Genomic DNA, 135049 nt, shown 5'->3' with positions numbered 1-135049 from the left:
ACACCGGCTAGATGAACTGATGGCACGCGATCCAAACCAAAGCGACTACTACAGAGAACTCGCCAGGATCTTCGGAAGCCCAGTTCCATTCTCGTCGCCCAGGCACGGCTCAGTGAACGGAGCAACATCGCGGAGGAGGCCTGGAAGGACCAGCCCAACCCAGAGTCATCTTGATCAGCTCTCCTCGAGACCCAGAACCAGCCGAGAAAGAGGACGACACAGATCCAGAGCTACAGACAGGAGTTGAAGAACTTCACAATGCCCTTGCAAGATCTTCGCCTCGACACAGATCAAAGAGAACATCTGGAGAAGAAGCCCAGAAAGAACTCAACAAAAACTCCAGCAAGGCGACGCTCTCCTAAAAGAGCAGAGACTGAACTAAAAAAAAAAAAAAAGACTATAAACCTGGGCCTGCAAACACACTTGCAACGGCCCAAGCTAAATTCAACAAGCTTACTCTGCAGAGAGACAAGCTCCAAGATGAAACTTTACACTGTTCACACAGAACTGAGACAATTTCACAGATTACAGAGTGGCTGGATCGGAGCAAACGCACACACAAAATTTCTCCCGGGCCGCCACTCCAACCCTTTTCAGCCAAGAACCCAGAGCTGGAAAAGGAGATGTAAGCTCCCTTCTAAGGAAATCACCAGCGCAGCTTACAAGAACATCTGTCAACAACGGAGGGAAGAGAACCCTTCCAGAGAACGCATGTCACCAACCCTGCCACTGCTCACAGAGAACTTCACAAGCTAAGCCAGAAGCATCTCTACATTCATTCCAGATCCTGCAGGAGGACATGATGTTCATGTTTCTTTACAAGCCATTGACTTTCATTTGCAAACTGTCGCCAACGTGACAGATGTGAACACATTGTACCTGTTAAAAATCACGTCCAGCCGTGATGTGCATGCTTTCTTGATCGTCAACCAGAGACTGTCAAAGCGTACTACCAGCAACTGATACAGACTTGATTCTTGAATTCTCTGATCCAAACTCAGATCATGGGCTCCTTATTGCTATGGACCTCAAACAGGGCCGATTTGAAAACCCACAGACTTTCTGTAGTCAGCTACGAAACACCTACTTCGGAGCATGCAACGAACCAGGTATGGAACAGGATTTCAACTAAAAACTCTGTTCCTCCTAAACCTACATGCTAGTTGGAGTTTTCATCTCAGAGTCCCAGCGTGTCCCGTAACAGGACTACACAAGAGTTACGGAACTTAGCCCACAAAGCTTGCACCAAGCAAAAGACGATTTGTGAAAAGACTGTGAAATACCCCAAAGTCTCTGTCTCTGAGCACTGCTTGGAGTTAACCCTAGATGGCGCCCTACAACACCACAGTCACAGACATTTTACAGAGAGTCAATACCGTTCCAAGCCAGCAGAGGGCAACACAGTGCAGCCACGTCTGAGACAGCAGAGATCCTGAGGGTGCTGAAAGTGCTTCTTCACATGAAAACTCACAAGGAAGATGAGCCAAGCACCCAGAACACTGCCCGTCATCTACAGACCACAGAGCTAACTGTCACAGCACAAGGTGACAGCAACACCCAAGCTCCACAGTCAACACCTGCACACCCTGAACGAGACAGCACAGGTCCTCACGCCAGGTACCACAAACACAAGGTACCAGAAAATGCTGTTTCGACTACCTGCCTTCGCAGCGAGCTACACAAAACCACCACCCCACCGATCGTCCACCTGCCCTAATGCCAACATTCTGGGCAGCCCTGTCAAAAAGGGGGTGGGTCGAAAAGGAGTCAACAGGGAAGACCTGATCGACACAGGATTAAACCTGACGGTGGTCTCATCTTACCTTTTCAAAAGACTCCAATTTGAAGCTAAGAGACAAGATCGAACTCTTACACCTCAAACTTATGAACTGAATGTACAGGTGTACAGACAGGATGACATCCAGTTTGAACAGGTTGTTTCCATTCACCTGACATTCGTTCCGATGAGTCTAATACATCCCATGTATGTCCCACCAATGAACACTCATACATTGCTCATCGACAAAGACCTGCTAGAACACTTTGACCCTTTTCTGAACTTCAAACAGCTAAAAGACTTTGCTCAAGTGCGAGAACCTCTTTCTCTCCAGCCACACAGGTTGCTAGAGCCAGACTGTCAGGTCGCAGAGGTCATGGGAACTCCCACAGAGCCAGACGGTCAGGTCACAGAGGTCACGGGAACCCCAGCAGCCAGCCATGAGTACAACGCCCTAACAACAGGCCCAAGTTCAAGCCTCTGTACCTTAGTCAACAAACAGGGTACGGTGGTACCAGCTTACACCAAAGGGGTCGCTGTTCGGCTCAACCTGCAAGGTGGTCAAACCTTACACCACACGCTGGGTTTCTTCCAATCCTCACCTGAATGTGTGGAACTCGGACTCACACTTGCAAACAAGCATGTCAAACACCAACACCTGTTCCAGCAATGTGATAACATCACAAAAACACACAATGTGATCGTGTACTGGAAGAAGGAAAAAGGACACTCAAAGTTACCAAGTCTAGACGAGGACTTTAAAGATCACACTGACACCCTTGCCAAAACTGGCACACTAAACAACATTCTGTGGTCACTCCCAACCCACCCACCCACATTCAAGGTTGAAGTGATTACACACAGCACAAGAACTTTACTAGCTAAACTGCCTACCTCAGAATCGCTTACGCAGGCTCCGTTGTCTACACAGACCAACACAGCGGACATGCGGGCTTCTGAAACCTTGATAATGACTTTACCACCTCTCAGACCCCTCCATCCACCCTGGCAACCAGTCTACAGTCACTGACAACCAAAGCCCCAGACCACTGCATGATACACAAACCATGCTGCGTGCACAGAACAATATTGTGGGTTGTGCACCGTCTGGCATCACAATGCCAGGGCGTGTAATGCCACGGAGCAAAAGGGGGATACTGCCAATATATTTCCATGACGCAGCATGTGCTGCACCACGCAGCACCAGAGCCACTGACACAACACTGAGGCAAGCGTCATGCCAGCAGCAAGATGTGGCAAAACATGGGCGAGGGCGAGCTAAACCCAGTCGCCGCCCACGAAGCAAAGAGACTGTCCTGTCCAACCAAAGACAGGCCTTGTTTGTTTCTTTCTCCCCTTTCTCTCTCTCTCTCCCTATTATCTGTACCAGGATGCTGCTGTGGTTTGCCGTGCCGTGCTCTCAGCCAAAGAGAGGACAGCTGCCACCGAGAAAACCGCTGAGACTCCTGACTACCGATGACAGGGCACACTACCCCAGCACTGTAACCGAATACAGCTGTACAAGGTTCCGATGGAGAGAGGACTCCCTCACTCACACTGAGGCCGATGTCAAACACCTGTTCAGCCAACATGAGAAAGTGACGGTTACACAAATGGAGTTAGGTGGACACCACCACCGCTCCAAACAGTTCCCGGGAGCTTTGCTTAGAGCCGCTGCTGCTGCCGCCAGAATGTTTAACATTGTTATGTCCAGTGTCAATGCAGCGAACCAGACTGTAAACTCCTTGAAACCACTGTTTACTGTCTTCCAGAAGAACTTTACCCAGACTCAGCTGCCTACAGCGTTAACAACAGACATGCTGTGGGAGGTTAGCTCCTCCAAAGACAGCCTAACCACGAGTAAAACCCCACCATACATGATACCCTTAAGCCTTGTGTTAACTGTGCTGTCTTACACCATCACCATGCCAGCTGACCTGCTACGAATGCACCTGGCCAACTCTCTGGATAGCGCCTTCCTACGGCACGTAAACCCCAAACAGAGAGAAGTGAACGTGCTCCTGAACCAACTCATCAGCGAGTCAAACCAAGTCTACAGACCTAAAGACATTGTCAGTGTCAGGATGTGGAAGAGCAACACCCACACCAAAACACACATTCCAAATGTGGTGGCCTACCACGACAGCAACACACAGCTGTACCTGGCCCCAAACATGCACATGTGTACTTTAACCAAAGACATTCATTATCTCTGCCTTAGCAAACCCTTCCTCAGACACAACTCTGAAGGAATCTGCGAGCTGCAACCCTGGGTCAGCGATACGCGCTGCCCTGCCGAAGCCAAGCCTCGTACACAAGTCACAGAAACGCAAGCAGAGATTGTGGGTAACAGATGGCTCGTCAACACTCCTGTGCGCTCAGCTATGCTGACCTAAGACCAGCATGACACCGCCACCCGTGCCAACCTGCTGGACCAAGTACTGAAAGGTACCACCCAACACATTGACATTACTCCTGTCGATACAGCCCTCCAAGCACTGTCTCGACAGCCCATTCTGAACCAGTCATCTGCGGTCCTAGCCTGGACTGCTGCCGACACTGCACGGTGCATCTCCACCGTCATTGGTCCCGCCCTGACTCTTGGCGTGACCTTCATCCTATACAGGATACTCAACGAGATGCAAACCTCTACAGCCAAACTCACGACAACTGTGGCTGGAGGTCTCCGATGGAATCCCCGGAAAAGGGACGCAAAGTCAAAGACAATACCGAACCTCACCAAGCTGAATCCTCAGCTTCAGGAACCACCTGTCATCATGACCCACCTGCTGCATGACCATCACGATTCACCTGTCATCTGCCCATCCGGATGATTGCCGTCCGATGATGTCCACACAGGGACTTCATCTGACGTAAAGGGGGAGATGTAACAGATATGCAGGTCAGCGATTCATGGGTTAAATTCTGTTTTGTAAATTCAGACTGTTGGTACTAAATACCAGCCTGGCTGGACTTAAATTACTTTACGATACCCATGCGAGCCTCAAAGGATACCTGAAACCAAATTCCTTAACATACACACACACACACACACAAAAGAAACCTTTCTTTTTGTTCCTTACTTTTGTAAGTCCTTTATTAAATATGTATTTTATATGTTTGTGTATTGCATAAAATGGTTAATCCTGGGTAAATGGTTAAAGTGCTGACTTATAAGTGGAAATGCTTGATTTCAATCTTATACTTTCTCAAAAAGAAATGTTCTGCAACCCCCACACTCCTTGGTAGCTCGTAAAATTTTACGAGCTCACAGGACCACAGGACAGGAAACCTAATCCTTACAAAAGAATGATAGAATGTACTCAAATGTAGTCTTAATGTGTATAGTATTGTTTTTGCGGTACATTAGAGGTTTCCCATATAAATTGGGAATATCTGCAGTGTTATCATGTGTTAAACAAATCTTTAAATGTGTAATTCGATCTAAAAATTAGATCTTTGGTCATATATATATTATGTCTAGTCTTGTTCTAATCGTCATGCTTTGACAGACCCATTTATCTAGAGCAAAGTAATGAAAAATGTATTTAATCTGGAATAATGAACTTGCTTTAATATTCCTGATGAAATCGGACAGGCCCTAAATCATCAGGGGGTTGTCTCAACAGAGACAAAGGAACTTTCCCGCCGCTTCAGATCGCGGATGTTCATTGGGTGGTTCACGCGAAAAGAGGCGTGAACATCTCAAGCTATAAGAGTCGACCGAACAAGGTCCGCCTCTCTCTTGGCTTCTTCGTCGCTCTTCTTGCTCTTCTTCCCGTTCTCCGTTCTCGGACACGTCGCTTGGTTCTCCTCCCCCCTCAGCACACGGACTGAGGAGAGGAAAGCCATTTTCATGGCTCATTTGGAAACTTTCCTTTTCGTTTCGTTCTTTTCTTTTCGTTACTAAGTTTATTCAACTATTCGCCTCTCCACGCAAGGAAGACGAATTCTGGAACAATGTTTGTTGAACCTTTCAAATACCGCGCGAGGACAGAACAAAGGACCACGTGCTCCACGCTCACGCCAAGCGCAGCGTGCATGCGCGTCACATGGCCTCCGTTTCATGGCACATGGCTGTTTCAACGGGAACAGTGCGTAAAGCTCACAAGCTCGACGCCGATCTCACGCCACTCACATGGGACACCTTTTGCAAGTATCACTTTCTCTATGGAGATTTAAATGCTGCTTTAAAGTGTTGTTATGATCTGATTTGTTGTTGGCTTCCCAAAAGTTACTGACTATGATTTTCATACCTGAGCTCCTTATGTGATCCCATTCTACTTCTTTCTCTCTCTCTCTCTCTCGCTCTCTCTCTCTCTCCCTCTCTCTCTCTTTTATTTGGATTCCGTTAGGTCTTGTAAATGTTTATTGTCTGTATTTTCGTACGCATATTTACTCTGTGTGATTTGTAGTTTGATGTATTACTAGTTTAATTATTAAAAACCCATATACTGACGATTGGCTCGGACTCCACCCCACTCACATTACGAGTCACTGAAATGTTCTGATCTTTAGCTACAAGCTCTAAATTTAGAAACTAAATTTATCATAAGGATAGGATAATATTTTCATGGCCAGAGAATACTTTTCCTTGAATTATAAAAAGTGATATCTCTATTGAAAATTGATAGGTCTACAGTGGTGTGCTGGACATACCACGGTTTGATCTGCAGTAATTTACAGTAAGTCATATCACAATAATTGATATGAAGAATGTAATATTGACATATTAATGAGTAAATTACAGTGCCCTGTGATTAGTATTGGTATTGGCAATTGAGCTATTTTTCATAATCAATAAAATTAAATGTAACTGTCATCTGAGATATATATTAATCAAATTCTTGATTAATTATTCAAATTCCCTATATATCATTTGAGTTAATTACTATGTAAAACTCAATGTTGTTACAGACTCCAGATGAAAATGAACCTGTATGGTTAAATCTGACACGTTTGCATGAACAGGATAGAGTGCCCATGTTAATTTATGTGCGTCATCCTTTCTAAAATAAAGAATAAAGAACAAATACACATATAATGGGTGTTCAGACCACTGAAACCATCACTTTTCAACATTAATTTCAACACCAGCAGCACAGGGGAATGCTCATTGTTGTTTGGTCAAGGAGTCTTTAATTCTGACACTCAGTATGTGTGTTCAGTCCCTGTTAATGATGCTTTGACATTTTTCACACTTAATTAGACGACCTCCTGGCCCCCTGGATCTGGATCTGGCTCAGAGCACTGATGTGTGTGTGAAACGTGTGGTCAGATCAGCACTGCATAGACACACACGTGTGCGAGAGAGTGAGTTAGAATGAGTTTCCCATCAGTCTCGTCTCAGATGGATGCTGTCGTTTACGTGAGATGGGCGAGACACCAGCCTTTTCGTATCTCAGCATGTTTGGGAACTGAATTACTACAAAAGACAGCAAAGCTGAGCAGATTTATTCTTAGGGCTTTTGAAAGGAGGTCTGTCATCCCTCTATTTCTCTCTAATGGTCTCTGAATGGCTTGTTGTCTCAGAAACACGTTGACGTCCAGAAGAAAGATTTGTTTTCGTTTGCTCTCATTCCCGTCTGGTTTACAAAGCTCCTGGTGTTAACAAGAGCTAAATATGTTTGGCAAACCCAGCGGGGCTGATCTTTAACCTGTGCTCTGTATCTGAGCATTACCTGTTTGGGCCAGACATGGGAATGTTGTGCTGGAGCCTGCAGGGATCTGATGACTCCGAAAGGAATGTCCAAATTACTACCTCATTTCTGCACGGGTACATGGATCATGTGAGTAAACTGTGACTACAGAATGTGGAAAGTGACCCAATGTTCAATTCTGACTGGCTAATAAATTTATTACATGCATTTATAATAAATAATTGTACACATATACATATACTATATGTGTGTAATTTACTGAGTAATAGTTACTAATAATAATTTATAGCCTGCATATTTATATAATAAGTAAGTCAAATAAGTAAGAATAAGTAAAGAATAATTAGTAAATTAAATTATGTTTATATCTAGGAATTCAAATACACTTAAACATTGATTTATAAATTCTTATAATAATTCCTCTAATTTAAAAATGCTATCTATGTAACTGACGATGTCTTTGACTTCACTCAGGAAGGTAAAGCAGGTGCAGATCAAGGCCGTTGCATGAAGTCCTGCTGGCTCACTTTGATCAGATCTGAAGCTGTCAGAGCTCCTCCAGGGCACTGCAGTCCTCAGCACCCACTCAGACACTCACAGCATCACGTCACGTCTCACACTGAATCACATGTTAACTAGTTTTTTTAAATCAGACACTTGTCCTGAATGTAGGGCCAATTCATGAACTGTACACTAATGGTAAACATGAAATCGAAAAAGACTCTTTTTACATTGGCTAATTATAATGATTCATCAGTGCACATTATTTCACATACACACATATAAAAAAACATCAAATCAAACGTCACATTACAGAGGTAAAATGGGTCAAAATGTCATTTTGTGTTTCAATTTAGAAGCTAGACTTAAAAAGATAAAACTAAAGCATTGAAATGGTCACAGAACGAAGATGCTCTCTGTCTATCAGCTGGACTCGGAGATCACACCTTAATTGTGTTTCTCAATCAGCTGTCAGCTGAATGCACATGACGTCCAGACCCAGAGTAACTATGATGGGCCTTTCATCAGGCCAGACGCAGCAGGAATCGCAGCTGCTCAATTAGGAAAGATTAAGGCTTCATACTCTAGCATAAGAAACACGATTATGAAAACTCATTTTGACTGGAGGTTTTCAGCAGCAGGAAACTATAAAGACCCAGGCTATATATTCTCTCCTAACCTATAAAGGGCAAAATAAGGAAACTAAACAGGAAGGATACAGACGGGAAGCAGGGATTTATCCAGAGGCAGGTTTACTGTGGCAGTAATGAGAGAGTCACACTGGTCTCTCTCTCTCCATTTCCTGAGATGCATTTTTTTTTGAATGACTAGAACTGTATATTTGTATATGCTATTTTGTATTGCAGTAGAATGTGAGAGAGAGAGAGAGAGAGAGAGAGAGATTCATGCTTAAAGGGATAGTTCACCCAATTTTTGTTTATAATTCAAAATGTAAAGGTTATGTGGGGTTCAAGTGACAAAAATCATAATTGCAATTCTCACTGTTGCATAAACTTTTAGTTTAAAGAAAAGGATTTTTTTTAAAAAAGGGAAGGATGGAGACATGTAACAGACTGTGAGAAACTACAGCTGATGAACCTGTGGTGCATGTCGTATCAGGGCGTCCCATTCCCGCTGTGGCAATTTCACCCGGGTCATGGAACGCTGCACACTAACCAGACTTTTTAATAACTGATTAATTCCTTGCAACAAACAATGCAGCCGATGCGACAGGAATGTAAGTGAGTCAGTCTGTTTAAAGGAGGATTTTCATTGGAATGATGCATACTGACATCACTACATTACACGTGCTGAACAGGACTCAGGGACACATTCAAACGTTCCCAGATCTCAGGAAGAGGCAGCTTAAACAGACGTGCAACACTGACTGAAAAAACTGTAAAAAGGAATAAAATAAGGTGACTGCAAGAGCCAGATGAATGAGTCTAATGAACTGTCAAGATGACGAACGTCAAAACGTAAAATCGATTTACTCCAAAATTACACTGGGTAATGATTTTCAGATCACTGTATTTTTTTTTACTATCATCCAGTGCAATGCAACAACCATGCCATGTCAGCATTGGAAATTGAATAACTGTATGGCATGAAAACATGTCCAGGTCATTCCAGCCCATAATCAAATGATTAAAACAAAATAAGGTAAGGCTGTAATAAGTCTGAACAGATTTTAAAACACTGGATATCATACACTTATCATCTTTGTAATAGTCAAACAGGAAACACTGTCCATCATACAGTAAATGACCCACACACACACACACACACACACACACACACACACCTTCAGACGGTATCACAACAAACAAACCCAGAGAGCAGTGTTCAATCAGAGTCTGACACTGTGTCTACACCGGAAGAGACGCCGCATCGCATGTGTCTACTGTGCTGCACTGTACATGCATGTATATATATCAGAAAAATATGTTGTTTAGATATTAAATATATTTATGTATTAGAAATATATGAATATAAATATATTATTATTACATGTAATTTATTTCTAAATATAATGTACTTGTGTGTATTTATATATACATAATAAATATACACAGCACACACACATACATTATGTTAATGAAAACTTTTCTTTTGGATGCGATTAATCGCACTAGTAACTTCTGATGCTCTCCAGAGCAACACATACACACTGGAAAATTCGCCAGATCTTCAGCTGAGCATACTTCATTCTCATGATAAAAACCCTGAGTATGTTGTAAAACAAATTCAAATTTTCATGTATAATTTGATATTTTACTTGTTAAAAACTGTTTATGCAAAAAAAAAATTAAAAAAAATTCCCCAGAGTTTATGCTGCTGACTATGTTAGACTGATATTTCACAGACCACCTGTCTGAATTACTCAAAGATCATGATGAAATGCACTCAGATACATGTGGATGTAATACTACTACTACAACAACAACAGAGTTTCTCAGTCCCGCTATCCAGGATCAGGTCAAGCTGAGTTTTAGCAGTTGTCATATTTTTTGAACTACAGCAAAACAAAAATCATTTAACATTTAAAATGCATTTGAACCCTAAACCGTTTAACTCTAGAAGGAGCCTAAGGACATTTTTTTGCTGAAGAAAAGCTCTTTAATCACAAAGGTGTTTGCCCCCGTGTCCTCCAGCTAATGGCCCATTAAATGAACTAATATAAAGCTCAGCACACAGGATGGGAAAGAAAAAAGATTAGCTGAGCAACTCACTGGGGCTACAGATTTACTCAGTAGAATTTATGTCCACTTTAATAGCTTTCAGACAGGCTGATAAACGAAGCATACAAAGCAATGGCTGCATGCTAATGAACCATAAAGGTGAACAGCATGTTGCGAGTGGAGTCAGGTCAGAGAGGCCAACTCTGTCAGACACAGACAAGCAGATTTTCAGTGAGTTGTACTGGAGAGGAACAGACTGAAAGCAGTAACACTTAAATCCAAAAATGTACATTTGCAGAAATATTACTGGGGTTATTCAAGATATAGATGAGTTTGTTTCTTCATGGAAACAGATTTGGAGAAACGTATAGCATTGCATCACTTGTTCACCAGTGGATGCTCTGCAGTGAATGGGTGCCGTCAGAATGAGAGTACAAACAGCTGATAAAAACATCACAGTATTCCACAAGTATTCCTCACCACTCCAGTTCATCAATTCATTTCTTATGAAGAGAAAAGCTGTAAAAACAAATCCATCGAGTCCTCTATCCACGATTTTGCTTTCTTCAGCGAATAAGTCATCTCTTCTGAATCAGGAGAGACATATGTATAGATCACATACCACTGATGTGAAGAAAAAACACCTATTTACACAAATATGTTGGTGGATTTTGATGCAAGAGGAAAAGGGGATTGCTTTTTTTTTCTCACTGGAAAAGAAACGCTATTTATAAGAAGCAAAAATTTCAGTACAAATGCTGTACTGAAAGATTTGTTTCTTATAAATAGCTTTTCTTTTCACAAGACAATAACTGAAGTGATGTGGATTATTGTGATGTTTTATCAGCAGTTTGGACTCTCAATCTGATGGCACCCATTCACTGCAGAGGATCCATTGGTGAGCAAGTGAATAAAACTAAATGAAAATCACAAATGATGCTGAATAAACTAAATTTATATATAACTTTACTTTTAGTAAACTAACCTTGCCATGAATGAAACGCATTAATAAAACATGCATTATTCCTTCATGTTTTTAGCATCATGGCATGACCCAATACATGACAGCTTCATCATTAATAAACTTTTGTCTCTGTAAATCCAACATCTACTGTATTTGCGGTCATTACCTCAGATAACCAAATGACTCCACACATTTTGTAGCACAACATGCAAGAGTGTATATCAACTCAAATGATTTAGCGTTATTTCCACAAACAAGCTGGCGTCACGTTCCTAGAAAATACTTGGGAATATTTATCATTCCAGCATTTTTCTTTGTCTGTACTGTGTGCTAAACTCTTGATAAACATGTTTCCACTGAGCCCTTGGGGTTTCCTTGTCTAATCCGGTCTCCATAAGCAAGTAGATTGTTTCTACCTACAACAGCCAAAGTCTGGATTCCATCAGAAAACGAAAGCCTACTAGAAGACCGAGCTTAGAAAAACCCTTCAAGTTCAAGTATAGCAATGTTAATCTACTCTTCTGTCTGGTTTGTTTGTTGATTGTTGACTTGATGTTAAGACTGAACAGATCGCCTGTCAATCAAACTTCCAGCGGAGATTCAATTGACCAAAAAAAAAAGAAGGAAAGAAAAAACAAACACTAATATAATCTGCTCTTTCAGTGGATTCAGCATCCAGACACTTGTCATAAAAAAAAAAAACTTTATATATATTAAAACTGTTTTATTTAGGGATCCCAAATATTTAACTCACATATTCGCTATTACTTTCGCAAAAATATGTGATTACAGAATAAAGGTTTTTGAAAATCACTGTATAATAATTGCACAAAGATAGCAAGTTCTAGCTACTGAATTATCTTAGAGGTAATAACTATGAATGATACAGCTTTGACTCAAAGGAATAAATGACATTTTAACATATATTCATGTACAAAAGTTATTTGAAATTGTACTAATATTTCACAATATTACTTTTTTCTGTATTTTTCATAAAAAAAAAATGTACAGACCTGATTGGTACACATGTTAGTAGTGTTTAAAGTCGGCATGAAACGGAAGTTGAGATTGTCATTTTTTCCTTGCTGTGACGTATATCCGAGTTAAACAGCTTCTGAAATTAGAAAAAAATGTAGGGCGGGGCTTGGTTTCGTCCATCAGGGAATTGATTGGATCGTTGGAGGTTGGGTGTTGCAAACAAAATGGATGCAGATTTGAATGCTAGTTTACATTCAGTTGTGGAGGATTTCTCTCCACCGGGCTCTCCACCGGGCTCTCCACCGTTACCCTCCCATGAAGGATTTTTTATTGAGGAGCCCGGCGACAAGAACGTTGACTACATATTCAGGCAGGAATATTTATACGAGCCTCCCGCAAACCAAGATGAGTCGAGTGAAGTTGTCGGTCAAGATCACCCTCGAGGGTTTCTCTGAGAGGCGGTGCAGAAACGAGACAGACACCTATAGCCGCACCCTCATCAGCTCTAGCCGCACCCTTTCGCCATTGCACGTGACCGAAAGAGAAGAGAGGTCGTTTCGAGGGGGGATGGTAGGGCAATGTATTTGATTAAAGATTATAAGGGTACATGAATTTTAAAAAAATAATGAAGTGCGCAGATAAATCATTTAAAATAAACACTACAATATTACATATAAAAAGAAGATTTGCCAAATTTGATTTCATGCCGACTTTAATGTTTATACTTTATACCTCAATTCCATTTGCCTTTCTCACCCACAGTGTATTTTGGGATTGCCTTATTTAAGAAGAGTACATGGACAGAGATGCTGTCTTAAAATGTGACTAAAACAGGCCAAATAAAGAGGTTTCCAGTAATTCACTAGGAGTCAGTGTTAACTGGTGTCCTGCAGAGGTTGAAAGCTGTATTTATAGCTCAGGGTCTCAGTGGTCAGATGTCCATTTGATGACTTGCATGACCTGCTGTAAAACTGACACCCCAGCAACAGCTCTAGACATCCTCCTCCATTAACATCAACAGACCCTCAGCACAAGTTCAATAACTCAGATGCCCTGCAGCACCCTACAGACTCCAAACATGGCCCTCTGACCTCTCAAACACCATATAATTCAAATAATATTTAAGCATGTTTTACCTTTACAACACCAGCTGTTGAGTATTTTGAAATTATTATAGAGGCCAAGACCAGAAGGGACTGTAAGGAAGTGTATAAGGTGTTGTATAATCATTACTATACTTATACAAATGTTTATCATATTTCTATATACTATATACTTTACATTATAGTATACTTTATACTAGGGATGTAACGATAATATCATTATCATGATATCGCGATAGCAAAACTATCTTGATATTATCGAGGTTACATGATGATTTGAAATGATAGCTCTTCCAAGCAAAAAAGTGTCGTTTTTAAATTATATTTAATAGGGCCGGGACTTTAACGCCTTAATTGAGATTAATTAATTACACAAAAAAATAACGCGTTAATTAAGATTAATTAATTACAGAAAAAAAATTCCCGCATTTTTTATAACCTATTTTTGCACCGCGGAACGTTTCTCACTGGATGATTTCGGCGGATCCATTATACTGGAGCACCAACTAGCGTTCGCATATCACTGCAGCACATCGAGCCTCAAGTATCACCTCAACGCAAAACATATATCAGCTAGCATGGACTTTACACTTTATGTTGAACTATGTATTATTTTGTTGGTGCAACTGGCAGTTTATGTTGAACTCTTTATTGTTTTGGCCAAGGTTATTGAGAGTTGGACTTAGTATGTTATGGCCTCTGAAGCAACAGAGAGATGTTTTCTAATAGTCTGTTTCTAATGTTCTGAATGTAATTGACAGTATTGTGTTTTACTTAAAAAAAACTTTACAGAAGGTTCCAGCACCTATAAGCTACCTGAATTTCTGAAATGTACTATTTCTAAATTGTTTCTAAATATGCTATTGCTACACTTAATGGCAAAAATTGCACTGGTCTGCTAGACTTGGTTGAACAAAAATAAACAATATTTTGTTGCTTAAGCTTATGTATTCAGTCATTATTCAATGGTATACTATAAATCCATGTGAAAAAAAATTACTTCTCACTGTTCTCAGGTCAAATATTTATATGCGATTAAAATGCGATTTATTTCGATTAATTAATTACAAAGCCTCTAATTAACTAGATAAATTTTTTTAATCAAGTCCCGGCACTAATATTTAAACTTCTTATTCTAATATAAAAGGTCTTTAAAGTTGTGTTTTGGACCATAATGCTTTGGCACAGTATCTGTCAAACAAACTAAAATCAAAAGCACAATACACTGGGCTTTTCAAAGCAAAGCACACAATTTGTTCAGACAATGTTTTCCACAACTCAGAACGGCTGAAGGAATGCAGTGAACTAGTTTATTGTGCGTGATGTGAGTTTAGCGTGCATTTGGGAACGCAGCAGCCACCAGTTTTATTTTCATGGCAGATACACAGCATTTCACTAGATTTGTAATGAGACGTGTTTTTGTAGGCCTGTTTTCACTGAAGCTGGACTTTTCCTTCAAAATAAAAGCTCTACTGACGTGTCTGTAAAAAATAAAAGCTTAAAAGTGTCATTTTAATTGCTGACAGCTAGAGGTTTAAATGCAGTCCAAATCCAAAATATCTCTTTCAAGCATAGAAAATTTGAAGAATTGCAATTTCCCTACTGCAGTGTAAAGCAAAAATTATATACCTAGGAAATATTCATTTTCATTTACTTTACAGTGCAATTCTTTTACAATACATGTATATTACAATCATTGCCCCACTTGTAAGTGTTGTTTCTGTTAGATTGTTTAGTTTAGTTAGGGTGTATAAACGCATCTTGAAGATCTTTCTTTTTTATTTGTAGTTCCGTTAGAGGTTTCACTGTAAGTTAGTTTTGGGTTTTGTTATGTTATTTTCTTTCCTTTGTTGCAACTAAGATTACTTTTCCCTTGTGTTTATTTATTTATTTGTTCTTATTTAAGTTGACTGGCTGAGTAAATAGTTTATTGTGTGTGTGTGTGTGTGTGTGTGTGTGTGTGTGTGTGTGTGTGTGTGTGTGTGTGTGTGTGTGTGTGTGTGTGTTTGTGTGTGTGTGTGTGTGTGTGTGTGTGTGTGTTGGGGCATGTTTTTGTGACATAGCAGGACACAAATCTGTATAATGACATGGGTATGACACAGGTATTACAATGAGAGGGTGACTTATGAGGACATAACCCATGTCCCCATTTTTCAAAACGCTTATAAATCATACAGAATGAGTTTTTTTGAGAAAGTAAAAATGCACAAAGTTTCCTGTGAGGGTTAGGGTTAGGGGTAGGGTTGGTGAAGGGCGATAGAATATACAGTTTCTACAATAAAAAAACCATTACGCCTGTGGGATGTCCCCACTTTTCACAAAAACAAACATTGGTTGCGATTCGCGCTATTTAGTCTGTTGGTGGCGCATTCAGGTATTGTGAGGTATTGTGTTTCTTGTCTGCTTCTTCTGCGTTAATTTTAAATATTAAATTTTTGTTACTAATCTGACATTAGAACAGATTAATTTATTAATAGATTTATTGCTGGTAGCAGACCACTATCAGATCTACACACGCAAACATCCAACAGCCCAATATCCCTTCAGATTAGGGCTGCAAGATTATTGGGAGAAAATTGAGAGATTATTTTTTTCTGTGCGTTTTGTGGTCTGATGTTTATCATGGCACTGAAAAAAACAAGAACATTAAACTGCTGTGAATATACTGTTACACTTCCATTTTCTTTCTCAGTTGTTTACTTTCACCTAAGCCATAAGCAACGGTTTTTACAAGGATACCTGCAGAGACATGCATGTTGACAATTTCACGTGTATGTGTCATTTCAGGCACAAAAAGACACAGAAGTGAACGTACATCTGCGTGGCTCTCACCATAACTACTCCAGACGCGTGTGACATGGTGCAACGGACTCAACAAAATACTACAGAATCTACTATAATCATTGATGCTGCTTGACTACAATGAATACAGCGTGGCACAAAGCAACAAATTCCTGACAGTAAACTGATGCCTCATAATATTTTTGACGTAGGCTACTGACACAAATTTCAAATTATTTGCAAAGGTTGCTTTGTTGCGACTTTAGCTGTTGCGGCACAGGGCAGCGCTGTCGCATACACTAAAGATTAATAACAACACCTACAATAATAATGCATGAAATATATTGTATGAAACTATTATGCATAATATTGTATGAGGCGATACATTTACATAACTTTCATGCATTATTATTATTACGCCAACAGCAAGAATCAATCAATGATAAATTGATAAATCAATCTATTTGCAATTTAAGTGCAAAAACCGGATGAATCCCTTTACATAAATCATTGCATCAATTTCTTGAGGTGTGGTAACCGTGGTATAAGCGGAATAATTGCCGACGGGCCGTTGAATTATTAGAAAAATAATGCACACCCGAGGTGGTGTGCATTTTTTTTCTAATAATTCAATGGCCCGTCGTTAATTATTCCACTTATATACTTACATATTTAGTGTTATATACTTTTATTCAATAAGAGCTTTCATTCATTATTAGTATATGACAACAGCAAGAATAAATAAAAATATGAGTATAATATTAATAATAGTAATAATAATAATGCATGAAAAATATTGTATAAGCATATTAAACAATATATATTGCTATAAAATAATTTTATACATTAACATTTCATGCTTTTAGCATTAATACAAAAACAATGATATGACGTTTAAAATATTATACAACATATAGTGTATAATTTTTTATACAACACCATTTTTAATGCATTATTATTATTATTAACAGTAATTTAACAACAGCAAGAATGAATGAATGAATGAATATCCACCATACAACAATCACAAGGAGTATGAGCTTACTTCAGCATTTATTTTCTTGATTTTGTGGTGAAATATGATCAGGACATGCTCAAAAGGATTCGTGAGATTCACTCATATTTTCTTCCTGATTTTCTCTGCTCTCAGTGTCCGTCTGGCATTAAAGAGGATGCATGGTGTAAACTAGGCCGCAGTCTCCATTATGCTTTGTTGTAATAGATTGTGTCTCTTAGCGTTTTCGTATGTGTTTGTGCATGCAGACCAAATCAATCAGCATCACTCCTGATGACACACACATAAGAAACTGCCCTGAATAACTGACCAATGGTTACCAGCTGTGCACATCTGACTTTGTCTTCAAGATACCCTTGTGGCAAACAGACTTGTTGAATTTCAAACTACATCGGATGCATCCAGAGTCTCTAGAAGTGAATACACAAGCGACATCTAAAGTTAGATGCTTATAATCTTGCTGAAAGCTGCATAATTAATTGAATCTATCTGCAGCACTTTGATACACAAGCGGCCCTGGGATTACCCATGATCCCAGTGCAAAACCAGTGTCAGTTATCACTCTACTAGACAAAGAGGAGACTACAGGAACTAAAAATGTAGTGTGAGATTTGTGAAGAATTTCCTGTCGTCTGTAGATTATCACCAAAAAACAACATTCCCCATTATTAAGCATCCTCTCTCACTGGCTTTGACTGCCGTTACAGATAAAATTCTTGGCTTTCAATATATCAGAGACTCAAACATCCTGAGAAAATACTCTGTAGGGGGGGAAACTGGCAAAGCTACTGGATTTTAAAGGTCCCCTTCTTCGTGATCCCATGTTTTAAACCTTAGTTAGTGTGTAATGTTGTTGTTAGAGTATAAATAATATCTGTAAAATTCTAAAGTTCAATGTCAAGTGAGATATTTTATTTAACAGAATTTGCCTACAAAAAACCACCCGTTTGGACTACATCCCTGCAGTAATGACTTCACTAAAACAGTTTTTTGACTAATCTCCGCCCACATGAATACACAAAAAAGGGGGAGTGGTCTTGTTGAGCTCCGATGGAGAAGAAGAAAGAGCTGCGTTTGTGTTTGCCATGTCATTGAAACGCTGTTATTTTCATCTCAGAGTCCAATCATCTTTGTTTGGGCTTCCCAGGGACGCTGTACTTGGAGATTAATGGTTACAATTTATGTTTAACGCGGTTCCCAAAAATTATAATCCACATGTAAAACTATGTGCAGCACATTTTGCTGAGGACAGCTTCCTCAATCTCAATCAGTTTAATGCGGGATTCGCACAAAGATTATTCTTGAAAGATGGAGCAGTTCCCTCTTTGTCTGGAGAAGGCGTTGTTTATGGACCACAACCGGTAAGTGTATTTTATTATTTAAGTTGGTGCGTTTAACAGTTTCTGTAACTTATTACACAAATGGCAACGCTGTTTAGCTTTGTTAACTAGATGTTAGGGCTGTGCAAAAAAACAAATCCAATTTTCATGCGCATCTCGCCAGTAAAAACGCTCCTGTGCACATGCTCCTGCCCACTTGCTTCTCAAAACTACTCCAAAACTAGTCCAATCACGTTACCAGGAGGGCAGCGCGCACTCAGCTGCTGTCGAATCACAACACAGGAACCGCTGGCCCAATCAGAGCACGTTACAGTACATATCTCTGAAGTAGGGACTTTATAGAACAAGGAAGTCAGCGGTCTACAGATAGGTCAATTGTGTGAAAAATACTGTGGTTTTTTTACACGCAAAACAAGAACACATTATATAGCACACTGTAAACACAATCAAAGCTTCAAAAAAGCGCGAAAAACAGGACCTTTAAGATTCAAGTGTATATAATATATATATATATAAAAATAAATAGTAGCATGTTGCAATATTAACAATAGTTAATAATAATTATAATAATTAAAATAATATTAATAAATAATTGCATTATTAATAATAACAATACATGAAATATGTTGTATAAAAATATTATGCAATTAAATCAATTGTGTTGTATAAATAAAGTAAATGAAGAATTTGACTTACCGTACTGGCAGCTCGGACCGCTGAATCCGGCCGAACAGTGGCAGAGTTGAGCAGAACCTTCTCTGCACTGACCTCCATTAAAGCACACGCCGTAACTGCACACAGCTGTCAGAGACACAGACACAAAGAGACGCTGATCACACACCTTTCCACCTGGAGGCTGGCATGAGACATAAGAGCATGCAGCTTCAGCAGCAGTTTCTGTTGTACTATTAGCCTGTTAACACCTGAATAATAAACGCTCTTGTGCACTCCTGAAAACTGACTAACTCTTGCAATGAATGGGGAAGTCGTGGCCTAGTGGTTAAAGAGTTTGACTCCTAACCTTAGAGTTGTGGGTTCAAGTCTTGGGCTGGCAATACCACGAATTAGGCGCCTTTGAGCAAGGCATCGAACCCCCAACTGCTCCCCGGGTGCCGCGGCATAAATGGCTGCCCACTGCTCCGGGTGTGTGTTCACAGTGTGTGTGTGTGTGTGTGTGTATGTGTGCGTGTTCGTTCACTGCTGTGTGTGTGCACTTTGGATGGGTTAAATGCAGAGCACGAATTCTGAGTATGGCTTTATGTCATGTCAGTTTCATAAACAGAGAGTCTAAATACTATATATATATATATATATATATATATATATATATATATATATATATATATATATATATATATATATATATATATATATATATTCATTTAGCAGACGCTTTTATCCAAAGCGACTTACAAATGAGGAGAGTGGAAGCAATCAAAAACAACAAAAAGAGCAATGATATATAAGTGCTATAACAAGTCTCAGTTAGGTTAACACAGTACACGTAGCAAGGACTTTTAAATAATATAATAAATGAAAAGAAAACGGGTAGAATAAAAAAAGAATAGAGCAAGCTAGTGTTAGAGGTCTTTACACACACACACACACACACACACAATTGCATAATAAATGAAAAGAAAATAGAATACAAAAAGATTAGAAAGGTAATTTTTTTAAGAATAGAATAAGAATATTGAGTGTTAAAGTTAATTATATATATATAATCGAGAGTATAGTAGTTGTTAAATACTACTAAATACAAACAAATATAAGTATATAAATAATACTAAAATAACACTGAACGTTAGCTTGTGAAATTACACCACTTCTGTAACATGCTTTGATATGTCAAAGCATGTTGTCATCAACACAGTCTCACTCTCTACTCGTCAAATGTCTGACGCATGGTCAAGTGATCTGGCGTCACTTTTTTGACGCACTAGGTATACCTTTGGCGTTATTTTTCAACGTGCAGGTTAGTCCGATAGACTTCTATAGAACTCAGCAGCGTTTAAATTTGACGTCTTGGTTCAGCACACCGCAACTACACTGAATAAATAAAAATAAATAATAGGCTACAAAAAATATATATATATGACAGAGATCGTTTTTATCTGGCCCTCCAACTTGTTTTTGAGGTTTAAATATTCTCGCAATCTGATATTAAAGTGATCTCTGTGCCAAAGCTTAGCGCGTTCATCAGTGGTGAGTTTAACAACACTCAACTGCAGGTAAAACAGCATTCATCGGTGAGTTTGACCAAAGCAACACTCAACTGCAGGGAAAACGGCATAAAAAGGTGAGTTTAACAACGCTCCAAGGCGCGTGCAAGTAAGCAGTTTAACCGTTTTCTTACACACCATTCTCGCTTATCGCTTATTCATAGTTCATCATCTCTATGAAATCACGTTCAAGAAGTCTCATTCAGCACACATCGCGATACTTGCCATCAGTTTCCATGTGCCACAGGGTCGGTGAGTAGATATAATTACGCTCTTTTAATGCCTGTTATAAAATGTATTCTGTCTTTATTAATCAGATTAGCGCCATATTGTTTACTCGCTGTATTATATCAGTCATCCGCGGCTGTCTTTGAGTTTCATTGCGTTTAACTAAATGAACACACCTGCTAACTAGTGTGATTAAACCCTGTCGGTCACGTGACGTGCCATAGACTTTCAATATATTCATTTCATGTCAAAGATGTAAATTTGTAGTAAAATCATGGTAACCACGGCATGTACAATAGCAACAAATTAAATTTGAAGTTAAAATCCAGGAACGGGACATTTACCATGTTTTTTCCTCAGTAACTGTAGTTCTACTATGGTATATTAATAATTAATACAACAATAAAATAATCATCAAACTAACTATGGTTGTACAACTGTAATTGTCGTTTTTGATGTGCTTTTATATGACAGATATCACACATTTACTGTACCATGCTTTTGATACATTTTTATGTAAATCCAAAAAAAGTAAATAAATGAAAGGACACATTTTTCCCTTCCTGCAGTTCATTCATATCAGTTTATATTTTAAATATTTTGCTCACAAAACATTATTAAAATTCTGTTTATAATTCTATTTTATTTTACCCCCCTCCTCCTTTCTTATTTTTATTATTTATGTATTTTTTTTTTTTTGTTGAAAAGATGTAAAGGAAGCAGTCATCCCTGTGGTGTTTGTGGAGAGGTTTTCCTTCAGAAATGGAGAAGACTGAAAGCTGCGGAGGCAGACATTTGCAGCAGTAAGTCTGTGTTGGTTTTACATTTTTATCAAACTGCTGTTATAAATTGCACAGCATTTGTTGTTTCTTAAACTTTTGCACTGTCCAAATACCCACACTTGCCATCTTTGCACTTGACCAATCGATTATTTATTTGACGTCTTTCCTATGTTTAGGCCAAGTGTTCGAGTGAGCATGATGACCACAAGTGTGTGTCGAACTTTTCATGACCTGATGACAGTGGTTCCCAATCCTGATCCTGGAGAACCCCAGCACTGCACGGTTTTGGCGTCTCTCTTATCTCACAAACACACTTTTGAGGCCTTGGAGTCTTCACTGATGAGCTGATGAGTTGAATCAGGTGTGTTTGATCAGGGAGACATCTCAAATGTGCTGTGTTGGGCTTCTCCAGGACCAGGATTGGGAGCCACTGCCTTATGGGACACACTTAAGTGTTTACAGAGATTTTTTTTTTTTTTTGATTATTATTCAACTTTGCATTTTAAAATAAATTCTAATTCTCTTTTCATTAGTCCCTATTACAGAGGACAATTTAATTTTGGGGGCTTCTAATTAAGTGAAAAAAAAGCAGTTGCAAATGATGTACAAAATAAATATACTTTTCTGTACACCAAGAAAACATGCAACACTTTGTTTTACTACCAAATTATTCTCAGTATCTAATTATTATTATTATTATTATTATTAATAATATTTCACATACATTGGAAAGGTTTCCGTGAGCAGATCAATTACACTACTGATAACATTCCTTTAAGCATGTAATATATTTTTTTATAATTCATATGAATATAGCTTGCTATTATTGACTAGCTTTTAATAATAGATGCATTTAATATATAATTATACAGCATCTTTACAGAGGCTGGTTTTATGGTCTAAAAGTAGCATGTAATAATATTTCCTTCCTTTCTGTCTTTCAGGATTGTTCGCAGATAATGATGTTCTTCTCGATCATGCACAAGGACTCACCTCTTTAACTCTTTATCTTCCCAACACACACAGAAATGCTCCCTTGATTAGTGTTTAGACTTTGCAGTGCAGTTTTGTTTTAGTTCTAAGCTTATAATGAATACATTGTGACCTTCCAGCAACCCATATATTGTATACAGAACCAGTGATCAAAACAATGGTTGAAAATAGTATTTTTATATTGATAAAGCATTGTGTTCTCTTTTTCAAGCTTCATACAGTAAACTTTACTTCTGGTGCTTTTATCATAAAAAAACAAACATCAGTTCTCATCAGGAGTTTTCGTAAAGGACGTATTCATGCACAGCCATCCCCTAGTTCCAGTCATGAAGTGAATGATGTTATTGTCAGTTTTATTTCTGCATTTTTATGTAGCAGGTGTTTGTTTTCCTGAACGTTATCTTTCTTCCTTTGTTCGGACAATCAGTGTTTATTTGATGCTGTGCTGATGGAGGTTTATAGATGATATTGCACACTTGACATGCATGTCTTCATGGTCTTTATTTTCTGAGTTTGAAACAGTGTGTTGTATCACTTTTTGGTCAAATAAATTCTTCAGTGTTCTCTGAAAGACTATCTGTATTTACTTTTTTTTTAAAATAAAAGTATTTGCAAAGAATTTTTATTCTTCATAGTGGCAAAAACAACTTATTGACAGAGGATGCAGTGCAGTTATATGGGCAATTTGTCTTTGAATCAGTTTTTTTTAACTCTGTTTTTATTGCTAGATTTCAATTGGTAAAGAATGGCAAATCACAGAAAAACAAAAGTGAATAATTTTTATAGATTTAAAACAAAACATAACATGCAATTTAAATGTTACAAGCTAATCATTTGATTAGAAAATGCACCTGTCTTAGAAAAAAAAAAAAAAGATTTAATGAGAGGAATCGGTTCGATAGAACTGCGAATGCTGGCCATGTGCTCATCAATATTGCCCAATTTTTGTCAAGCTGAAAACAATAATTAGCGCATTTGCATTATTGTTGGAGGAAGGTGTAGACGTTAATAAAACACAATCTAATAGGTAGCAAATGTTATTGATTGTTAACCAATCTATCCCTTCAGCCGAAAAACGAAAGTCATCGGTCATAAATGGATAAGGAAGCGTGACGCCGCTGCTCAGCTTTGATATCATTGGCTGTCAATGTCCCTTGTCATCGCAGGGTTGTCTGTGGTTGGACTATCCTTTAACCCATACTAAACAGCGCATCGTGTTACAAAAGAACGTTTTGCTACTATTATCACATTAGTAATATATTAAGTCAACAATTAAGGGTTGCTATGTTGAGGAAAATTACCTCTTTAGCGAGATCCTAACCCTAACCCTAATCATAACTTCGATGAACTACAAAAAACAGCCCCTAGTTTCGCCTTTCCATATATAGAACGACGGAGGCTTGTGGGTAATGTAGTTTAAATCGTTTTATTGACGAAATGAAATAAATAATATATTTAATGGAAAACTGGATATATGAATAGTTTCATTGTGTAAACCTCTATGATATAATTGAAAGACAGAGTGAAATTTGGTATTTTAGAGGGAGCAATATTTAAAATGGCTTTATGAAACATTTCCATTTATTTCTGAAAACTGTGCCCGACATTATTTTATCAGCATAGCATAAGTAAAAATTCTTCTGGTTTTCTCTTTGATTCATTAATTGGACTCTGATTTACAGCCATTTCAAATGTACAGTTTTTGGCTCTTCCGGGGGGTGCTACTGGGCCCCTGGGGGTAGAAGGGCAGTAAAACCTACATGTATGTATTCTCCTCATAATGGACAACAAACTGAGCTGAGTCACATTTATATCTGACAGTTTTCATAGACTAACCTTTTCTTATTCTTATGTCATGAGCAGTAAAGCTTTTGACAGGACATGGTGAGGCCATCTGATGAAACATGGCAAAATTAGAAAGAAATGATTTAATAATAAAAATTATAGATTATTTATTTTATTTTTGAAGTTAACAGTAATAAATATAATGGATAAACCTGCAACAACATGCCATTATCTATTCCCCACTGTTAAGCAATAATCAAGGACAATTTATACACATTGTGATACTTCACTATTCCACAAGGAATAATTCATGGAGTACTCAGAATACTATATATATTAACTAATTAGCAACAATCAGTGTAAAAATGTCCTCCTCATCCCCTTATCTGGGTCCTCAGATGCTGAACATCAGTAATGTGCGTGCTCTTGGATTTAATGCAGTACAAGATCCATGTTGATCATTCCTGCTACATTCTCAGTTATCCCTCAAGTGTTTGTAACTATAAAGTAAATGGCTTTTCAAAATAATTCATCTAGTAAATCCCTTTATATAGATATATATATATATATATATATATATAGGCATATTTGTGATTAAATATATACAATACTAACTTTCTGGTGTATTGTTGTTCCAGGTGTCATTAATGTTTAAGCAAAAAATAATCCTGGTAATTAATATGTAGTTTTTCAAGTGTAGAATAAACCCATAGTAGCCTACAGTATCTAGTAAAATTATGAATTTACCAAGAATTTTCAACACACAATATTCACCATATTAATTTTATTGAAGCATAGACTATGAAGTTGATAAAGTAGCTTCAAGACAAACACAGTTCAAGGAAAATAATAAAGGATCAAAAATTCATTAATATCATAAATTAATCAGTTCACACAGATGAGTGATGAAATGTCCTTAAAAGTAAAAATAATCCATCCAGTCAACTGTGATACAGATCATGTGATACATTTAAGACATGTGATACTGTTCCAGAAAATAATGATTCCCATCATCACATCTAAACTGGTTTCATCTCCCCATCGTGTTCTTCTTCTCTCGTGTCTGGAAACAGTTTGTGGTTGATATCCAGCACTGGTGTGGTGTAGCCTTTTCTCAGCCAGAGGATCTCTCAGTCCTAAGATCCCAGACCTGGTCAAAGTGAAACACACAATACAGATTAAGTTGTTTAATTGACAGAGAGCTCAGCTTATGTTCTGTGTGATTTTAGCAGGGTGAGCAACTATGACCCTTGTAGTACTGTACACTTACCATTCTTCAAGCTGTTTTAAGACCTTTTGAGAAGGTTTTTCTCTGAAGACAATTTACCACATCCTCTTCTTTCACTCCTTTCAAGAGCATCACTTGGTCAAAACCCCCCATTTGGCTGATGAGATCATCTGTACAAATTAAAATACTGCAATAAAAATTTCATTCTGCAAGAATTAAGGCAAAGGACTTGCTCATGAGACACCCCTTAGCATGTGACAGAATTTTTTGCCTCTATAATTCATCTATTGTTGCAGTAAATGTGTCTTTTTTCCCCTCTCTAATCTATCTTCAAAGTTCCTGACTTCTCTCACAAATGTGTTTTAGTGTAAGGCCTGGCTTCAAACCAATCAACTATCAATCCACAATTTATAATACAACATTTATGAAACAATGAAATAATGTAAACCACTTACATAAAACTTGTATTCTTTTATTTAAGACAAACAGTTGGTGTTTTTTTTTTTTTTTTTTTACTTAAAGTTTAAAAATATTCGGGTCACACTTTGCCTACATGATTTAATTGTAATAGCTGTATATATATTTTTTTTTATTAAGAATAAAAACATAGAAAGAATAAATTACGGCTGAGATGAACAGTCCTGTGAGATAAAATCATAAAGTGCTGTAACACATAACACAGCATTGCACAGCATTGCTTCAACACACACATACCAGAGGACTTCAGTCTTTGTTTGGGCTCAAGATGGCCGTCTTCATTCCTCATGAGCAAATCATTTCCTTGGTCTTCCTTCTCTTCTGAAAAACAAGATAATCTTACTCTGTGTGCAATTAACATTGCTCATTAAACATATAATTAAGTTAATTTAAAATAAGATTCAGACCAGAGCATTTGATGAGTAAATGTTGATTCAGAAATATTTTAAACAAATGTACCTGGGAAGAGCTGATCATGGCAAAATTCGCTGAGACTCAGTAATAGCTCTTTTAGTTTTTAGGAAGGTTTGTGAGGGTTAGCTCTTAAAAGAGCTGTTGAGCTTGAACAGCATTATCTGCAAACAATCCTGTAAGACAGAAAGAAAGAAAAATATTACTACATTACATGCATCTTATACATTACTGTGCGTATGTGTGTGTGTAATTATACAGCTATATTCATATATATATTAAAAAAATTATTACAAGCTAACAGGACTGTTATCAGTAGTGCGCAAGTCTTAATAATGCCAAAGCGGAGTGCCCTTAATGAACACTAAACCCACATTATCTCCAATACCGCTCCGGAGCTCTATACCAGGCTTAGTGTATCCCATCATGCATCAATTTTTGGAATAAATTGTGAGACCTTTTGTCGAGATCTCACAAGGGGTCACGGAAACTTTTACAATGTATGTAAAATATTAATAATAATAATAATAATAATAATAATAATAATTAGATATTGAAAATAATTTTTCAATTAATTTATTTTAAAATGCAAAGTTGAATGATCAAACTAAAAATCTCTGTAAACACTTAAGTGTGTCCCATAAGGCAGTGGCTCCCAATCCTGGTCCTGGAGAAGCCCAACACTGCACATTTGAGATGTCTCCCTGATCAAACACACCTGATTCAACTCATCAGCTCATCAGTGAAGACTCCAAGACAGATAAGAGAGACGCCAAAACCGTGCAGTGCTGGGGTTCTCCAGGATCAGGATTGGGAACCACTGTCATCAGGTCATGAAAAGTTCGACACACACTTGTGGTCATCATGCTCACTCGAACACTTGGCCTAAACATAGGAAATACGTCAAATAAATAATCGATTGGTCAAGTGCAAAGATGGCAAGTGTGGGTATTTGGACAGTGCAAAAGTTTAAGAAACAACAAATGGTGTGCAATTTATAACAGCAGTTTGATAAAAATGTAAAACCAACACAGACTTACTGCTGCAAATGTCTGCCTCCGCAGCTTTCAGTCTTCTCCATTTCTGAAGGAAAACCTCTCCACAAACACCACAGGGATGACTGCTTCCTTTACATCTTTTCAGCTAAAAAAAATACATAATAATAAAAATAAGAAAGGGAGAGGGGTACAATAAAATAGAATTATAAACAGAATTTTAATAATGTTTTGTGAGCAAAATATTTAAAATATAAACTGATATGAATGAACTGCAGGAAGGGAAAAATGTTTCTTTTTATTTATTTACTTTTTTTGGATTTACATAAAAAGGTATCAAAAGCATGGTACAGTAAATGTGTGATATCTGTCATATAAAAGCACATCAAAAACGACCATTACAGTTGTACAACCAAAGTTAGTTTGATGATTATTGTATTGTTGTATTGGTTATTAATATACCATAGTAGAACTACAGTTACTGAGGCAAAAACATGGTAAATGTCCCGTTCCTGGGTTTTAACTTCAAATTTAATTTGTTGCTATTGTACGTGTCGTGGTTACCATGATTTTACTACAAATTTACATCTTTGACATGAAATGAATATATTGAAAGTCTATGGCACGTCACGTGACCGACAGGGTTTAATCACACTAGTTAGCAGGTCTGTTCATTTAGTTAAACGCAATGAAACTCAAAGACAGCCGCGGATGACTGATATAATACAGCGAGTAAACAATATGGCGCTAATCTGATTAATAAAGACAGAATACATTTTATAACAGGCATTAAAAGAGCGTAATTATATCTACTCACCGACCCTGTGGCACATGGAAACTGATGGCAAGTATCGCGATGTGTGCTGAATGAGACTTCTTGAACGTGATTTCATAGAGATGATGAACTATGAATAAGCGATAAGCGAAATGGGTTGTAAGAAAACGGTTAAACTGCTTACTTGCACGCGCCTTGGAGCGTTGTTAAACTCACCTTTTTATGTCGTTTTCCCTGCAGTTGAGTGTTGCTTTGGTCAAACTCACCGCTGAGTGCTGTTTTACCTGCAGTTGAGTGTTGTTAAACTCACCACTGATGAACGCGCTAAGCTTTGGCACAGAGATCACTTTGATATCAGATTGCGAGAATATTTAAACCCTTAAAAACAAGTTGGAGGGCCAGATAAAAACGATCTCTGTCATATATAATTTTTTTTGTAGCCTATTATTTATTTTTATTTATTCAGTGTAGTTGCGGTGTGCTGAACCAAGACGTCAAATTTAAACGCTGCTGAGTTCTATAGAAGTCTATCGGACTAACCTGCACGTTGAAAAATAACGCCAAAGGTATACCCAGTGCGTCAAAAAAGTGACGCCAGATCACTTGACCATGCGTCAGACATTTGACGAGTAGAGAGTGAGACTGTGTTGTTGTCATAAATCTAAAAGGATATGTCAAACTATGAATATTATTTCAAAAAGCAAAAACCATCATATTGCACTTTTAAGACCAGTTGACCAGACACTCAAAGTCATTGTCATCACATAATAAATACGCACAAATATCATGCATTTCAAAACCTGAAGATTGCACTCTAAATATATGAAACAAGGTTTTACAGAAACCAAAGTAAGCAACATGAGTCAGGATCAAAACATTCAGGAGCATCAGCATTTCCTTTTGGAATATCTGAATATGAATAAACCTTTGGCAATACTCATACTATTACATAAAACATTATTACATAAGATGTGCTGGAACTCACAATAATCGAGACAAAACATGATATGAATCTTCATAAATCCTGAAATACCTTCACCTCAAGTCCATGACTGTTGTCCATGACTGTTGTGAGTGATTAGCTGAGCTTCACTCACCTTAAATGACCAATTGTACCAATTCAAGGACACATTCCCATCCTTAACATTAGCAGACCGGAAAGAATGGATGGACAATTGTTGGTCATGTGGACAGACCACCCAGGACAGTAGTTAGGCACATTCCTGAATCTCGTTCAGGTCATTTCCGTCTCCGGCAACAAAGACCTGCTTCCACTCACCCATTATTGCCTCTATTGGTGGTCAGTTCAGTTTTAAATCACTTTGTTAACATCAATCAAGATAACTTGCCATTTTCTGCTCCCAACTTCAAATTTTGACTTTGCTCCTTAAAGAAAAGAGTATTTTCAAGTGCAAATTTTCTTAAAAGGGAAGGAAGTCTAACTAAAGCCTGCTTAAAGCACTGAGGGCACTTCTTAAACAACCCAGAGTCATCAAGTCAAATGGTATACTTGAGAAACAAAGAAATAAACAGGGTTTAATATGTACGTAGCGCACCCCAAAGGACCCTGATTGTAATTAGCTTAAAGATTCAGTTTCGCAGACACTAAGACCAGAATGAGAAACAGAATTTGTTTGTTGTCCCAGTCACGAGCTTTACCAAATTAAACCAAAGCAATTTCCCTGAAGCGCCTTGATGTGTGTTATTTTATGAGTTCCAGCTCTGCAAAGTGACATAAATCTCAAGAAGAAAGCAAAAGACAAAAGAAAACCTTTCTGAAAAAGTTTCAACTCGCGACTCACAGGGAAAAAACAATGCAAAATGTTAATGATAAAACTCGAATAACCATAAGTCTACTTTTTAAAGGAACAGTGCACCCAAAAATTTGCTGAAGATTTGCTGTCCCTCACGCCATCAAAGATGCAGATATAGAGGAGTTTGTTTCTTCCTCAGAACATATTTTGAGAAATCTAGCATTTCATCACTTGCTCAGCAATGAATCCTCTGCACTGAATGGGTGCCGCCAGGATGAGTCTCCAAACAGCTGATAAAAACATCACAATAATCCACAAGTAATCCACTGAACTCTAGTCCATCACTCTTGTGAAGTGAAGAGCTGAGAGACTATAATCATTTGTTTTTAATTTCAAACCATTGCTTCTGGTTAAAACACGTGTCCTCTCTCTCTGTAATATAGCTGTCTCCAGTGAAAAGATCGTCTTGTCTGAATCAGGTGAGAAATATGTGCAAATCAAGCACCATTAACAAGCAAAAACAGTTCAAAACAAATATGTGAGTGGATGTTCTTCACTGGAGGAAGGGTTATTATCGATTATGGACCATGGATTAAGGATATTTTGTCCAGAAGTGACAGTTTGAAGTTAAAACATATTAATGAAGGAATTTTTGTTTGTGAAAAACACACAGCTTTTTACTTCACAATCAGATGACTGGAGTGGTGTGGATTATTGGGATGTTTTTATCAGCTGTTTGGACTCTCATTCTGACGGCACCCATTCACTGCAGAGCATCCACTGGTGAACAAGTGATGAAATGCTACACTGATGAAGAAACAATGTGATATACATCTCGGATGGTCTGAGGATCTTTAAAATTTCAACAGATGTTCATGTTTGAATGAATTATTCCTTTAACTTTCAAGTGTCAAAATAATATGTTTTGTCGTTGCTATGAAAGATCATGTGTCCAATCAAAAACTACAGTATTTTGCCACAAATTCATCATCACTTGGAAGACGTTAGCCAGATGAAACAGATGCCGGCATTGACAGATTGTGTGACAAACACTCATCCTTGAGAAAGAAGAACAAAAGTATGCAGACTATTTTAAATAAATGCTCACTTGTAACAAGACTAACTACAGTTTGCATGCTGACCACAATTTGTTTTATGGAGTGAATTATCGCCTCCCAAGAGCATGAAACCATCAAAATTCAACTGACGTTTCGAAACCAGACACTTAAACTATAAATACTGAAAATCAGGCATTTGCTGCTGTTTACAGTTTGCTAGATCAGTAATTTTCCTTCTCAGCCAATGTCATGTTAATCGGTTTTGTTAATCATGGTTATATTAACAGATTTCAGTGTTTGATTCTAAAGACATTTTATTTACTTTTGCACAATAAACAATTCTGATGCTGTGCTGGGTTGCCAAAATGTTAAATTGGGCTACAAATGCCAAATATTTGAGATGGTATTCTCTTTAGAGTAAGATCATGAGAAAAAGCGTTCTTTTGACAATAAACATGCTTTAAAACAAGCTAAAACAGAAAAGAAAAAAAATCTAAATGTAAACAGATGTCTTATTCTTGTGCTTATTTGTATTAGTTTCTTAGTTTGATTTTGTTTTGTCCTTTAGAGTTACATGTTTTTCAGACACACTGGAAAACCTGATTTCTAGACCTGGCAAAAAGAAATAAAAATAATAATAATAATAATTCACCACTCCTACAGTAATCTCTAAATTCTCTAAACATTCAGTGACTGAAACTTCTGAAATTATGGATTGTTAGTATTTTAATCATTTATACTTCTATATTAAAAAATGTTTATATAAATATTTAATTAAAATCGCAGCTCCTAGTTTGAGGCCTTCAAATATGGTCAAGGATGATGAAAGTCCTCAGAGACAAAAGTGTTGAAAACTGCTACATTAAACTAATTCATATTTAGAGGGCAAAACAAAGAAAAGCCATCAATGCACGTTTCCTTTGATCAAGCAGATCACTTAATGACGGCAACACCTCAGAGACGACCTTTCGACTCCTTAACAAGATCCAAATGGCCTTTTCTGCCACACACTTTACTGCCGCTGCAAATCCACCAGCCTCTCGAGTGTCCTTCGCAGCTGGCCAGAGAATCACGCTGAACGAAAAGGTTGTGAAGACAGATGCTCTGTACGTGTGCCAGTCAGACGGGGGATTTCTGGTGTGAGCATCAACTCGTGTTTTGTCCATGTTCAGTGGCTCAGAAAAAGAAGTGATTAGTCTGTCCCATTTCTTAAAGTGCTTCCAGGTCTCAAGTTGCGAGATAAAAGCCGAGCGCGGTTTAAAGGCAACAGATACTGACGCAGAAGAGGAAAAGATGTTAAGCGGTGTACAGGAATGCATGCTGAGCGTGTTTAAAAACAAACCAAAGCTTTGGGCCTAGATTTTGCAGGTATAATGAACAGTTTCACCTTCTCGGAGAGACAAAGGGGCCTTTGAGGTTTGTGTTGGCTCTAGTAATAAAACTCCAGAGAAAATCACAGCTTGCAGGATAAACTGTTATGCAACTGTCAGTCATTCTGGCATGAGACCACTCCAGCAGCCACGAGTCCAGTGGTAAAAACGAACTGTGGATGTTAACTTGATTAAGAGAAGGATTTAGTTTAGGGGGCTTTGGGTACAAGGAACTGTTTTGACCGAATGTGACCCGGAGTCTCCAAACCACTTCTGGGAACCACAGAGTCCTTTCATCCAAAAGAGAACAACAGACCCAATCTTAGTCAGGATTGACGCCAGGCTTGATTTGACAATGAACACGAGGATCATCAAGTAAACAAAACACTAAAAACATGTCATGCATGGATAAAACTCTAACTAAGGCTTTAAGACAGTACAAGCTATTGAATGGACCTCTCACAGCCCTATATTCATGCCTGGCAAATTAAATATGGCACACTATGACGGCATTTTGAACAAAATCAAGCCAAACAAAGGTTCATTTGGAGTTCAAAAGAGCTTGCCAAAGTTGACTCTCTGGAAAAGGTTAGCTCATTCTGTTAAACACCTTGGAAATCTTCTAAATTAACAAAAAGTGTAAACCCTGAAGAACATTCATTTATTGAAACATCTGGAATTAAAGGGACAGTTCACCCAAAATGAAAATTTGCTGTTCATTTACTCATCCTCAGGCCTAGGATGTCTGTGACCTTTTTTCTTCTTCAGCAGAACAGTAAAGAAGATTATTACCTGAAACCGAAGTCATTGATCTGTGCCGATGTTTTGGATGAAACTGTATGCTTTTTTTAAATTCCCAAAACAGGCAAACCGACCCACCTTTAATGAATCACCATGGACCATGGTTTCAGTTAAAAATGGTCTTACTGGTCACCTACATCTTGGATGGTCTGAGGGTGAGAAAATTAACAGCAAATTTTCATTTTTGGGCGAACAGTTCCTTTTAAACTTCTTAACTTAAAATGCCACTGGACAGAGCACCTTGCTATATCACTGTTCAGGTATTTTAAACTCCTTTGTAACCTCTGTGATTATACCATGGTCTAATAAGGGTCCATAACTAGGCTACTCTTGGTCAGTGGTGCTTGTGATAGTATGCAGACTATGACAGTCCTATAAAATCCAATCGAAGGATTCCCAACTGCTCCATTTAGGCACAGCAAAACTCCTCTGAAAAGACAAAGCAGAGGAGCTCTCTTGTAACCAGAATAATAACAAGTCCCCATCCAGACCAGACAGCAGACGGGATGAGCTGCTGAAATTCAGTTACAAACCGGGCCTTTTGGCTTTAGAAAATAAAACAAATTCAGACAAAGTGAGATCAGGACTTTGTTGCTGAGGCAAGCATGACAATTAGAATCATTTAAACTAAACCACCAACCCTAAGTATTAAAATATGGTGTGTAATTCATCCCATGTACTACATGATGATGCTTCAGATATGAGGCCTTACTAAATGTGGGCTATAACAGTACAAAACAGACTTATTTTTACCTGGCATTAGACATATGCAGGTATTGTTTAATGCAATATATCACGGTAATGAATATGCACAATATTGTTATCATGGGAACTTTTAAATACCGTGAATAATTATATATTACAAATTATTCCGAATTTGGAATGCATTTTAAGAATACTATTCCCATCAACTGGTCAAAATGGACAACACAGCTGTATGCTGCTTGAAAGACTCTAAAAAAGCACAGATGAAATGCACATGGAGGAACGTGAGAGACACATTGAATGAAAGCACATTCACTCGCTGACAGCAGATGGCGCTAAACTGCAGAAAATGCAGACATTACCCTGGAAACCCCATAAATAAAGCAGCTTCAAGTATTCAAATAGCCATTCATCACAGCACCAAACACTTAAATAATACTTCAATATTTAGACTTAATAGGCTATGTATTTTCAAACTTGTTTTACATTTTAATCTAGACTACAACATACCCTAGATATTGTAAGTGTTTTGATTCTTTATTGTTTGTTTACACTTTACATTAGGGCTTCATTGGTTAACATTAGTTAATTCATTAATTAACATAAACTACCAATGACAAATTCTTCAGAATATTCATTAATCTTAGGTATTCCAATATATAACACAATCAATACAACACAATACAACAAAACGAGATAAAATTTACATAGACGTATTGCACTAGTGCTCAAAATTTAGAATGGTTTTGAAAGAAGTCTTTAATTCTCGCATTTCAGCAAAATTACAGCCAAAGAGTGAAATATTATTATAATTTAAAATTAAATTATTTGAATAAATTTTAAAATGTCATTTACACCTGTCATGCAAAACTAAATTTTCAGACTCCGGTCTTCAGAGTCACGTGACCCTTCAGAAATCATTCCAATAAGCTGATTTGCTGCTCGATCAAGATTTCTTATTATTGTCAATATTGAAAACAGTTGTGCTGCTAATTATTTTAGTTTAATGATATTCTTTTCTTTCCAGGATTCTTTGATTAATAGAAATTTCAAAAGAACAGCAAGTTTCAGAGAGTCTGAATAGTTAGCAACCCCCCCAAAAAAAAGCACACTACAAGTGGTGCAACTAATCTGTGCACATTTCTCTCCAGACCGTACCCTGGTAAGTCACCATAAGGCACTGACTCTAGTCAAACCCATAAAGCAAGAGGATTACAGCAAATCTTGACACTAATTTCCTAATTCCACAGTGGACGGCGGGACAATGGAATGTGTGACTAGTTCATGGTTTAACAGTCGCAAACATACAAAAATAAATACATGAACCTAGAGTTGAAACACTCGCTAATCTATAATCTGGACACATTTACACCACAGCAAAATGAATTACTTGGAGCAGGAAACTCTTAATCACTAACTCCATCTGTACTTCCTCTATGCTGTAGCATAATCAGGTGTTTACTGTCCAAAAATTGCCCCAAAATGATCAGATTTCTGTCACTGACACTCATAGGTACATGCTTAACACAATGGCATTTGTGCACTTTTTCAGTAAATAAATACTGTGATTTTACATAGCGTGGCGTTTACAGAAGACTTACGATATAGGCATCCGGCCTCCCCGTTGAGCTGTGACCATCCTGGGCAGCACTTGTAAACCGTCTGGTGCTCCTGTCGATACACCTGTCTGTATGCTGTATAGTAAGCTGTTCTGTGAGGAAAAGAGGAAGAAATCTTGTGTTCTTAATATTGTTTTACACACTTACATATATAATTTGGGATATTAATTGTAACTTTTAATATTATAGCAATATTGCTCCCTATAGGGTGCAGCATTAGCTGATGTAGATTTTATCCTTTAGAAAACTATAATTATAAGTATTATAATAGAATTTATTTGAAGACAGTAATTTTGTGGTGAGCGAACTAGAGTTTAATATAAGAAAAAAGAAGCCCATTAAAATGCATTTTGAACAGCACAAAAGTATTTTTACACACTATATGCATCATAAAAGAAACCAGTCTAATGTTAAAAAAAGAAAGAAAGAAAGCAAGAAAACATGCATGGTTTTTAATTTGTTTTTCCATTTGGCCAACAGGTAAAGATTACGATCTGTAAACTTTCTTTAGGAGCACACACGCAAGTCTGTCATCAGCCGATTTTAGCGTTTATCCCTTTTTTCTCTCTGTGAGTTGTTAAAGGCCACGCTGTGTGTGTTTGTGGTTAGTCAGTGAATGAGAGATCAGGTCATGACTAATGTTTGTGGATGAGCTCCGATGTGTGAAAACACAAACGTATGAGCCTGTAATCAGCGACACTTCTCTCTTATCCACTCTTTAATGTTGCTTTCTGTGAACGTGAGATCCAGAGTTTCCCGCTCCCTGTATTTTACAGTCCCGCATCTCGGCTCCAGAGTCATAACCCTGTCCCTTTTGTTTGTAGCACCTAATTGCAGGGCCCGGGTCTCTCACATGCTAAGTATACAGAGCCGTCAAGAGGGGAGGGTGGTCACAGCGTAAGCACAGGTCGTTTGGCCTCTGGAGATGCCTGTCAAATTGCTGCTTTCATCAAGAACGTAACTACAGAGTACAAAGATAATGCATGAGAAGAAAATAGCCTTTTCTGATGTTACACTATTCAAGGGAATCGCGTGGAGTGCACTAGGCAAAAAAAAAGTATGTGAAAGCTTATGCAACAATAAACACTTCTAAAGCTCTGCATTTCACTGTTGTCTCATCACATTATGGACAAGGATTCAAACAAATGCAAATCACACAGCGTATATTGCATACTAGGTGTTTTTTTTTTTACATGTGTGCAACAATAAGCATTTCAAACAAAAGGATTTAAGGATAAATGTTTGAACAAATGCATATTACTACTGTGCATTATATATTTTTAAATACATCAAACAGTATGCAACAACAAAAATCCCAGAAATGCTTATTTATACATTTTTAAACAGGTTTGCATTAAAAATATCTTCATTTTTGGCAGTAAAATCCAAAAGAGATGTTGGTTCTACAAGCATTCTGAATAGATCACATTTCTGTTGAAAGTGTGCTTACTACACATAATATAAATTTTTAATAATATTATTTTTTTACAAAAAAGATGCTTGTGCAGTCAGTGTTTTATGTGTGAATATCAGACCTCCTCTCATAGCCCATGCACCACGACTGTCCCTGGCATCCCTGTTTCCAGGATTTAACCATCCGCGTGAAGGCCTGGACGCACGGCTGCATCTGGGCCACAAGCTTCACCTCCTGCTCAGCACACACATTTGGCCTGGAGATAAAACACACACTTCATTTAACATGCAAGTTCAGTTCTCAATGATCAACCCGAAGTGAAACGTCTTGAAGAAGAACCTACAAGATATTAGACCACTAGGTCACACCAACCCAAACGGATCATAAACATTTATCATTTAGTCAGCTGGATCTTTCAACAGTTATTTTAATAAACTCGAATGAATTTGACAGCGGAACAAGTTGTAAGACTGTCAATTACTTAGAAACTCCATGTCAGATTGAGCATTAATATAATAAATAAACGCCAATAAATCACCTGAATCATCTCTGATCTATCAGAGGACAAGATACACGATTCACACAGCTTAAGTTCGCAGACGGACATATTAGTCACTCTGTAAAAATGTTTTCTCTCCTCAAACACAGACAGCTCATAGTGCAGCTCCAGGCGATTAGTTTCATGTCTGGGATTACTGGCAGATTGTGTTACAGAGACGTGAAAGTGTGTTTTGTCTGTGTCATTTCTGTTAATCACTCAAAATATTATTTCTGAATGTTCTCCAGACAAAACAGTTTTTATTGATTATGTGAACTGATTATGTGATTATGATCAAACATTATGTGAACATGACTTTTGAATCATCTCCAGACGTTCCAAAACCCAGCTAACAAATGTTTTGCTAAAGTTCCCAATAACTTCTAAAAACATTATTTCTGAATGTACTCTGCCCATTCAAAATGTCCAGTATGGGTAATGTTTTGTTGTTGTTGTTTTGCTAATGGTTTAAAGACTGGATAATTTTGACCACAGTGTTCTATTAATGTTACTGGAAGAACGTTTGCTCATAACTTTGACACAACCTTCCCAGAACGTTAGCCAAAGCTCTGAGAAATAGGAAGAAATAACGTTTTAAATATATATATATATATATATATATATATATATATATATATATATATATATATATATATATATATATATATATATATATATACGTTCTATGGATGATGTTTAAGTTAACGTTTCTGTTATTAAAACGCTATTAAATACTGCACAACTCTTAACGGTTCCTAAACCTTACTAGAACGTTAGCCCAGTATTCTGAGAACGTCCAGATTGACTCTCAACCAGCGTCCCACAAGTTCACCAAAAATAGGCTATGCGGAAACACGCGTCAAAGAGGGTTCCCAAAATGAATCCAAACGTTTCTGGTTTGCTTTAATTAAAATATCTTAGAAACTAATAAATATGAGCACGGACATGGGATGAACATTTAATGTGATAGTCAAAGCTAACTAGTAATAATAATAATAATATTCTGTAAGCGCGCGCAATATCAAACCAAAGACGGTTACTCACATGTGCGGCAACAGGTTTTTTCCAGAACGGGATGCTGCGTAAATTCCATGAATTAGAATGATTAAAGAGTAAAATAACATATCCATGCTGTTCTGAAAGAGCCCTGCACCTAAATAATACACTTAAAGCGTTAAAATAAACTAATATGTGGCCATATTAACGCGCGTGGAGCGCGGACTGAGAGCGCAGCAGCAGATGACAGAAGGAAAAAGACTCTCAGATCCACCTTGGACACCAACCGAGATCCAAATGCCCTCAGGACACTGTCTTCCTGTAGGAGCAGAGAAGGGAATGTCCTTTGAGAGGAAAGAGACACATACAGAGCAAGCAAAGGCAGCTGAAGAGCGGACTGACCTCCTTCAGGATGATTTACAAATGAGCGACAGATTTACTGCGTCACTTCAAAGAGCATAATTCAAAGAAAAACACTTTACTAGACAGATTTCAGAGTCAAATGAAGGTCATTTAGCACGTTTTAATGTTCACAGCACTGAGGAACAGACAAACACCTAATGGACCTCCAATAGAGCCCTGATGGATTATACAAGTCTGAGTGCGCATCTTAAAACATCCGTGTTCATTTATTATTTAAACCTGCAAATAAAAATGCAAACCATAAATGTTTAAAACGTTTGTCCACAGGCTCTAAAACAATAATATTTATAATATGTAATGATTATAATATTTAAGCACTATTTGTATTTTCAATTATTTAACATGTAATTACAACACTTTCACTTCAACGTTTACTCAAAATGTATCATCAAACTAATCTGTAATAATAATAAACATTTGGTTAAAGTTTGCATTAAATTATAAAAGCATTATTTTATCTAAGCTTTCAAAACTTCCAGTCGTTATGTTTTAGTAATGGTTTTCCTTGGTTATGCAAACATTAAGAGAAACAATTTTTTAATAGTCCAAACATTGTGGAAATGTTTTACATGTTCTCTAAACACTCTAAAACAAGAAATAACATTTAAGAAAAACGTCAGATGAACATCCAACTGAAACTCAAGAAGCTTTTCTGAAATAGCACTTTGTAATATAAAATAGCAATCATGTATGTATATTCTTTTACTCAATTTGTTCTGCTGATAATATTTGAAATACTATCATCATATTTGTAATTAAAATATTTTATTAATTTGGATGTTATTTGAAAGACCATCACTGCACCGCCCATATTCAAGAACCTTCAGAATGGGACCTCAGAAGTTATTCTCTTACAGGACGGGCCTGTCGAGGGGTCACCACCAAGCCACAGCTGAAGCAGTGCATGGGGGAGGTTCCAGAGGTCAGTGCTGGGATCAGGGATTCTGTGGCTACAGAACCTGGAAAACATTCCCTAAGAGCCCTGGTCCGACTCTACAGGTCAATGCCAACCAGGGTTCAACACCTCTGCCATGAGCCCAGTAAAGCACACCTATAAAAACATCAACTGCTATTTAGAGCACATGTGGACATGTCACTCCAGGAACAAAATTGTGTGGAATTCTTTCAAGAACGTTTAATAGAATTCACGAAACTTAGAAGAAATACATTGTGGAACAAAATATTAACATGATTTGATCTTCACAGATCATCTGTATTGCCTTTCTTAAGATAGACAGACTATTTTTGTATAATGTATCAGAATATTCTAGTTTTAATAAATCTGTTAGGGAGTTGTTTTTCTATAACATTTGTCACATAAGACTTCAAAGGCCATGAATGTAGAAACGCGGCTATGTTCTGAACCAGTAAAATGAAAATGTTAAGAAACATCATTATTGTCATTTTATTGAAGAGTGCATTTACCCTGAAATAAAAAAAATAAAAAAAATTGGCTTATGATAAGTATGCACAAAAACTGTGATGTCTCAGTGATGTCATTCGAAAACCCCACCAGTATTTCATGTCAAACATCTATATTCTGTAATTGACAATATCTCATATTGAGAGACTGCACTTGAAATTTATGCTTTTAAGAATTATTTTATTTTTCACACTACAACATCAGTTATCCTTTTTTTGCCCCCTTGTTCAAGCACGTCAAATTAAATATCATGTTAGAATAATAATAACTAATACATCATAATATAACTAAAATAATAAAATAAAATAACATTTTAAATATGGTGTTATTTTTGCGTTGAACATTTATATTTTTTGAATTTTATAGTATTTTATATTTTATAAATAAATGTAAATATTTTAAGACGTTTGCTGGTGCCCCCTATTTGAGAACTGCTGTACTACACCATTAAAATGAATGAACTAATAAAGGCCAAAAGATGCGAAAATAGCGAGAGAGAGAGAGAGAGAGAGAGAGAGAGAGAGACCGATTTATGCGTTATTTGTATTCTGCTGACATCTTCAGGTTACAATGGAAATCGCATGTGCTAAAAATAATGGTAAATAATACTTGGAAAGCCTGTAATCACTATTTTGATGAACAAAAAAAGAACTATGAACCTTCAAAAGTCCACCTCCCTGTACTGACCAATGGCTCTCGTCCGCTCTGACCTCTGCGTTTGCGCACAGTGTCGACACTTTCGCGACGGTCCCTCAGTCCCTGACTCTACTGCGCTACAGGAACTTGTCTTCTTTACTATGCAGTGCGCAGCCAGAGCACTGAGAGCAGGCCTGAGCGCAGCTCACCACGAATTTCTCCCCAGACTCACAACGCTACGCTTCAGTCAACTGCGCAGCATGTCTCAGGCCCGACCCCCAGTCACTCTTCTGGGCACCATGGCGTTTGGGGGACGCGCGGACGCGAACCTGAGCGCGCAGATGGTGCAGCTGTTCTTAGAGCGCGGCCACGAGGAGCTGGACACCGCGCTTATGTACAACGATGGACAGGCGGAGACCATCATAGGAAACATGCAGCTTCCCAAAACAGGTAGAACAACTCTTACCAAACACCAACTAGTGCATCGGATGAGCACCACAAACACGAGTGAGGAGGTCACCTGACATTGCACGTGACATGTTGATTTCTGAGTTCAAAGAATAAGCAGTTTGTATATTAACATACTTCCATAATGATCGTGGTATTTCTGCAATGTGTATTAGGCCTGTGCATAAAATTGATCAAACACTTGGATGACCAGGTCCTTTTTATGATGATGTTGTTTGTTTTAATTATTATATAATTCTAATTTATTGTGGCTCAGTATTTTAATGTATTATTTGTATTTATAACAATTATTATTAGTAGTAGTAGTATTTAACTCTGTTTTAATTCATATTGTGTAGTATTTGATATTTAGTATTTTAATGTATGTATTCTATTATTTTTATTTATAATGATAATAATTGTTATTATTATTATCATTATAAATAACAACGAATTACAATACTAAACAATAATAAATTATAATAATATAATAAGATAAAAAATAATTAGTAATAGTATTTAATTCTGTTTGAATTCATATTGTAAAGTATTTTATATTTAGTATGTTCTACTTTTTGTTGCAGTTATAATGTTTTTTAATGTATACTTATTATTTTAAGTCATATTAAATAGTATATAAAGTGGCAACATATAAAAAGAAATATGCTGGATGGAATTAAAAAATACATAATAATAATGAATTAAATTATATTTTCAAGCATGGCTGTGATTGTTACATATTAAACTATTTTAATTTTAATTCCAATTAAAATAAGTATTAAATTAAGAAATACATTACATTAATGGCAAAAAAAAATTCATTTTGGTTCCAATTAACTTGAAGTGCTAAAATAAAAAAACTAAAACAGAAATAAAAATCAATAAATACGTTATAGACATTTAAAAACAATACAAATACTAAACTTGAAAATGAAAAAAAAAAAATGAAATCAAAATATTAGTATGTTAATACAATAAAGGTCTTAAAGGGGAGTAAGTATATTTGTGATCAAGTTCAGTGCTTTCATTTCCTCTGTGTTTATCAGTTCGAATCGCGACTAAAGCAAACCCCTGGGAGGGAAAGACACTGAAGCCAGAGAGTGTCCGGAATCAGCTGGAAACGTCTCTGAAGAGGCTGCGCACACAGTGTGTGGAGCTGTTCTACCTTCACGCGCCGGACCACCAGAGCCCCATTCAGGACACACTACAGGCCTGCAACCAGCTGCATAAAGAGGTGCGTCACCAGAGCTTTCCATCACACACCACACACTCTAGACTTTGTCCGTCAGGCGTGCACTTTGAGTTAATGATAGTCTATGGCTGTCTGACCTAGATGTTTTTAGAAAACAAAAGAATTATGCAACTCAAGATGTGTGTTGGTGTTTAGGGCAAATTCAAACAGCTGGGCTTATCGAACTATGCATCATGGGAAGTGGCAGAAATCTACTGCATCTGCAAACACAATAACTGGGTGCTTCCTACTGTGTATCAAGTAAGTAGATAGATGCATGGATGGATGTCAGTCTATATATATATACAAGGTCTAGTGTATAACTATTTAAAAATGTGTTAATGAAGTATTATTGAAGAATGAATAGTCCAGTTTTGAACAGTGTGGATGTTTTCCTCTGAAGGGCATGTATAATGCAACCACACGACAGGTGGAGACTGAGCTGCTGCCATGTTTGAGATACTTTGGCATTCGTTTCTATGCATACAATCCTCTGGCAGGTAATGCATTCCTTATTGTTTTAAATGTATTTGCAAAGCATCAAAAATTGGTTCCTAATTAATAACAGACTTAAACTGCTATGTACAGTATATTTTGCATTGTTTGTCATTTTGTATTTCCTCTCCATTTATTGTTTGTTTGTTTGTTATACAACATGCTGTTTAAGAATATTTACTCTAAATTGAAATTAGGATAATATATTAAATAAAATAAACAAAATAATAATAAACAATAATTCTGTAAACAAATATATATAAAAAATGTAATAAGGAAGTATATTAGAATTAAATAATGATTAAACAATACATCAAAAAACAAAAAAAAATAAACAAAAAATTTATACATAAAAAAAAAATATATATATATATATATATATATAATATACATAAAATTATATAAAATACATAATACATAAATACGTATAAATAATGCATAAATAACATACAGAATACTTCAAAAATATATAAACATTTAATAATAATGAAACAATACAGAAAACAAACAAATAATAATAATAAACAACAATAATAAATGAAAAATACAACAATTTAATAATAAATAAAAATTTATTAATAAAAACCATCTAAAATTATTAATTCTGCAATTAAATGGTCTCTTGGGCTAATTTCTTAAGTAGCATTTTATGTTTTTTCACATAAAAATTAGCTTAATAGTAATGATAGAAAAGCTATACAATAAAAATACACTGATCTCATAAAATCATGTCCTCCGCTCATCTCACCAGGCGGGCTCCTGACTGGAAAATATCACTATGAAGATAAAGACGGCGCTCAGCCTGCGGGTCGATTCTTCGGGAACAACTGGGCTGGTGCTTACAGAGACAGGTGCATTAAATTCATAATTCATGCATGACATTCACATCACTGCTGGATTGTTTTCAGCCCTCAGAGTCTAGATCTACTGTAGTTAGTTGAGCATTAAGATGTGGTCAGTGTTGCATGGTTTTGTATTTCAGATACTGGAAGGAGAGTCATTTCCAAGGCATAGATGGCATTCGTGAGGCTCTGGAAGCAGCGTACGGCTCAGAGAAACCCACCCTGACGTCAGCTGCTATCCGCTGGGTGTACCATCACTCACATCTGAGGGTGAGAGCAGTCTGTGTTACTGGCTTTGATTTACTAGTGTAGTTTTTGCCAAACAAGTTATACATTTGCAAAGACTCGCCGTGCTTTGTTACTTTTGCTGTGTCCGACAAACCATAGCACTCTCGTGCAGTGAAAAATACAGCTTATTTTTCGCAGCTTTCAAATTTTTTACAATAAATTTACAATAAAAGCTAATTTTTTTTATGGTTTTAGTTAAAAGACATTATGAGTAGTGCTGGGTTGACTACCAACAAATTGTAGTCGGATACTGGTAACAAATAATATGACAGAAATTATAGTTTGTAACATATTCTGTTGTATTGCACATATGAGGTCATGTAATCATACAACTTTTTTGATTACTTTTGACCTTTGATATATTCCATTTATCATCATGAAGTGTATTAACATTTTATTAGACCACAGTTTCCCAAATTGGGGTTCATGAATGAAGTTCAGGGTGTTTGTGAGTATGATGAAAAGCTAGAAGACTTTCCAAATATATGAGAGCAGATGAATTTTAGAAAAGTAATTAGAAAAAGAAAACTAGAGCACATCAGATTATGAATAACGTACCGACATTGTGCGAGTAATATGTAATCAATAATAAGTATAATCTGATTATGAGCATTTTAAGATCTAATGTGATCTGATTATGTAATATGTAATCAGTTCATGATCAAGCTTTGATTAAATTAGTGCCGATGTTTGGCAAGTCTCTGATCTGCCCTTGTAATGAGTACAAGATTATACATTTTTTTAAGTGCACATAAAATCAAGTAGTTTTGGTTTTGTGAGTCCCCAACAACATGTTGACAAAGGTGAAAAAAAAAAAAAAACACGGTTTGAGCCTTATTTCAGGGTATATACAGCAATCCTTAAGTTAAATTTACTACTTTTTAATACCTTTTTTACTACCTTCAGAATATTTTTTAAAACCACCACGACACTGAATTGCAAGTGTTAATCAGCGACCTTTCTATCATTTACACAGATTTTTTACTTTTTACAATAAAAATAAAACCAATGCCATTCTTTATACTTATTGTGTTTAAAGTTTTTCTACAAGTTATATAATTATGAAAAACAGTAAACAAGTTTCCCCCAAATTTAATTTGTCTTTTAATTTATGAAATTTAAACATTTTATTTTTGGTAAATAAAGGGGATTTGCTATTAAAATTAAAACATGGAAGAAATATTGTGATTTATGTATTCAAAAAATAAAGTTTTTTAATTTTTTTCAACAGTAGTAGCAGTATCACATACATTTTACTAAATAATAGTAATATTTCTAGCACAATGCCCTTATGTAAAAATTTACTTTTAGGCCTAATGAATGCATATTTGTCATTTTAACTGAACTTAAGACTGGTGGTGATGCTTAAGATATTTTTGGTCATTGAGGGTTTCTTTAACAAAATAGTAATAGATCAAATTAATTATTATTAAAAGATAATACTACTACTAATTCTACTATCATACTAATGTATATACAATGCACTATGAATTGATGAGCTGCTGGGTTCATGAATATTAATCACGTTGTCTGCGTTCGGTCAAACTGATTTGCTGAAATCAAAACAGGGATGGTACTAAATCAGCGCCAGCCAATGAAATTGCCATTTGCGCATTAGCTCCGCCCACTACCGGAGAAACCGGTGTGTCTTCTGCTTGTTTGAAAATGAATATGAATAATTCTAAATGAACTCCGTTATTTTGACAGGAGAAGACAGCAAAGAATAGTTTACAGATAGCGTGTTGATTCAGCGTGGTAAGACTCTCGCTCTCTCTCTCTTTGCATGGGTGAGAAACAGCGCTATCAGTAAATCTATTAGAAAACTTGCATTTGCCCATGAAGACGACGATGGTTGTCCAGTCTTTGAAGATATGTCTTGAAGCAAGTCTAAAATAAAACGGAAGCCAGCCACTTCTGTTGAGCGCGCAGTGTTCTGAGATGATGCCGAACGACCACTGAATATGACGTCAGCATCAAACATACGTTGAGACGGAGACGAAAGATCTTTGATTATCTGCCCAGATATGCTAAAGCCCATATTTAAACGAACTAACGCGAACGCAGATAGAATTTCAATCAGAATAGGACACCTGATAGTCTGAAAAAAAAATACCTAATTTGGAAAAAAAATAATACCTCTGAGACCACATTTAACACTTTTAATGGCCTTAAATTTGACTATTTTGATTTATCACTTTTTAATACTTTTTAAAACCCCGCGGACACCCTGTATTTGCTCAAGACTCCCAAACAATTTGCTAAATTACTTTTTTTTCCAAACCCCTCCTTTGCGTGATGCTAATCTGCGGGGATTGGTCTTATTTTCATTTCATGATCACTGTAAATCCTGATAAAGCAGTGTTTGTGAGTGCAGTATTACCGGTGAAACCGCTATTTTTGCTGCTCCAAAAGCGGCACCTAGTGGCAGAGATTGAATTAGCATTTTCATTCAGACCAACGCGAAAAGACCAAGTTTTGATGTTAACATGAAACGGCTTGGGTTTATTTTTAAAAAGACTCGTGTCAATGATTCGGAGTCAACTCTTTCTTTTGAGAGACAATAACTTTATACACGGTGCACTTTAAGATTTAAAACTTTGCAGGATGTTTTCATTCACTTAGAGCTGTGTAATACACTGCATGACAGACTGTACTTTTCAAAAATTCATAATAGAGGCACTTTAAATTGCTTAAAATGTGATTCATAATATTCATCTTAAAAAGCAGTATTTGACCAGTATCATGACCACAGCAACTGGAAACTTGAAAACTCAAAGGCATAGTTCACCCAACAATTGTGTCATCATTTACTCACCCTCAAGTTGTACGGGTTTATTTGAAGAATTGCAAAATTGAGGATGAGCAAATGCCAATATTCATTCCTATCCCTTTAAGTCACAAGAGAAATACATGCATTCTATTCAGTATTTTGGCGTGTGTTCACAGGGTGATCTGGGTGACGGGGTCATCATCGGGATGTCCAGCATGGAGCAGCTGCAGGAGAACCTGACAGCAGCCGCAGAAGGTCCGCTCAAACAGGAAGTCGTGGATGCTTTCAAACACGCCTGGGATTTAGTGGCCCACGAGTGTCCAAACTACTTCCGCTAGACGCCCCGTGACAGATAGAGAATAAAGTGATACGAAGCCTGATTTAGAAGAATACAGAGATCTTTATTTTTTCTTTGCTCATATTTTGTGAGTGAACCATGATATCTGAGTTGGACAAGCCTACAGTTTCCTAATAAACACAATGAACAAAATGAAACATCTCTGAGCTCACAAACGCTTGATTTTTCTACATGTTTACAAGAGAATGCAATACAAATAAATGTGATCGTGGCATTTTGATGAACAACTGTTTTCTTACCAAAAACTTGCTAAAATAACTTACATTTAACAAAAAGAATAAAAGAGATCACCTGTTTGTCTCAGTTGGTTTCTCTCTGTTCAGTAGTCATACTAAACTTTATTTGTTGAAAATAGAAACTGAACAGTGTGCAGATGACTGATAGTAATGCACAGCTCACTGAAAAACACTCAATAAAACCATGACAACGTTTTATGTTGGATCAACACGATGAATGTTTATAAAAAAAGTCCACTGCTTGTGTCCAGGTTTTATTCGCTTCCTTCTTCGTCTTCATCCGTTTCCTCTTTCTTGGTCTCATCGCTGTCATCGTCCGTCAGCTTTTCAAAGTCTCCGGATTCAGAATTCCACATGCACTTAACTGATATTTTGAATTCCGCCATTTCTGTTCCAAAGAGTTTCTGAATCGAAAGTCCAAAAAATTATGGTTTTACAATAACTGAAGAAATCCCTTTAAAATCTAAATTAGTTATCCAAATAAAGAGATGTCATGACTGATAGTGCACAAACAGTGCAGCATGCCGGTTTAACAATTTTTAACGATTATGTTTTGTAATGTTTTCCAGGGAAAATATTTGACAAAGAAATTTGTTTTAAAAGCAACACTGCATATGTTATTATGACTTAAAACTACTCATTAAGAAAATGATTTTTTTGCAGTGTATTAGGGGTACAAACTCACCAGAATTCGAGCCTGTTCAGGTGTGAGTGTGTCTCCCTCTTTACACACTTCAAAATCCTTGATCAGTGTCACCACACCTGCAGATGGATTGATAATAGTTTAGTGCAAACCACATTCTGTCCAATGCCATTTACAATACACGTATCCACTTCTGACTAAAGATATTAAAAGAACAGTTCAGGCAAACATTTTGTTTTGCTCTGAATTTACTTTCTCTCTATCATGTCATCCAAGATGTCAATGAGTTTGTTTCTTCATCAGAACAGTTTTGGAGAAATGTAGCATTACATCACTTGCTCACCAATGGATCCTCTGCAGTGAATGGGTGCCGTCAGAATGAGAGTCAAACATCACAATAATCCACACCACTGCTCAGAAAAGCATATTTGTAATAAATAAATCCATCTTCTTATCAAAATATCTGTCCATAATAAGACTTCCTCCAGTGATAAAGTCCACTGACATGTTTGTTTACAACTGTTTAGGCTTATAAACAGTGCTTGGTGTTTGCATATTTTTCTCCTGATTCAGATGAGACAACATTTTCACTAAATAAAGCAAGTATTTTAGGCGGAAGCAATGGTTTGAAGTTACAAACTTTTTTGTTGGTTACTTATAAACACACAGCTTTTGGCTTCACAAAATGCTAATTGATGGACTGGAGTGATTTGGATTATTGTGATGTTTTTACCAGCTATTTGAACGCTCTTTCTGATGGCACCCATTCACTACAGGGTAATGTAATGCTTTATTGTTCCAAACCTGTTCTGACTGAGAAACAAACTCATCTACATCTTAGATAACCTAAACATGAGTCAATTTTCAGCCTTTTGAATTGGGTGGACCATCATTTAACAACTTGTCGATGTAACGATTCACTCAACTCAATTTCACAATTCAATTCTATATATTTTTTATAAAAGGAAGTTTAAGACAAATTATACATTAAATGTATCCTTTTATTATTGCTATTGGACAAAATGCTGCACGTTTCTTATATGATATATTTTTATTGCACATGTATATCATTGCTCTTTTGTTGGTTTTGATTGCTCCTCTTGTCCTCATTTGGAAAAGTGTCTGCTAAATAACAATTTAAATATAATGTAAATTTAAATAATACAATTTAAAATTTTAAAACAAACCCCAAATTAAATAGATAATTAACAAATTAAAGAAATCTCTTCATATAAAAAAAATAAGACTTTGTCTGTGCTCTTTCCATTTAAACTTAGAGGCAACCCCTGCATTTAAATCATGATCCAAACTAAGATGCTGCATACATGCAACATGAGCAGTTTTTAATCTAAATTAGATGGTCTCATTTCAAAATATGAAGCAAAAACAGAATGGTTTGACTTCAGTTTTTTGAAACTATACATTAAAAATATCTGCATGAAACAAACAGCAGACGAGCTGAACGAGATGTAGATTCAGATTCTATTTAGAGTCCTGAGATGTAAATGTCACAGGGGACTTATCTTATTTCTTTATTCCAACTTCCAAGTGGTCTAGTCTACGTTAGTCATGAATAAATTATGTTAAAACATGTATAAATGACTCACTCTTGACAAAAGGCGAAAGAGGTGTGTGTGTGTGTGCGCACACATTTGAATAATGTCCGGCCGAAACCTGTCGGGCTCGGGTCCTGTCGGGCCTAACTTTTATGGCCCGATTACAGCTCTGATCGTGATTTGCTTAGCATCTCAACCATTTTAACCATTGTTAATCGTAACATCCCTAATGTGAACTAATGGTTTACCTTTCTTCAGAGCTGTAGGAAGGCCCAGCTGTCTGAGCTGAGGCTCCATCGAGTGTGGAAACTGCTCCAGCGGACCCTCATCCAGCGTCACAGCCATAGACGCTACGTTACCCGCTCGGGCGTAATCCACCTCTTTAAAGCTACTGAAATATCTGTGGGGGAAAAAAAAGTTCACGAAAAACTGAAATGATTCGGTTTTATTAGAATTTAAAGGATAAAATCTTACATATTAAGAATGTTGTAGATTAACACTTCTGGAACTCAAAGCTTATTGACCGATGATGTCAATAATTTCATTTAAACTAGCCAGTATATCAATCCATACAGTTATAAAGAAATCACAAATAGGTTTATGTACAAGTTATCTGGTGTCTGAATGTCAATGAAACAAATGCTTACTCTTGAACCTCGTCTTTGGTTTTGTTTGTGAACAAAACACCTACTTCACCTCTGAGAAACCTGCTCACCTGTAAAACAAACTTTATTAGCCAAAGAAAGCCAGTGTAGTTAATAAAATTCAATTAGCAATGAAATAGTCGATGAAACACGTTGGCATACTTTATGTAGATTATCTTTATATTCATCTGTCGGTCCTTTCCCCAGCGCGATCATCATGACCTTGTTCTTACCGAAGAAGAACCTGAAACATAAAACCAAAGTTCAACCTTAAACTCTCTGAAATCCTAAAATAACACATGAAAACAGTGAATCAATGGAGACTGTGTTTATACCGGCTGTGTTTCCAGGCCGTCCTGATGTCTTTTAGTTTGTTGTTTCTCATGTTTTCTACTGAGAACACAAACACGTATCTGTAGATGTCTGCACATTTCCGCAGCTGAGAGGGGGAGAGACAGAAAAATACATTTAAATCAATCACAAAACTACTGTGATGTTATTACATATTTATTTTAAACCTGGAAATAAGCAAAAACAAATCAATCTAATTTATTCACATCTGTGCTGCTGTCATGCTCAAGCACTTGTGACTAGTATCACCCAAAAGAGCAATGGAAAGTCATACTAACCTCTTCAATCAGATTCTGCTTGGCTTCCAACCCCTTCTTGGTTGTTTTTGTCAATGAAACTGTTAAAAACAACATTAATGATCGTACAAGAAACATTAAAAGACCCAGCTGCTTCAATAACATTAATAAATGAGACTGAAATTAATAAAACACGTAAACTTACGTCTGCGCAGCAAGTAACAAACATGACTTTATTTCAGCTCGAGTCTTTTTAATGTATGACGAATAAAGTTCAGGAATATTAGGTGATAAAAAAACTAAATGATTAAATAAGTACCTTTTTTGTCCCTCTTGGATTTCGGCATGGCTCTCACGTTGTGGATGGCAGTATTTTCTTCTTCGCCTGATTATGATCTTAGAGCGCTTCAAGACTGTGAGGGATCACACCGCCGCCTAGTGGTGTTCGCTGGTGCCTAATGAATATTAATTAGAGAAATAAACGAACTCTATTGGATGGTTCGCATGGGTTAATTAATATTCATAAGCGAAGAATACCAGAGTTGGATTTGTAATTATCAATCTGGGAAAACTTTTATTAGAAGAACGTTATTTTGTGAACCAACAGGAGGCGCACCATGACTGTAATGCATTTATTGTTAAACATTATGCATTATTTCTTTTTTACACTCAGGTACTGTATTTTTTATAGTGAAATATCTCCAGACTTTTGAAGTTAATTAAAATAAATCCAAACTTTTTACTGTCACCTAAGCAGGATTTTGACTACTTTGATTTTTGACTTTAAATGAGCAGCCTAATATTGGTGCAGCACTCAATTTAACGTAATTTCTTTGTAGTTTTCTGCTGCTGTTAAACATCACAGTAAACGACCAGAACTGATTATTTCAACACGTCTGTGAAGTCTCCCTAAAAAGACACCTTTTCCCAGACACCTAAAACTCATCAGAAGAACTGCCTGCTTTTGTTATGGATTTATATGAGAAAGAATGGATTCACATGGGTACTTAACACTTGAATAAAAGGATTTGTAGCAGACATGACTGCATTCCCAAAAACTTTGATTTTGCATAGGCCTTCCTAGTCCAGTCTATTCAAAACAATTGATGACATTACAGATGATCCTCAGAAATCCTTGGGTGTGTTTTTGTGCATCAAGCCAGGGCAGGTTTAAGGTGCAATGCTTGTGTAATGTCTGATTTTATTAATCAGTCATTTGGTGAAATGCAAACAGAGCTTATGTTGCTGCAACATGTAAAAGTGAAATGAATCGCTTCAACGCCTTCCTTAATTTGCCATTTAATGTTTGGTTTTGCTAATGAGCTAACTCTCCCTTTCACATTTAATATCGATCATTAATATTTATAAAAGTATGAACCTTTCAACTCTGATTAATAAGCCTGAATTTATCACAGATTTGCCTTTAGTGAACTTACGTTTTTGAAAGTGCAAAACCTGAAAATGTTAATTTGTTGCATTCAGAAAGCAGATAAATTATATATATATACATATAAATACACATTTGAAGTGGACCAAAATGCATTCTTGTCTTAGGACAACTTTGATCCACTTCAAATGATCTATATGTGTGTGTGTGTGTGTGTGTGTGTGTGTATTACATTTTTATTATGAAAAAAAAACAACAATTACAAACCTATTTAGAAATAAGATAATAAGTAATAAGAAATACAAAATTATGTGTTTTATAAATATTAATAGGCTTAGGCTATTGTTAATAGTTAATACATTATTAAACATTGATAAAATATCAATTTTATATAGTTATTTAGGTTTATATAGGCAAATTCAATCATATATTTAGGCAAAAAAAATATAATTGATAATTATTTTTTAAACAGTGATAAAGTTTTCATTCCATATTTTAGATTAAGAAGTTTGAATTTGATCAATATTAGTATTAATGTTATGAATAATTTTTTACTTAATAAATAGCCTATAGAAAAAAACAATTATTTATTTAGATAAGACATTAAATAATATTTTTTTGTGAATGGTAAATGATTTATGATTCATAAATGCATTATTAAACATTGATAAGTTATCCAGAAACATCTTGTATGGTTGTTATTTATTTGTATTTATTATTATTATTATGTTAAGGATTAGTTGTCTTAAAGCGTTATATGGAAAAGTGTCTTTTTTAAATCAGATTATAATAATTCACGCTTGACGTTTTAAAAAAAGAATTACGTGTTGGAGTCTGTTTGAGGGTGCGATGCTGCCAAATTCCTGCACTCCGGTGTGTGTGTGTGTGGGTGGGTGTCCGCTTGCGCGCGCGCGTGTGTGTGTGTGTGCGGCGGGGGCGGAGAGTGCGCTGCGGATCTCCCTCTTTAAGGAGAATGAAACTCGATCCCGTCTCGCCGGTAGCGTCCGGTATAAAACAGTCCAGCGGAAGAAGAGCCTGTGAGAACAATATCAGAGTGATCGGAGACTGTGGAGTTCACGATCACCGAAATCACGCGCAGATCTCCAGATGTCCGGGAGTTTCGCACATGAGCTGACACTCGGACGCTGCGCTCCTCCGTTATTCCTCTCGTTTCCACGGAGAACATGATGCATCCCGGCAGGATAGACAGATAATGACCGCGCTGCTCGTTTCTAATCAATCGATGATACTTAGAGGCTTTTTTACGCATGAGAAGAAGACTGCACGGACGCACCAGCTTTGAATCGAAGTCGTTAAAGCTCGCCGATATCTATTCCTGTATGAAAACATGAGCTCGTTGTTGTTTGGAGAAGGTTTTTTGGGCGGCGTGGTGAGCGGCGCGCCGTCGGACGCGGTTCCCAGAGCGCTGCGCAACGACCTGGGATCCAACATCCATGTCCTCAAGACCCTCAACCTGAGGTTCCGCTGCTTCCTCGCCAAAGTCCATGAGCTGGAGAGAAGGAACAAACTTCTGGAGAGCCAGCTGAAGCAAGCCTCCGGTCAGCCGAGGCAGCAGGGCTTCTCCTTCACGCGTGAAGTCGCGGTCCAGACGGACTCCGCGGGGTCCAGACTTCCAGGCAACATCTGGAGCTTCACGCACATTTTGAGACACGGAGAGCGCGTCAAGACTGTCCAGGGACCCGGAGTCACCTGGACCCATCCGGATGGGGTGGGGGTCCAAATCGACACCATCACCCCAGAACTGAGAGCCTTGTATAACGTTCTGGCCAAAGTCAAACGCGAGCGGGATGAGTACAAGAGAAAGTGAGTACTGTGTTTACTGCTGCTTTATCATGCATTGATATTGTTCCTTTAGGCCTGAAAGAGCCTGCAGCTGGTCAACTCTTCTGTGCAGGACTGATTCATTGCAGCAGAATATCTTGGCAGGTGAACAGCAAATATATAAGGGCCCAGTTTTGCACACACGACCAAATAACAACTCCTGTGTGCTGGTGTGCTTGCATGGGAAATACTTTTTATAAGTGATCTGTTTGCACTTTTATTAAGGATGTGTGTGATGAAATGACATAACAAGACATCATTTGGACAGTCAAGCTCTGGTGAGGGTCAGGAGGTTCAGGGTTTGTTTCTCCATCTGTCCGTGCAGCCGTGATCTCTGTTATCCAGTCACCTCTAAATAAACCAGTTTTTGTCTTGCATTGCTCAGCAGCTGAAGTCCTCCTGCAAATTGTGCAGCTGTCTTCAGAAATAGGATATGAAAAGCTTTTTATCACAGTTGCCCAATGATTAAGGTAATTGTTTCATTTACTTTATTTACTTGATACAGAAATGCAGAGACTTGATGGGTGGTCTAGAACAGATGATACCAGACCATAGAAAATCAAAAGAAAAAAATGCATAAACTAAATATTCTATTTTAGGAAGATTATCATAAATTTCTCATTGCAACATTATTTTCATGATGATATTGCATATTTTGCCCCCAAATCTCATTACTGTAATACAAACAAAATAATTTATGATGTAATGGTATTATTTTTGGCCTGACAATAAAGCTGATTCTGATTCAGTAATGAAATTTTGAGGGTAAAATTCGCTTATTGTCCTGAAAACAGCGCTCCATTTAATTTAATTTAATTTTATGATTTTCAAAATATAATTTCCTATTTTTGATCTAATGATTTTGGAGTAGAAAGTGACAGACATGATGACAGATTTCCAGCCTTTGTGAATGATGTTTCTTTTGGATGTTGAATGGGTTTTATTAATGCATGACTTCTGAATGACTTCAAACACTGAGGCGTCAGAAGACACACTTGAATGAGAGTAGAATATATGAGTGAGTGAGTGTGTCCTTTTGCCCAGGCATGTGCTGACTCACAAGTAAATACTGCTGCCTTACCCTTCACAAAGCCACAACAATGAGCACAAATGAAGGCGAGTGTGTATGTCTCACATCCTGGTCATGCTGTGGGTGACTCAGGAGCTCATTTTAGCACTGTTGGTGTGGTGGGCTTGTCTTTGTCTGAGATTGGCAGCAGTTATGACATCATGACATTACACAGGAACTCCAAATGGGTTGTGGGCAAGATCAGATATGAAACAGGCCAGTGTCTTTGTTTTCTTTGTTAGAAATCCGTTTGTATCGTCTGTAGGAAGTTTACCAACCAACGAAGTTAATAAGTCTAACATAAGGGAAACAATATAGTGGAATTTATACCTATATAGGCTAGTGGAAATTATGGAAGCCAGTTTCTGCCACAAGATAAAAAATGTAAAAAAAAAAAGTAATGCCACCATTTTATTTGGAATTCTTTACCCCTCAAAATTCTGAGAAAAAAACATAGAATTGCAATATACAAACTCTGTTCTGAAACAAATTAGGAAAAGGTCATAATTGTAAGATATAAACTCAGAATTGCAAGATGTAAACTTGATTCTGAGAAAAAGTTATAATTACGGGATATGAATATATAAAGTATAACTCTTTCTTGCAGTTTTGACTTTTCTTCTCAGAATTGCAAACTCTTTTTTTTCATGTAGCAATTCTTCTTTTTAGGAATTGTGAAAAAAGAGTGCGAATTGCAGTTGCCTTTTTACTTATGTATTTGTTTGTATTTAAGTATTGACCTCGATGCACAACATTTTGATCAATCTGTCTTATTATGAAAAGCTGTGGAGTTACATTTCTTTACAATTTCAATCAGCACACATAAAAAAAAATCCCATAAGTAGTTGTTTACACCCTCAATTTGTACTAAAATGTATCCTGATGCTCTTGTGAGCAGTCATATAATGGCAATAAACTTGAAAAGTAACTTTAAATAACGTAATCAGTTACTTTTTTAGGGAGTAACACAATATTGTAATGTATTACTTTTAAAAGTAACTTTCCCCAGCACTGGTTGTAATTGTAATGGCTTCATCTCTATATGACGCCCAGGAATGTTGCATAAAGACTCCACTCATCATTCCATTGCATGTTAATTACATCTAAATAATTGTTCATCCTGCAAAATTAGGATATGTAATAGCCAACATGTTTATTAATTCATGAAACGATTACTGAATGATGATGCAAGAGATGACGATGCATGTGTTTTCTGACAAGCTGATTATGTAAGCGGTGTGTTAACAGGTTGCAGCGTTCATTGATCATGTAAGCTCTTCTTCTGTGTCTGTAGTTCATCCTGCTGGAGATATCTGACCCCTCGCTGGTCTTTAGTGCTGATGATTCCCTGTGAATCACTGCTGTTCATTACATCTCACACATATCATTTGCTCATACGTTTGGGAAGTGCAGCTCCTTTGTGTCCAATTGCTCCAACGGGCTCCAAAAATGTCATTACGTTGAAGGCTTAAAGAATAATGAATCAGCTTATAATAATTAATTAACTTGCAAATAAAAAGCTATAATGCTCAAACAAAAACCAGCTCCCAATATCCCTATGTATTGAGTGTTGAATATATTTGTTAACTTTATATCTAAATGGATCACTAAAATATATCACTATCTAAGGCCACTTTTTTTGTGATGCCACAATAATGTCTTTTCATTCTGAATCTTTATTTAAGGACTTTTTTTAGAGATGCATGCAATTATTTGCATCTACACTGTAAAAAAAACCTTTCCAAGTTGTAACTACAATAAAAATATTGTTGTATATTTTAGATTTAAAATAAACATCAGCCTTTCTCTTTAAAAAAAAAAAGTTTAATATTGAGGTTTTTTTTTTTTTTTTTTTTTTTACAGTTTTACCCTAATTAATTAATTATAATTATTTTTTACGTAAAGGTGAAATGTATTTATTTTGTTGCTTATTTGTTGCTATATAAAATAAAATAAGTCCAGGACTGTAAAATGTTTATTTTATTTTATTGTACTTTATTTTATTTTAATGCTGTAAATTATCATGCAGGAACGTAATAGTACACGCACACACATTGCGCATTGTAGGTGAATTTGCTATTTTGATGCAACTGAAAATGACTGAGCCATTGACCAAATAAAACCTGGTCTAAAGTTAATCGTGCAGCAGCACACAAACATGCCAAAAATTTAAAATTAAAGTATTACTATGTAAAAGATCAGTTTCCTCTCTGGAGAAGCGTTCAGTCCGCCATGTAAATATTGAATCCACCATGGTGCAAGAGCAACTGGCTTTTAAAGAATCAGAATGAGCTGCCATGTCTGTTTACACATACAAAGATTTTGTTTTAGTGACAGAAGCTCCACAGTGCAACAGAATGACAGTGAAAAATAGGGGAATGGGAGATGAGACTCTGATTGGTTTATTGCATGTTACGCCCAAAACACACCCATGGCTTACTGAGAGACACTTCAACCCTTCTGGACCATGTGCTGGGCACGCCAACCATTTATTTTAATGGTTTTAATTTTAATTGACTATAATAACCCTGCTAAGTTGAATATTTAGTGTTTGTTCAAATCAATCAAGTATGAGTAATGATATACTAATAATATCAGTAACTAATCAACCATAAACTAGTCGTCTTAGTTGTTTGTCTTTTGTTGAAACATAAGCAAAAAGCATTCAAATAAATTCATTTCATGAGCTTGTTGGATGAGGCGGTCACAATCTTGCACTTTTCAGATAAATAAGTTGTTAATGTCTTTGCACTGAGAGAGTGGTGCGTGAAAGTCTATATGCAACGATTGGTCAAAGAGCTGAGATTGATGGGTTTTTTTTAGGTGTGTGTGTGCGTGTGTGTGTGTGTGTGTGTGCTACACTGCGGTCAGGACACTGATATGTGTGTGTATAAGTTGATCTATTGCAGTCTGATGCAGCGTTCTGTCACGGATTCTTTGGGAAAACATGTATTAACCTCTTAAGAGAGATATAAAGCAGATATGTAGCTCTGGAGTATACACTGTGGACAGTATGCAGATTTTCTGTATGCATTGATCCCTGAAGACCTACTACATTCACTGAAGTGCGCAGTATAGATCCACTCCCTGACATCACCACATGCCTGTATCCCACAATGCAGTGCGTTCGACTTGACCTTTAATTTCCAGTGTGATGAACTGGAAGTGATTACATTTTTATCTCTTTCTCTCTCTCTCTCTTTTTTTTACTGTTTATTTGAATTACTCAAATTTCAATTTACATCAATATTGTTTATTTATTTATTTATTTAACTGGGTATATGAACTACCATTCAAAAGTTTGTGTTCAGAATGATTTTTTTAAAGAAATTAATGTTTATTGAGCAAGGATGCATTAAATTGTTCAAAAGCAATAGTCAAGACAAAAGTTTTCCATTTCTCAACTTTTTATTCAGCAAAGAATTCAGCAAACAAAGTATCCCAGTTTCCACACCAATTTTAACACTGATAATAGCAATAAAAGCAGCAGTTATTCAGCAAATCAGATTTCTGTTCACCAATTGCACCTTAAAAATGACCGGATTAAATTGAGATCATCTCAGAGAGGCAACCTCCATCAAACACGGACCTCCAGGACACTTTCCCCCACATGAATAATTGAATGGCAGCTGAATTTATCTTCAGAGCTGCGGATCGATGCTGGAGCCTGAGGCTGAATGTTTGGAGACTTTGCTTCCTCCTCAAGCTGTAATGAGCATGAAGCCTGTCTGTCTGTCTGTCTATCTGTTGTTCTGTGTGTGTGTGTCTGTGTGAGTGTCTATGGCAGTCTGAGATGTAAGTCATGTTTCAGGGATGGTCAAGCAGATTAAAAGAGCATTGATGTTTGACAGACGGCTTCTCATAGTCTTTCACTCAGTGGTTAGATATCTAGATGTGTGCGTCGTCCTCATGCTGCTGGAATGGGGGTGTGGATGACCTTTAGGGTGGGCGGCGCTCTGATTCACCCGCACTGATCTCTGCCAGGCTCGCACACGTCCATGTCTCACCCGTGACGTGTCATTTCCTGAGATTTATGGCCAGCTGATGGATTCGCTGTCTCTGTGGACTTGGGATGGGCTGTGCAAGGACATTAATGATTCTGATCCCATGAACAATTATTTTTGTACTTTGTGGATGCATAATTGTGAGATATTGCCACATTGGTGTGGAGTTCAACCACTTGTGCAATAGTATGCAGTGTCTTTGAAAATGCCTTATTTACGCAGATGTCGAGAGTGGTAACTTGCTGTTTAAAATGTTATAAAATGAAAATATGTGTACTTTTAAATAATATTAATATTTATATTCAGGTTTAGAAATTAAAACTCACTCAGCAGTCAGTTTGGCTGATGTATTTTTCATCTTACCAATCTTTTCAACTGATATATATATTTCAGCAAGCATATATCAGTTTTATAACAAACAGTGATTGCTTGCAGATTGCAGATACCTGATTCCTCAAAATTGCTCTTTTTTATTAATTGCAAACCCTGTTTATAATTCTAAAGTTTATATAGGACATGTGTTAATATGCATGAGCTGTAACCACATATACAGTATATCACGGTCTGGATTAGCATTTTGCTAAAGTGAATCACTGCTGTTCAAATATTAAACCAGTTGCATTTGCATTAGATGAATACAGCAAAGTCCAGCATCCTGGCACTTTAGTTCAAAACCTTTTGCTGGATTCTGAGTGATTTAACGATCTATTTGTGAGCTTTAACGCATTATTGACCCTTTACAACTCAATTCGTTATTAGCCCTGGTACTCTTGCACTGATGACTATTTTTTAGCACAATTAAAAAACCGCAAGTCAACAAAAGGATAACATGGTTTTGTATTTTGGGTGTTGCTAAAGCTATCAAAACGAACCCTTTAAGTCACACCTATGCTATATCACAATGAGTCCTAACAAGCCTTGTGATTTCTGGAACAGAACTCTTTAAATGTTTTTCCAGCTATGACGAGGAGTGGTTTTGTGGTGAATAACAGCGCCCTGAGCGCTGGCAGTGCAAGTTATCACACAGGAGCGACTTGTATGTAACTGTTCTTGGCGGCAATAACAAGCTATTAGCTCAATTAAGTGTACTTTCTTGAGAAAGTTTGATAGGACTTAACATGCAGAGTATGTTGCGGTCACACCTTAAACATTTTGAGGTGTATTATGGATGGGAAACGTGACAGAGAGGGAGTTGGTCAGGCGGCCGTATGAGATAATGAGTTTGTTTAGCGGAAGATCACTGAGTGCAGTGAGGCCCCCAGGGGCCCGGCGGGACGTTGGATTAGCTGTGACGGTCTGTTATCTAGCTCGAGCAGTAGACATCACCTTCTGCACATCTGGAAGTTGATTGTTTTGCATGTTTTGGGTTTTACAGATACGACTTTGGTGGTGGTAACAAAAATAAAGTAAGCATAAACATCCTTAAAATTAAAATTAATATTACATGTATTTACATTTACGTGGAAGTGGTAATAAAAAACATACATAATATGTGACCCTGGACCACAAAACCAGTCATAAGTCACACAGGTATATTTGTAACAATAGTCAAAAATACATTGTATGGATCAGAATTTAACTGCCAAAAATCATTAGGATATTAAGTAAAGATCCTGTTCCATGAAGATGTTTTGTAAATTTCCTACCATAAATATATCAAAAAATTATTTTTGATTAGTGATATGCATTGCTAAGAACGGAATCTAGACAACTTTAAAGGCCTTTTTTTTTTTTTTTTGCACCCTCAGATTCCAAATTTTCAAATAGTAGTGTCTCAGCCAAATATTTTCCGATCCTAATAAACCATACATCAATGGAAAGCTTATTTACGTTTATTATGATGCATGAAACTCTTATGACTGGTTTTGTGGTCCAGGGTCACATATCTAATTATAAATTAATAACAATGTTATAATTGATAGATAGATAGATAGATAGATAGATAGATAGATAGATAGATAGATAGATAGATAGATAGATAGATAGATAGATAGATAGATAGATAGATAGATAGATAGATAGATAGATAATATAAAAATATACTTTATATAACAATACATAGACCCAAAAATAAAAAAAATTTTTAAACATGAAACAACACTGACATGTTGATTTGTGCAAACATAGAAGGTGCGTTCCATTCGACAGGGTCCCTACGCAGTGTTCACTGCTTCCTACTCCCTGAGCACGGTATATCAGTTGAAGTGGACTTCACTGACAATAACCGCTCATTTGGAATGCCCTGCAAACGTCATCAAAGAAAGTCACCGATGGGGTCGCGCGTCGCGCAGATTATGATATAAATATATAAGACTACATTCATATTTTTATTTACAATCACATTTAAAATATGTACACTATACAATAAAAAATCATTGAGTACTATATAATGAAAAACTTATGTTTATTATACACTTTAATTGACAATTGCTGCTATTACTTCACTATTAACAGAATTGAAGCCCTGCTGTCATGCAGATATGAAAATAAACTTTTATTTGGTTAACTGTATAGCCTATATGTGTTTTTAATAAATGGTCATATAATTGCATTGCGGTCTCATGCGCCTTCTTCCTGCGCACAGCCGTATAGTAAACACTGAAGTAAATAAAGTAAAATAAAGAAAAATGGCAGAGCTTCGTCTGCTTCTAGTCACTTTTACATTATCATACCTTTTTACAATCTGTAATGAATATGAATGAAGACAGCGAAGACGGCCGTTCTGACTGGTGATGACGTGCTGCGCGCAATGACAGTTGGGGGATAATCGCTCTCCACTTCCTGTGAAGTGATGTATCGATGTTCCCTTATTCCCTGTGCCGTACTCAGTGCCCTTCGAACTGAACATGTTCGCTCCCTTCGGATTGGAATCTCACTTAAGATGGCGGAATACCCTGTGAAGTCCACTTCGCAGTACACTTACGGTCGAACGGAACGCACCTATAGTTACCATTTCCCCTTCTTATTTTAAAAGTTTATATTTATTTCGCTATATAAATATTAATATGTGTTGGGAAGTCATGTCCCAGTGGTTAGAGAGTTTGACTCCTAACCCTAGGGTTGTGGGTTTGAGTCTCGGGCTGGTAATATCACAACTTAGGTGTCCTTGAGCAAGGCATCGAACCCCAAACTGCTCCCCGGGCACCGCAGCATAAATGACTGCCCACTGCTCTGGGTGTGTGTTCTCAGTGTGTGTGTGTGTTCACTGCTGTGTTTGTGCGCACTTTGGATGGGCATGAATTCTGAGTCTGGGTCACCATACTTGGCTGAATGTCATGTCACTCATATCCTAACTCTGCATGATTATTTGGTTAGTTGCATGTTTTTTCCAGTCATCAGAACAAACATGTGACCCATTCTGATGGTAACAATAAACAAAACAATCCTTTTAAAAAATATTGAAATATATTTATAGAATATTTAAAAATGAGATGTATATTATCAACTTTAGATAGTCAGTTGCTCTTGCCGTCAGGACCAACTGTGACCCATTTTAGGATAACATCACATGCCAGCTGCTCAGATGCTTCATGACTGTGTCAGTTGTTGTATTAAATGTCCACACCTGTTTCACACATGTCTGCAAACCTAGTTTCCATCTCTAAATCCACACGTGAGCTGTTTTGTGCTTCATGTCACTTTATTTTGTTGCTTCACACCCTAGTTGTTGTACTGAGCTTGTGTTGGGCGGCTTCTAGAGAATGAAACAGCAATCTCTCCAGGCTTTCCACACTGCGGTTAACCCTGGTTTAATGTCTTGTTTAAATCCCATGTCAATTAAACCAAACATCCTTAGTAACAGTTATTTTGTCTCAGGTGTTGTCTTAAAACCTGTTACTGTGTGCAGTTTCCAAGGACTTAAAGCGATAGCTCACCCAGACATTAAAATTCAGTCATCTTTTACTCACAAACCTGCATGCGTTTCTTTCAGCTGTTGAGCACAAAACATGTTCAGGAAAATGTTGGGAACCAAACAGTTGATTGTTTTTATGTTTAATAGGAGTTTATGAACTATTCTATTAACCTTTTAATAAATTGATGGGAACATCACTATGATTAGAGTCTGAAGTCATCAAAACAAAAAATAAAATGCTAAACTAAAATGATTGGACACATTTCTTTATAAAATAAATCTACTGTAAAGGAGACGCGTTTATGTTTACTGTTACAGTTTGAGAAGCACACATATCGTGAGCAGTATCTGTGAATGGAGGCATCAGCTATGATGCTGGATATGATGTTGTTGTGTTAACAGCGACTCTTTGGATCTAATCCACAGTTCAGAAGCAGTTCTCCAGGGTCTGCTCAGAGCCGAGTCTGTCCTCTGTGTGGCCTCCGGTCAGCTGTTACTGATACGCTCACAGATCATTTTGAGGTGTGGGTTATTTTCTCCCTCTGAATTTGCAGTGCTGTGTTCATGACGTCTGATCTGTTTCTGAAGCAAGGAGAGACGCCTCATGGAAACCAGCTGATTCATATATTCATGAAGTCCTGATGTGTGTGATAGATAGATAGATAGATAGATAGATAGATAGATAGATAGATAGATAGATAGATAGATAGATAGATAGATAGATAGTGCTGTAACAAAATTATTAATTTTGATTTGGATTAAAATAAATTTAGAATGATTAATCACTGATTAATCATCAGGTTTTAAAAGCTTTTGCAACTTATTGTTGTATAAAGTGCTGTATAAGTAAAGGTGATGTGATCGGATGCTTTCTTAACTGCTGTTTTTTCATTTTTGCCATTTTTGTTGTGTGTTTATCTTGTTAATCCCATATTTGTCTAAACGTCGCTCTCAGCAGCATCGGGATGTTTGCTAAACAGTAAAGCTCTGCAGCCTAATATCGTACTGCTTTGTACCCTTAAAAGACTATTTCAGGGCCTCATGCATGACAGCATTTTTCGGTTGTAGTTTTGTAAAACTTATCCAGATTCTACAGTAGCCAAAATCTTTTTTTTTTTTTTTCATGTCGCATAAGCGAGTCTTCTGCTATTGGATTGCACGCAGAGAGCACAGCACCACACTGGTCAAACTGTGTCACTGCAGGCACTTACATTCGCTCAAATGAAATCAAATGATTTTTCAAAGATTAAATCAGCACAAGAGTGTCACCACTAATGATTGCATTGTATTTTCTGTATTTGGTGTATATATCAAACCGTTTTTATCAATTTTGAATTGATGGATAATTAGTATTTTTGTAAATCTATGTAGTGTTTTTGTTGTTCAGTGGTTGTTTTGAGTTTTTGTGTGTGTGTGTGTGTGTGTGTGTTTTGTCTACCTGCCCAGGTACAACAGATGCAAATTAGCTGTTAGCTAACTCTGGTGCAATTGTCTAAATTGTGCCCTGTGCCTGTCAAATAAACTTTTAATAAAAATAAATAAATAATAATAAATAAAGATAGTTTCAAGCCTAGTTAAATTAAGTGAAAATTAATCTGTTTTGTCCCTAATCTGATTTATTTCCTATTACAATTCATTGAAACGTTGAATGAACTGTAAACTGTTTTGTATTCTGCACAATTATGTAAGTGTTCCTTGGTTATGCAACTGAATTTCCCTTTTTAATAACTTGCAATTATTATTTGGAAGCATTTCAAGGAAGATGTTTGTCACTGCCAGATGATTCTTGAGGTTTCTGCTTTCTGCCTCGAACAGCTTATGTGGTCATAACTTTTTTTAACAGGTGTTGTGCAAATAGTTATGGTGCTTGTTAAGGCAAGCTGCACAATTACAGTCGATCATGTTATTTATTAAACCCTTTAATCCTGAGTATTATACTTTGGCACGTACAGTAACTCAGACTTAAGTGAATTCTTAAGTCTTCCATGCAAGAAATAATTTTTTTACACTTTCTGCCATATAAGAGTTGTTTGCTAGTATGAGCTTTAAATCCAGTAAGATAAACTCAGTCTTTACTACAACCCATCAAAATAAAAGTATGGCTTGACTTGATGAAATTATCATAGATAGATATGACTTTTGTACAGTAGAATGTGCTTCTTAAAGTAATAATAAAGTAATGATAATACAGCTTATTAAAACATTATTTTTAAAGGAATATCACACAATATTACACATTTTTGGTGCTGTTTTAATTTAAAACAATAAACCTCTGTTGTGCAGAACTATAAAAAAAATTAAAGGAATTCTTTCTTTTGATACAATTTTAAAAGATAAAATAGTTTGTTTTAATGCATTCATTAGATTTTGATAATAAATCTGTATTAAATGATAAAACAGAATTATTAAAACTGAACATGTCTGTATAATGGTGCACACCATTTTGATTATTAAAATGTAACTAAAAATTAATTTAAATGTAAAAGAGAATTTGTATAAATTAATACATACACATTTCCTAAGGCACTATAATTGTTTTATATATATATATATATATATATATATATATAAATTAAATTGATTTAATAAATTTTGGTTATTACAATTTAAGTAAACCATTCAAATGAAATCCAGGAATAATGAAATGGAAAACACAACATTTCTGAATAAATTACATTTATTTCATAGGCCACTATTATATTTAAAAATGTAAGAAATTATTAAATTGTTAAAATTGTATTATTTAAATTAATTAGATCCAATTACAATTTAAAAACAATTAAAATGCAATCCATATCCATAAAATCTGGAAACGGAAAACACGGAATGCAGTAAAAAATCAAACAGTTTTCATAGGGCCATTCTGTCTCTTGCACGTCTCTACTGGAGGTCAGTAGGATCAGTGTGAAATATTCGCTCACAACATGCTATAAACCCACATCGTGAAGATGTCAGAGGCTATCACCAATGGACCAATGAACACACCGGAAAAAGAGTATTAGCGATAAATCCCAGCATCTGAATGTGTGCGTGATGTATGATTTTGATTAGACAGTGAATCAGCGCAGAAGGATCTGTTCTGTCCTGTGAATCTCAGGTTAATCACACAGACCCTGAACTCACAAACACATCCCCGATTTCCTGCAATCACTTGCACTTACATTTCTGCACATGCAGCAGTATTTCTGCTTGGATGGATCACTGGTCAAAACACACTTGAATAAATTAAGATGAGTAGAACTAAGGCACAGAAGAACATGTCAGGGAACAGGTTGCTCTCTTTAAAGCATTTAAACTGCACACGATGTGCTCACACAGTAAGTATAGCGCTATTAAACTGGAAGACTCTTAAAAAACAGCTTTTATAGCCATGAGACATCTGTAGACGCAAACAGCTGGCTATAAACATTTTCCCTCTCATCTACAAGATATTAGGATATGCCTCTGTCATATTTGAATATAAGTATAAGTGCCCCTGTGAAATTACTGTTTTGGCAATTGCATTTCCACCTCTCTTATCACTTGCCAGGTTTACAGAGCCAAAATAAAGGGGGAAAAGAGGCAAATTATGAATGCATTTGCTGCATTATCTCTGTATTTTATCAATGTTGAGCTGCCATAGAGAATGATGGGAAATATAGTTTGGTCTCTTGTTCATTTGTAGTATAAACAGTCATAAACCAGTGACTGATGGACTCAAAAACACTTTAGGCTAAAGTTATCAGTTAAGTAGTTTGTTTATGTTAAAATGGTGTGATCCAAATGAATGGAAATTGTGTGTTACATGAAAAACATAAATCTTAGATTTAGGCCTAAGAGCAGTGTGATTAACCTAGAGATTTTTGTGCCACTGAATCATTTGTGCATCGTATGATGGGAGCCATTTATAAAGCATGCGCTCATCAGCAGCCAGACATCTGTGCGGTGACGGTGAGGGACTTTCTCATCTGTTGCCATCTGTCCTTGTAAGGTCTATGTTAGCCTCTCAAACAAACAGAAAGCCGGTCCAGCTCTCCTTACGGGGTTTGGGAGTGGACTGGTTCTCTTAGCTCCTGAGATTATGGTCAGTGTTTACTGGATACACCTCACTAGTTGTTCTGGAGCAGGCACATGCACACATAGACATCAAAGGGGGCTTGAGCACCTGCCCTTTTTTTTTTTGACAAAATAATATATATTCCTGTTTGCGCACAGCTTCCCTGTCAAACAAATATATTTATTGAAGAATAGTATATCTAAATTCTTCAATAAATATATTTGTTTGACAGGGAAGCTGTGCGCAAACAGGAATATATATATATATATATAATATATATATTGAAGAATAGTATATCTAAAGCCTCTCCTTGAACTGTCACCTTATCGTGGTGGAGAGGTTTGAGTACCCGAATGATCCTGGGAGCTATGTTGTCTGGGGCTATATGCTCCTGGTAGGGTCTCCCAAGGCAAACAGGTCCTTGGTGACGGGCCAGACTAAGAACAGTTCACAAAACCCCTTATGGAAAAATTAAAATCGAGGACCGTGACGTCGCCTGGCATGGCGCAGCCGGGGCCCCACCCTGGAGCCAGGCCCGGAGTTGGGGCTCGTATGCGAGCGCCTGGTGGCCGGGCCTTCCCCCATGGGGTCCGGCCGGGCTCAGCCCGAAGGAGTGACGTGGGGCCGCCCTCCTGTGGGCTCACCACCTGCAGGAGGGAGCGTAAGGGGCCGGTGCATAGTGGATCGGGCGACAGTCGTAGGCGAGACCCCCGACGACCCGATCTCTGGACACGGAATCTGGCTTTAGGGACGTGGAATGTCACCTCGTTGGCGGGGAAGGAGCCTGAGCTTGTGCGGGAGGTCGAGAGGTACCGACTAGAGATAGTCGGGCTCACCTCAACGCACAGCTTGGGCTCTGGAACCACACTTCTTGAGAGAGGCTGGACTCTCTACCACTCTGGAGTTGCCCATGGTGAGAGGCGGAGGGCTGGAGTGGGGTTGCTAATAGCCCCCCAGCTCAGCCGCCATGTGTTGGAGTTTACCCCGGTGAACGAGAGGGTCGCTTCCCTGCGGCTTCGAGTCGGGGATAGGTCTCTCACTGTCGTTTGTGCCTACGGGCCGAACGGCAGTGCGGACTACCCGGCCTTCTTGGAGTCTCTGGGAGGGGTGCTGGAAAGTGCTCCGACTGGAGACTCCGTCGTTCTACTGGGGGACTTCAACGCTCACGTGGGCAGTGACAGTGACACCTGGAGGGGCGTGATTGGGAGGAACGGCCCCCCTGACCTGAACCCGAGCGGTGTTCTGTTATTGGATTTCTGTGCTAACCACGGTTTGTCCATAACAAACACCATGTTCATGCATAAGGGTGTCCATCAGTGCACGTGGCACCAGGACACCCTAGGCCGGAGGTCGATGATCGACTTTGTGGTCGTGTCATCAGACCTTCGGCCATATGTCTTGGACACTCGGGTGAAGAGAGGGGCGGAGCTGTCAACTGATCACCACCTGGTGGTGAGTTGGATCCGATGGCGGAGGAGGAAGCTGGACAGACTCGGCAGACCCAAACGTACTGTGAGGGTCTGTTGGGAACGTTTGGCCGAGCCCCCTGTCAGAGAGATCTTCAACTCCCACCTCCGGCAGAGCTTCGACCGGATCCCGAGGGAGTCTGGAGATATTGAGTCCGAGTGGACCATGTTCTCCACCTCCATTGTCGCTGCGGCTGCTCAAAGCTGTGGCCGTAAGGTCTCCGGTGCCTGTCGAGGCGGCAATCCCCGAACCCGGTGGTGGACACCGGAAGTAAGGGATGCTGTCAAGCTGAAGAAGGAGTCCTATCGGGCCTGGATGGCTTGTGGGACTCCGGAGGCAGCTGACAGGTACCGGCAGGCCAAGCGGACTGCAGCCCGGGTAGTCGTGGAGGCAAAAACTCGGGCCTGGGAGGAGTTCGGTGAGGCCATGGAGAAAGACTATCGGTTGGCCTCGAAGAGATTCTGACAAACTGTTCGACGCCTCAGGAGGGGGAAGCAGTGCCCTACCAACACTGTTTACAGTAGAGATGGGCACCTGTTGACCTCAACTGGGGATATCGTCGGACGGTGGAAGGAATACTTCGAGGATCTCCTCAATCCCACCGACTTGTGTTCCGTTGAGGAAGCAGTGGCTGGGGACTCGGAGGAGCACTCGTCCATCACCCGGGCTGAAGTCATCGAGGTAGTTAAAAAGCTCCTCGGTGGCAAGGCACCGGGGGTGGATGAGATCCGCCCCGAGTACCTCAAGTCTCTGGATGTTGTGGGGCTGTCTTGGCTGACACGCCTCTGCAACATCGCATGGCGGTTGGGGACAGTACCTCTGGACTGGCAGACCGGGGTGGTGGTCCCTCTTTTCAAGAAGGGGGACCGGAGAGTGTGTTCCAACTATAGGGGGATCACACTTCTCAGCCTCCCTGGGAAAGTCTATGCCAAGGTACTGGAGAGGAGAATTCGGCCGATAGTGGAACCTCGGATTCAGGAGGAACAGTGTGGTTTTCGTCCCGGTCGTGGAACACTGGACCAGCTCTATACCCTTTCCAGGGTGCTGGAGGGTTCATGGGAGTTTGCCCAACCAGTCCACATGTGTTTTGTGGACTTGGAGAAGGCATTCGACCGTGTTCCTCGCAGCATCCTGTGGAGGGTGCTCCGGGAGTATGGGGTCGGCGGCTCCCTACTTAGGGCTGTTCGGTCGCTGTACGACCGGAGCAAGAGCTTGGTTCGCATTGCCGGCAGTAAGTCAGACCTGTTCCCGGTGCATGTTGGACTCCGGCAGGGCTGCCCTTTGTCACCGGTTCTGTTCATAATTTTTATGGACAGAATTTCTAGGCGCAGCCAAGGGCCGGAGAGTGTCCGGTTTGGGGACCATATGATTTCGTCGCTGCTTTTTGCGGATGATGTTGTCGTGTTGGCCTCCTCAGACCAGGACCTTCAGCGTGCACTGGGACGGTTTGCAGCCGAGTGTGAATCGGCTGGGATGAGAATCAGCACCTCCAAGTCCGAGGCCATGGTTCTCAGTCGGAAAAGGGTGGATTGCCCACTTCAGGTTGGTGGAGAGTTCCTGCCTCAAGTGGAGGAGTTCAGGTATCTTGGGGTCTTGTTCACGAGTGAGGGAAGGATGGAACGTGAGATTGACAGACGGATCGGTGCAGCTTCTGCAGTAATGCGGTCGCTGTACCGGTCTGTCGTGGTGAAGAAGGAGCTGAGCTGTAAGGCAAAGCTCTCGATTTACCGGTCAATCTACGTTCCTACTCTCACCTATGGTCATGAGCTGTGGGTCATGACCGAAAGGACAAGATCCCGGATACAGGCGGCCGAAATGAGCTTTCTCCGTAGGGTGGCTGGGCGCTCCCTTAGAGATAGGGTGAGAAGCTCGGTCACTCGGGAGGAGCTCAGAGTAGAGCCGTTGCTCCTCCACATCGAGAGGAGCCAGCTGAGGTGGCTCGGGCATCTATTTCGGATGCCTCCTGGACGCCTTCCCAGGGAGGTGTTCCAGGCACGTCTCACCGGGAGGAGGCCCCGGGGAAGACCTAGGACACGCTGGAGGGACTATGTCTCCCGGCTGGCCTGGGAACGTCTCGGGGTCCCCCTGGAAGAGCTGGAAGAAGTGGCTAGGGAGAGGGAAGTCTGGGCGTCTTTGCTTAGACTGTTGCCCCCGCGACCCGGCCCCGGATAAGCGGCAGATGATGGATGGATGGAGTATATCTAAATATCAGGTCAGGAGTTCTGAAGCGCTCATGCATTCTGAAGCGCTTTTGCTAGCATGCATGCCTCATGAGCTACTAGACTAGAGCTGTGTAAGGGATAATCGCTATACATCATCCTCCTGCTTATTACATGGCTACCTACCAAATAAATAAATAATTTGACACAAAATATTAAAAGGGAGTTTAATGATTTAAACCCGATTGTATTGCTTCCGCTAAAGAAAATAGTACGCTCCGTCTCTACGGTTAGAATCCTGTGAGTCCATAGCAACGCTCTGTTTTTCATGGCAACGGTCTGTTATACTCCGCACAGCGGATAAAATAATTAAAAACATTCTACATTGTAGATCAACCAAGCCATGTAATAAAATAAGTTAATAAAATAAGAACGTCCCCAGTTAGTTAATGACTTACAGAGTCTTTCCCCCTGAAATTTAGAAATCTAAATTGGTGAATCTAGAAGAAATCTACAGATGCAAACAGATGGAGGATAGGCTACACTCTAAAAAATGTAGTAAATCTGAGTAACTGCATCTGTACATTAATAAATAAAACTGAGTAGAAATAAGTTAACATTAAACATTAAAAATAACAATATTTATAAATTAACTTTTTTTGTATTTCCTCTAAACCTTTATAAAATAGTATTCCATACAACCACAAATACATACATGACATTGGCTTTTATTTAATTTTATTTAATTTTTACTCAATTACTTTGGTAAGTTTAATTCAAACAATAAAGTAAGATTTTTAGAGATTTTATTAAGTTAACTAAGTTAAATATTTACTAAGCCACAGAATATTTTTTGAGTGTAGTAGGTTTAAAAAAAGAAAAAAAAAATACGTAATTATGAGAAGTGCCCTTTATTTCACTTGAGCCCCTGCCCCTCAAAATGTCTGTGCACGTCCCTGTTCTGGAGATAAATGTGGGCTTAAGTGATTCTCTTTTGCCAGTGAGAAGGTCTATTGTGTTTTTAAATAGACATTAGTTTACATAAACTCTTGTCAAAACCATGATTTGCTTCTTGCTACTGCTGTGTTTTTGGTCCATGGTCAGGAGCATAAGACTGCACATTATCATTCAATAAGACGTTTCTTATGCTCAGTAAAGGGTGCATTAATTTGATCGAAAATACAGTGAAGACAGTAATATTGTGAAATATAATTGCAATTCATAATAAGTGATTTCTATGTGACTATATATTAAAATGTATTTTATGCCTGTGATCAAAGCTGAATTTTCAGCATCTTTTCTCCATTCTTCAGTGTCACATGATCCTTCAGAAATCATTCAGATATTCTGATTTGCTGCTCAAGAAAACGTTTTTAATGGTGGCCTATATTTGCTGTTTTAACACTGCAGTTTCTGATTGTGGAGGAAAAAAATAAAGCTTCATGGAAATCTACACTGAAGAGTGATATATATATATATATATATATATATATATATATATATATATATATATATCTGAAATCTGATCTGCATGACTTCTCATATCTGCTAAACATAATTATTTAGTGGAAACATGAAAACACTATATTCATTTTTTTATATATATTCGTGAGCATAATTATGAAATCTAATGACAGTAAGACTCTCTTTACACTATACAAATGTCCAGACTGTCCAGTGTGATCAGATTGTGTCCTTCTGTCCTCTGCATCACTGCTAACTCCACCCTGCATCCAGCAGGAAGTGATGCGCTGCGTTGTGATTGGCTGACGCAGCTGATGAACTCAGGTGACCTGCGGAGCTCTGCAGCAGCAGTGTGATTCACACACACACCAGCACTTTAGGAACAGCGTTCAATCAGCATCAGTCCAGACACACACACACACGGAGAGAGAGAGAGAGAGAGCATACACTGACCAGCAGCGGAGTCAAATATCTGACTGCACAGAAGGTTAGCAGGGTATTGGGTTACATTTGATGAATGGATGGATGGATAGAAAATACCACGTTTAAAAAAAAAAAAAAAAAAAAAAAAAAAACTTGCAACATTGGGACAAAAATTACAAACATGGGTCTATTGTCCGTATGCAAGGCAAGGAGGAAAAGTTGTTGGGGAGGGTTTCAAGAAAAATATCAAGAAAAGAAAATGCTCTTAACCGCAAACAAACTCCAACATATAATTTTCCAGGCACTACTGGAACTTCAATCAGGACTGATTTCTATGGTCAGATAAAACTAAAAATTAGCATTTTAGCAGAAAACACTCAAAAAGGGTTTGGTGCACACAGGAGTAAAAAAGTGCCCCATGTGTACAATGAAATATACTTCTGTATCTTTAATGTTGTGGGCCTATATTTCTGGCAAATGTCCTGGATATCTTCAGATACATGGAATCATAGATTTAATTAAATACCAACAGATAAAAAAAAAGACTCTCCATGCTAGAAATGGCTGAGGTTGGATTTCACCACAGGACAATGATCCAAAAACAAACATCAAACTCAGAACAAAAATGGGTCACTAAGCACAAACCAAATATTCTGTCATTGCCCTGAACCCTTATAGAATATGAGTGAGGTGAACTGAAGAGGAGAAGAGCCAACGTGAAGCTGGTATTCTGACGGGTCTGAAGAAATGGTCTCTGATCTGTTCTTCGGTGTCCTCCAAAGTTATCAAGCATCATAGACAAAGACTCAGAGATGTTATCTCGGCAAAAGGATGATGCGAAAAGCATTGAATAAAAGCCTACCATTAATTGTGGCCGACATTTATTTGATTATGAGATTTCGGTAAACAATGCAGATTTATTTTCACAGCCTTTTTTTGATCATATTTCCCAAAGGTGCCACCAATTCTGACCACAGCTGTAAATAGATTCAATGATGGATGAATGGAGAGCACAATGGATAGAATGACAGATTGATGGATAATAGAAGGATGGATGGTTAGAATGATAGAACAATGAAATGAATGGAGGATAGATAGATAGATAGATAGATAGATAGATAGATAGATAGATAGATAGATAGATAGATAGATAGATAGATAGATAGATAGATAGATAGATAGATAGATAGCACTGGACTGTGATCTTTTCAGGAGGCAAACACTGTGTGCTTTGCTCATTTTTCAGAGGTCTCCTTGGTTTAAGTGTGTATTTTCTTCCACAGTTTCTTTGGCAACAGGAAAGCAAAGGGCTGCAATGTTTTGTGATGGCATGTGATTTGCTGAAGGGTCTTTGATGTGCATTTAAGAGAGAGAGAGAGAGAGTGTGTGTGTGTGTGTGTGTGTGTTTATCTTAAAGGCAGTTTCCAGTTCATTCACTTGAGATTCTCAAGTACCCTAGTTAGTATGCTGACATCACATGGCTCTGAATCCTTTATAGACCCGTGTCTCATTCGGAAGCCCTGCGGAGCGAGTGTGTACTGTTTACCTCACCGTAGTAACGGTGAAGCAGGTCAGAGCCGGTAGGAAATGTGATCGAGCGCTTCATCTGCTCAATGTGCTATTTTAGTAGTCAACTCAAGCGTTGTCATAACAACAGAGAGTGATGCCTCAGAGATGATTCGATTGTCTGCAGAAAGATTCCCTCCGGTGCACAGCGCTGGTCTGCATTTATATTTACACGTTTGATTAACTGCCTCTTTACAGCTGTCAGTCATACTTTGCAGCCTGTAAGTAGCAGATACTGTATATGATGCATGTATATATTTACAGTAATGGTTTTAGTGCTTTCAGAAACACTTGTCTGGGCTGTGGCTTCTTGTTTCCTTATTTTTGTTTACTCTACAGGTTGCTATAAACTCATCAGAGACCACACAATACACAATTACCTAACCTTGTTATATTCTATAGTGTGTCTTCTTTTAACAAATATACAATTCTCTTTTTTAATATTTAATTCTATATTTTTATAATAATTCATGATCATAAAATAAGTCAGTATTGTGAGATAAAAGTCACAATTGACTTTATAGCTGCAGTCCGGTTTTTGTTATGATATAAATTTCATAATTCTTGTCACCAGTGTTTATATACACACACACACACACACATACATACATACATACATACATATATATATATATATATATATATATATATATATATATATATATATATATATATATATATATATATATATATATATATATATATATATATATTAACCAGCCTAAAAATACAACAACTCAAGGTCACTGAAGACAAGTTAACTATCAGTTAATACATAAGAATAAATATATATTCATTACAAAATAGGACAAAAAACAACAGTAATATATATAATAAATAAACAACAAATGCTACATTGTAGGAAGTAATCAAATAAATAAAAACACTGCATACTCATCACTGTGATCATTAAATTACAAAAGTGATTTAGTCAAGAGCAGGGAGAGATTTTATCTTTTGTTTTTTGATAAACATGAATGACAGACAGTAGGAATGTTATACTGCTGTCACTTTAAGAGCTGCCCGGATCGTTTACGAGGGTACTTACAAAGAGGGGCATTTTGACACTTTCAAGTGTGTGTATTTAACCGTTTAAGTCCTATTAAGCAACAAAAATAACGTTCAAATATCCCATGCTTTCTTAGCACAATTTTCATGTGCGTGCACCTCTCTGACAGGACTCAGAAATAGTATTAGTAGTAAAAATGTGTGCACATACAGCGAAAAGAATTTCCTTTCGCTGCAGATTGCATTTCAGCGGCTTAAAATTACTTGGTTTTAAACAGCAACGCTTAAATATGCGTGCAAATGACCAGGTAGCACAGCAACATCACATAAGCGTGTAACCACAATAAAGACTATAGTTAAAAATCTCTACCGAATGACAAACTTCTACCACTTAATCGTATCTACCGGTATATTGCCCACCCATACAAAACTTTTAATTCAATGTTTCCCATTGGTTGTGCTGGTTTTCCACTCTCGGTCAGGGCACTACAGGGTTACAGATCTGCCCTGTCCCAGACACACACACCACAGACAGCAGAGGAGCACATCCGGGGCTTTACCAGAGGATTCCTGAGCTGAGGAACAGATATGATTATCCTTCAACACAATATAAACACAAAATATATTGTATATATTGTGCATATGTATTTATGTAAATATATGTTGAACTATACTTAAAGAGGTCATCGGATGCCTATTTTCCACAAGTTGATATGATTCTTTATGGTCTTAATAAAAAGTCTATAACATACTTTGGTTAATTTTTTTTCAATGGTAGTGTAAAACAACACTGTTTTTATCTTGTTGAAAACATCTCTGTTTGCAGCAACCCATTTCGGTGCGTGTTCCTTTAAATATTCATGAGCTCTGCTCACCCCGCCCCTCTCTTTCTGTGGGTTGACAAGTCATTCTCACGAGACTGTAAACTTTAGCCGTATTTTGCCACAGAACTTGCCAACTAGCACGTTATTAGGAAAGGTGATTTGCAAAGATTTAAAGAACCTTATACTCACTTCTTCTGTAGATGAGGCTGGATCACGAATGATTCGCACAAACATAGATGCATTTAGGTTGATCGGGGGAACATTCCCTTAAAAACAAACATAATGTCAGATGTCGGGAGTAAATGAAGACTGTACTGTGATAATCTTCATTATCACATCCAACAACAAAACCCCTCAGTCTCTTAAGAGTCATTCTTGTCTACCCCTGCTCCGGGGTTGAAACAATGGCAGACAGTTCACAGCTCGATCAGGGGCGGGGCTAAGGTAAAACACCAGTGTCAATCAACAATCATGGAAGGGGCCTGGATCTGTGTGACATCACACAGACAAGAAGCTGAGACCGGCTGGATTGGATTCTCCACCAAAGGAGGCTTTAAGACTGTTGTTAAAATATCACAAAATTGTGCACTGTTACCATGATATAAAATGACTCATAGTGTAATGGTCAGACTCATCAGAGGTGTGTCCCGTGTGTTGCAGATGGGAAGAGGAGCTGTCGAGAAGAGAACAGATGGAGTCGAAGGTGCAGACGCTGCAGGAGGTGAGCTCACCTGTTCTCCAGCCGTCTAGACTCTCTCACTGTGAAACGGAGATGGGTTTCTCACTTTAAAACCTCATAGCTAACTATGACATCCAGATATCATGATGTAGGGTAATACTGACATTATACAGTTAAAGCATCATATTTAAAATGCCCAACTACAAATGCAAAACACAAATAAGATAATTTTTCTGGTCAAAATATATGTGGAATTTATGATTTTTGTTGTAAACAGCACAGCTTAAATAAAGAGAAAGTTCTGTCATCATTTACTCACCCTCACGTTGTTCCAAACCTGTATGTGACTGTATTTTTTAGAATGTTGGTAACCAAACAGTTTCAGGTCCCCATTGACTTCCATAGTATGAAAATAAATACCATGGAAGTCAATGGCTACCGTCAACTTTTTGTTTACACACATTCTTCGAAATATATATTTTTTTGTGTTCAACAGAACACAGAAACTCATACAGCTTTGGAACAACTTGAGAGTGAGTAAATGATGACATAATTTTCTTTTTGGGTTAAACACTAATATATATTATAAATCGTACTTCAAAGGCTGATCTAAAAATATGTATGTAAAAATAAAAACATAAAATAAATATAAAATGAACTGGACAGAAAATGTGTTCGATCTTAAAATGCATTTTGAGTTTATAAATGTATTTTGAAAAATTTAGCTTTCATAAAATGGCCAGAAAATTATTAATAAATGAGAAACATATGAGAAAAATAATAATAATTCAAACATAATTCAAGCGGCAAGAAAATACAAATACATTTCCAGTCTTAAAATACATTTTGATTGAATACAAAATCTATTTGTGAAAATGTATTTTCGGACAATATTAATATATGTATATTAAAATGCATTAGAAAATATATTCGATAAATAACAGGGGCAAGAAAATAGTTTTGAGTGAATGCATGTCTATATGCATAATGCTTATATATATATATATATGTGTGTGTGTGTGTGTGTGTGTGTGTGTGTGTGTGTGTGTGTGTGTGTGTGTGTGCGTGTGTGTGTGTGTGTGTGTGTGTGTGTGTAAAATCTTTTATATGTTTAAATAAATACATTTTAACATCTATATTAGCAATGTAATGTTTGGACCAGTTTTTTGTATAATTTGACAAATAATTTTGCTCTATTGGTTCTTACATGTTTCTCCTTTAAAGTCTTAGAAGAGATCTCAACTCCACTGTGTGTGTGAGAGACCTCAAACAATCTGGGACAGGGCTGTAAATGGGATGCATTTAGGAGTTTAATAGTTTAGATATGTCCGCGTGGCCCAGTGCTGCATCCATGTCAGTCTCAAACTCCCCACGTTCCCCTCAGAAACGTGCCGCAGGTGTGAGATCCGTCCTCTGCTAATGCAGCGGGAAAATCAATAAACGGCTGCGTCTGTGTTCGTGTTGGATTATGGGTCAGCAAAACCGCCAAGGAGAGAAGCGTCCCCAGAGATCCCAAACATGCTCAGAGCCAGCTTTTTAAATTCTGTCCTGAGTCGTATGGATTTCCTCTCCAGCCTTCAGCGCCGAGGCTGTGAGGGTTTCATTAGACTGGAGAGTGTGTGTTTGCTCAGGCTGGGGTTGATGTGCTGCACTGGCGTCATGTTTTACATCAAGATCTGTCACTGAGCTTCATTAAGACATTTCTATTCATCAGAGAATTCTGAAATAAAAAGGATCGGTTTCCACAATAATATGAAGCAGCATAACAACATTGATATTGATTTCTGAAGGATCATGTGACACTGAAGACTGGAGCAATGATGCTGAAAATACAGCTTTGCATCACAGGAATAAATTCAACTTAAAAGATATTAAAATAGAAAACAGTTATTTTCAAATTAAATATTATTTTACAATATTAGTGTTTTTACTGTATTTTTGACTAAATAAATACAGTCTTCATGAGCTGAAAAGTCTTCTTTTGAATGCTGCTAAAAGTGTCATCACATGTATTCTTATGCTGCTTTGTGTACTCATGTTTGGCTGTATTTGTGTTCGGGTGTGTTCAGAATGTAAACGAATCCGAAGCCATTCAGGACGAGCTGAACGAGAAGGTCGAAAGACTGAAAGCTGAACTGGTGGTCTTCAAGAGCCTCATGAGCGATGTGAGTATTTCCAAATCTGGAGACCAAATTATCACAGAGACTTGAGACATTTTCTTCAGAGAGGACAGTCAAAATCTGTTTTTCACAATGAAGATCACAACATAAGAAAGTGTTTTCAGTCCAAGAAACACAGTATTTATTGGATGATGGATGATGTGTTTATTCATGTCAAAGTTGAATTGTTTTTGCCATGAATATAGTCAGTGCTCCTGACATGGCTAAAATAAATTAAATATTTAATAAATGGATTTTAAATCAAGTCTTTAATAGCTTAAAGGGACACTTCACCCTAAAATAAAGAAGTGCTGTTATTTTACTTAACCTCGGGTCACCAAATATGTATGTGTTTTCTTTTTCTTCAACAGTAAATAAGGTTTTTAGCAGTAAAACCTTAGTAAACAGTAATCCTTGTTGATCCATTTATTCAGCTTTTAAGAATAAAAAGCAAAAAACTTAAAAAATTAACCTGTCACTATTGACAATATACTGAGGTCTTATGAAGTGAAGTTATCAGTATGTGCAAGAAACTGAACATTATTTACAACATTATTAACTGTTATCCGGAGTGATATTCGAGCACCGAGCACTTGAATGAAGGGGCGAAATTTACAGCAGATTTAGATTTTTGGGTGAGCTATCCCTTTATTCTAAAGTAAACCCTATGACTGTTGGTTTTCCACGACTTCTGTTTCCTGACAGCAGAGAAACACGCTCGGCCTTATTTGGCTTCTTTCCCCTTCGGCAGAAACACCCAGCTAAGCCAATACACACACAAACAGAGCTCTGTTTTGAGTCTCATTATTATTATATCATTATCTCACACACACACCTTCGATCTGTGGTCTAGATGGTGAGGGATGAATAAACCGTTTAACCCCATGTCACCTGGATTTACGGGTTAATGTTTAGTTACTCATCTTTGCTCTGGAATTGCCTCATCTGTCAGCCAGTCCTTCACACCAGTGTCACTGTGTGCTGTAAAAATCACAAATAGTTTTGAAGCAATAAAAGCTGTGAACTGAAATCACTATTTATTGTAAAGGCTGGCGGACGCCGCCACTCTAAAGCTGTAGAGAACCGGAGGAAAATCCTGGACCTGAAAGTAAGAGAGAATGCAAGATGTGATCTGTAAAAGCATTGCGTTTAATAAAGAAAAACAATTGCCCTGATTTGTTTAACGTGCATCTGTTTCAATAAAAGCTTGTTTTGGCCATGGAATAAAACCTTTCAAACAGTAATCACGACTCTTCATCTCACAATTCAGACTTTTTTCTTGCAGTTCTGAGAAAAAGTTTAGAACTTGCCTTTGAGAGATTTATAATAGATTTAAACGTGCAATTCTGAGTAGGATTATAGAATAAAGTCACTATAGCCAGATTTTCGTTTTTAATCACAGTTGCAAGTTTATATCTCAAATTAAGATTTTCTTCTCAGAATTGCAAGTTTATAATCTCACAAATGCAAGGAATACAAGTTCTCTTCCCAGAACTGTCGAATATAGATTCCTCAATGTTACGAGGAAGAAAAGGCAAAATTGTTAGAAAGTCCCAGTTACTTTTTTTATTCTGTGGAATGGAAAATAAACTTGCATATGTTGCCCTAAATGTGTTGCGTTTTTAATTAAGAAACAACAAACAGGGTCAACGTCTTTGACTCCTCCATACAGAATAAATGAGTCAGAGCAATTGTTTCCCATGAGGCCTTTAGGTAAAATTAACTGCTCAAGTTTGTTGCGTGCCTGTGGATTTACCACAAGACTAACTTGTTGGTCTAAGCATCTGTGTGCAATGGCATTGATTTATGACTGATGTGTTGATGTCCTTGTTGGTGGCTTATAATTGATGTTCAGCATGAAGATTTTAATTATTTAGAGTGATCTGAGTTTCTCAGTTTGAATTTGCACAATTACATATGGCCATTTGCACACTGCAGCTAAACACAATTGTCACTTAATGCTGTTTGAACACTCTGTTCAGTTGCATGAAAAAACAGTATTTTACAACCTAATAAAAAAAAATTGGTTGGTGACAATGGTATTTTTTTTTTTATTAAAATTTTTATTTGTGTAGTGTTTAGAGAACCAAGCTGAACAATAAGTTATGTACGGTGTTTATTTTTTTTGTTTTTTGAGAGATCATTTTAATTTTTTTATTGTTATTTTTATTTATTATTTTTATTTTTAACAGTAAGCTATACTTTTTTTAAATATAAAAAAAAATTCACAACATAGTTTTTATTTTGAGAATATTAAAATGTATTTTACATTTATTTTTATTTAAAATAATAAAATTAGTTTTTAAATTTTTAAATATTTTTTTTTCATTTGAACCAATATACATTCTTTATAATTTGTTGTAATTTCTTAAAAAAATATGTATATATATTTATTTTTTACATTTATTAAAAAATATATATATATATTATATTAACAATTAATTAATTTTTGTATCAATATTACACTTTTTTCAAAATAAGTAAATTAACATTTTAATAGATTGATTGGACCATACTTGATATTTAAACTGAACGAACAATTCATGGACAATTACAGGAGTGAAAATAAAGTGGCTATTGCTTTTTAAAACAAACTACATTCATAGACCAAACTCCACCCTGACGAAGCACAAATCTGACGGCACTGCAACTGTTACTGTTGTTTCTCAAGCATCATAAAATCATTATCTGTACAGAAATAGTTTTTTTTCGGTTTCTAACACTGCTTGAATCTTTGCTCAGCAAATGTCCGACCTCGACACCAAGATTCAGGAGAAAGCCATGAAGGTGGACATGGACATCTGCAGGAGAATCGACATCACGGCCAAACTGTGTGACGTGGCTCAGCAGAGGAACTCAGAGGACGTGTCGAAGATGTTCAGCGTCAGTCCATCCAGAGCATCAGCAGACAGGGTGGGGAAAACACGCAATACTAGAGTAAAACTGCTGAGGCAAGATCTCTCCTGCCCTGCACATGAACTTATCACATTGCACTGCACCAAGCCACACTCAAGTCCAGTTCCAGTGCATGAGCTGATTTTATTATGTGGCTCTAATAGGGCTGTGTGATATTCATTGTCTACGATAATTGTTGTTTAAATGATTATTCTTTGCACTTTAGGAATCCAAAAGCATTCACTGCGTGATTAAGCCTCTTAGAATAGAATGTGGTTAGAATGTAATGAAAGGCAAAGCAAGGCAAGGGAAGTTTATTTATATAGCACATTTCATACACAATGGTAATTCAAAGTGCTTTACATCAAAGAAAGTAAAATAATCATGAAAAAGAAAAAATAAAAAAAATAAAACAAGCAATTTTAAAACTTTTAAAATGATTAAAACGTTTACTTAAAATCAATTTAAAAACAGTTAGAAAATGATTTTAGATAAAATAAAACAGTGAAAATATAGTGCAATCAGTTCGGACATAGCACAGTGGTCATTCAATAAATGCACAACTAAAAAGATGCGTTTTGAGTCTAGATTTAAATGTGACTAGTGTTTTAGCACATCTGATCTCTTCTGGAAGCTGATTCCAACTGCGGGCAGCATAGTAACTAAAGGAGGACTCCCCTTGTTTTGTGTGAACCCTTGGTATTTCTAACTTACTTGATCCTAATGATCTGAGTGCTCTGTTAGGTTTATATTCAGTGAGCATATCTGAAATATATTTCGGTCCTAGGTCATTTAGTGACTTATATATGAGTAAAAGTACTTTAAAATCAATCCTAAATGTAACTGGAAGCCAGTGTAAGGACCTGAGGACTGGTGTGATATGCTCAGATTTTCTGGTTCTAGTCAGAATCCTGGCAGCAGCGTTCTGGATGAGCTGAAGCTGTCTAATGGTCTTTTTGGGAAGGCCAGTGAGGAGCCCATTACAATAGTCCACCCTGCTGGTGATAAAGGCATGTACTAGTTTCTCCAAGTCTTGACTGGAAACAAAACATCTAATTCTTGCAATGTTTTTTAAATGATAGTATGCTGATTTAGTTACTGCTTTGACATGACTACTGAAACTAAGGTCTGTCTCCAGAATCACACCAAGATTCCTGACTTGTTTATTAGTTGTATGACCCCTAGAGTCAAGGTATGCATTCACCTTGAGAACTTCATCTTTGTTTCCAAATGCAATGACTTCAGTTTTTTCCTTGTTTAACTGAAGAAAGTTCTGGCACATCCAACTATTAATTTCATCAATGCATTGGCAGAGGGAGTCAATGGGGCTGTAGTCATTTGGAGATAAGGCTAGGTAAATCTGGGTATCATCAGCATAGCTGTGATAGGCAATTTGGTTCTTTCTCATTATTTGACTCAGTGGAAGCATATACAGGTTAAACAAGAGCGGTGCAAGAATTGAGCCTTGTGGGACTCCGCATGTCATGGACGTCCACTTAGACTTATGCTCTCCTAGACTCACATAATAGCTTCTCCCTTCTAAGTATGACCTGAACCATTTATGTACCACCCCAGAAAGCCCAACCCAGTTTTCCAGTCTCTCTAGTAGTATGTTATGATCGACAGTGTCAAACGCAGCACTGAGATCTAGCAATACCAGCACCGATAGAAGAATATATTCCCGGTATAAGTTTTTGTTTATCTTTATTTATTAGATATGATATACTTAAGTATCGAGGCGACCTTTTTTCACAATTCTCACTTTTTTCTTGCAATTGCTAGTTTAAATCCCACGGTTCTGACTTTTCTCAGAATTGGAAGATATAAACTCGCAGTAAGAAGTTAGAAGGTCAGATTTGTGTGATTTAAACTCACAATTCTGAGAAATAAAGTAATTTTGAGAAATAAAGGTGAATTTTATGAAATTGCCGCATTATAAGGTCAGAATTGTAAAATATAAACACAATAGTAAGAAAAGTATTTTCCCCCTCAGAATCAGACTTTATAACTCACAATTGCAAGATAATTTATAAAAATTCTAAGAAAAGTAATAATTGTCTCATGATCGCGTATGTGAGATTAACTTTATACGACACTTATAAAAACGTGACACAAACGTTTTTTTGTTTGTTTTTTTCACCAAGAAAACCAAACAAAGTCGGAGCAGGACATTTGCGCGTCTCAGAGCAACACTGCAGTCAGTTCCTGATCAGTCTGTTTTTGTCTGAATCATTTGTGTAAATATTTCAATAATCTATGAATAAAGACGGCCTCTTGCTTTGTTTTTAAACTGATTTCAAATGAATCATTTGAATGAATGATTCAAAGAATCACTCATTAAGGCAGGGACTTGTCGCCACCTGCTGGCGGTTTTTAGTATAATATGTATTTTTCTAGGCCTAAACCAGCCGATGTACTGGCATAAAATTACACTAAGTAAATATCTTTTGTGTGTCTTAGATGGCTGTTGTGTGCAAAAAGAAGGAGAAGAAGCCAGTATCAGATGAGGAAAACTCAGAGATGGATGCAGATCCCAGCACTTCGGAGGAGGACGTCCCATTCAACATCACAGACGAGATGAAACGCATGATCAACCAGCTGTGAGTCCTCACACACTCACAAATCTCATGCTTACACTCTGGCAGCACCAAGTGGAGATGCAAAGAATTGCAGAAAGACAAAACAACTGTGTGTGTGTGGGGGGGGGGGGGGGGGGTTGTATTTGTATTTGTAATGAGTGGGGATTGAGATTTGAATCTTTAAACTTTGATGTCATATTCATGTAAAGCTGGTACTTCCGTGTTTTGTCTAGTTCTCGCTTCCACACTTTCACTAACGGCTTTAGTTGCTATTGTAGCCGCAAACCAAAGTGCCTGATTCTGATTTCCTCCTCAGATCTGATATTTTTGAGATTCTTCACATTGTACTTTTTGAGATATGGATCATATCTTACCCTGGTCTAAACTGCAAAACTTCTTATCTGACATGCATACAAACAAGTAAGACGTAAACAAAACTTGAATGCACATTTCTTTCGAAACACAGTGTTAATGTTATTGATATGGCATTATAAACAATTCAATTTGTATTTGGTTGGATGGTTTTGGAAATTGCATGTTTTTGCTAAATTTATTCTTCTGTTCTTATTATATCATTCCTATATGAGCCATGAAACCTGATGTATTACAGAGGACAAAAAAAAAACGTACATAAAAAAAAAAAAAATTCTGAATCTTTTTTTTTTTTAACTATTCCATTTTAAAAATATATATATATATGTCAGGCTTTAATGATTCGTTAAAACAATCTTATAACAAGTCACATAAAAAAAAAAAAAAAACATTAAAATCCAGATTAAAACTGCGAGTGCAAATCTTGCCATTCACAGTGAGGGAAAAATCAGATCTGGGCCTCATTTAACATGTTTGTGTGTGTATGTGTCCTGTTTCGTGCTTTTCTATACTCTCGTCTTGTGCTGGCCGTCCGAGACCGTCTTCACTGTCCACTCTTTCTCTCTCATCCCTTTCCATCCCTTTCTTTGTCCTAACACGCAGACATTATTCAGATAACTCATTTGTTGCTAGGCGGGAGACGTTTGAGATCGATGATGACTGTGACAGTTTGACATGGGAAGAGAACGATGATACGCTGCTGTTATGGGAGGATTTTGCCAATTACAACGTGCCCTACGGCCTTACTAACAACACCGGTGCCCTCGACTGCAACGCAGACGCACAAGAAACGGTGAGTTTCCTCTGAGCATCCATATACACCACTGTTCATATGACTGGAGTTTTCAACATGTTTCAATGTTTTAAAAAAAGGCTTAACTGAGACTTGTTATAGCACTTCTATATCATTGCTCTTTTGTTGTTTTTGATTGCTTCCACTGTCCTCATTTGTAAGTCGCTTTGGATAAAAGCATCTGCTAAATGACTAAATGTAAATGTAAAAGTATTAACTAAAAGTACCTCTTTCTGTTGTCAGGGTTGTTCTCAATATAAACGGAGAGTAAATATAATTGAAAAAAGCCATCATGTGTCTTATTTCTTAGGACGGTAGTCTAGGAAATCTCATCGATGAGACTGAGTCTCTTATCAAGACCAGAGAGCAGGAATATCAGGAGACAATCGGACAAATCGAGGTTAGAATGTTTTTCTATATTTCCTTCCCGAGCCAAACTGTGATTGGTTGTGGTTGTGTTTATTTTCCTACTGAACCTCTCGTCTTTTCTGACACATAAAATGTTGTATGTAATTATGTATTTCTCTCTGACGCGCAGATGGAGTTGGCCACGGCTAAGAGTGACATGAACAGACATCTGCATGAGTACATGGAGATGTGCAGCATGAAGCGAGGGCTGGACGTGCAGATGGAGACGTGCAGGAGAATGATCAAGGGTGGCAGGTGATTTCACTGATGATTCAGATAAAAACAGCTCCATCTGAAATGTTTCTAGTGTTCAAAAGTATTTAAGAAAAAGCTTAGCAATGTGTCCTAAGTAGGCAAGTCGTGATCAGCTTACAAATTATAAATCACTTCCATTTTAATCTGAGGTTTTAGTCTTGTATGACATGGCTGGTCATTTCTACACACAATACTATTTTTTTCTGTGTTCTATTTTAATTTTTATTTATATATTTTTTATATAAGTATTTTTAATTTCTTAATAGTTTAAATAATTTTAGTCATTTTTTAAAATAATTGTATATTTATATACATACACACACATATATATACATATATATATATATATATATATATATATATATATATATATATATATATATATATATATTTCATACTAATTTTATAAAAAAAAAATGCAGGTCGTACTTTTTATTTTTAAGTTGAGAAATGTTTAAGTTTAAGCATTCTTATGTTCTCTTATTTTATTTAACATTTACTTTATTTTCAGTAATGAAATATATTTATTTATAATTATTTTATAAATATAGTTTTAACTTTGGTTAGATTTTCTGTTCATTTTATCTCTTGTCATGCAGACACAAATGACACCATTTCTTGAGAATAAGGTTTCTCTTTGTGTGTGTGTGTGTGTGTGTGTGTTTTAATAAATTATCTTCTGTTTCTCATTCAGAAATTCTCTTTCCATCAGCTCATCTGTGAGCAGTGACTCAGGGAACACTGACGAGATACAAGACGAGTCGGACAAGGATGGAGAGATGGAGGGGCCAATCAGCTGATACCTGCCCAGGCTGACCCCGCCCTCTTCCCCCCACTGAGCTCCAATCAGATCTCGGGCCTCCCAGCAATCAGCCAATGGCGTTACACTGAGGAACAGAGCCCACTCACACAAACCCCAGATCCTGTAGGTGCTTTAATGTCTCCGTGTCAGAGTGGGGTGGAGTTGATGAGGGTTGTTTTTGTGATTCAACATCAATATTGATGCGTCACATGGTGCCACAGCTGTCACAGGTCAGCTGAACTCTGAATCAGATCAATCCCAGCCAAAATACGTCACACAATACACCCGATCAAACCTGAAATTAAGTCCATATCTCAATTAGAAACCGGAAAACGTTCATGCAACATGAGTGATACGCAAGACTGAAAGCCAATCAGAGCAAAAAGGACTGACCTTCAGAATGCTTTCCTTAATATTTGTGGCTTTTTATTTTTCTAAAAACTACTTCAGAAATCAATGGTTTACTGCAGAAACATTTTGGCCTTTTTAAGCCCCGAATCCAGTCGAAGATGTTCAGCGAATGTGGAACACAGAAAAAGCCCATGTTCTATGCAATCAGCCTTATTTCATGATATGTGTTTTCCCAGCTAACGAAACTAAGCTTTAGGAATGTTTTGCTGACATTCCCAGTTAGTAATGTGAATATTATTTATGAATGTTCTCTGAACATCAAAATGTTTAAATGTTTTAACCCTCTGGTGCTCTTCGGTATATATATATTAGTTTTTTTAAATCCAATAATTGTTTGCGTTTTTTTTTTTTTTTTTTACTTCATCAGAATGCAATGAAACTTGGTAAAGGTTTTGGCACTTTTTATGTGAACAAAATATATAAAAAATTCACACAGTGGAAATGATTGGGAAGTGAATTTTATCTAGTGGAAACATTTGGTACTGCGCTCAAAGAACGTCTCACAGAAAACTTTTTTTTTTTTTTTTTTTTGATATCAAATTTGGAACACACTTGTTTAGATTTATGGCTTTGACTTTCCCACAGTTTTAAAGTGAAATGTTTTGGAAAATATGTAAATATTAAAATACGTAAATTTATAACATTAAAGCTAAACTTTTTCACTTAAAAACTTTTTTCACATAAACAATAATCCGCAAAGCGTTTTCTTTAAGAAAGAGACCAAACCTAAGTCTGTTCTCCAAAGCTTTTAAAATTTATGACAGTTTTTCAGGTCTATGCTCAAAAAGTGCTTAACATTAATAAATGGATTATAACTACTGGAAAAAATACAAATTAATACCATAAAATCCCCTAAAAATACAAAATGTTAAATTAAAAAATACATAAAAACTAAAACATAGTACATTCATTTTATTGAAATAAAAAAATAATTCAGTGATTTTTTTTTTTTACCTTCACACAACGCACATCAGAGGGTTAAAAATTATGTTTTGTTTTTTTCTGGTTCTGCGAATGTTAAGGGAACATTCAATTTTATAACATTACAATAATTTTGCTAACGTTGTTGAAATGTTAGTTTTGAATGTTCTCTGAACTATCTGAAACAAGTAGTTTCACTTAAAAAACTAATGTCCAACTAAAAGTTTCAGAAAAAAAAAAAAAGTTTAATAAATGTTTTATTTTTTTATTTTATTTTTGCCAAAGTTTTGAGAACATTATTAACGAACGTAAGAACATAAGCAACACCTTTCCTATTAGCTGGGTTGGATTTGCCTTAGGTGATTTCATGTGTTATGTACAATGTTCACGTGTTAATGTTTACGCACTTAATGGCAAATTCTGTGGACTATGTCCCATCATTTTTAGCAGAAACCAATGAAGATTGAAGCTTTTTCGAGAGTCACACATATCAGTATCTCAAACATGAAAGAGCTGTGTGCCTATAAATACATTGCCGGTTCATTTTGGATGGCCTTACTGCATTTCCACTTCTTTCCAAAGTTTGCACTCACGGTAATCATGGGAAGAGTTTTCAGGTGGAGGTTTTGATTGTACATTGACCAAGCTGGGTGTATCTGAAATTATACCCATGTCTATAAATATATGTAGATGCAAAAGCATAGGATTATGGGATTGGACGTTGTATTGAAGCCCTTATGATGGCCACTCTTCCAGATTCAGGTTTGTTTTCCTGGATGTGGCTTATAACATTTCTGTATCGATGAGGTTTGTTAATATGGTGGTCTTTTTGTTTTCTTTTTTGGCTTCTTTGTATTTAGCATTTTTATCTTATACGCTATTGGTCAAAAGTTTGGAAGAATTACGATTCTTAATGTTTTTGAAAGAAGTCTCTCCTGCTCCTTGTTTGATCAAAACACAAACATATGAAGCAGCACAACTGTTTTCAACATTAATAATAAGAAGAAACATTTCTTAAGCATCAAATCAGCATATTAGACGACTGGAGTAAAGATTCTGAAAATTCACATGAATAAATTACATTTTAAAATATGTCAGGTATTTTAAATTGTAATGGTATTACACATTATTACTGGTTTAACTGTATTTTTGAGCATAAGAGACAAACTTTTGACCAGTAGTGTACATTCCTGGGTTCATATTTAAACATATTTAATCTGAAATATGGGGAAATTTGATGGGTTTTATTAAACTGATCAGTGATTTAATAATAAGATCAAATATGTAAATATAAGCTCAAAATATGGTCGCAAACTGTTTTAAAAAAATATTTTATAGTAAATAAATCAGTAGGCATAACTTTTGTTTATTCAATTAGCTAAAAAGTTTAATATCATATCTGATCAAATCATCTGTAAATTTTGCAATTTTGTTTGTGTATTTGATTTCCTAACTTATTAAAATGATAGGACAAAATCTGGCTTTTGAATTTCCTAAATATGTAAAAATCAATTGATTGTATAATGTTCAGGATTTTTAGGGCTAATTTGAAAGCTTTTCCCTGGAAAATGAAACATGCACTTTTAGAGTCTTCCCCTTTTCAAGCACTGTTAGTATATTTTTTATTGTTTACGGTGAAAATCAAGCACATTTTTTTGGTCTGAATCTGGATAACATGGACCAGATGTCTCTTCTCAAAACCGATTTTATGGTTTTTGAACAAATAAAAATAGGAAAAGGGCAGTATCACAAGAATTAATGCGCAAAATCATATTCAGAAATGTTTTCTGAATTAATTCCATTGTGTTTATTATGTTTTATAGAAAAAAGTTACAGTTATATATATACAGTATAAAGTAAAGAAAAATACATGTTTGTGAGCTTTAATGTTGTATTCAGATGGAATTTACTGAAACTGGATGAGAAAGTAATGCTGTCGTCATCATGTTTGTCTTTTTGTCATTTTAAGGAAAGCACAAAATGGCAGCAAATGTAGGTGCACATTTCTGTAAAAGATGAAACTGTTGTGATGGGGTCATGTAGCGCTAACAAACACAAGCTAAAAGCCAGAAACATGCTCAATAAAACTGAGGTTTTGTAGCATTTGACATCACAGACTTGCATAGAGTATGTTTCAGGCCGAACATTTTGTCTTCATATCAAATATGGTGTTTTTCTTAACCCTTGTGAACTTGGTGAATCCAGTCAGAAATGTCTTTTGCCTTTTAAAAACTGCTTGTAAATCTCTCATTATGCTACACCATCACCAGCGCTGGGTAGATTACTGTAGTCCATAACTGATTACAGAATTCTAGTTACATAATCTGTTGGATTACACGTATTAATTAATGTATTATGAGTGCTTTTTGATTATTTTTGTAATCCATAAAAACGTAACTGTAATCTTATGGGCATTTTAAAAAGGTAATCTAATCTAATTACAAGTACTTCTGATTTGATTATGTCATCCAGATTCCATGCAATCAGGTACTACCCAGCGCTGTCTTTTTGTGAACTTGTTTTCTTTCAATTAACTAAGATTTTTTATTTCTTTTTGAAAGTGACTGGTCATCTGAGTTTATTCACATCAGTTTATGAGTGAAAAAAAGCATTATTTGTAGTTATACAAATATTCGCTAAAAAAACGGAAGTGCATAAGCTTAAATGTGTTCTGATTAAATGAAAACAAGTTGATAAAAAAGACAATAGAATATCTGGTAATAATATGGCATAACAATTTATAAGGATTTTTTGTAGGCAGATCATTTTTAATCAGGAAAAAATACCAAAAATGTACACAAATTACATAAAAAAATTATCTCTAAGCAAGGTTGCCACATTTTAGTATAATTCAATAATGTTAAATAGGATTTTCAGGAAAAAGAAAAGTCTTTATGGGTTAAAATGACTGGAACAAAATGAGTTAAGAATGCTAAATGTTGTCACATCAAGATTTGCCTTTATGTACAGAATATCACATGAGCTCATGAGTAGAGAATGATATTTAGTTCATGAGACACAACGTTAGTTGGATGTTTTTCATCATTTGACCACTGGGATTCGACCATATGAGGTCTGTTCGCCAGACTTTGTTCTGATCTGGACTGAAGTGGGGTTTTGACCATTCGCCAAGCTGACTACACAATAACTTGCACAATTACTTTTGAAATGAATATGGAATTTCTAATGAAGCATAAAGCACCAGTTCATTAGACCCCATCATCATACCAGCATCTGTGAGTTTTACTGAAAGCCTACGAAAGATTTTCAGCTTCTGAATCCTTCTCATAGCACTGTTTATTATCTTGATTTTTATGATATTTACTTTGACGTCTGAAATGATCATTATACGTACATTAGAACATGATGCTGTCTTTGTTATTAGTTTTTGCTGCAAATGAATTTTCCTGGTGTGTGAGCTACTGGTGTATGTTTGAAAATAATGAATGTAATTGGTGCTGGGGTCAAAAAGAATAAAAAATAAACATAATTGAATAATTTGCTTTGTTGATGTTTAAGGCCATAAATGTACAGTGGGTGTTTACACAAACTAAAAGCAAGTAATTTCTAAAACATTTTTATTATTAATTTAATCATTTAGTTTTTGAAATTACTATTTAATTTTATATAACTATTTAGATTTAAATACATTTTAAATACATTTAGAATAAATGTAAATATTAAATAAAATAATTTAGGAATGTTTAATTCATGTGTCTCATGCACAATGGTAATTCATAGTGTTTTAGATAAATGTCATATTTCAAAATAATCATAAAATAAATCTAGCATATGCATAAGAATTTAAAAATGACAAGTTAAACATTTTTATAAAACATTTCTAAATACCAAACAAGGATTAGCGATGAGAATATTTAAATAACATTTATTTAATTAAATTTTCCATCTATCTATCTATCTATCTATCTATCTATCTATCTATCTATCTATCTATCTATCTATCTATCTATCTATCTATCTATCTATCTATCTATCTATCTATCTATCTATCTATCTATCTATCTATCCATCCATCCTGTGGTCTTGCAGACACAACCCTATTGTTCTTTCCTCTCTTTGGCTGTAAATCATTAGAAGTTATTAGCCATGTTTCCATGTATCGCATCAGAAACGAGTGATGGAAATGCCAAATTCTGAAAAGAAATCCCTTAATCTGCAAAAGTTTTACGCTCGTTTGAGGTGGATTTTGACTGTGCGAAAAAGGGTTATTGTGGATAATGGGAGATGGAAAAGCATTTTGCGATATAAATCTGTAACAGACAGCAGGATGAAAAAGCAGGGTGACCTAAACCAAGGACTCCATGAAACTGATAGAAACAAACAAGGTATATATGGACTAAAACGATGAAAGCAATTAACAAGTGTGCAATTAACAAGGCGTAGCAGAGGACCACCACAGCCGTGCAGATGAGACAGAAGCCCACCAGGGTGGTGCAGAGGACCGCCACAGCCGTGCAGACAAGACAGAAACCCACTAGGGTGGCGCCGAGGACCGCCACAGCCGTGCAGACAAGACAGAAACCCACTAGGGTGGCGCCGAGGACCGCCACAGCCGTGCAGACAAGACAGAAACCCACCAGGGTGGTGCAGAGGACCGCCACAGCCGTGCAGACAAGACAGAAACCCACTAGGGTGGCGCCGAGGACCGCCACAGCCGTGCAGACAAGACAGAAACCCACCAGGGTGGTGCAGAGGACCGCCACAGCCGTGCAGACAAGACAGAAACCCACCAGGGTGGCGCCGAGGACCGCCACAGCCGTGCAGACAAGACAGAAACCCACCAGGGTGGTGCAGAGGACCGCCACAGCCGTGCAGACAAGACAGAAACCCACTAGGGTGGCGCCGAGGACCGCCACAGCCGTGCAGACAAGACAGAAACCCACTAGGGTGGCGCAGAGGACCGCCACAGCCGTGCAGACAAGACAGAAACCCACTAGGGTGGCGCCGAGGACCGCCACAGCCGTGCAGACAAGACAGAAACCCACTAGGGTGGCGCAGAGGACCGCCACAGCCGTGCAGACAAGACAGAAACCCACTAGGGTGGCGCCGAGGACCGCCACAGCCGTGCAGACAAGACAGAAACCCACTAGGGTGGCGCCGAGGACCGCCACAGCCGTGCAGACAAGACAGAAACCCACTAGGGTGGCGCCGAGGACCGCCACAGCCGTGCAGACAAGACAGAAACCCACTAGGGTGGCGCCGAGGACCGCCACAGCCGTGCAGACAAGACAGAAACCCACTAGGGTGGCGCAGAGGACCGCCACAGCCGTGCAGACAAGACAGAAACCCACTAGGGTGGCGCAGAGGACCGCCACAGCCGTGCAGACAAGACAGAAACCCACTAGGGTGGCGCAGAGGACCGCCACAGCCGTGCAGACAAGACAGAAACCCACCAGGGTGGCGCAGAGGACCGCCACAGCCGTGCAGACAAGACAGAAACCCACTAGGGTGGCGCAGAGGACCGCCACAGCCGTGCAGACAAGACAGAAACCCACTAGGGTGGCGCAGAGGACCGCCACAGCCGTGCAGACAAGACAGAAACCCACTAGGGTGGCGCAGAGGACCGCCACAGCCGTGCAGACAAGACAGAAACCCACTAGGCGGAGCAGAGGACTGCCACAGCTGTGCCGATGAGACAGAAATGCTATTTCATGCATACTGAGTTTTTTTACACTGTTAAAGAGTTGGATTCCCATGCTAAACATGGACAAAGTTTCAAAAATTAAGTTGTAAGTTTTGTCGGTTTGTCACAAGTTTCGAAAGGTTTTTTTCGAGTATGGCTCTGTGTGACGTTAGATGGAGCGGAATTTCGTTATGGGTCCTGAGGCACTTCTGCCGGAAGAGCACGCGCTCCCGTATAGCAGAGCACTGAGAGAGCACAGGCATTCACTGATCAGAGCGAGAGCGTCGCGAAAAGTCACAAAAGAAGTGTATTTTTGGTTGCCAGGGCAAGACAACCCTGCACAGATTACCAAAAAAAACAGCATTAAGGGACCAGTGGATGGAGTTTATTTTTACAGAGCATCAACGGAGTTGTGCAAGTGTTTTTGTTTGTTCCCTGCATTTTGAAGATGCTTGTTTTACAAACAAGGCCCAGTTTGACGCCGGATTTGCGTATCGTTTATTTCTTAAGGATGATGCAATCCCAACGGAAAAGGGTCACGATCGTGTGTTGGAACCGCAGGCGGTGAGTAAAACTGCTTCAAATATCTCTGCCTCCTTGTTAGTGCGTCCCCTCCCACGCCGAGACCCGGGTACGAGCCCCGCTCGGAGCGAGTCGTTGCTGCTGCTGCTCTCGTTCAGTTTCAGCCTCGGGATCTGATTCTGGATCATAAATATATGCTGAATCTAAAAGTTAGCCATGGTTTGTTTTGGTTGGTTTTGTCCTCACGGTGTCACAGCTTCCAAATGCTCTCAACAAAAGCCTACTGGCGCTCGTGATTCTTTAGCTCCGCCCACACGTCACGCCTCCAGCCACTCGTGTTTTTCCGGGAAAAATCGGTACAGGCTATCTTTCTCTTATGAATATAATAAAACTAAAGACTTTTTGGAGTTATGAAGGATGCAGTACTACTCTATAGGTACTCAAGATTAACAGGATATTGAGTGAAAACGAGCATTTCACCCCCCCCCCTTTAAGTGCCTCATCATTATTCCCCAGCCCTACTGCCATTGTCTAAAAAATCTGAGCCAAACCACCCACCTCACTCCCCTTTTGACGGAGGGTGGTTAGGTTCAAAAGCCTCCCTCATCTGCTCCTTTATGGTGGCTGGGGAAGGGATACAAAATCCCACACCGCTAGATCTGGGCATGATGGAGACCTTCTGTAACGAACACACACACAGAGAGATCCAGTTGCAGTGTTTTAATAGGGGGATCCACAAATCATAATCCAAAAAGTCAATATCAGAAAAGCAGTCCAAGACAAGAAACAATAGGGAACACGAAAAAGCAGGGTGACATAAACCAAGGACTCCATGAAACTGATAGAAATAAACAGGATATATGGACAGGTGAATACGATGAAAGTGGAAACAACTGAGTGCAATTAACAGTGATGAATCTGTCAAAGGCTTGTGGGAAATGTAGTGCCTGCAGTGGGGTGACTCTATGGGGAAGTGAGACCACTAGTGGACACCCAGGGATACACAGACCAGACACTGTGACAAAATCCTGCATTAATGTTCAAAAAATTGTATGTATTTTGTTGAAGAGCATCTGAAATGTTCTTATGGTTATTCTGAAGTACCTGAGCAACGTTTGTCATTAAAGTATTTCTATATAATTGCCTCCTAGAACAGTCTACCAAGACTGCGTTCCCAAACAGCTGACATTCACCTCCGAAAGCAGGTGAATTTATTGTTTTTGTCTGCTCACTCGAAGCGCAAGTAATTTATTATATTTTACTTTTGTTAGTGATATATAGTCCCAGTTCAGTAAGAAGTGACAATTCTGTTCTCTCTGGCTCGTTAGATGGAAACACTGCTTATTTGCAAATATTTAATGCAATAATATTCCAATTTTGCACATAAGCTAAATTCGCAACTTAGGATGGAAACCTGGCTATTGACTCGCTCAGGCTGAGTTGTACTGATTAACAAGCTGTCGGACCTTGGAAGGGTGAGCAATTTCAGCGCCTCTGAAGCTGTGGTGCCTAAACACTCGCTGCAGGAGCATTCAAACAAAGATGCTTGGAGAAAACAAACAACATATATGTCAGCCAATCAGAAACTACATCCTCCTGCTGATATCATTTAATCAGTAACATCACTCACTTTGAAGCACTGCTGCAGGCTGTCAATGAGACTACCTTGAGGACTGATGACCAGCAAGAGGTAGTTGGAATCCTCTCTGAAGCTTATCTGGTAGCCAAAGCTGAAACGACAGAAGAACATCGACAACATATATAATAAGTCTGAAATTAATGCAGGTTTGGACGTGTGATGCATGGTGTAGGAGTCGCAATCACGTTCTTTCGGGTTTGAAGAGTAATGAATTTCAAAGATGTCGTGACTGGATGGTGATTGGGAGATTCTTCTCACTGGAAAGTAAAAAAGAGCTAAGAGAGACATCAATTGACATCCTAGGATTTTTGGTAAATGTATAGTTAAGGCCAAAGGCCTGGCACATGCTTAGGGGTCCAAGAGAGTTCTAGCTCATCCTCCTCATCCTCTTAGGATCTAAAAGAAGTTTTTTTTGAGGAGCGGGCACTGGAGGACCGGAAGCCCCCTCAGGGATGGATAAGGGAACCAAGGATGAAGGAGGGCTGGATGGGACAAGCTGAGATGACGGAGAGAGGAGAGGGGGCAGTTCGATCTCCAGTTCAGAGTCCCAGTCTATTAGACCTCTCTCCCGGATTTGGCACCAACAGCTCCAGACTCAGTTCACCCTCAGCCACGATGCAGGGGGCAGAGCTCCTCTCCACTCTCACACAATCCGGCGGGGAACAGAGATAAGTTTCTTGCCAGTGTCCACTCCACAAATGCGGCGAAATTCGCCGAGTGATTTCTCCCCCTGCTCCAGCATGAGAGTATACGAGGAATGAGGAAACGCTGTAGATAACACAAATACGTATTAAATAATCCAAAAGTAGAGAGTCTATTCTTGTCTAGTCTATTTAATCTGTTTTCTTATATTTATTATACAGGTCCTTCTCAAAAAAATTAGCATATTGTGAAAAAGTTCATTATTTTCCATAATGTAATGTTAAAAATTTTACTTTGATATATTTTAGATTCATTGCACACCAACTGAAATATTTCAGGTCTTTTATTGTTTTAATACTGATGATTTTGGCATACAGCTCATGAAAACCCCAAAATCCTATCTCAAAAAATTAGCATATTTCATCCGACCAATAAAAGAAAAGTGTTTTTAATACAAAAAAAAAAAGTAAACCTTCAAATAATTATGTTCAGTTATGCACTCAATACTTGGTCGGGAATCCTTTTGCAGAAATGACTGCTTCAATGCGGCGTGGCATGGAGGCAATCAGCCTGTGGCACTGCTGAGGTGTTATGGAGGCCCAGGATGCTTCGATAGCGGCCTTAAGCTCATCCAGAGTGTTGGGTCTTGCGTCTCTCAACTTTCTCTTCACAATATCCCACAGATTCTCTATGGGGTTCAGGTCAGGAGATTTGGCAGGCCAATTGAGCACAGTAATACCTTGGTCAGTAAACCATTTACCAGTGGTTTTGGCACTGTGAGTAGGTGCCAGGTCGTGCTGAAAAACGAAATCTTCATCTCCATAAAGCTTTTCAGCAGATGGAAGCATGAAGTGCTCCAAAATCTCCTGATAACTAGCTGCATTGACCCGGCCCTTGATAAAACACAGTGGACCAACACCAGCAGCTGACATGGCACCCCAGACCATCACTGACTGTGGGTACTTGACACTGGACTTCATGCATTTTGCCATTTCCTTCTCCCCAGTCTTCCTCCAGACTCTGGCACCTTGATTTCCGAATGACATGCTAAATTTGCTTTCTTCCGAAAAAAGTACTTTGGACCACTGAGCAACAGTCCAGTGCTGCTTCTCTGTAGCCCATTTCCTGCACACGCCTGTGCACGGTGGCTCTGGATGTTTCTACTCCAGACTCAGTCCACTGCTTCCGCAGGTCCCCCAAGGTCGGGAATCGGTCCTTCTCCACAATCTTCCTCAGGGTCTGGTCACCTCTTCTCGTTGTGCAGCGTTTTTTGCCACACTTTTTCCTTCCCACAGACTTCCCACTGAGGTGTCTTGATACAGCACTCTTGGAACAGCCTATTCATTCAGAAATTTCTTCCTGTGTCTTACCCTCTCGCTTGAGGGTGTCAATGATGGCCTTCTGGACAGCAGTCAGGTCGGCAGTCTTACCCATGATTGCGGTTTTGAGTAATGAACCAGGCTGAGTTTTTAAAAGCCTCAGGAATTAGAGTTCAGTAGTTGATTCAGATGATTAGGTTAACAGCTCGTTTAGAGAACCTTTTCATGATATGCTAATTTTTTGAGATAGGAATTTTGGGTTTTCATGAGCTGTATGCCAAAATCATCAGTATTGAAACAATAAAAGACCTGAAATATTTCAGTTGGTGTGCAATGAATCTAAAATATATGAAAGTTTAATTTTTATCATTGCATTATGGAAAATAATGAACTTTTTTATAATATGCTAATTTTTGGAGAAGGACCTGTATAATAATAATAATTAAACATTATAGGTATTATTAAATATTAGCACACAGCATCAGACTTAATTAACTATATAAATGTTTTTATTTTTATTATTTTTTTATTGTGCATTCCAATTAATCTCAATCAAACTGCATTTGGGTTATTTTGATTAGGTAAAAAAGAAAAGAAAAATACAAATAACAAACATGGTAACAATAAAAACATGATAAAAAAAGAAAGAAAAAACTGTATTTGTTGTTGTTGCTAATGCAAAATGCAGTGGTTATTTCATTACAGTTACACACACACACACACTAATGCTCTCCACCACTAAAGTCTCGCCGAATATGGCGCCTAAATGTGGGAGCGTGGTTCTAAAATATTAACACCCGAAAAACACATAAAGTCCGTGTAAGACTTTACATATTTAGTGTTGTCCTTGTACTTATTAAAATCGTATTTTTTACTCCAGAAAGCATCACTGGCACATAAGCATAAAGTAGTTAATTATTTTATAAATAGAAACCCTGTAGGAGAAACGACTCTCATGACTGACAGAGAGCAGAACGTCTCCAACGATGATTGGTCAGTTAGAGACTCGCCCTCTCGTCTCTTCCATTATCAACAACGGGGGAGCAGCTTAACTCCAAATAACTTTATGTCTACATGATGAACCTGTGAAGCTACAGATACAATGTTAAATACAATATTTTTAATTACCTAATCATGTTTAGTCACTATTATCGATTGTTTATGAGAAACATGATGTCTGAAAGCTGTATGGACTGTAACAACTTTAACACTTTAATAAATCCCCCCTATACCGGAAGTGGTATTCTCCATTCGTGTGACGTCCCAGCCTGTGATCCTGGAGAATTTAGCTCTCAGGGTCGCATTTTAACGTTACAAATCCTCAACGAGAGGATACAAATTTATATTCATACATATATAAATAAAATCTCTTCCCTGTCAGTCCAGATTAATCATGCTACGAGTGCGATCTGTCATCTGCCAGTCTTGGAAGGGGTATGTATGCCGCTGCACATGGACTCACACATGACTTTCACTTTGAGACAGTCTTCTGGAGACTTCTTGACGTCTGTCACCTTACGCAGATAATAATCATACTAATCGTATGCCTGTGCATTATTATGTGATTTGAGTGAGTGCTGGACGTGCACACAGTTAGGCAGACTGTTGTGTGGACCTGAAGAAACTCGTCCTCCTGCTGTTATTATGTAGGCGAGATCTGTTTACACAAGTGTCTCTCGGTGTTTTTATTGTATTACTGTAACTCTATCTATTCATAAACATAATCCACATACTGAAACACTGTACAAAACAAACACTATTCATGTTATTACAGGTCTCTTAAACTCATTAAAGCTGTATTTTATACAGTAATATTGTGAATATATTGTAAAATTAATTGTCAGTATCATTCCTTCAGTCTTTAGTTTCACAGGATCCTTCAGAAATCAGTCTAATATCTAATGATTTCCTGCTCAAGAAACATTGCTTTTTAATATTTTTGTAGTAACAATCATACATTTTTCCAGATTCTTTGAATTTGATTCCAAATGTTTTTATTGATCAGTTTAATGCATACTTTTACATATTTGTTGTGTGTATTAAATCTTTTGAATGGTAGTGTATCATTGATGAATAATAAACTGCTGATGTGCTTGACGTGTCATGTGAACTACCTCAGCTGTCTAACAGATGAATGCATTAAAGACTAAAGTGACCCAGCTGTCTCCTGTTATGGATTTACAGCAGGTTATTCTTCTAGATGACTTTATAAAAGTTACTGATTGAGAGGCTTGTGATTTCTGTGAATAACTGAGAAGTATTGAAGAGCAACAGTGTGTTTGTTGGTTTTGTGTCTCTGCAGGTTCAAGACCTTCCCGCGTGCAGCTGTGGAGGTGAAGAATGAGCCCATTCTGGGGTTCAGAGAGGGCAGTAAAGAGAGATCAGAGCTGGAGAAGGTGAAAAACATATTGTCTCTGATTTCCCAACACACTATATATGTGTGTATCTGACTGATTGAACCTCTCTGGTTTACTTTGTTTACAGGCATTACAAAACCTGAAGGGAAGAACCGAAGAAATTCCATGTGTGATTGGAAATGAAGAAGTGTGGACCAAAGACATCAGATACCAGCTGTCTGTGAGTTAATCATTGCTTTGGTTTCTGTACGAGCATGTGCTCTGTAGATCTTTTACTGCAAAATCATCCTCGCTACGTCTGGAATACTTGATTGTTCACCATGGCATGAAATATAATGCTTAATAATCAGTGTTCGGAATAAATGCGTTTAAAAGAACGGTGTTAGGTAACGACGTTATTTTTTCAGTAACACGGTAATCTAACTAATTACTTTTCCTGTCGTTACAACGCCGTTGGCGTTTACGTTACTGAATGTTAAATGTGGTGCGTTACTATGCATTGATTTAATAAACTGTGCAATCCGAACGGACCCCTGGCTCACACAGCGAGTGAGCAGGTGGGTTAATGATGAGATAAGCGGTTGTGATTGGCTAAGGCAGAGTCATGTGTTTCATGGTAGCCAATCAGAGCCATTGTTTTTACACACATGCCGGCACACGCGGCTGCGCCAGCAGCACCAAGCACACACGCAACAGTTACACAGAGATTCGCAGCAGAGATGGCGAGGCAGGAGCAATCCGATGAAAAGTTGGCATTTTCAAGGTGGAGATATAAGCACTACTTCAAATTCATTGTGGTCAAATGCAAGAACGTGCATGTAATGTGTACATGTAGATGCGTGTCACACATTACAAAGCTAGTGGCCAAAAACACTTTTCTTACAAAGATAATACTTGAAGTGCGGGATAAAACTCTTGCTGTCTGTTGACGTGCAATAATTATTGAAAGTTATGTACGAACACCTGTTTGTTCTACTCATTTCAACTGACTTGTGAAAACTGCAAAAAAAAAAAAAAAAGTACAAATTCTCTGACATGTAGCAACATTTTTTTTTTTTATTATTATTTTTTTTTTACAGTAACGCAAATAGTTACTTTCCCTGGTAACGAGTTACTTTTATTATAGAGTAATTCAGTTACTAACTCAGTTACTTTTTGGAACAAGTAGTGAGTAACTATAACTAATTACTTTTAAGTAACGTTCCCAACACTGTTAATAATACTATTGTTAGCCATACTGGGACATTCTTTTTTATTTACCGGTACTCAAAATAATAATAATCAATAATTTTAAATTAAATATATTTTTTTCATATTTGTTTTTTATTATAATTATATGAAAATAATACATAATATTTTTACTATATATTTTGTCCTTTGAATAAAATAAAACCAACTTAAATCAATATTTAAGATTGATTTATTATTATTATTATATTTAAGTGTTTTAGATCCATTTCAAATCAATAGGTTATATCAGTTTAGTTTTTTTTTTATTATTATATTTTTCTGCATTGTACTTTGATATATATGTTTATATTTGTATATTTATTTATTTTTTTTCAAGTTTTTTTATTATACAGACAAAATGAAAAACAAGCAGTCATAAAAGAAAAAACAATGTCTGCACTTTTTCCTTTTTACACATTACAACGTAGCCACCCCCACACCCCACCCTAAGAACCCCCCCAGGAGGATTAGAAAAATATCATCAGTCTTTGTATACAATTATACTAAAGATGTACATAAAAAAAGAAATAAATAAAAAGAAAAACATATACATACAGATATGCATCAAAAACATTGCACACATATACTAGATCAAAATTCGGTTCAATGATTACATACCCTTGATTTATAAAATTAGTCAGAATCTAGAGAGGGCATAACTTCATAAAGATTTAAAATAGGGTTCCAAATTTTATAAAATGTATCAATTGAGCCCCGAGTAAAATATTTCAATTTTTCAAGTGAAAGGAATGACATCAGATCCTTTAGCCAAGAGGAATTTGAGGGAGGGGTTGGACACTTGCAACAAGATGCACCTTCTAGCTATCAGAGAGGCAAAGGCAATAACCTCTGCTTTCTGCCTTGTGATAGAAGACAAGTGAGAAACGCCGAAGATTGCAACTATGGGACATGGAGATAGAGAAACATGCAGAGCCTTAGACATGAAGTCAAAAAAAGAAGCCCAAAATGAGGCCAATTTTGGGCAGCCAAAGAACGTATGAGTGTGATCAGTGGGAGAGAAGGAGCATCTGGTACAGGAGTCTTCTGTTTGTGGGAACAATTTATGAAGTCTAGCTTTGGTCAAATGAATTCGATGCAAGACTTTAAGCTGAATGAGACTTAGCCGAGCACATACAGTGGTAGAGTTAACTCTAGCAAGAGCCTCAGACCATAGCTCTTGGGACAACTGGATTTGCAACTCATTCTCCCAGTTCATCCTTAAGCAGTTAAGAAAAGATGTACTAGAAGAGAGCAACATAGCATAAATAGAGGATATACGACTACCACCTGTAGAAGTTGACAATAATTTCTCAAGCAGAGATTTTTCTGGTAATAGAGGGAAACTGGGGAAGTTGGCTTTGACAAAATTACGGAGTTGAAAATACCTGAACAAACCTGTAGGGTGCAAGTTCAATTTGGAAGTAAGATTGATAAATGTAGCAAAAGAATTATCGATAAATAGGTCAGAAAAACAAACTATGCCTTTATCGCGCCATCTTTTAAAGGTGTGATCAATACCTGGTGGCAAAAACAAATGATTATTGCAAATAGGACTTGAGATGGATAGTGACTCTAAATGAAAATGTTGTCGAAATTGTTTCCGAATTTTTAATGTCGATAACACAATGGGTTTTTTAGTATAACTAAAGGGACGCAGAGACAAAGGAGCAAAAACCAGTGCAGGGAGGGAAGAAGAAAGGCAAGAGGTAGCTTCTAGAGTGCACCAGTTGACCTCCGGTGCATTACACCATAAGAAAATTTTAGAGATATTAGCGGACCAGTAATATAAAATACAATTAGGCAGGGCTAGACCTCCGTCACATTTGTTTCGTTAAAGGATAGATCTATTAACTTTAGGATTCTTACCTGCCCAAATGAATGAAGAGGGAATTTTATCCAAGCATTTAAAAAAAGATTTAGGTAAAAAAAAGAGGGAGAGACTGAATTTATATATTTATTTATTTGTTTTCTGTTGTACTTAAAACCTCTCTCCAAACAATCACATAGACCGTTTGGATTTATTTTATTTCAGTGTTTACATTCTATATAATCATGTTAAATTGAAGTTATTGTTTTTTTCCCTCCTTTTAGCCATTCAACCACTCTCACAAAGTGTCCAAGTTCTGCTATGCTGATAAGGTACAGTATTTTAATATTGTAGATTATAACATTCACATGAGGAAATCCTGTTTTACTGTTTACTTTTCCAAATAATTGCATGATTGCATGCATGTTGCATGAAATGAGGTTGTTTTTGTTCCTAATTTGTGTGGCTGTGTCTTTAGGAGCTACTAAATAAAGCCATCACGGCCTCGGTCGCTGCTCGGAGAGAGTGGGATCTCAAACCCGTTGCAGATCGAGCCCAGATTTTCTTCAAAGCTGCTGACGTCATCAGTGGACCCAAGAGAGCAGAAGTTTTGGCCAAGACAATGATCGGACAGGTGGACTTTTGCGCATTTGGAGCTGGTTACTGCTTATGTTAACCAGTTCGTTATGCCTTTGCATGTGGGATTATTTATGTTGACTTTACATTAAACAATTGACCTTTGCTCCTTGTCTCAGGGTAAGACTGTGGTCCAGGCTGAGATTGACGCTGCTGCAGAACTCATCGACTTCTTCAGGTTCAATGCCAAACATGCGGTTGAGCTGGAACAGCAGCAGCCGTTAGACAGCGATGGAAGTACCAACACCATGCTGTACCGTGGGCTGGAGGTGCGTTCTCTGAATATCCAGATGACTGTATAACACTTGTGTCTGTGCGAGCTATGGGTGCATGATAAATATCGGCCGATAATTAATGCGCATCTCATCAGTAAAGCCGCTAATCGGCGGTAAATTAGGTGCGTGATTTCACATAGACCAGCAGTTACTTCACGGAGCTGTTGTTAACCGACAAGATGCAAAATTAATTATCGGCCGATATTTATCGTGCACCCCTAGTGCAAGCCCTTATTTGGCATTACCTTGACTTTGACTTGTTTTAGGGTTTTGTAGCTGCTGTCGCGCCATTTAACTTCACAGCCATTGGTGGAAACCTGGCCGGCACCCCTGCTATCATGGTGAGATGTCAACACACATTTATTTCTGTTTTCTATTTAATTATAAAACAAGTTCAGTTCAGCTATAAGCACGATCAAGGTCTTGTATTATTGCCAGTTTAAAGTTCAAATGTCTTAATGATGCATTTGTTTCTTATAAACTCACAGCTTTCGCTTTAATTGTTGGACTGGAGTTGTGTGGATTGCTCTTGGGTGGAGCAAAATATTCATTTTTGAGTGTACCGTTCCTTTTAAATATATTGGTAGCGACGCGCAGTGCCACTTGAGTGTTTTGGTTCATTTCTATGATTGACTTTGTCACTTATATGCATTCAGGGTAACGTGGTGTTGTGGAAACCCAGTGACACAGCCATGTCTGCCAGCTACGCCGTCTATAAGATCCTGAGAGAGTCCGGATTGCCACCCAATATCATCCAGTTTGTCCCAGCCGATGGTCCAGTGTTTGGAGACACCATCACGTCCTCTGAGCACCTGGCTGGCATTAACTTCACTGGCAGTGTGCCGTACGTCCGTCTCTTTCTGTGCTTGTTGACTGAGTCATACAGTATGTAATGTGACTGTGTTACTCTTAGCAGTAACACTTTAATATGGGACCAATTCTCACTTATTCTCTCCATAACTAGTATGGCTGTTTATTAGTACTTATAAAGCACCTATTCCGTATGATCTTATTCTACATCTCTAATCCTACCCTACTAACTATTAAAAAGCAGCAAATTAGTAGTTTATTGAGGCAAAAGTCATAGTTAATGGTTTGTAAATAATGAAAATTGGACCTTAAAACAAAACGTGACCCTCTTATCTTTAGTATAACCTTCTGTCTGAGTTAAAGTTTGTCAGACTCTGTAGTCTCACAGTGCAAAGTGAAAATTTCCTTTTTGATTTTTTTTTTTTTTTTTTTGCAAATGTTTTCAGAACTTTCAAACGGTTGTGGAAGCAGGTCGCCCAGAATCTGGACATCTACAGGAATTTCCCTCGTGTTGCTGGAGGTTTGGGTTCCAGTGGCATTAAGAATGAAATTCTAATCATTTTCGACTTACATTATTAAAAAAAAATTTTAAGTGTATGTTTGTTTTCTTGTTTCTCATGCTTGTTTTAGAATGCGGTGGTAAGAACTTCCACTTTGTGCACAAGTCGGCAGACGTTCATAGTGTGGTGAACGGCACCATCCGCTCTGCGTTCGAGTACGGAGGACAGAAGTGTTCGGCCTGTTCCAGGATGTACGTACCAGACTCACTGTGGCCTCAGATTAAACAGGGACTCATGGATGTGCACAAACAGATCAAAGTGGGAGACGTAAGTGGAAAAGTGTTCTTTTGACATCGGCAGTGGTGGACAGTAACAGTAATTTCCTTACAAACTGAACTTATTGCCATTTTGACTTTGTTTCTGTTTCACTTCAAAGCCAGTTGAAGATTTCAGCACTTTCTTCTCAGCAGTTATTGATGACAAGGTACAAACCAACAACATATTAATCCAATAACAAAGTAAATGTATCACATCTGTGATCTACTTCTTACTCAATACTCTTAATGTCTCTCTCAAGTCCTTCTCCAGAATCAAGGGATGGCTGGAACACGCCAAAACCTCTCCTCATCTGAAGATCATCGCTGGAGGAAGCTGTGATAATAAAAAAGGATATTTCGTAGAACCCACCATTATTGAAACCACCGACCCACAAGAGAAAATCATGAATGAGGTATAAAAATTGTTGCATGCAAAATTGCACGATGGCCGACATCTTTATTTGTTTTTTCCCCGTTGAGGATTACAGTTACACACACACACACACACACTCACAGAGGCTCAGGGCGGTGAATGGATGGACTTTGGTTTGTTTAGTTAAACCAATCTCTTCCATTGAACCTCATTGATCTTCACAAGCGGATGGTCTCAGCTGACCTGGTGACCACCCACAGTCACCCCAGTGAGTGACCTTGATATTGAGAACATAACAGGATATGATTCGATCAACCATTTGCCCCAGATGAGTACTTGACATTATAAATGAAAAATTATTTTTGATTCGAGAAATATTACAGGTTAATTTAAAGCTTTTACAGAAGAGGTTGAATGCTAATTTGTTTGATTTATATATATATATGTATATATATATATATATATATATATATATATATGAAAAATGAACAGAAGTGCACTTGCATTGTTTAACAGAGATGAAGGCTTATAGAATTTACTTAAACTAAACTAAAAAATAAGTTAATTATATGGAAGCTTATTTTTGGAACAGAATATAAATATTTTTTAAAAGTTATTTGCAACCTTTTATCTCAGTAGTTACTGGTGTTTACTTCTGGTAATTCTCAATTTTTCAGCATAATTCTCAGTTTACAGACTTTATCTATAAATTCTAAATTTACATTTCGTAATTCTGACTTCTTCCCTTATAGTTCTGAGTTTACATCTCCCAATTCTGACTTTTAATCTAAGTTTACATTTCTGACAGTTAACATCTGTTAACATCTCACAGTTCTAAATTTGTATCTATGAATTGTAAGTTTACATTTCATAATTTTGACTTTTTTCCTCTGAATCCTAAATTTGTATCTCACGATTCTGACTTTTTATCTGTGCATTATTTACATTTTGCTAATTTCTTTCCCTAGAGCTCTGAGTTTACATCTCATCTTGCTTACATCTTACGTTAGGTTTTTTTTTTCTTTGTAGTTTTTGCCATGGAATACAATTTTAAATTTGACTTTTTCAAAGTTGTGATATTATGTCTCACACTTTAATGTCACAGTTTCCTTTTTCCATAAATTTCCATTAGACTATAAGTGCAAGTCAGAATCAGGGATTATTAGATATCTCATACAGTATATATATTCTTTGCTATTTCAGGAGATCTTTGGGCCTATCCTGGCAGTTTATGTTTACCCTGAAAATGACTACAAGGAGGTCCTGCACTTAATAGACAACACTTCTCCCTATGCCCTGACAGGAGCCATCTTTTCCCAAGATAAGTGAGTGCAGCCCCATTTCATCCATTCACTATTTCACGTTTCACTATCAGTGGCTGGACTAGATTTAGTTAGTATTTAAATGAAATAACTCAGTTTAGCACATTCCCAGCTTTTAAATGACACATATTTTGGAGGATGTCCAGACACTCGTATCTCTGTACTAGACTTATAACATCTTTAACATACATCTATAATGTGCTTGGTTGTTTCAGGGCTGTTATTAATGAAGCAGGAAAGGCTCTGAGAAACGCTGCTGGAAATTATTATGTCAATGACAAATCGACAGGATCCGTTGTGGCCCAGCAGCCATTTGGCGGCGCCAGAGCATCAGGTAAACTGAAAACCATCGCCATGATCCAGATTCAATCAGACTCTGCACACAGACTCTGTGGCATAATGTAAAGTTCAAATAATTGATTTCTGGGTCAAAAATAAACATCGAAATACACACTCTTTTAAATGTATAGCCAAAAGAAAAGTTGTTCCAGCTCAATAAAAAGGTTTTTGCTGAATAATAACAAGTTTTTTGATAAAAATATACAGCTGAAATAAGTTAACCTCAGAGGATATAGAATATAATTATATACTTTGCTTACCAAAAAAGAAATTTCATGCCTGCAGAATTTTTGTATTATTATTCAAATTAAAATATTAAATATTACAAGTTAAATTGGTGTTTTTAAAGGAAAATAATGTTTACTTGTCCATTACTTTGTTTAAAAAATAATTTGAAATTGTTCAAAACAGAAGAGCACTTGCATTTCTGAGATATGAGGAAAAACTTTTAATTTGCCAAATGGAAAACAAATATATATTTTTAAGATTTTTAAGTTTCTTTTTTTTTTTTAAAGAAATATAAGTGCAAGTCAAAATCAGAGAATATAAAAATATCCTAAATATTCTTCTAAATATACATTCTACAAAATATATTTTTAAAAATACTTGAATCATTTTTCCGTTAAATGACTACTTAATATTATAAACTATATACACCTTTTTTAATTGTTTTAACAACATGTTTAACAATAAAAAAAAATGTGCTTACAGAAATATGCATTGCTTGTTTAAAAAAAAAAAAAGTGAGCCAAAACTTAAACATAAATTATTTATTGGAAAATTTTTACATTTTTTTTACATTCTTAACTGGAATTTTTTTTTTATATAAATAAATTAATTAAAAAGGTGGAATATATGTGCAAGCAGAAATCAGTGAATATAAAACATAGCAAATATATTTCATGCCTGCAGAAGTCATTTTGCCAATATCTTTCCAGGCACCAACGACAAGCCCGGTGGCCCTCACTACGTCCTCCGATGGACGTCCCCGCAGGTTGTCAAGCAAACCCACGTACCTCTTACAGAGTGGAAATATCCCTACATGGGCTAAGAGATCATCAACCAAATGCTTTCCTTTCCTAAATCCCTTCATCAAGACTCATAAAGCAATCAGTCCCCTTCTTAATTGTTCTGAAAACACAGCCGAGAGGCCCTTAGACTGTCAAACAGAAACCTGCCCTCTGCTGGTGATGCTTTCAACATCCAAACCAGCAGCGACGGCTCTTGCTAGTGTGAATGTACTCAAGGAACTGAACGTCTGTTGCCTCTGGTGTCCGTCCAGCCTTCAGATATCACTGGATCATTAATATAAAGATTTCAAGCAAATGCACTGAAGAGTTTCCACTTTAATCTGTTATCATGTGCTGTGTGATTTTTTTTTTTTCCTTTCAACACATCAAGACAGTAAACAGATTTCTATCTTTTTACAATTATCAAAAAAGTGAAAGGAAAATGTTTCAATTCTTCTGTTACATTTATACTGATGTGATGAGCTTATTTAAATGATTAGAATTACATGTGACATTCTATTTTAAATCTGTAGCGTTCTAATAGAATTTACATGTAAGTGTGAAGGCAAACATGGAGTGTTCTCAGTTTGCAAGGAATCAAAAACAGTCCAAATGTCCTTCACTGGCAGTGCTATCTAACAACTTACTGTGCCTCAATAAACACTTGGTCTGGATGATGGATTTTTTTCTGACTTTTATTGACAACTTTATTAAAGCCCATACCTTGTGTTTTCAAGGTTTTATTGCTACATTGTGTGTGTGTGTGTGTGTGTGTGTTCAGCATGAGGGTGAGTAAATGAAGACAGAATCTAGATTTTTGGGTGAACTATTCCTTTAAGTGCTGAAAACAGCTTCCTTGTCATCTTGTATAAAAGTTTTTTTGTGTTTTGCTGTTCTTTATTTGTGTTGAGCCACCTCTGGATCCTGATTCCCACTGTAACACATGTTGTGGGCTCTTATATGACTGACATGAAAGCGGCTGCAGCTCAGGAGCGTGCCACACTTCAGACAGATGCTTTATGGCGATACAGCTGTGAAGGCACACTTCTTAACACACAATAAATTCAAGAGAACCCATCCTCTGTCCTCTCTCATGCAGCCAGTTCCTCTTTCTTTATAGGATCTGTCCTTAATCATGAGAAAACCCAAGTGTCGCAGTAGACTAGCATGCTGTTTCCAGAATCTGAAAAATACAGGATTCCTTCGTATGGAAATCAGTTTGCTTTGGAATGTTTTATTGAAAATATTGCTTTTTTATGTATGTATATTACGTCCTTATTATATATTAATTTAGCAGCTGACTCTAACTTGTAATTGTCATTTCAGCGTTATTTAATAAACCTTACTCAGGATGTAAATTAGTGTAAGGTCTTAGCTATAAATACAGGTGTTAGAAGGTACATGTGAAACCAGCAAACAATTAAATTTGGTGTATTTACTATTAGTTACTTCATGCATGGTTAATATTTATATGGTCTTCCATATTGGATAGCTGGTTTAAAAAAAAAAACATTAGTTAATCTCATCAAAAAAAGAAAAGAAAGAAAGACTCCAAAACTCCAAGTTTAGACTTCATTAAAAATAAATGAAATAAACCAATAACAGCCATAAAAGGAAACTGCTGCACATTCTACTACATATACAGTTAAAATATATTTAGTATTCAAGTTATGACCATATATAAATATATATATTAGGTCATAACTTGAATACTAAATATATATATATAAACACTTACAATAATAATAAATGCACCATGAACAGAAATGTGTGTAATTTAGTTTATTTTTCTCCTGAACTCATGAGACACCATTACACATTTCATCAATATGACGGATTTAACGCCTCTAAAGGTTACCGATCTAATTAAAGAGGTTATTTCCAACAGAAACATAATAAGGTGACGTAACGTAGTACGCATTTTTACAATATGTAAATAAAGTTGATCTCCACACAGGTGAAGTAGCGCGTGCTCTCAGACTCAGGCTTGGGGTAAACTGAAACATTCTCTGCGTCATGACAGCTGCTGTCTACATCAACATTTTATAAAAATGACATGTTTTACTAAGATAGAGAAACAGTCCGTTCTCTGTACGTCTTCATGAGGATGCTATGAAGATCACCAGGGTCTCCAAAGCGCCTGCTCTCCGGTGCTCTTTGACGCGATCTGACAGCGGTCTTGCGCGCTCACTTTGGCTCGCTGGGTCCCGTCAAAGTGTCCCATCACTGGTTTGTTGATCTGTTGCTGTTTGTGGAGTGACAGGAATCGCACCGTCTCCTCGATACACCTGGAGAAACCGTCGGCGTAGCTCTGCGCATGCGCATGCGCATCCGGCGCTCGCGGCCACGTGTTGTTCTTCAGGTAAATGACAGCCACTTCCAGGACGTCAGCCTTCTCTAGTTTAGAGCAGTGCTGGTTGGCTTTTATCTCGGCTTTCAGAAGAACTTTCAGCTGCTCGATGCATCTGTTAATACGATCTCTGCGCATCTTCTCCACTACTGGTTTCCTCATCTGGAAAAAAAGTTAAAGGTTTGGTCAGAGAGCGGTTCATAAGTAAATACTCGAGTGGAAATGGAAAGGAGGTCTTAAATAATAAATACTTACTTTAGTTTTATCCTTTCCAGACGGCGTGAGTTTGCAAACAGTAGGTGCCATTATATCTGCAGTTCGCGTGCTGTCACTCGATCGTGTGTGTCTCTTCTCCTAAAGTTCCTCTCCTTATAAGAGCCCTGATCCTGTCTTCTGTTTCCCACACTTTTGAGCCAATCAGAACGCGGCTGACGGGTCAATAGGAAACTTTAAATTGGCCTGATCCTCCTTTTCTGGGAAACAATAGAGGTGCGCGCTCAAACAGCTGGAGCGTGTGTGTTCACGCGCTGTAAATGGGAAGCGTGAAATTGCGAGAGTGCACGAGCCTTTGACATCCTGCTGGCTGATCCGGCGGGAAAACAGAGGATCAATGAAGTGAATGGAGTTATGAGAACTTTCAAACGCTTCCCGCTCAAAATCTCTTTCAGAAGAGATTCTGAACAATTATTTGAAAGGCTTAGAAAGACTAGATGTTTAGCCCTTAATTAACACACAAAAGTGTATGTAGTCTATATATATATATATATGTATGTGTGTATGTATATGGGTATACACATACATATTAAATATACACATGTAAATATTAAAAACTTAACACGCACACACACACACACACACACACACACACACACACACATATATATATATATATATATATATATATATATATATATATATATATATATATATATATATATATATATATATATAATATTTGATATAGGCTACATAACTTTATTTAACACACACTTTCCCTCCAAAAACATCTGGCATGGTGTCAACTGATATTGTTGATGAATTTACTAATATTATTGGTTTATTAGATAAGATAAAGAACAAAACGTAAATATTTATTCAGTAATTATTTATTTGAGTTAAAATATATATATATATATATATATATATATATATATATATATATATATATATATATATATATATATATATATATATATAAAACAACATTACAAATATTTTAAATAATTATTTGTTATGTTTGATATACATATTTACCTGCTTTCTATTATATCCTATATATTTTAAGTTTTGTATGTTTTTGATTTTATTGGTTAAAATGTAATTTTACGTATATTAAAGTGGCTGTTGTGTATATAGAGAGAGAGAGTGAGAGAGGCTGTACATACATTATTTTCCAAATTTCTGTTCGATTTCTAATTAATTTACAGGTTAACAATAACCAAAACTTCAGCCATTCACAGTATTTTTTATGTTAGTTTGTTTTATTGTTTCATGTTGTATTGTCAATGAAATATTTTATTAAAGACCAATGCATATTTGTATTAGTTATTTATATTATTTTTTCATTTGTCCTGTATTCACCTTATATTTAAGCTCAAGAAGTATTTGGACAGTTAAGTGTGGCCCTTAAGGATGAATTATTCTGTTAATCATTCCTCAGGATACCCCGGGGGACTGCTTGCCTCATTGAGAGCTCATTACTAATGCGCTGGGGACTGCGGCACACTTCTGTTGGGCCCCATTGAAGAGCTGCTGTGGGAAAGTTGGGACAACACGGGCTCCAGGATTAGACTTTGAAGAGCTCAAAGGCACAGCTGGCTCCTGTGCGCGGGAAAGTGTGGTCAAGCGCTGACAGGCGTTTTGTCGAGCTTTTCACATGCGAGGTTCATGCTCAGTTCACTTGGCTCACTTATGCAGTTGTAAATTGCTTCGGGTTACTATAATGTTATTTTAAAGTAATTAGTGGCCATGCAGTCCGTTGATGTTCTTACTTGCATGTATGTTTTACACCAATTAAATGGCCATTAAAATAACAATATTGCAAAATACTCACTTAAGTTGGTTTGCTGCACACTTAAAAATGTGCAATGATAACATAAAGAATAAAGGCTCTTTTTATTGATGGTTCCATGAGAACCTTTAACATCAATGGAATCCTTCCATTACACAAAGTTTTTTTTATATAGTGAAAAGGTTCTTATAATGGGACGATCAAGCATTCAACAGGATATTAACCAAAACTCATACAACAAGATATTCTGGGGGCCATGAAAATTGTGTGATAATTACCAAAAATGGTGGCAAATAGTTAAGACTGTAAAAGATGTACTTTTGGTTCCCCAAAGAACCATTCATGGAAAGCTCTTAAAAACAACCTTTTACTTTAAAAAAAATGGTTCTTTTTGGAACTATCAATGTCAGTAAAGAACCTTTATTTTTTAAGAGTGTGAGAAATGCTAAATATTCTTCTTAATTGCAGCGACTGATCTATGAAGTGCTTCTCTTGTTCTCTGAGGAGGCTTTGGTTTAGTTAACCCCAAATTCCGTTCCCACACCAATTCCCATCTCCCGCCAAAATCGTCTGGTAAAGCCACAATACATTCCATCCTACTCCGCAAAAGGGTCTTTGAATGTGGGCGCCCCCTTGTCCAACACTCTTCTCATTCTCACACACACACAGAGAGAGGGAAGCAGATGCTCAGTGCTGTGTGCCCAGTGTGAAGTGTCCGTCTCTTCATAAAAATGGGGAGCTGGGAAGCCCCTGACCTCTGCCTGCCGAAGAGGAATTTGGGTCTTGATGTGAGAGAAGCTCAATGACATTCCAGCATCACATGCTCTGACATTCACAGCACAGACGCATGAAAAGAAGCAGTTAAAACCCGAAACTGTGACATTGTCCAGTTAGTACCTTCTGCCCACTGAAACCCCTCAAGTCTTGCAGCAGTGTTTGTGGTCATTAAAACAAAAACGGAGGGAAAAACAGGAAAGCAGCTCCCTTTTTTTTCTGCAGGAAAACAATTGTTGAATTGTGGTCTCATCTTTAGAACAGCAACACACAGTTCAAGTTATAAATTTTTACTAAATTTTTACTAAATTATATATATATATATATATAATAGTATATAATTTATAATTTGGACAGATTTGAATAATTTAAATGTTTATTTTTAATATTTATTAAAAATATTAAATTTAATTAAAAGCAATTAAAACACATATATTAAAATAATTAATTTGAACAGTTTTTCAATATGTGAAAAATCTATATTTATTGCCAATTTAAAAATTTTCAATATATTAAAAACTATTACAAACATGTATGGGTATTAAAAATAATTAATTTGGACATTTTTAAAGTTTTCATATTTTAATCAATAAGATTAACTATTATTATTATTTGAATATTTGTTAAACAATTTACATTTATTAAAAACTTCAAATGTCAAACAAAAAATCATGTATATTAAAAATTGTTTGAACAGTTACAAACGTGTATATATTTTTTATTTAATTAATAAAAATATTATAAATAAACTATTTATTATCATTGTTTAAATATTTAGTCAAATATATGTATTATAACTAATTAATTTAAACAGTTTTATATTCAATAAACAAAAATAGTTGTTTTATATTTTATTAACAAACTCAAATGAAAAAGAAAATCATATGTTTAAAATAATGAATTTAAATAGGTGTATTATGAAAATATTAATATATGTATTAACAAATTATCCAATTGATACAAAAAATTATAAACATTTTTTATTAATTAATTGTTCAATATAGAATGATTAAATATGTATATAATTATGGTTAATTATATATTATTGAATGAAAGACAGACAGACAGAGACAGGTGTTCGCAACCTGTTGTGATGTTTACAGTGAATGTCTGTTAACATGTATAAAGATACCGTTGCATGCAGAAACGTGTTTTGCCCACATGCCTCCATGTTTGTTTGTGTTAGCGGGATTGTGTGCAGATCAATCTCTCCTCAGGAGTGAAAGCGTACCTGCAGCTTTGAGGTTGATGTGGGAGAGCGGGAAGCTTTGTGTGCACAAGCAGAGGACCAGATGGTCTATTGAGAGCAGGAATAATGAAGCGCGCTGGATCAGCGGCAGCAGGGTGGGGCGGCTCTCAATGGGCCGAAGTGTGGGAAGCAGACACAGACCAGAGCTCTCACACATTCCTCACTGAAGCGACCTGCAGCTGGACACACTGCCACAACACCACACACACACACACACACACACACACACACACAAAGAGAGAGAGCCTTTATTCCTCCGAACGGTGAGAAGCTGTATGCTGGAATGCTGCCTAGTCATTAAACTATCAGTGTCATCTGTCAGAATGAGTCACTGTTTGGAAACTGGAGTCTTAAAGAAGGAAGAAAGAAACTGAAGAAAATAGAGCAGGTTTCCCTCCAAAACAACATCTGGCATTGGGTGACCATTGTTGATGATCTGAGTAGAGAGAAAATATTTTTATATCCGTTTATTAGAAGCACTACGGAATATGTGAAATAAAATGAAGTTAAAAATCAAGTTAAATTCAAGCATAACATTAAGGAAAATATTCATTAGCCTAATGAAGAGTGTGTTCAGTGGCACCTGTGACATGTGATTTAGGCCCTATATGTGAAATAGAACATTTATAGAACATGTTAGGATTATCTATATATTATATATATATATATATATATGGTGCAGATGTTGCAGCACATGCTCATGCGCTGATGGAGACGTGTGTGTTTGGGTGTAGATGTGAGTCAGAGGAGCAGGTGATGCGAGCGAGCGGTGAGAACACACACGCGTCGATCTGAGCTGCAGGTTCAAAGGCTGTTTGTGGAGGGACAGAGGAGGGGCTCGATCTATTGACTCAAGAACGTGTGAGCAGGATCCAGCTTGGGTTTCCCACACTATCTGTCCATTTATTACCCAAAACTCTCTCAGGACAGGAGGGGGGCCCAGAACAATAGAAGTGTGCCATCCTTCAGTGCATGGGATAATTGCACTTAATTTTCATTCACAGTGAATATATTCTGATCAGAGTGTGTGAAAACTGAAGAAACACTTTTAAAATATAGTTAGAGACATTACAAATAATATAGGAAATATATATATATATATATATATTTGTGTGTGTGTGTGTGTGTAATCAGTTCAATTATTTATATTTATTACATTTAAGTTATTTTTTTATTAGTTTTTAATGTATATAATCTTTTGTATATGTATATAAATGTGCATATATGTATATGAAATTTCAGGTTCTAAACTGAAAAAACAATTTTACTCAAATGTCTAGTCAATTAATAGCAAAGAAACATAAAACAATGGATTAAGTATGAAACAAAAATTCCTCCAATAATTTGTTTTATTTACAACTTTTTTTTAAGGATAAAAAAAACATATTCCTTCCAGCCAGCTGTTGTACAGTATCTATGAAGATTTGTCATTTTTATTATATTTTGTAATATATATATATATATATATATATATATATATATATATATATATATATATATAATTATTATATATTATTATATATATTTACTTTACAATAATAATAAATAGAGCTATTATCAGTTTTACAGTTCATATTCACAGTAAATCCTTTTTGTATTTTTAGTATTTATTATAAAATGATGTGCAGAAAAAAAAGTCTCCATTTATATAATATAAAAATACAATTAAATATTTTATCCTTGTATATATATGTTAGCAAATTTTTCTATAAGCATTTCTGCAAAAACAAAAAAATCTTCCAGCCAGCTGTTGTCCTAGATCGGTGTCTCTGCGTGGTAAGGTGTGTGACATCTTATCTATATCCTTTGCATCTCTTGGGAAATGATCATGTGTCTAGGCTCCATCTGCAGAAGCCTTATCAGCGAGGGCTGATGTTCCCAGGTAATAAAAGTACAGCAACCTGCCTGTGTTACGCTGGGGGTGTGGAAGAGCATTCCCTCCGTGGGAGCCCTGAGGCCAGTTAACCATGAAATAATTGATGCCTCTTCTATTGTGGAGGACGCCTCACCCACTGGCCTCTGAGTGTGGGAAAGCTATTCCTGACTGGGACTCATGGCTTTGTAATGCTAATGAGCTCCTATAAATAGAGGAGCGCACCCCTCATTCCCAACACAACTGACTCGCTCTCCTCAGAGAAACCTCTCTCCATCTGAAAGAATGGCTCCATCCTACATGACTGACTTCTCTAAACTCTCCAACAAGGAAAAGCATAAAGTAAGTATTTTTGACACTTGAAATACAATTGTTTCTCAACATCTCTCGTTTGCTCTGCTATGAATTTTGAAGCAAACAACTAACCAACTGTCTCCTTCCTCACCAGTTGAGAAAACCAGTGGTGGAAAAGATGCGCCGAGATCGCATCAACAACTGCATCGAGCAGCTCAAATCCATGCTGGAGAAGGAGATCCACCAGCAGGATCCAAACACCAAGCTGGAGAAAGCCGACATCCTGGAGATGACGGTGGTTTTTCTGAAACAGCAGCTGCAGCCCAAGACCTCGGCTCCACAGAAAGCCCACTTTGATGGCTATTCCCAGTGTTGGAGGGAGACCATGAGCTTCTTATCTGGAGACAACAAGGTTGATGCTGTACGTCAGCATCTGAACCGCTGCCAAGAAGCCCAGAGATCATCTCAAGACCTCACTCACGTGTCTCCAGCTTCCCATCAGCCCACCAAGGTAAAGCAGGAACCGTGTGCTCACAGACCTCTCTGGAGACCCTGGTAGACAATGAAAGACTTCCACAGAAAAACTAGATGGTGGTTTTACCATCTCTTGTGTTGTAGGAGATACATATTTCCATTTCTATGTTCATTTCAACTGCTTCATATTGAAGTTTCAATTGTTTTATCCTTAATAAGATTTATAAGACATTTGCCTTGTGTTGGTCTAGAGGCTTTTTCCCAATCCTAATGTTTTTTTGGCTTGTGATATTGCTCAGAATCGGAGCTCTTTGTAAGGTCCTGATAGACGTTCATTTGATACAGCCTTTTGTAAAGGCTAAAGAAAAACAATATTTGTTCTTATGATGGCATTCTTGTGTGCTTAAACATTGTGGACACTGTGTGTCTGTCATTGCATTTAATAAAAGCAATTAATTATAAATAAATAAAAATCATTTGAAATCATTATTGTATTGTTGTATACTGTGCATATTATACTTAAGTCACCACATAAACACATGACTGTACACTAAAAACATAGCATACAAAGCAAATGGTAGGAATCCAAATATTTGGATGCATTAGAATGTTTTTTGTTTTTTGTTTTTTTTAGGATATATAGTTGCACAAAGTTTACACATAAGCTTACATAATGATGAATAGTTATTATCACTTATATGTTCAGGAAAGTTAGCAAATTCCTGAACATGTTTTATTGACATAATGTTTTAAATAGATTTAATTTCATTGTGCATCAAGGGTTATAATATAAAGTAAAAAAATAAATAAAAAAGTTACGTGAAATAAATAAACTAAAAATATAAAAATGTTTAAGAAATTTAATTTTGAACTAGTTGCCAAAGCAGCACTGAAATGAACTTGATGTACAAAAAAAAAAAAATATATATATATATATATATATATATATATATATATATATATATATATATATACAGTATTGTTCAAAATAATAGCAGTACAATGTGACTAACCAGAATAATCAAGGTTTTTAGTATATTTTTTATTGCTACGTGGCAAACAAGTTACCAGTAGGTTCAGTAGATTGTCAGAAAACAAACAAGACCCAGCATTCATGATATGCACGCTCTTAAGGCTGTGCAATTGGGCAATTAGTTGAAAGGGGTGTGTTCAAAAAAATAGCAGTGTCTACCTTTGACTGTACAAACTCAAAACTATTTTGTACAAACATTTTTTTTTTTCTGGGATTTAGCAATCCTGTGAATCACTAAACTAATATTTAGTTGTATGACCACAGTTTTTTAAAACTGCTTGACATCTGTGTGGCATGGAGTCAACCAACTTGTGGCACCTCTCAGCTGTTATTCCACTCCATGATTCTTTAACAACATTCCACAATTCATTCACATTTCTTGGTTTTGCTTCAGAAACAGCATTTTTGATATCACCCCACAAGTTCTCAATTGGATTAAGGTCTGGAGATTGGGCTGGCCACTCCATAACATTAATTTTGTTGGTTTGGAACCAAGACTTTGCCCGTTTACTAGTGGGTTTTGGGTCATTGTCTTGTTGAAACAACCATTTCAAGGGCATGTCCTCTTCAGCATAGGGCAACATGACCTCTTCAAGTATTTTAACATATGCAAACTGATCCATGATCCCTGGTATGCGATAAATAGGCCCAACACCATAGTAGGAGAAACATGCCCATATCATGATGCTTGCACCTCCATGCTTCACTGTCTTCACTGTGTACTGTGGCTTGAATTCAGAGTTTGGGGGTCGTCTCACAAACTGCCTGTGGCCCTTGGACCCAAAAAGAACAATTTTACTCTCATCAGTCCACAAAATGTTCCTCCATTTCTCTTTAGGCCAGTTGATGTGTTCTTTGGCAAATTGTAACCTCTTCTGCACATGCCTTTTTTTTAACAGAGGGACTTTGCGGGGGATTCTTGAAAATAGATTAGCTTCACACAGACGTCTTCTAACTGTCACAGTACTTACAGGTAACTCCAGACTGTCTTTGATCATCCTGGAGGTGATCATTGGCTGAGCCTTTGCCATTCTGGTTATTCTTCTATCCATTTTGATGGTTTTCTTCCGTTTTCTTCCACGTCTCTCTGGTTTTGCTCTCCATTTTAAGGCATTGGAGATCATTTTAGCTGAACAGCCTATCATTTTTTGCACCTCTTTATAGGTTGTCCCCTCTCTAATCAACTTTTTAATCAAAGTACGCTGTTCTTCTGAACAATGTCTTGAACGACCCATTTTCCTCAGCTTTCAAATGCATGTTCAACAAGTGTTGGCTTCATCCTTAAATAGGGGCCACCTAATTCACACCTGTTTCTTCACAAAATTGATGACCTCAGTGATTGAATGCCACACTGCTATTTTTTTGAACACACCCCTTTCAACTAATTCAACTAATTGCCCAATTGCACAGCCTTAAGAGCGTGCATATCATGAATGCTGGGTCTCATTTGTTTTCTGAGAATCTACTGAACCTACTGGTAACTTGTTTGCCACGTAGCAATAAAAAAATATATGAAAAACCTTGATTATTCTGGTTAGTCACATTGTACTGCTATTATTTTGAACAATACTGTATATATATATATATATATATATATATATATATATATATATATATATATATATATATATATATATAATTAATAAAACAATATTGACAATAAAAGAAATAATAATGATAATAATAATAAAAAACAACACAAAATCAATATAACTAAAATCAAAATAAAAAATGATAAATACAAAAATAATAATTCATTTAACTATATAATTCAAAATATAAAGTAAATCTCAAAGATACTAAAACTAGATAACTTTAATTTAGGATTAAATGCTAAATAACTTTTTTTTTTTGGAGTTACTGAATTTATTTTAGGTTTTAAGTATTTAAAGTTTTCAGTTTAAATGAGTAAAACTTTATTTATGCATGAATTCTGCTTTTTTTTCAACATATTGTTTTATAACAGTAACATTTCTGTTATATTATAAGACATGAATATACATCGACAATATTTGTTGTCATAAAGAAAAAAAAAGAAAGAAATTTGAGTTTAGCCCACCAGGGTTTTTTTCTGCTAACTTCACTGACTCACTCGTAATGAAATGTAATGCTGGAGTTGGGGCTGATGACACACAAGCACGTTCCATTTAAAACACTTTGTCTGCATGGGTCTGAAGCATCTGATGCTTTCCCACACTCACGGGCCAATCACATAGCTGTCTCTAACACTTGATAACATCAGCAGCTTGGACCTCTAAAGAATGAGAGAAGGAGGAGGAGGAGGGGGATCCTGAAAGGGGATCTAACAGCCACTTTTTGTGTACGTGTATGTGTGTGTGTTCAGTAGAGGTGTGCCGTCTCCACTGCCTCACACCCAGAAATGAAAGGCTTCCCGCTCCTGTAAATTCAGCAGAGGCACATGGCTATCCTGACGCCTACTGTATTTGCCCTAAAGTCCCGTAAAAATACATGACACCTTCAGTGCATGCGGCGTGAAAAGTGTGTCAACACTTAAAAGACTTTTAGAATACTTTTAACCAACTACAAATCTCAGTAAATAATTGTGTTATAAATTAGGTGAATTCAGTTTTTTTTTTTGAAGTATAACTGCATCTAAATATAAATGATCAAACGACATAAATGGAAATTACATCAGTTACAAAAGCTCATCAGAATAGTAATTTAACTGTAGAAAGTATATATATATATATATATATATATATATATATATATATATATATATATTCCTTTATTTTTCTTATTTATGTATGTTATTTTATACACTGTAAAAAATATTTGTAAAAAATTACTTTTCAAAGTTGGGAAAAAAAAGATTATTGGACTACTTTTAGTAAGAAAATACTATTTCATTCTTACTTAAAATGTGTTAAATTATTTTTCCTTGTAAATCAATTGTGAAATCGACTAGCAGTTTCTGCTTTTAATTTTACACCTAAAATAATTGTATTTAAATTATTTTAAATGGAATATTAATTAATGCATATCTCATGGTTATTTTTTTATTCCTTTTCCTGGTTTTAATGATACTGTATCTTCTTGTTTGTCTTGTTTTTAGTATCAGTTGTTCTGAAGGCATATTTCCATATTGTGGAAAACTGTTTCTAAAATATAAAGAACTTATAATATAACAATTCACATGACCCGTAACAATACGCCACTTCAGGTTTGCAACAAGTAGACTCAAACAACAAGTGGACAGCTGTTCCCCAGGGGGCTCGGGTTTGAACTGGGGCAATAGAAGGGACGAGTTAGGATTCACACCGCCGTACGTAATGGATGATTTAGCATGGCACACTTACTTCATGTCAGATCTGAAACAGGAGCCAGTCACGGGTGTGGGAAATCCTGAGAGAGGCTGGCCCCACCCCGCCCCGTCAGCCACACCAGCTGTCTGATGAAACCAGAGCTGACAGCACACGGCACCCGTTATCAAGGCTTTCAAAGCACAAACACCAATATTAAGCCCCCGAGCTCTTTCTCACACTCTCTTAACTCTATAGTCATGCTCAAACTCATCTAAGTCTAGCTTAATACGTGCCATTTATCACATGAATTTAGAAAAATATTTTAAATGACAAACATCTAGTGTTAGGGATAATAAATTTTCATTATTTCCAAAAAAAAAAATAAAACAAATATGTTATGCAAAATTGATAAAATGTACACACTCTCAGAAAAAAGGTACAAATCTTATCATTGGCAGAACCTTTTCAAAATGTACACTTTCTTTTCTGCTGAATGCATATATGTAAATGCTTACATCATTAATGTCATTCTTTGACCATTAAGTGTAAATGGACTCCCATTAGCTGAAATTGAGACCACTTGATAATTTGACAAGTGTGGTGATGGTTTTTTGAAAACACGGTTTAAATTTCAAAGGTCCATTAAGAACATTCAGTACAAAACATTTGTTTTGATTAACAATGAGGAAAGAAGCATTGATTATTCAAAAAGTGTTTATTTGTATGTGACTATGTTTGCACAATTAACATACAGTATGTCACTATATATTAGGGGAAAAAAGTGAAAATGTACATCTTGCATAAGAAGAAACTATAACATTTGCATATCAAACATTGCAAATATTTACTTTGTATTTTACTCCACAGGAGTTAAACATATATTCATTGACTCTTCAATGCAAAGTTTCTGTCCATCCATGAGGAAAACTATAGAGGTGTTCCAATAATAATATAATATTATTATTATTATTATTATATAATATTATAATGTAATCACCTGTAGAGAATTAGACTTTCACATTGTGAAACTCATTCCCATCCATAAACTAGAAGTAGATGTGTCACTTAAAACTTCTGGCCAAGTAAGGTGTCCCCTACTCGAAATTCGTGCTCTGCACTTAACCCGTCAAAGTGCACACACACACCGTGAACACACACACACAGCTGGAGCAATGGGCAGCCAATGCTGAGGTGTCCAGTTTAGAAAAGGAAGCATCTCCTACAACACAAGAGATGGTAAAACCACCATCTAGTTTTTCTGTGGAAGTCTTTCATTGTCTACCAGGGTCTCCAGAGAGGTCTGTGAGCACACGGTTCCTGCTTCACCTTGGTGGGCTGATGGGAAGCTGGAGACACGTGAGTGAGGTCTTGGGATGATCTCTGGGCTTCTTGGCAGCGGTTCAGATGCTGACGTACAGCATCAACCTTGTTGTCTCCAGATAAGAAGCTCATGGTCTCCCTCCAACACTGAGAATAGCCATCAAAGTGGGCTTTCTGTGGAGCCGAGGTCTTGGGCTGCAGCTGCTGTTTCAGAAAAACCACCGTCATCTCCAGGATGTCGGCTTTCTCCAGCTTGGTGTTTGGATCCTGCTGGTGGATCTCCTTCTCCAGCATGGATTTGAGCTGCTCGATGCAGTTGTTGATGCGATCTCGGCGCATCTTTTCCACCACTGGTTTTCTCAACTGGTGAGGAAGGAGACAGTCGGTTAGTTGTTTGCTTCAAAATTCATAGCAGAGCAAAAGAGAGATGTTGAGAGACAATTGTATTTCAAGTGTCAAAAATACTTACTTTATGCTTTTCCTTGTTGGAGAGTTTAGAGAAGTCAGTCATGTAGGATGGAGCCATTCTTTCAGATGGAGAGAGGTTTCTCTGAGGAGAGCGAGTCAGTTGTGTTGGGAATGAGGGGTGCGCTCCTCTATTTATAGGAGCTCATTAGCATTACAAAGCCATGAGTCCCAGTCAGGAATAGCTTTCCCACACTCAGAGGCCAGTGGGTGAGGCGTCCTCCTCAAATCAAATCAAACATTGGCAGTACATATCCCACAGGACTTGCATTTACCTTATCTAGATCCAATTAATCAATAGGTTAATCACTCTTTCAATAGCCAAAGTGTTTCATGATATAAATATGTGATGAAACTAAAGATTTGCATGCACCTTTTTATCCACACGGGAAACAAACATTTTCCTTGACGAACAAAATCCAGTGCTGGGAATTAAATATTCTCTTTCCACCATGTCAGCTTCTGGCCAAAATCATGGTGAGAGCACGGCTTTTCCAAAAGCTGGTCATTCAAAATGAAAAATGAGATATTTTTAAAGTTAATTTTTTTATAAAAACCTTAAAACTAAATATGGATCTAAACTTTGCTAAAAAACATTTTAAAAGCCTCAAAATATTAATATTTAAAATATTTTTCAAGTATTCATAATATTACATTTTTAGTGAGACAAAAAAAGAGAGGAAATATTCATATTATTTCAGGAGTTGTATGCTTTTCCCCAAGTCAATGTAGATTATTTATTTTAAAATATTAATTAAATAATAATAATAAATGCATAAATAAAATCTGTTACTAATAAATGTTTTGATGTGGCAGTTAATCCGATTATTTCAATGATTTCTATCAGGAAGTCCGCATTCTCTTTAAATCAAATTGAAATCTGGCTAAATCTAAATTAAAAGTTTCAATTTAAACTTTTTCAGATAATCCGATAAAAAGTAAACAATAAATGAACTCAAGCATGAGCAGATTACATTGATACAATCACATCCAAAATTTACTTTGAAAAAAAGAATCACAATTCATTTTAACGTTATAACAGATCAGCACAACAAACTGGAACCTGAGGCTGGGAAAGTCCGTTTTTACTGGAGCAATAACACCTCAGGATCAAAGACTCTCTGTCTGAAGCGTGTCTGGATCGTTTTATTGCCTCACACCGACTTGTTGGTCTTGTCAGCACTACTTGACTTCTAAGCGGGTGCCAGGCACACTTTTAGTGGCTCGTGACACAGCGGGAGAGGACGGAAGCTCGTGTGCCGTAAAACCGCCGCCTCGCGCTCGTCTCTGATTGGCTGGCAGTGTGAAAAAAATACAGCGAACTTCATTAGTATATGACGAGAAGATGATTTTTTTTTTTATTAAATCATCACGAAATGGCACCGGTCAGTGAGTCAATACCAAGGATGTGAGAGCATATCGTGTTTTGAGAACCACAAAGTAAGTGTAATATATGACCTTCCTGATCTATATTTGACCATATTAACTCACTGTCAAACTTACCGTTTTTTTCTTCTTCCTACGCATTTTCGAAAGATTCTTGTGGAAAAAACGGAGAGACAGAATCGACCGCAGTATCGAACATCTGAGAGAGTTATTTCACAACACCACACCAATGTCTGGGTGGCATTTTGTTATACCAAACAAAGCCGATATTCTGGAGATGACCGTTGATTTTTTAAAACAACGCGCCAATTCCAGTTACGCGCGCGGATTCGCGCAGTGCTTGCAGGAGACGGTGCGTCACGTGTCACTGCACGCGCACCTGACGCCCCACGACAGAGAGACGATCAAACGATTCTTCGTGTCATGCTGCAAAGGACCAATCAGATGCGCTTAATGGCCTCCACAGCGCGTGGATTGATGCGCAGATCACCAAAACGATCATCGACAAGAGTCCCATTATGGAGACCGTGGAAGAACAGTTAATTTTGGGACTATCTGCTTGACATAGCTTTTGTTTGGGCGTATGCACTTTGTTGCTTTTTAATGTAACATTTGCATGTTCTTTTCGATTTAATCTAGTTTAATCTACCATCCAGTGTATGGTAAGCATAACTTAATTAGAAAATTGTGTAATTTGAGTTTTTTGGTCTCTGATTTATCCATGCCTTTTGGAAAGGTGATTTATTTATTTATACCAACTTGTTTTATCATGTTGTAACAGGTACTTATTAAACATTTACTGTGTTAAACATGTTCTGCTCATAATTTTCAATACCAGGGAAAAGCAAAAAATGACTGAGGAGCAACTCAATTTATTAGATCTCTAAAAAGAAAACGGATGTTTTGCACATTACACATGTAATGTCAAATAGACACATGTATATTGATACAATACAAGTGAGTCATTGAAAACCTAACAGTTTTCATCACAATGCATGCCTTTATGAAAGGAATGAGTAACAAACTTGTTCCAAAAAGGAACTGTTTAAAACTTTATAATCTGACAAGATTTGCCCAAACATAAACAATGAGACATAAAAGTTAACTCAAAGGCTCATTATGAGGTTAAAATTAAATCTAGCTTCAGTGTGAAGCACAATTTGAGAACACTTAAAATAAGTAGGAAGCCCATTAAAATAGATGGGAAATTTAATTCGTTCTATAAACAGAAATGTTTTTTTAAAACATGTAGAATCACATGAAGTTGGAAGTAATCAGCCAGCTGAATACATGAATTGCACATTGTACATTCAAACGCTATTCTTATAATGAAGAATAAAGTGAACTTTTCCACTAAAAGGAAAATGTAAAAATGCTAGTCCACTGAGTCTAGAGCAGACGTTCAGTCTGAGTGTTTAAGGCTCTACCAGCGTCTCCAGATGATGCTCTTGTTGATATTCATCTCTTTGCTGAAGGTGTTCTGGTCTGGCAGGACTCTTTCCCTTCTGTTACATGAAGTCTGCAGCTTCTGGAAGTGCTTCAGCAGTCTTCTCTGGCTCTCTGTCTTCATCTCATCTTTGGACACATCTGGAGAAGCATTGACTGACAGCATGTGAACTGGATCTGTGGAGCTGCAGGAAGATGAGTGTCATCTCCAGGATCTCTGCTTTCTCCAGCTTTGAATCCGGCTGCTGCTTGATGAACTCTGGAGCCAGAAGACACTTGGGCTTGAGTTGACACAATCTCTGAGCATCTTCTCCAGCCTTGGCTTTCTCAGCTGCAGATGAAGACAGAGGAGCATTAGGAAAGTGTGCTTCAGATAAGATGATATTTAAGAAGAGCAGTGAAAGCTGCTGCAGTAATGCTGCTGTCAGTAGGATGTGAATGTACCTTGTTGTTGAGAGGGAGCTGCTCCTCTGAGATGATTGTAGGTGTCATGTCTGGATCTCTGTGCTGTAGATCTCTCTGTTCAGAGTGAGTCTGGTCTGCACCGGCTGCAGATCCTCTATTTATACTCCCAAATCTCCATATGAATGTGTGAGGCTTGAGCTTGTTGGAGTTTCTCACAGTCTGTAGCCAATGGAAGAGCTCAGACAGACAATGAGGGATGTGGACCGCCACATGCTCAATGATCCTCCATCAGGGGCTCAAAGGAGCAGGTGGAGGGTGAATCTGGGAAAGTGCTGACCTGTAGAGAGATCATGTTCACATCAGTGTCATAACCAAACATGTGCCATACTGAGAATTATATATATTTTTTCTAATAGAACACAGCATGCATTTAGAAAAACAGCAACAACAACACATCAGTGTTATCAACCATAAAAAATGTGCAAAGCAATGACATTTTAAAAATAATTTAAATGCATATATTCTTTCAGGTGTATTTACATTATTATTTTACAATTTGATTGCTCATGAATAAAATCAGTATATGCAGCTGCAGATTAAAATCAGTTGAAATGCTGTAATGAAACAGTATTTTAGGTCAATGTAACAAGATATTCTGATAAGTTCTATGAGTTCTGTGGCTGTACCTGCTCTCAGGCTTGTTACACACACACACACATACACACACACACACACACACACTCTGATCACACGCCCCAATGCTCCTGGAGCTGGTGGAGCCACAGAGACTCACAGCTTCACACACTTCTGTATTCATCGCATTAAATCACTCAAACAATATAAGTGTGTCGGATCCCACAGGTCTGGGGTTTCTGGAGGGAAGCCTGAAGGATGCTATTCAGTTTTTGTTTATTTAGTTGCTTGCTTAATGTGTGGTGAGCATTTCAGTGATACATTCTTTATTTATTAATTTTTTATTGTGATGTTTTGCTTTGTTTTGTTTTTGTGTGTATGGTTAGATTGTATTCTATTAAGTGTCTGGCAAAGCAACGTTTTCTAAATAGTAATAATAATAATTTACAAATTATTCCTATTTAATTTTTTCTTGATTTCAATGAATATTCATCATTGATAATATTAATAATTATTATTGAATATTATTATATAATATTGAATATTTAGTAAAAAGTCTGTGAATGAATTATAAGCATACAGATACAATAAATATTTTCCATTAATCCCTTGCTACATATTTGTTTGTGCTTTGTTTGTAGAAAAAAAATATTGGAATTTACTTAACAAAGAAAATATGTATTTTTTTAATCAAAACCTATTTAATTATTATTTATAATTAAAATTTCAATTATATATTTTTGTCATTTCTAAACACATTCAGACGCTAATAAAAAAATTAAATCTATTTTAGATTGAATAAAGTTATTATTATTATACAATTATAAAATATTAATGTGTAAAATATTTCACACTAGTCTATAAATGTACTGTAGTAGTAGCAGTAGTTCCCCAAATATTCCTATTCCTACATAATTTACATATTTTTTTATTAATGTGTTTTAGTGATATATATATATAATTTTTTATTTTATTTATTTTTTTCATATGAAATGCCTTTAGAAGCAATACCTTAAAAAAATCTGTTTATAAAATACAACTGTTATGATTATTATAACTGACAACCTTAAGTCAACATGGATTAAAAATTGAAATACTTTTATTATATGCAAACAGTAAATATTTCCACCAATCCCCAATGCTAATCTGAGTGTGAGAACAGTGAAATCCCAAATCCTCATGCCCTCAATTATTCTCCCATGGCTGACCCTCCAGATGGCACTGGAGAAAAAAATCCCACCTGTCCACTAAAGAGCTCAATTAAAATCTCAAGGACCAAAGAAAATTATGACAAGCCTATTGTTCCATTTTCTCTGCTCTCTGATTGGCTGGCTGCAGATACATTTTAGTATAAGAGCGGGCTAGATTGAGGGTCTTGTGTGGGATTTGGTTTCACCACTGAAGAAGAGCCAAAGAGATCTTTAAACTCCTGAAACTCAACATCAGCCTCAACCATGCCTGCCTACATGGACATCACCCCTCAGGACAACGTTCACTATGCCAGGTAAGAAAGGCTTCTAAGTATTTGCAAAAGTGTAATTTTACATTCTTCAGAAAATTGATCTCATTTATGCTTACTCACAAAGACACTAAAGATGTTTTCTTCTGGACTGCAGGTGCAAACTCTACAGCTTGGAGAGAAAATGTTTCAGCAAAGTGGAGAAACTGAAATCTTCTTTTGAAGACAACCTACAGCATGGTATTCCGGCATCTGACATTTTGGAGAAGACTGTGCTCTTCTTTAGCTCAAAAAAGGCTTTAATCTTCCCCAGCGGCTTCTCCAGGTGTTCTCGTGAAGTTCTACGTCTTTCTCCCGCTCCAGATCAGGATGTGACGCCATTGTTTTAAAACGAACGTCCATCACAAACTGACATGCAAATGAAAAGGGTTAACAAGTCAAGCACTTGATGTGATTTATGTGTTCGCACATCTACCTCAGAGGAAAATAGCACTTTGCTTGTTCTCTCTGGACTTTTTTCTCTAAAAGACTCTGATAATGTGACTGTACAAAGTCTCATATAGGGCTTATGAAAGAAGTTGTGCATTGATTGTAATGTACATTATTGTGGTAACCACCAATGCATTTTACTGTATTTTTCTTGTGAAAGGAAATTCACTGAATGTTTTTTAAAACCATTTGACCATGCTCTCTTTTGGAGGACATGCAAAAAATACCTTCATTTCATTTTTAAAGATACAGTGTATCATTTGGTTATTTTTGTGATGATTTGTAATCATATGCTCTTGTTTGTTTCTATACAATAAAATATTTTTATTGCATTTATATCTTACTCTGATTTTGTAAAATTTGAATATAAGTGGTTTAAAAAAAAAAAAAAATCTATGTAAGCTTAGAAAACCAAATTAAATGTCTAAACGATATTAGCATCCAGATGTCCTGATGCTTGTGATATTTAGGCTATGTGTTTGAATTAGCTGTGAAGGACGAAAGTTGACCAAACCACTATTTTACCTACTGATTACAAACGTCCTGCAGTGAGAAAAAATTATTAAAGTTTAAATTATATGATTGAATTAAAATGAAAAAGAATTTCAAACAAGTCAACTGCATTTTAAATATGGCACCATTTCCAGTTTTGTAAACTTCTCTTACCCTCCACTCACGGAGATTTCACAGAGACTTTTTAAAACGTAGCCTATTTTTTCTAATCGTTAGCATTTTCTGTCAAAATTATGGAAAGTAGTTACCAACATAAAACTTTGAGGTTTCTTTAAAATGCGTAAAAAAAATAAAATAAAATAAAAACTCAATTGTTCCCAAATTCATTAATTCATCCATCCAATACTACTAAAAAACTGTGAGCTGATGTGATTTGTTCAGTTGAGTTTGTGGCAAGTCAAAACTGTTTCACATGGTCAACAGTTTTCTAACTAATGACCAAGTAAAGCGAAATGCCCTGAGGATGTGATGGACAGGTGTGTGAATGAATGAGCAACAGATAGAGAGACACACTTCTATTGTTCAGTCAACATCCATTCAGCGTCGACTGTGGTGCTCTGTGCACTTTTATACATGTAATAAGCAGCTGAATGATTCAATGAACACAGAAGCCTTTTAGGTTTTATTTACAATGGTGAATTTTTTATATCAGTGCACATCTGGTTAAGGCATTAACACATAAAATTATACAAATGTAATGCAGATGTACATGTATGCATCTTTGCAATACTGCATCAAAACATTTCTCTTTTTTTTTTTGTAATCATGTAAATGCATTATTTTACCAGTTTATGCAATGGTATGAAATAAGTTCATAAGATGTCAGGATGTTTCCCTCCAGATGGTTGTTGACGTCAGGTTGAAGTCTTCACTAAAGCTTCATTCAGGACTCTGGATGCTTTTGTGCTTCATTGATGTAAACACAGAGAGTCAGTGTGGGAACCTCACATGAGATCTACTCACACTGACCAGCACTAACACACACAAATCTGCTTCATCTGGAGCCCATAGTGTGTGTGTGTGTGTGTGTGTGTGTGTGTGTGTGAGTGAGTGATGACACGTCAGCAATGATAATGCTGAATATCACAAATTATGATATGATTTATAAATTGCAAATTGTTAAAGTATTTAATTTTACACGCAACTGCATAAGTAAGTCAGTAATGCATGGGATTATTTACTCATTTTTGCTTTATAATGTATATGTGTGAGCGTGCATAAAATACATTTTACAGTGATGTACACGTCCTCACTGACTCCATGTGTTTCTAGTGATGATGAGCGTGTGCTGCTTCAGTGACACTGATGTGAACATGATCTCTCTACAGGTCAGCACTTTCCCAGATTCACCCTCCACCTGCTCCTTTGAGCCCCTGATGGAGGATCATTGAGCATGTGGCGGTCCACATCCCTCATTGTCTGTCTGAGCTCTTCCATTGGCTACAAACTGTGAGAAACTCCAACAAGCTCAGGCCTCACACATTCATATGGAGATTTGGGAGTATAAATAGAGGATCTGCAGCCGGTGCAGACCAGACTCACTCTGAACAGAGAGATCTACAGCACAGAGATCCAGACATGACACCTACAATCATCTCAGAGGAGCAGCTCCCTCTCAACAACAAGGTACATTCACATCCTACTGACAGCAGCATTACTGCAGCAGCTTTCACTGCTCTTCTTAAATATCATCTTATCTGAAGGACACTTTCCTAATGCTCCTCTGTCTTCATCTGCAGCTGAGAAAGCCAAGGCTGGAGAAGATGCTCAGAGATTGTGTCAACTCAAGCTCAAGTGTCTTCTGGCTCCAGAGTTCATCAAGCAGCAGCCGGATTCAAAGCTGGAGAAAGCAGAGATCCTGGAGATGATGGTCTGTTTCGAGAAACAAACAGCAAACACTTCCAGCTGCTGCTGAAATCATCTGATTAATAAGAGTTTCTGCGCCATCTGAAGGAAAGCAATGTCTTTGCGAAAAAAATCTGTATTAGATGTCAATAACAGCATTATTGGATTTGATTTTATGAATCCATTTTTGTTTCCAATCAATGGAAATGTATTGTGTTGTTTGAATACTTTTATATATACCTTCAATGAAGGCATATTACATGTTTATTATACAAATGCAAATCTTTGCTTTATGTGAAGTACAAATATCCCATATTGGGAAATGGTTTTTAATATATTATGAGTATGATAAACACTCTGTTGTCCTCATAGGACATAATCTCATCAGAATCACATGTAAAGGTGGTGCAGTGTTTTTTACTGCCATGCACTGTAATTAACTCACTTCTGTTGAGTGTGACGCATGGGATGTTTATTTTCCTTTACTGGAATATTTTAACAGTCAAATACCTTGACATTAAGTGCTAAGTGTTTCTGTTATGCTTTGCTTTTATTCCTCATGTGGAGGAGTGTTAATAATGATTTGTGGTAAATCATTTGTGCTAAATGTCACATGACTTTTGTAAAGCTCAAGAATATTTGATATGAGTTCCAATATGTGTTTAATGCATCTTGGAGATCTCTTCATGCAGATGGTGTGATATGTTATCCCCTGTTTATTTGCATTCTTGGTGGCATCATGTCATCACAAAACATACAAAAAAATATGAATAAAAATTTTTTAAATATACTTTATGCTGTTGTATTCTGTTTTGTCATGCATTTTTTTAAACATGAGTCTAAATAGAAAGGAATATGCATATTTACCAGAATAAATATGTAAATGTACATATGCAATAATGCATAAATGTATACATATATTTAAAGCACTTGTATTCCGTGTATTATTTATATTAACATTTCTTAATCAATAATTCTTCCACAAGAATTAAAGAAAATACTTTAGTTTGTGCTAGTTTGTGATTATGCCCCTTGCAATTATTTTTGTGAACATTCTCATCAAAACTTAAGGAAACTTTGATTGATATAATAATTAGAATTTTGAATCAGATCCCACTGGTAAATTATGCCAATTAATTCCATTGCATTTCAAATTTAATTCTACTATAGTGACTTGAAGGAACAAAAATATAAATTTTATCGTTGTTTAAATATTAAGAATCTAAATAACAAGAAACTGTAAGCAACCAGATATTTTTATTTCACATTTTCATTCTGGGAAAATATGGATTATATTATCTTCAAAATGTAAAGAGACAGAGTGGATTGTCAACTTAATCATGTTGAAAGTGTATCAGATTCATAATTGCTTCATATTCCTTGTGTTAGAGATCCAACTAACAGCCAGCTTGATCAGTTTAAATCATTTAAACATTTGGAGACGTGTGTCTGCTGTGGGTTTAAGTTGGACACATGTCTATTGTTGTGTAATTGAATTGAGTGAATGAACAGAGCGTGAGAAACAGAACTCACTCAGAGTCTCTCCTAGACAATAGAACTCAATTAAGAGACCAAAGGTCAGAGGTCAACATCGCTGGCCTATAACTTGATACTATTTCAGCTTCAACCACTGCTGATAAGTCCGAAATTAAAAGAACTGAATCAAATTTTCATTTTAAGAAATTCATCTTCAGATACCTGTAAAAATGTGTGTTTATTTGAGCAAATCTTCAGCATCAGAGGCGTGAGAAAGCTTGTAGGGGTCTGTCCTGCATTAAGACTCATTATCACATGAAAAGACACACTTCTATTGTTGTGTGTGAGAAACCCTGGAGAACAGAGTCACAGTTCCAGTGTCATTAGCATCTTAAACCCCAACACTAGCTCAAGATTTGACAAAGACACACTTTTGAATATTTACATGCATGAGCTTGAAGAGATGGTGATGTCACTGATGATGTCATCCTCAGCATGAACAGAATTACAGCACTGTCACGGTTTATTTTCCTGAATTCATCATGAACTTCTAAAATGACTAAGCTTTTGCATCAGGCGCTTAAGATATTTTTGTCATCTAAACAAACATTTCTCACAAACGTTACTTAAATCTTATTTG

General features: G+C 37.0%; 8 protein-coding genes, 1 long non-coding RNA gene and 1 pseudogene across 13 annotated transcripts; 5 read left to right on the top strand and 5 right to left on the bottom strand.

Moving 5' to 3' along the window:
- Positions 1-17507: 17507 nt before the first annotated feature.
- LOC113069443 (multiple epidermal growth factor-like domains protein 6) lies at positions 17508-39826 on the bottom strand. The gene is made up of 5 exons (XM_026242541.1): positions 39000-39826; positions 37539-37673; positions 35986-36095; positions 19497-19601; positions 17508-17870 (listed from the first exon to the last, which is right to left on the bottom strand). Exons 1-5 carry the CDS (start codon positions 39083-39085, stop codon positions 17842-17844), a joined length of 465 nt encoding a protein of 154 aa, XP_026098326.1. The 5' UTR covers positions 39086-39826; the 3' UTR covers positions 17508-17841.
- Positions 39827-41531: 1705 nt separating this feature from the next.
- Positions 41532-48003, top strand: akr7a3 (aldo-keto reductase family 7, member A3 (aflatoxin aldehyde reductase)). Its single transcript, XM_026242539.1, has 7 exons — positions 41532-41883; positions 42927-43114; positions 43268-43372; positions 43515-43611; positions 44358-44457; positions 44589-44718; positions 47683-48003. The coding sequence occupies exons 1-7, from the start codon at positions 41595-41597 to the stop codon at positions 47842-47844; spliced, it is 1071 nt and encodes a 356-aa protein (XP_026098324.1). The 5' UTR covers positions 41532-41594; the 3' UTR covers positions 47845-48003.
- mrto4 (MRT4 homolog, ribosome maturation factor) lies at positions 47892-51997 on the bottom strand. Its single transcript, XM_026242540.1, has 8 exons — positions 51850-51997; positions 51573-51631; positions 51279-51382; positions 51106-51187; positions 50947-51014; positions 50548-50699; positions 48786-48862; positions 47892-48504 (listed from the first exon to the last, which is right to left on the bottom strand). The coding sequence occupies exons 1-8, from the start codon at positions 51875-51877 to the stop codon at positions 48355-48357; spliced, it is 720 nt and encodes a 239-aa protein (XP_026098325.1). The 5' UTR covers positions 51878-51997; the 3' UTR covers positions 47892-48354.
- A 1826-nt stretch (positions 51998-53823) lies between these two features.
- Positions 53824-92404, top strand: LOC113069440 (intermediate filament family orphan 2-like). 5 transcript variants are annotated; one of them, XM_026242535.1, is made up of 10 exons: positions 53824-54741; positions 77293-77353; positions 79381-79476; positions 80519-80578; positions 82213-82383; positions 84826-84965; positions 85920-86109; positions 86420-86509; positions 86648-86772; positions 87485-92404. In XM_026242535.1, the coding sequence occupies exons 1-10, from the start codon at positions 54266-54268 to the stop codon at positions 87570-87572; spliced, it is 1497 nt and encodes a 498-aa protein (XP_026098320.1). In that variant the 5' UTR covers positions 53824-54265; the 3' UTR covers positions 87573-92404. The 5 variants fall into 5 exon arrangements, with proteins under 5 accessions (XP_026098320.1, XP_026098319.1, XP_026098322.1 ...); XM_026242534.1 differs by having other exon boundaries at positions 53826-54741; positions 87467-92404; XM_026242536.1 differs by having other exon boundaries at positions 53828-54741; positions 85950-86109; positions 87467-92404.
- A 7528-nt stretch (positions 92405-99932) lies between these two features.
- aldh4a1 (aldehyde dehydrogenase 4 family, member A1) lies at positions 99933-110329 on the top strand. Its single transcript, XM_026242533.1, has 15 exons — positions 99933-100106; positions 100975-101068; positions 101157-101249; positions 104351-104398; positions 104545-104700; positions 104822-104971; positions 105244-105318; positions 105634-105821; positions 106234-106307; positions 106418-106614; positions 106724-106771; positions 106865-107017; positions 108181-108302; positions 108515-108633; positions 109577-110329. Exons 1-15 carry the CDS (start codon positions 100066-100068, stop codon positions 109687-109689), a joined length of 1671 nt encoding a protein of 556 aa, XP_026098318.1. The 5' UTR covers positions 99933-100065; the 3' UTR covers positions 109690-110329.
- A 1086-nt stretch (positions 110330-111415) lies between these two features.
- On the bottom strand, positions 111416-112415 carry LOC113069437 (transcription factor HES-5-like). Its single transcript, XM_026242532.1, has 2 exons — positions 112254-112415; positions 111416-112160 (listed from the first exon to the last, which is right to left on the bottom strand). Exons 1-2 carry the CDS (start codon positions 112302-112304, stop codon positions 111768-111770), a joined length of 444 nt encoding a protein of 147 aa, XP_026098317.1. The 5' UTR covers positions 112305-112415; the 3' UTR covers positions 111416-111767.
- A 5680-nt stretch (positions 112416-118095) lies between these two features.
- Positions 118096-119140, top strand: her15.1 (hairy and enhancer of split-related 15, tandem duplicate 1). The gene is made up of 2 exons (XM_026242531.1): positions 118096-118247; positions 118354-119140. The coding sequence occupies exons 1-2, from the start codon at positions 118191-118193 to the stop codon at positions 118756-118758; spliced, it is 462 nt and encodes a 153-aa protein (XP_026098316.1). The 5' UTR covers positions 118096-118190; the 3' UTR covers positions 118759-119140.
- A 4528-nt stretch (positions 119141-123668) lies between these two features.
- On the bottom strand, positions 123669-124913 carry LOC113069430 (transcription factor HES-5-like). The gene is made up of 2 exons (XM_026242530.1): positions 124762-124913; positions 123669-124655 (listed from the first exon to the last, which is right to left on the bottom strand). The coding sequence occupies exons 1-2, from the start codon at positions 124816-124818 to the stop codon at positions 124251-124253; spliced, it is 462 nt and encodes a 153-aa protein (XP_026098315.1). The 5' UTR covers positions 124819-124913; the 3' UTR covers positions 123669-124250.
- A 2082-nt stretch (positions 124914-126995) lies between these two features.
- On the bottom strand, positions 126996-128096 carry LOC113069433 (transcription factor HES-5-like; annotated as a pseudogene).
- A 4481-nt stretch (positions 128097-132577) lies between these two features.
- On the top strand, positions 132578-133723 carry LOC113069435 (uncharacterized). Its single transcript, XR_003279720.1, has 2 exons — positions 132578-132714; positions 132828-133723. It is a non-coding gene; the product is annotated as an uncharacterized LOC113069435 (long non-coding RNA).
- Positions 133724-135049: the final 1326 nt, after the last annotated feature.

The sequence above is a fragment of the Carassius auratus genome, unplaced genomic scaffold, assembly GCF_003368295.1.
Source record: "Carassius auratus strain Wakin unplaced genomic scaffold, ASM336829v1 scaf_tig00001591, whole genome shotgun sequence".
NCBI classification, from domain to species: domain Eukaryota; kingdom Metazoa; phylum Chordata; class Actinopteri; order Cypriniformes; family Cyprinidae; genus Carassius; species Carassius auratus.
Note: the sequence above shows the minus strand (reverse complement) of the source record. Positions and strands in the feature narration are given on the sequence as shown.

Bases quoted from the DNA above. Each gene is read 5' to 3' on its own strand.
- LOC113069443 (XM_026242541.1), bottom strand. From the start codon at position 39,085: ATGGATATGTTATTTTACTCTTTAATCATTCTAATTCATGGAATTTAC. The intron at 36,096-37,538 runs GTCTGATATTCA...TTTTCCTCACAG, and splicing joins TGCATGGGCTATGAGAGGAG to AACAGCTTACTATACAGCAT. The intron at 17,871-19,496 runs GTAAGTCAAATT...ATTCACTTCTAG, and splicing joins CGGTCCGAGCTGCCAGTACG to AGACTCTGGATGCATCCGAT.
- akr7a3 (XM_026242539.1), top strand. From the start codon at position 41,595: ATGCAGTGCGCAGCCAGAGCACTGAGAGCAGGCCTGAGCGCAGCTCAC. The intron at 41,884-42,926 runs GTAGAACAACTC...TGTGTTTATCAG, and splicing joins CATGCAGCTTCCCAAAACAG to TTCGAATCGCGACTAAAGCA. The intron at 43,115-43,267 runs GTGCGTCACCAG...GTTGGTGTTTAG, and splicing joins GCAACCAGCTGCATAAAGAG to GGCAAATTCAAACAGCTGGG.
- mrto4 (XM_026242540.1), bottom strand. From the start codon at position 51,877: ATGCCGAAATCCAAGAGGGACAAAAAAG. The intron at 51,188-51,278 runs GTATAAACACAG...TTTATGTTTCAG, and splicing joins ACGGCCTGGAAACACAGCCG to GTTCTTCTTCGGTAAGAACA. The intron at 50,700-50,946 runs GTAAGCATTTGT...TTTCCCCCACAG, and splicing joins ACCAAAGACGAGGTTCAAGA to ATATTTCAGTAGCTTTAAAG.
- LOC113069440 (XM_026242534.1), top strand. From the start codon at position 54,266: ATGAGCTCGTTGTTGTTTGGAGAAGGTTTTTTGGGCGGCGTGGTGAGC. The intron at 77,354-79,380 runs GTGAGCTCACCT...GGGTGTGTTCAG, and splicing joins AGGTGCAGACGCTGCAGGAG to AATGTAAACGAATCCGAAGC. The intron at 80,579-82,212 runs GTAAGAGAGAAT...ATCTTTGCTCAG, and splicing joins GGAAAATCCTGGACCTGAAA to CAAATGTCCGACCTCGACAC.
- aldh4a1 (XM_026242533.1), top strand. From the start codon at position 100,066: ATGCTACGAGTGCGATCTGTCATCTGCCAGTCTTGGAAGGG. The intron at 101,250-104,350 runs GTGAGTTAATCA...CCCTCCTTTTAG, and splicing joins ACATCAGATACCAGCTGTCT to CCATTCAACCACTCTCACAA. The intron at 104,701-104,821 runs GTGGACTTTTGC...TCCTTGTCTCAG, and splicing joins CCAAGACAATGATCGGACAG to GGTAAGACTGTGGTCCAGGC.
- LOC113069437 (XM_026242532.1), bottom strand. From the start codon at position 112,304: ATGGCACCTACTGTTTGCAAACTCACGCCGTCTGGAAAGGATAAAACT. The intron at 112,161-112,253 runs GTAAGTATTTAT...CTTTTTTTCCAG, and splicing joins CTGGAAAGGATAAAACTAAA to ATGAGGAAACCAGTAGTGGA.
- her15.1 (XM_026242531.1), top strand. From the start codon at position 118,191: ATGGCTCCATCCTACATGACTGACTTCTCTAAACTCTCCAACAAGGAA. The intron at 118,248-118,353 runs GTAAGTATTTTT...CTTCCTCACCAG, and splicing joins CCAACAAGGAAAAGCATAAA to TTGAGAAAACCAGTGGTGGA.
- LOC113069430 (XM_026242530.1), bottom strand. From the start codon at position 124,818: ATGGCTCCATCCTACATGACTGACTTCTCTAAACTCTCCAACAAGGAA. The intron at 124,656-124,761 runs GTAAGTATTTTT...CTTCCTCACCAG, and splicing joins CCAACAAGGAAAAGCATAAA to TTGAGAAAACCAGTGGTGGA.